Genomic DNA, 144179 nt, shown 5'->3' on the forward strand with positions numbered 1-144179 from the left:
TATATACATACATACACAAATGCATTCACTTTTTATCCATCTATCTATCTATCTATCTATCTATCTATATATATATATATAGATATAGATATAGATAGATAGATAGATAGATATATAGATAGATAGATAGATAGATAGATAGATAGATAGATAGATAGATAGATAGATAGATAGATAGATAGATAGATAGATAGATAGATAGATAGATAGATGGATAGATACATACATATAAATTATAGTAGCCTAATTATTTTTTAATCGGTTCTGAATGGGTTAAACAACTGCCTCCGTGCGCTCTCTCTGCCTCTCTCCGTCTTTCTCTCCGTGCGCTTCATTTTCACTTTCTCATCGTGTCTCCTTCATTCTGGTGTGACCCACGCAATGCTGTTGCTCCACAAGGGGGGGCTGCTGGATATATGCTTTAGTGCCCAACTGCCTGCCTTCAAACACTGAATCCAGTTAGTGTGGACAGAGCGGGCGAGGAGAGGAAGATTCCCACTGCCTCGACACGCACCGAGAGACCACCCGACCCGAGCCTGGGCTACGCTCACCGCACACCTCACCTCCCTGGAGCCTTCACACACCACTTCTGGACTTTTTATCCGGAAAACAGGACGACCATTACGACTTGCGGACTGGATTAAATAATAAACATTTGGGAAACAGAGTTACATTATCAGAAGTGACAGAACAGAAACACACATTAACAGGATCCGCTGTGAATTTATGGATGCTTGTTGCTTTTTTTCGGTCCTGTGAGCACCTCTCTTCCACTGGAGCACACAGACCTTCTTTTGTGTCATTGTTCAAGCAGATATTGCCTGTTGAAAGAATGAATACACCGAACTTTTTCTGAACAAGTTGGAGGAATAGTCGAAGGCTTTTTATGTGCAAACAAACAGATGGAACATGCCAACCTTTTCGAGGTAAACCCTCATTATGATCTATCTAGAATGTGATTAGAGACCCTATGTTTGCCCCATTTCAGCCCCACTTTACATGGTAATTAAATGAAATGCTTTTGCTTACACGTAATAATATATTCAGTAATTTAATCACAGCCTCATATCAATTATACCTTGTCTACAATAATTGAGTGATATCTGATTTTACTCACGCATTGATTTAGACTAGGGTCATTCTCATCAACTCTTTTAGATCTTTTGTACTCTTTATAAGTGTTACATCAGAGAATGACACGACAAATCTGTGTAGGCTAATTCAGTATGTAGAGGTTTTCTGAACTCGTATTTGCATTTATCTGTGCCCGTCGTTCTCGTCAGACAGCGTTCGCTCTCCAAGGTACCAAACTGCGGTGTTGACCAGCCTAGTGTCCAGTGGACAAAACAGTTTTGGCATAAGAACATGATCTCAGAACAAACATATTTGATAATTTTAGCTTCGCTGGATGCAGATAAGCATGTAGTGTCTTTTTTATATTGGCTATATATTGTGCGCAATAGTTGCTGCTCTGATCTCCCTTGTGGAATGGGAATATACCTTCCCGTCTCGTGTCTCCTATACTTCCCCGGCACAACATCAAAACCTAATATTTGCAAAACTGGTTAAAACATTAACCTGGAACAAAGTTTTTACAGTTTGTATTTTTCACAACTTTTGTCTCTTGTTTATTATTCGTGTTTGTCACTTGACAGTGAGATGGGACTCTTGTATTTGGATATATTGATGCGTTTGGAGCATTTCTATAGTATATGACACATATTCCACTTTAAATATTATTACAGAACCTGTCACTTGATATTAAGAGCAAACCACTTGTGATGTAGAGCTAGTGCAGCGTTCAGCAAAAGGTTGAGAGCTCGTGTTTTGTCCGGTTCAGTGACGATGTCTCTCTTTAACAATGTGAATAAAAGGCAAACTCCCACTTCCCTCTTTTTCTCTTTCAACTGCAAAATACTTGATGTGCACGTTCTTATATGCAAAATCACCATTAAATAAATACAAAGAATGGAAGTTAAAGTAAAAAATACACAGATTTTTTTTTTAAATAAATGATAAAAAGATGCCAGTATAATACTACTAAAATAGCACTTGTCTTGCAGTAAATGCAACATAAAATCATGAACAATGACTTCATTGCTGACTCTCTTTTCGACTCTCTCTCTTTCTTTCTGTGAAACTGTCTTACCATATGCTGTTTGTAAAGTCTAAAGCTAGATAAATGCGCCATTACACACAGACAGTATGGAAACTTCTCGTTTGGTAATAATAGATGTGGTTTGCTGGTGTTTGGCTGAGAGTTACTGATGGTGAGTGAGTAGAAGTTCCGTGTTTGTACAGTAGGGGGGACTGTGCCAGCGCTCAATTCCCTCCGTGGGAATAGGGAAATGAACGGCGATCACCGAGCAGGAGATGCCTCACTGCGCACTTTCAGACTCGCCAGAGCCTCTGACTGCATCACACGCAACCCCAGCCCGTCTGAAGAGCACAGCCAAGCTCCTCAACAACAGGTTATGATGCTACTCGACCTGGGTGCTCTACTCAAAACCATATAAATACCTGAAAAATATGTATAATATATATTCTATCAGCATCACCACAGCATTAATAATAGGAATGATCAGCTGCATAATAAAAATCAAACAGGTATTATAATAAAGGGTGAAATAATATTCGCTGCCAAAATGTTATCAAATGCCTATATGGTATATCCAAGGTCCACGGTTCATTGGCCCAAGTCAAAAGAGGTCACCTCAATGTGCCTGTGATATTCTGGTGCGAAGATATGGATGGTGCACATTGCAATACGGTTGCTGGGGTGTTCTGGTTGGTTGCTAGGGTGTGGTTAGGAAGTTGATAATGTGTTATGGAATGGCCTTAGTTAAAAGACCCACCTCTGAGTCTTTATGACACTATGATCTGAAGATATCCCCTCTGATCTCCATTTTTGAATGTAAGTCTGGGATTTTTAGCCTTTTTTTCTGATTCCTGATCACTTTCTTCAATAAGCCATATGATTTGTACAAAAATTATACGATTTCAATAAAAAACATAATCAACGACAACAATAATTAAATAAGCCATATGAGTTGAGCTCTTGATAACATTAATAATTTTTATAATAAAAAAAAAAAAAAACAATAAAATAAGCCTTATGAATTAAGCACTCAATATTGAAGTTTATTAACAAAAGCAATATTTTGGTCCAATGATTTGCCTACAATTTTTTCACGTGTGCTGTGTTTGTGTTGATTTAATAATAAAAAAGATATGATTTGAGCACTCAATAATATTAATAACAGTAAATAATAATATAAGCCATAAGATTTGAGCTCTGAATAGTTGTAATAATAAAACACAACAAGCCATATGATTTGAGTTCTCGACCATTTTAATAACAGAAACAAAAAAACATGATCTCAATGATATCAATAATTGAAAAAATAAAAAATAAAATATGCCATTTGATTTGAGCTCTCAATAGTATTAATATTTTTTATTTAAAAAAGTATAAAACCAGCCATGGTTTGAGCATTCAATAATATGAATCATTAAAAAATTGTGAAAAATTACAAAATAAACCATATAATTTGAGATCTCAATAACAGTAATAATAATAAAAAGTAAAGAAAATATTATTTCTAATATTGAATATTTGTATATATATATATATATATATATATATATATATATATATATATATATATATATATATATATATATATATATATATATATATATATATATATATATATATATATAAATTATATATATATAATTAATTAAATTAAAATACATGTTAAATATATTATTATTTTTTTGTATAATCATCACAGAAAACAGGTCATGATTCTGACTGAATCCAGTGAAATATGCATGTAACAATCTTTGTGTTAAATCTAAATGGCACAGTCATATCAGTTCCGCCCGACTGCCTCTTTTAGATACACGCCTGCCGTGAGTCTCCGGGGAGTTTTGAGCTTAAGAGGCAAACGTAGAATGCCGCGCTTGCCCTGTGGTCACAGATATTTGGACGGCTGTGTTTTCTTCATCCGAGGAAAGGAGTAGGGATGATACATTGAGAATAAAAATAGATCACGCAGGAGCAGCCTGACAGCATAGTTCTTAATCATGAGCTTGGGTGAAATTGGGCAAGCTGGCACTATTGGCTTTTTGGAGGGCAGCCATCCATGCCTTTTAACCTAGATGTCCTCCTTTTGTCTTTCTCCTGTACATCCTTATTCTGTCGTTCACTTCCTCTCCTCTTATAGAGTATGCCTTTCTCAACTACCATTCCTCATCAAGCCAACATGCATCAGAAGCCACAGAGCACATTTCATTAAGCACAATCACAGCATGTTTGTGCATGCATAAGTCTGTTTGTGACAGGTTTCTGTTCCCAACATACACAGAAACATTTCACACGCTCTCTGCTTTGGTTTACACAACACCTGATGTACTGAAAATACTGTTTACGTTTTTTTTTTTTTTTTTTTTTTTTATGGAGAAACTTGGAAGGGAATTCAATACACAGTTTGACGACAGTTAGTCAACAATGAAACAATGCAATCATTACTGTCTTCTGATCTCTCACTTATTAAGCTTCAATCAATCTTTTTTGGTCACACTTTATTTTAAAATTAACAAAACATTTACTAATACTTTTGTCTTAGAAAACTTCTAATTTGCTGCTTATTAATAGTTAGTAAGGTAGTTGATAAGATAAGGTATTGGGTAGGATTAGAGATGTAGAAAATGGTTGTGCAGAATGTGTGCTTATTTGTACAAATAAACAGCCAATATGATAATAATGCGTAGTAAGGTTTTTTAAGAAGAAGAAGAAACAGCCCTAACTTGAACCAGCTCCTCCCACATGAGCACCACATATGTGCATCCTGTGCTATGAGTCCGATCAAAGCTAGATCCCTTAAAATATGTTGCTGAATATTTGGAGCTCCTGTGATGGAGTTGGTTCAGAGAGGGGGACAGGTGTTGAGGGAATGAGGTCGGTATGTTTGCAAGGTGCTAACCAATTAGTGGTGTGATTGTGCACAGGAGCCTGTGGCCCCTGGCCATCCTCGTTGAGCACAATGATCAGGGTTGGAACATCACGCATTTACCAATCGCTCTCTAATTAGGGTCTACATCAGAGCCTGTGCTCCTGCCTAATGAATCTTAGACAGAGAGCTGAGAGACAGTGGGACCAGGCTTGGAATGAGGTGAGGTGGACACAGTTCCCAGCATCCCATCGAGGTCCTTGCCATGAAAATGTATTAATGGCTAGCTTTTCAAACGCTGCACAGATGGCTTTGTGACTGTGTGTGTGTTTGTTTCAGTTTGGGTGTGTCGCATGATGCAACTTTTGTCGCTTAAGAGTAAAAGAGTAAATGTGTGTGTACTATGAAAGCACAGTAATTTAGTGTTTATTGCCATTTTGTATTATTATGACAAAATGATCTTTATGAGATTCAGATATGAGCTAGGCTTAAACTGGAAGTGTGTCAAAAAAAATAAAACATTTAAAAGAGAAATAAATCAACCTCATGGGTCAAAAAATTTGCATGCAGCATGCTAGACATTTATAATGTTACAAAAGATTTCTATTCAAATAAAGGCTGTTCATTGCACTTTCTACTCATAAAACAAACAATCAAATAAATAAAAAAGCATCACAATTTTACTTTTTTATTTAGTCAAGTGTTAAAAAATTTTACTTTTCACAGTATTCATAAATTACATTTTTACTGTATTTTAATCAAATAAACAAAGCCCAGTTTTAAATGTCACTTTAAAATACATGTTGCATACTAGAAAAGCAAGCAAGACAGAAGCATGTTATTTTGTATCTTATACTGAATATTCTAAACATTAACAGATATTTTAAAAACAAACAAACAAAAAATACACATGATATTGTATGTTGTATGTATGTGGTATGTACAGTATATTGTATAGTCCAATGTCATTCATGGCAAATTCAAGACATGCACATGCACACACACAAGGATAATAAAACAGCCATTTGATTTCAACTTGAGATCACAATGTGCACATTTCCAATTACGTCACACTCACTCTTGCTTTGTAGAGATAGATATGTGCATTAAAATCACTTTATCATTGTTCTAGTATTTTCACCCTATTTTTTATTGAAATTATATTGTTTTTAAATTAGTATTATTTGTAGTAAGTAAAAAGTTAAGAATAAATATTTGTAATTATTAAAATGTATTTAAATGTATTAAATGTTTAAGGTCATTTTTGTCTTTCTGAATAGAGCATATTGTAGATGGCAGACCTTGTATAATTAAGAAAAAAAATGCATAAATACAACAAAATCACTCATCCCATCTTCCCAGATCCAACACAATATCCTCTTCTGTGATTTTAGACAATCTGCTCTATCTAGGATGAACAACTCTTGCTACGAAAATCAACCTGCTCATTGACTTGTTCACTGGCCGTCGGCTCACATAAATGGGAAGAATATGGAACACTGGTGAGACCTTTGTGCCTTGACTGAGTGCAGAGTCAGGGAGGCTGGATGGTGTTTCTCCGTGAAGCAGCGATCTTACAGATCTGAGCTAAAAATAAATCTGTGATTGCTTTAGGGAAGGAAACACCTTGTTTGAGAACACTTTTCTCACACACATACACACATCTCTCCGTGCGTTGTGTATTTTTATTTTTTTTTCCCTAAATTATGCAGTGAAACTCCAGCAGTGGAAGGATGGCAGATGACACAATGTGTGAGGACACCGGAGCTGTATGGCACCTTTGTCAGCTAATTATAGATGGCAGAGTACGACTAGAGCTTAATGACAGAAAGCTTTTTCTTGGCTATGCACGCATTCATATTTTTAAATGTCAAGTGCACAGAGGCGTTTCATTGTTTCTGTGGCATCCATATGGATGTCACAATCAAACCACCCCTACACACTGTAAATCTTATTTGTCTCCTCTCCTTTCAGCAAAGCATCAAATAAGGCCACTGTTCTTCTAATGTGAAGAAAATGTAGCATGTGTCCTTTCAACACATGCTTAGCAAATAAGCTGTGATAGCTTTCTCACTATTTATGAAGTGAAAATTAGCCTGGCAGACATTTGCAGGACTGCACTCTCAGATTTTTGTTGTCGTTGTTGTTGATCTAATACATAATTGAATTGGATCATCTTCCGATGCCATGTTGTTAAGCATGAGATTGTGAAGTTCCATTCAAATCTTCAGTGGGTTTAAAAGTAAATAGTTCTATAAAAAATATCAAACCAAGTGGTTTTCTCAGGACTTGCTTCTCTTTTCCAAGGTATTTATGCAATTACTTTTAACCAACAGGTTCTAAGGTGATATGTGGATATATGAAGTCAGTTTTTGAGTTCACATAGTATTCATAATCAGATTTATGTATACAGAATGTATACATAACACTGCAGATATTTTACTCTATAATTTTTTATACTTTATTTTATTTTATTGGACAAAATCAAGTCCCATCCTATTTTTCTTGTTTAGGAAGCTGTTTCACTTGCATATACATAATTATATCACAATAGACAAGAGAAGACAATTGCAATTTCCATTTCGTGCCAACTTTAAAAAGATAAAATGAGTCAGTTAAACAAAGGTTACAAGAGAGAAAAATACACTACAGAGACAGGGAGAAACCTATGAAACATATCACAGATGGCGAGCGCTCTGCTCCTTTGTGATTTCATTTCAAATATTCGTTTGACCCTTCATATACAGCAACCAAGAACATCTAAAAAAAATACAATAGAAGGCAAAGCGACTTGCTTTTATCTCTGGCTCACTTTTTATCATTCTTTTTTCCTTTACTCTTCAGTCATTTGTTTTCTGAAAAGACAGAGTGTAATTCATGCTAAAACTGTTTACACAAAGGGAGTCCCTGTCTACAGCAATGTGTGCAAAACTAAATAGCTCAAAATCGTTACATCCTGGAGTGCCTACGCAATTTCGAACAAGAAATCTCTTTTAAAGACTTTTCAGGGCTTTGTGCCACATCAGTTTAAGGCCATTTTGTGTACAAACTTCAATCAAAGGGGTCTGTAATAGCGAATGAATGAACGTAGTCGCTCTTTTTTCCGCCTGTCTATGTTCACTTGTGAGAACAAAGCTCTCTTTGATGTGAAGTGCATGCATAATCCTCAGTATCTGACATTGCATCTCTGTCGCGGTGTAAAGCCCCCTCAAATCTCAGAAGGCCTGCGTCTCCGGAGCAGTGTCGTTAACTCCCCCACTGCGCCGGTGTGTCACTCTCTTCACCGCCGTAGCGCTTGAATAGCTGCCAGCGCTGTGTATTTGCTTATTGTGATATACCCGACTCCATCACTGTAACTGTTTGTTACCTGAAGACATGTTTGTGACTTTGAGTCACTGTGCGTCAGTGTTCTTGAGGGCGCTGTATTTGCATTTTTTTATATATTTTTTTTTCTGTTTCGTCGTCGTTCATTTTTCTATTCCGAGTTCATAGTGGCCTTTCAACATATTGCGGCAGACGTCCTTTCTTTCGTTGCTTTTTATGTCTGTGTAGACATAAAAAGCAACAACAACAGATGAACCACAGTGTTCCTCATCTGTGATTCTTTTTACTGGCTACATGCTGTAACTGAATCAGTCTTTTGAACAAAATACATCTGCAAGTAATTAGGCTTGCTTTTTTCTTTGTGTTTATCGTAGAAGTATTTTGTATTTTTCCCCTTCGATAAACAAGTGGAGGGATAAGAAAAGCAGAAGAAAGTGAAAACATCTGCTCTCGGAAGCGCAGACTGTCCAATCTGGCCATGTCAGCCTTTCTGTAGACTCTGGTGAAGTAGAGCGTTTATCTGTGGCAGTGAAAACTCTTTCATTCCATCCCATTAATTTCCAAATTCTGCACAAATGTGGTTTTCCTCAGGCGAACAGCAGCTGCATTACTGTTTACTTCGCATTTGATACAGTGTTTGTGAATGTACACGCTCAAATTTAAGGGGCCACGTGTCTTTTCAGAAGTCAACCTTAAATTCATTTAACAAATTTGACATGTTCAAATTCAACGGTGACAACTGTGGGCCTTCTGAGAAATTGTAGAAAAGTTGTGAATGTGAGTTTGATCAATCTGATGCAACTAAAAGATTGTGTACTGCAAAATAATGGACATATAATCGTTTTCCTTGTGGGCTGCACACAAAAACCAACATAAAACACAACCAGTGTAGTCTGATTTATGACCAAATGACTCATAAGAGTCAATTCTTTTAAGCCAAAATGAACATGATAACCGAAATGTACCCAAATTAATCAGATTAATTTGAGATCAGCATACAATTTAATCGATAGATTGAGAATCTCAATAAATCAATGACAACTACAGGTTGTGGAATGTGCCATTTTATAATGTAATATGATTAAACACTGCCTCCACACAAGAAGATCAACACCTGCTTCTACATCACTGCCTGTTTAGCCCTGCCCACTGATTCACAAATGTAGTGTAAATAACGAGAGAGACAAACGCAGGTCTACGCAGAGACCAAACGATAAAGGTGACTCTGAAAAAAACAAGACACTGTTCAGTGCCAAGTTGTGGAAAAATTCAAGTCTTGCATTGCCTTCCTTCTGATCCCAACATTAGGAAAGAGTTGAAGAACTATATTTTTAATAAAGTTTAAGACAGCATCAGTAAGAACTTGGTCTTTTGCTCACTTCATTTTACCAAGGATTCGTTTACAGACAAGATACAATTCGATGCAGGGAGTTCATAAAGATTTCAACTAAAAGATGATGCTATAAATTAGATCAGATGTGGCACCACACAAGTGTGATTAATTATTTATATTACGTGATCACTATTGCTTTTTTTATTCATTTTTAACCTAAATCACATCATCTGTGCATCTGTGAAGGATGTAGACAACTAGTTAGCCAATCATAGAAGCGGGTGTTTAATTCCAAGACTACTACCCAAAATTATGAAGGTTTTTATTTTTTTTTATTTTATTTTTTTTTGATGTAAAAGTCTTGATAACATTAGAAGTGGACCTCAAAAAACAGCACAGAATAATAGAAAGAGGCAGTTCATGACCCCTTCAACACAAAAACTTGTTCTAGCCAAAGTAAATTATACTTTCCTTTGCAATCATACACCACCCATGATAAAATGTATTTCTGTCACATAATGTAATATATACATAATGGTATTGGTTTGTGATTGCACCATACTTGAAGAACTCAGATTAACCAGGTTGGCTAAAACGCACCTTTTTTACAGACACATTTTTTTGTGTGGCTTGCTTCTAAAGGGCTTATTCCCCACTTCAACTCTGTCTTGCAAATGTCAGTCTGTCCACATTGTCCATACAGATTGTTATAATAGGACTATATATCTTTTCTAATGAGAGAGAACGAGGGAGATTAAACAGGCTGTAATCTCTCTTCGTCTTTCTCTCGCTCTCAGGTCGGGACAGTTTGATGGATGGAGCAGGTCATCTCTCAGGCGCTGACAGTGATAGCCTGTGTCAGCCCTCAAATAGTGACATGGCTCGATTGCTCTCATTCCCTCCCCTTGTCATTCTCCTGCTCTTTTAGTATTATCATTACTGTACTGAGGACAGATGGAGTGGAGTTACCTTAGAAAGAGGTTTGGATTGCTCTGTATGTCTTTGCTGGCATGAAATAGTGTCCCACCGGTACTGTCAATGCGTGTAATCATCCATATCCCCCGGTGGAGTCTGCGTGACTTGGCTTCTCACTCACAACCCTGCTGGGAAAACCAGGTCATACAGCATAAGGTGGTCAAGCTGGTTTTTGGAACATGGTAAATAGTTTTCTTGCTGGTTCAAGATGGTCTACCAGCCTAGCCAGGTCTTCACCAGCTGGTAGTGCAGCTGGTCAACCACCTAAACCAGCTTGAACCATCAACTGACCAGCTAGTAACTAACTGCTCTCTTCCAAACCACTGAAACTACACAAAGCTGGTTGTTCGTTACAAAAAGCAGTAACAGTACAATGATGCTTAAAATTAATAAAACAAAAAGCTAGGTTTTGTTGAACTTGTTTTCACCTAAATGCTGCATTTTCGTGTGAAATGATGTAAAAGACACAAGACACAAGCAGTCAAACTCATCTTGCCACTGGTTTACATAGAAAAACATTGAAAAAGCAGTGCAGCGGAATACAAAATGTCTTCAGTGTGAACGGCACTGCAAACTTTTTTTCTTATGTTATTTCGAATGACTTTCTAACATATCTTTGTTTATTTGATCAAATTTCAAATGGCTTTTATGTGTAGATTTTATTGTTTTACCCATATCAAGATTTTGAATCTTTAATCAACAAAATAAAATAAACATTTTAAACTATAATTGTCTTAAAAAAAATTAATTTAAAAAGAATAATAATAATAAAAATCATTTCCACAGTCATTTTTATTGCAGTTTTGGTCCTATTAAAGTTTTTAGGGTACTTGGTTAATATGAAATCTCAGTGAAGATAATCGAAAAAAAATACAAAATAAATTATTATTGTTATTATTATATTTTTTATTATTTTGCAAAAATTTACAATTTTATTAAATTGTATGTATTTGGCATAAAACATAAAATGTTAACTTTAACAAGTCAAAGGTCTTGGCCATTTTATTTCTAAATAAAAAATTCCAATTAGGGATGCACGATATGGGATTTTGGCCGATATTCGATATGCCGATATTTTCAAAATAATTTTGGCCGATGCCGATACCGATATATATGAACAATTTCACCTGATATATTTAAACTTTAATTTTACTGAAGAGAAATCCAAGTATCTCTTCTGTACTGATTCTACCATAAATGTATTATTTTACAAATGTAGACAGACATTCACACCTGAAAAACAGGTCAATTATTTCACTTGGAGAATATCGGTTTGGCTCATCGGCAGAAATATTCATATCGGCCGATACCGATGATGGTCATTTTAAGCTTTTATCGGCCGATACCGATGTTGTGCCGATATTATCATGCATCCCTAATTACAATACATAATTTCATATAAATAGAATTGTCATTTGATGCATGTACAATACATACAATGTTGAACAATGTTCACTGACAGATTAAAGGAGAAAAGATTTAGTTTGGAAATAAACTCTCTTAAAAATCCATCTATGCACAAAGTTGAAGAATCACCAATATATCATGGCACTCAATGATCATATTAATAAAAAATAAAAAAACATGGCATTGGCTCAGTATTTTTTTTAAGTGAGGTTGAGAATACAAGATCCTTTGTGCTCCATATGGACGAGTGCATGCCTTCAGAGACCTCTCTGTGAAGTGTCTGCACGGAGAGCTAATTGTTAACATTGGGTAATTGTGCCCTGAAGGTCTGTCGTGTTTTATTTAGTTTCGTGATGAGGAACCATGGCAGGCCCCTCAGGCTGCACAGGGCAGAATGGAGACAAATAGCAAAAGAGAGACGGAGAAAGACAACCCAGGGATAATTCCTTAAACTTTTATTGCTTCGATGGCATCGCGATCAACTCAGCAAGCATTTAATGTAATTATCCAGTGAGCTTAATGTTAACACGCTCAACATCTTTTTGTTTGTTTGTAAGACATCTGCGTGCCAGCACCATTGACCCCATGACAGAGCTCACTCCCTGCCTAAGTATCCGCCATTCGCTTCTCGACATCCCTGTTTATGTATTCATTTATTCATGCCTGAGTAGTAAGATGTTAGCTGCCATTGGCCTGTAGGTAAAGCTTGTAAATTTCCTGCCATTGATTTGTAGTAGATATGGATTTCCTCTCTCTCTCTCAAGTGGTGAGGTGAAATAAGCTTTGTTTGGTGGGCCGGCCTTGAGTAAATCTGCCTGTGACATTTTGATAGCTGAGATGTACTGGAAAAGAAGCAAATATCATTAGAGAGGGGGCTGGATTAAAAGCTGTCACTCAAACGCTCCATTTTCAAACCAAATGAAAGCATCAGGCTCGGAACGGATGCGCGGAGAGAAGCTCAGTTATCTGCACAGATAACTTGAAGACAAAGAGAAACAGCGAGGGACGGACTCGTGGGCTAGTCAGTCCGAGAGTCTTTCAGTAAACAGCGAGTCGTAAATATTTCAGCCGTCATGGCAAAGTGTCGACAGCTGTTCCCATCTGCATGTTAATGAAGGCAGAGGCGAGGGTCCCCGGCTCAATGGGTCCCTTCAGCTCCCACACTCTGTCTCACGCACACACACACTCCTACACCCAAACTCTCTCTCTCTCTCTCTCTCTCTCTCTCTCTCTCTCTCTCTCTCTCTCTCTCTCTCTCTCTCTCTCTCTCTCTCTCTCTCTCTCTCTCTCTCTCGAGGTCTGCCACAGCTCGCTATCACTGGATGGGCATTGTACCCCCAGAGCACCCTCAGTCCCACGTATCTACAAACACACTCGTGCGCTTGTTTCCCTAGAGCAGCCGTGAGGTCAGTAGGCTATAGAGACAGAGAGAAAGAGAGAGACAAAGAATGGAATGGATCACAGGTGTGGTTGAGTATGAGGTCAAGTCAAGGTGAGTAAAAGACTCAATATTCCTTATTACACTCAAAAATCTACATTTTTTAAAATTTATTTGAAATGCATTTATAATTTGGATTACACATTCTAACATAAATGTGATGCATATTTGTCAGTCATACTTAAATTAAACAGGTACGATTTCTGTATTAAAAAAAACTGAAAGTGTTTAAAAAAAGGTTTATTTATCATCAATACATTTATATATATATATATATATATATATATATATATATATATATATATATATATATTAACTAATTAAACATAGCTTTGTCCACAGCTAGCCATTTCTGAACTTTGTTTGTAGGCTACATTAACTGTAAAAATTTAATAGTTTTAATCCATTTAACCAATTTACTGAACAGATCTATGCTACATCTAAGCATTTAAATGAATGCATCTTGAAAATATGAGCATCTAAATCAAATTAAATATATAACAAATAGGCTATAATTTCAGAAATCTTACATGTTTCCTAGATGGAATAGGAAATGGAAATTTTGACTTTATTCTAGTTACTGAAATGTGGAAAAATAAATAAATATTTTAATCTCAATACAGTGATTCACTGAACCTCCACTTTTAATGTTCCTCCTTGACCGTAGATGGCAGTAAATTCAATCTTAAAACATGCATTCCTATTTGTTCTCATTTGTTGAATTTTTTTTTGAAGGAAATCATAATATAATATAATATAATATAATATAATACAGTCATACAATAATACAGTCAATATAATACAGTAATATAAAACAGTCATCCATCTAAGACACAAAAACTGTTCACATATCTTTTTAGTGTGTGTCATAGAACCATGATGCAACACTCCTAGTTATGGTTGTCCTTAGGAAACTGACACCCCCTTTTGTCTCCCGCCGCAGATGTCCCCTATAGTCATTGGATGAGAACTGTCTCAAGCTAACAGAGTGGGATTGTTAGTTCTGTTATGGAGCTGATGAGAGCCATACTATGCCTGTGTGTGTATAAGAAAAAGCATGCAATGTTTGGCCTCAATGTCACCCGGAGGATAATATGAGGTCATTTAGTTTCTCAGCTGCTGAGGTCAAGACCTCAGTCTTGCGTATCTTATATGCTATCGGAGCTATGTACAATGATACTGACCGAGTGATGCTTTTAATTTTTAATTAGCTAGAGCACATCTTTTGGGGCTCTTTCCCAAATGACAACCTCAGCCCTTGCGGTCCTCCTCTGAGTCTAAACATTGTCGCATGAGCTATTGAGTAATAGTCTGCCGTAGAGGAAGGAAGGAAAAAATTAGGAATGGAAGGAGATATGTCAAGCAGAAGTAATTATATACAATGAAAAAAAAAGAAAATGAAAGAAAGGAAGGAAATTAATTTAAAAAAGAAAAGAAAACCAAGACAATTTAAAGAAACCAAAAAGGAAGGAAGGAAGGAAGGAAGGAAGGATGGATGGATGGATGGACCTTTAGACAGAGATCAATGTATGGATGAAGGATAAATAGATGGATGGATGGATGGATGGATGGATAGAATGACAGACAGAAACATACAGATGGATAGATAAAGAAACGTGAAAGAAGATGATGAAATCTTACCGTTGTGAAATTTGGCTCCTGCAAAAGTGAGTTCAGTCTGACAGCATAAGGCCTCCGGGTACGAATCCTTTATCCCTGCTCTTAAAGCCCAAATATGCTGTCTGGCTCATTTGCAGTGGACGTGATATGGCTTGATTGGATTTGATACTCACTACAATTCCCTTTCATATGTATCTGATTATGTTCAGGCACAAAGCACTCATTATCTGTGGGATTGATTCTGATGGAGGGAAAAGAGGACAGTCTCGACGCCATCTGCAACAGCCCCACTGTGAGATGTGTGAATTATGAGCGATTAGCCATTTCATCTCCTGAACTCTCCCAAACACTCTCTGCACACTGAAATGCACTCACTCACTCACACACACACACACACACACACACACACACACACACACAGAGGCCAGTGTTTGTCCCAGCCACGCTTGATTCATTTTGTCACACTGCTTCTGGAAATAAAGGACCCCTTTTAAGCTAACTGAGCCCCTGATCGTAAATATTTGTGACGAACTACCGCCACAATGAATGTGTTTATCATTAACAGCCCATAAATGTGTTTGTAAAGCCACTTTTGTAAATTTCTTTGTTTGGCACAACTATAATCCGAGTTACAGATGTTGTAAATTCTGCCTCCATAAAACCCAATTAGGGTAGTATTCACTGGCATATCCTTTCCAAGCCCCTGCTTGGGTGTTGTGTACGGGAGGAGATAATTGCTTTCTTTCATGTGCCACTGGGTATCTTCTGGACGGATGGACAAAATGCACCCAGATGTGGAAGCTGGATAAGAGGAGAAATTATTTCTTTAATGAACTGTTGGTTCACATATATAATCAATCGGGGAAGGTAATGAAGGGGCTGAGGCATCAAATCTGTGCATGTAAGCCAGAAATGAAGAAAGCTTAAAATAGATTCATTAGAGACACTAGGTTTCATTCAATGCAACATTTGCACACACAAATTATTCTAATGCAAAAACACACCAGATTTACAACACACAGTTCAGTTTGTTCTTATCCTCATTTTTGTTTTGATGAATCTGGATTATTCTATATAAGGAAGTCAACAGTTATAGCAATTAGCATAATATAAGCCCAGAACATCTCCATAATATAGTCAAGTCAAGTCTGTTTTTTTTTTTGTCAATTCTTCTACATGTACTGCACATACATACAGAGAATTGAAAGCGCATTACTCTAAGACCCTTGGTGCATACAGATAAAGTTAACAGTCGAGCATAAAAATAAAAATTTATGTATATCCTTTGGTCTAAATTGTACAGAGCCCCGCACATGGCATGCAGGAAAAGAGTAGGCTAAATCGCGCGCACGATTTACTATTTCATTCCCTCGATTTATAAATTGTCCACACGATTTACTAATTTGTCCCCTCGATTTGCTAAATCGTGTACATGATTTATAAACAAGAGAACGAATTAGTAAATTGTGCAGACGATTTAGAAAATAAAGGGAATAAAATAGTGATCGTGTGCATGTTTTAGTACATCGAGGGAACAAATTAGTAAATCGTGCGCACGATTTATTTTTTCTTGCATGTCAAAAGCGGCGCTCCGTAAAATCATACTTTACACAATTGAAGAAATGCAAATGACTAATACTGCACTTTAGGCAATAGACTTACTTTTGAACGTAAATAATACAAAATAAAAATAAAAAAATGATACAATTTGGTTTAACACATTCCATGTTTTTAATGGAAGTTAATCAGGAGGTCTGTTGGCATGATGTGTGGTTTGAGTTGGTTCAGAAGTTTTTATTTATACCTTAAAATCATCCCAAGATATATTGTACTGTCTGAAAAAAAAAAAAAAAAAAACTCATGTCAGCCTTTGCTTTTATACAAGAACCCATGGGGTTCATATCATACAATTTGAATGGCAACAATTATGAAGGACATTTAAAATCGCACATTGTGTACTTGGTTTAAGAGAAATACTAAATATTTGATGTCAGCTTCCCAGACTTGGACATGTCCATTTGTTTAGATTTTATCTGTCTCCTTCAGTCTGTTGCACTGTTGTCTCTGATGTGGCTCTTCAGCTTTATTCATTTCTTTAGACAGTTAGGCGCCTAATTGAAATTAGCGTCAGGTAAGAGCTAGTCTGTGGCAGAGATGACAGAGAAAACAAACAGTGCCGGAGCAGGAATGCCAGGGGAAAGAGAGCATGCAGACGCAACCTGTTAGATCATCACACAAACAGATGTTCAGTTTTCTCTCTTCCCCCTCAACATTTGTCCTTCTAACACTCTCTCCATCCCCTACCAGTTTGTCCATCTCCTCCTCTTTGTATCTTTAAACCATGATTTCAACCTCTGATCAAACTCTGAGAGATTTATGTCAATCTGAGGAAACAATAGGTTTGGTTTAGGTCAATTAGGTTCATAAACACCTGGAGAAGTGGTCTTTTAGCATTCTCGATCATCTCAGTGGTTCATCTGGCACAGGACCTCTTAGAAGTACAACATTTGAAATCACTAGAAAAATCTTGAAACCACAGAAGCTTTTGAGCCAAACGTATGAGCCATAAATGCCATGACTAATCACTCCGGAGCCACAGGAAATGATGTCATGACAACAATGACTGGCTGTTGGCAGTGATACAAACTGTGTCAAAGGCAAGAATCTGGGAAAATTAAATGCTTTGAATAATATTTTAGCCATTAAGAGCCATTATTAAATAAAATAATCAAAAGAAGGAATTCAAAAGCTATTAATAACTTTTATATACTTGTATGCATTCATAAAGTAGTATTTTGCATCCTTTAGGATATATAAGCAGATACTGTCTCAGAGAAAAATTTTGTCCAAACAATAATGTTATCTAGCCCGATCCTGACCCATTGGTTTAGATTATGAATTAGACATACCTTCCATAAAAATCTGAGATAAATGGATTTTGTGTATGAGATCAATAATTGTGATCTCATACACAACTTACATGTGAAAAGTACAATAAATTTAAATACAATACTGCCACGCAAGAGCTGTAAAATGCTATATTAATGACAATAGCATGCAAAACATTTCCCAGAAAAAAGAATAGTGTATTTTTAAGGGTGTGAAGATCTCTTTCAATATCCACTCTCCTAATTTTAGATTTAAAGACTATTTTAGCTTCATTCAGTAAATCTCCCTGGCAAGCTCTGATCCTATAGCTCACAGAAAGCCCGAGACAGCAGAGATAAGTCTGCTCCCACCTCTTTTAACAGCAGGAATACTGCTACCTCGGATCTGTTTACCTAGCTTAAGGTTAACCCAGGAAGCACTGAACGCTGAAATTAAAGCGATAGTTCACACAAAAGTCTATTCCAACGTATGATTCTGTTTTCTTGCATAGAACAAAAAAGGGACATTTTGCAGAATAAGCGGCTCTTTTCCACACAACGAAGACATGATTTACAAAGCCAAGCTTCAAGAATAGTCCATACAACTTAAAATGTGCTTCTAAAGTTGGTGAAGAACAGCATATGTTTTAATGAAAATACAAATTTGTTTGATTTTAGATGTCTGTTTTATTATTACAGAATTATGTTATAATTTATTCACCCTCAAAGCGTATTCCAAATCTGTATGACTGTGTGCGTGTGTGTGTGTGTGTGCTCTTGTTTTTGTGACATATCAGGACACAACTCTGTATAATGACATGGGTATGACACAGGTATTACAAGGATAGGGTGACTTATGAGGACATAACCCATGTCCGAATTTTTCAAAACGCTTATAAATCATACAGAATGAGTTTTTTGTGAAAGTAAAAATGCACAAAGTTTCCTGTGAGGGTTAGGGTTAGGTGTAGGGTTGGTGAAGGGCGATAAAATATACAGTTTGTACAGTATAAAAACCATTACGCCTATGGGATGTCCCCACTTTTCACAAAAAACAAACGTGTGTGTGTGTGAAACATTTTATTTTATTTTATTTTATTTTATTTTACACAGTGAAAGTCGATGGGGTCCAATATTGCTAGAACCACAACGTTCTTCAAAATATCTTCTTTAATGTTTTGCAGAAGACAGAAAGTCATACAGGTTTGGAACGACATGAGGAGGGTAAATAATAATTTTTGGGTGAACTATCACTGTAGGAGGAGTCAAAAAGCACCTCCATCCGACATTAACTGGTTTCTGATGCAAGATCCCTCCGCATCCTGTACTTTGTCTGATAGGAAAAGCAACGGTTTATAAGTTGATGAAAGAAGGCCTGGCATTTAGCACGGTAAACACATTCATCAACAGAGACAGATAATTATCTCTTTAATTCCACGACCGCGTGAGGCCTAGCGCTTGTTGTCAAAGACACTGGAGCGCAAACAGAGGAGAATGAGGTTGGTCTTGAAAGAGGCAGCAGTGCTTGCCTTCTGTTTGCTCAAATAACCTTGTTCGCTGGGGTGTCATTGTAGCTCTTTAATTTGAGAGGAAGACAAAATAAATAAGGGGCGGAGCGTGGAAAGAGACGCAGATGAACGAGAGCACGCATGAGAAATGACAGCCTGTCTTCTCTCCCTTCTCCTTCTCTCTATCTTTCTCTTCATCCGTCGCTCTCTTTCACATCCTCTTGTCCTCTAAGTCCTGTGTCTTTTTCTCCCCAACCAATGATTTTACACAAACTACCAGGAATACTTTAGGCACCATTTCCAGGGTAATACTATGATTGCATGCTGTCCCTGACAGACAGTGAAGAAGAAAAAAAAAGATAATGAAACGACAAGTAGCAAGGTAAAAGCTTAATTGAACAAAGGTGGTCTTCATCTTCCGAGAGGTTTGTGATATCATGATTACGCTCAATGGCTTCTTTTCTGTCTAATGAATGTGAAAAGCAGGCCCCATCATGGCCCCTGTAATCATGATATAATCCTGCTATGAGAAAATACTTGTCTCTCTTTTCCTTCTCTGTTTTTCTTCTCTAAGAAGCCAGTGTATGTGAGCCCTATCTGCTTGAACAATTTTTCCAGCATATTCAGAGTCCGAGGCTGCAAACAGTATGGAGAAACAGTCAGTGTTTCCATAATGCCTTGACATCACGGAACTGATCGAGACACACTTGACACGCACATGTGAGAGTGACAGATTAAGAAATGCTTTTCACTCAAAAGATCTAATATATATATATATATATATATATATATATATATATATATATATATATATATATATATATATATATATATATATATATATATATATATATATATATATATATATATATATATATATATATATATATTTAATTATTTATTCATTTATTTTAGATGATATTTAGAAGAGAAATTCTGTTGTTACTTCATTGAAAGTCAATGGCATCCAGTGTTGTTTTGGAAATCGTTGACTTTAATTATATTATATTAAACTATCCCTTTAAATCTGAAGTAGTCACATTTATCTGTTTAAATGTTACCTGTTACCTGTTACCTGTCGCTAGCCTAGAGCATTATTTTTCATCCAAAATGTATTTCATCAATTTTTTACCTATTCTTTTCTTCCAGAGTGACATAGTGCATAAAAGCAAGGGCTTAATTAACCGAATAGCAGTTTTCAGTGTCACTGATGCTGATCAATACACTAGACATGTCTGTAATGAGCTGACCACTGTGAAACACTCAAAACCCCCATCCAGTGCATGCTGGGATAGCTAAATTTCTTGGGGCAGAATAGAATGGATGAGCAATCATCCCTGCATCAGTCGAGGTGTTTCTTGAGGTTCAGCCTTGAGAATGTCCCGGTTAACTTCAAGGCTAAGTTAAGACATGGATTAGATGATTACATCCTCAAGCTTCATTCTGGATACCACTGGCATGAAAAGCACTGTTTATTCTGTTTGAAAAACACCAACCTTTTCACTTAAAGACTTATCCTCTGAGCATCCTGAACAGAGTTATCTGGGACCAAGCAGATATGTGCCATTGTGTGTGTGTGTGTGTGTGTGTGTGTGTGTGTGTGTGTATGCATGTGTGCAAGGCAAAGTTTGAGGTCATGCTGAGATCAGTTGGAGCTTTTTTTATATTATCTGAAAGTAAAAAAAAAGAATGAAAAAAAGAAGAGAAAAACTAAACCACCTGTGCAGTCAGCCGAATCCATGTATTCTGGTCTGCTTTTCTCCCCAGGCTGTGCCAATAGGACTCCAGGATTGAGTCTGTAGAGAGAGAGGTTAAGATTTGGGTCAGTTTTGTTGCTTTAGTTAATCTTATTTTTGAACTTATATAAGAAATTACTCATCAAAATATTTGTCTTCTGCATCACTTTGCCACTGCTGTATACATGCAGTCAAAATAATGTGCAATGTAAAGTAATGTGAAGGAAAAAATATCTTTGTGTTGAGTTCTCATGTAGTCTAAAATATATATATATATATATATATATATATATATATATATATATATATATATATATATATATATATATATATATGAAACACTGTTTTATAGATTGACCAGCTTGAATCAGTCTGACAGATGTTTTATTGAATAACATTACATAGGTTTTGTTGTTACCAACAGAGTTCAATGGAACTTACGACCATAGTTAGCTAACAATGTTTTTTGAAAATACACCCCAGGATGACTACTGAATCTGACTCACTTAATGAACAGGAAATTAACATCACTTAAGTGATGTAAAATGTTTATGAAACAGGTTTGAGAGATTTGAACGAATATTAATAATTACTGGGTTTTTATAAGTTTATAAGTATGTTTTAACAACATAAAAGCAATGTTCTATAGGAAACATTGATTCAAGACAGGAACAATGCATGAAGGAAGTTTTACGAGAAGAAAAATATTAAGAATTAATTCAAATAATCCAGTCATAGTTGTGCTCGTCCTGCTTGAGCTGTGAGAACTGAACACAGCTAAATGAACTGATTTGCTAACGGGTATTTTAGCTCACTCAAAATTATTTCAGTTGACTGAAATGATATGCCATTTCAGTTAATGTAAAATGGACAAAAAAATAATTAATAAAGCATAACAAAAATTTACTTTAATGACATTGTCATCTAAAGACAAAGTATGACACTGACTCACAAAATCATACCTGCACATTCACAAAACTGCATTCAGTAATGTGGTTGAAATACACACACTCACACACACACACACCTATTGGTTTCATTATTTTTCTAAAGAATGCACTCTCTCATAGACACACACATCGATCTCACCCACACACATTCATAACAGCATTATCCAGCATCTTTGTAGAAACTCCTAATCTCTAACAATACCCTGCTGTACGCCAATAGCGACTGCTGTATTTATTAACAATACCGGGAGAAAGGAGTTGCTGAACAGATTCATTACACATATTAAAGTTGTAATGATTATTATAAATATCACATCACTTCATGTGAATGAAGTGGCCAATTTTTCTTCATCCAACAGTGTTTAGAATCTATATGACTCAGTGCACTTTTTTACCCCTGTCTGGGTTTGTCTCATTTCTTAGCACGCCGAATATGAGGAAAAAAGCTAATGCCTTTAGATAAGGATGATTAACCTAGAATAAAATCTGCATGGTATGTTCTTGTATGGTTTCTGGCTCTCAGGGTGAGCCTGGTGCCGGGGTGCTCACTTTGTAAAATGACTAATGGCACATGGAAATTTTGCGATTACATCAGAATAGTCTCCAAGATGTCTGTCTACTGCTCTTGCATGTGACCTCACATATTTCTTATCTTTAAGTGCTGTAAAACTGCATGAGCGACTGAATTGTCAGGGAAAAGAATGACAATCAGGCCCGTCTGAGAGATGATCCAGCCGCTTTTAGCCTAATGATTCGCAGAGGACTGGGGCTATTGATCATTTTGGCATGAGGCAAATGCACTGGAAATAATGAATGACAGCAGGTGTTCATATTTTTGTAATTGATTGCCCCATAATTGGACAAATTATTGAGCTCACTGATGAAATACAAGATTGAGGGTGACGTTTTAGCAGAAAGTGACTGTCTGGTTCACAAGAGTTCTTTTTGAATGTGAAGCACAGGTGCGACACTTCTGGATCGATATAGCCCAGCGTGGTAATTTCTAAGTACCAAAGTCAGTCATGTCGGTGTCTAGACACTTTTGAAGTTATCATGTTCACTCTTATCTGGTCAATGGTAAATTGCTGTTGTTTTTCCATCTGGCTTATGCTTTCTTTTTTCTGTCTTCTCTAATCCTACAGATCTCTCTGAGGGCGTCTGGCATCATGGACTGCAAACTGGATCAATGAGCCAGAGTTCCCTCTCATCCTGAGCTGTCAGTTCAGAGGGTTCTGCAAACATCTGAGAATATCATCTTGTCAACAAAACGAGGCTGTTGATCCTACATTAAGAAGAAGAGGTTCCCAGTAAGAGAAACCTTCAGCCTCGCACTTTTCTGCACACCGTTCTGCCATTTACAGCCATGATATCAAAATTCGTACGGAATTGCTCATCGTTGGTCCTGCTTTTCCCTCTTCTTCAATTGCTGAGGCTGGACATGCTCAACGCTGCCCCCTCTGGTCCGGAGTCTGACACCTGCTCCACACTGGTCCAGAGCCGCTTCTTTGGATTCTTCTTCTCGTCCTCGGTATTTCCCAGTATGCCCTGCTCCTGGACCCTGCAGAACCCGGACCCAAGACGCTACACTATATTCATCAAGGTGACAAAACCAACCAGAGATTGCATTCCTCGACAGCACCGGACCTTTCAGTTTGACTCCTTCTTGGAGACGACACGAACCTTTCTCGGGATGGAGAGCTTTGACGAGGTGGTGAAGCTGTGTGATGCCTCTACCCATGTTGCTTTCCTGGAAGCAGGAAAACAATTCCTGCAGATCCGGAAAGGGCTGCCCAGAGCAGTTTACGGGTCCAGGAATGGCGATGGGGAATTTAAGGTGGAGTTTCTTGTGGTTGGGAAGCGTAACCCCAGCATGGCAGCCTGTCAAATGCTGTGCCAATGGTTGGAGGACTGCCTGACCTACAGTACCTCCAACCGGCCCTGTGGCATCATGCAGACACCATGCCAGTGTTGGGACCAGTCCCCACTCGACAAAGAAACCAGTGGATGCTACCGGGACGGAGTCTACTTGGATAACTGCATCCCCGTTGTGAAAGAAGGAACAGTTGACACGGACACTAGCGGTAAGCTAACACTTTTTGTCTAATTAACGCAGCATGGTACAATGGTTATAGAATTAAAAAATGTTGTTCACTGTTCCCACTGTGGGTTTGGTAGCTTGTCTTATTTAGTAGCAAAGCAACAGAACAATGGAGGCTGAAGAAAAAAAGAGTTCAGAGAGAACTGATGGAGGTAAAGAGAGAAAAAAAAAGCTGCAAGGTTTTAGGTTTCAGCTGATGTGTCCTAGCTGGGTGACCTTGACATCTTGGCGCCATGTGCGATCCTGTGAGAGTTCAGATAGGGATATTGGATCGGCCCATGGGAGAGTTAATGTGGGCAGACATGCTCTGGGAGTGGCACGGGATAGCGGTGGTGATGCACTTGGAGATTGATTATTAGGAAGGGAATGGGGCCGGTTACTGAGCTCAGAGCTATGATGTGAAACTCAACCCCTAGGAGAGGCTACAGCCATTGGACTGGAAGATCACTCACCCATTGCAACGTGTGACCTTTCTGTGGACTTTCTATTCCTTCTTTTCTTTTATGTATTACTTTTTTCTGCTTGTTAAAAAACACAAAGGGGTGATGGATCTCCACAACACACAGTGTCCAAAGCTATCTGTTAAAATAATATGTTAGTTTGTTTTACAGTTGAACCAAGTGATAAGGGGCAGAATATGTTCTTGCCTCCAAAAAGAGCTAAAATTGATGTTATTTTACATTTACATTTAATCATTTAGCAGATACTTTTATCCAAAGCAACTTACAAAAAAAGAACAATAGAAGCAATCAGACCAACGAGAGAACAACAACAATCTACAAGTGGTTTTTTTTCACATTTTCACATTTCAACATTTTCACTGGCCTCCCAACAGATTTCTAAAGAATCATGTGACACTGAAGCCTGAAGTAATGAATGGCTAATGAATGGCTAATGAAAATTCAGTTTTGCCATCACACAAATAAATGGCATTTTAAAATACATTTTATTAGAAAAGACTTATATTTAAACTGTAACAATATTTAACAATATTACTATTTTTTTACTGTGTTCTTCATGAAGGGAATGCAGCCTAGATGAGCATAAGAAAATTAAATAAATAAATAAATGAAAGAAAAAATACATTTTCTTACTGTAAAGAAAAAAAAATTAAATAAACCTTATGGGCCCAAAGCTTTTGAATATTAGTGCATGTATTTTCTAGAAATACTTTTTATATTTATCATTAAATTAGGTTTTAAAAATTATACAGTTATAATGTAACTCCATACTTTCATAAATCATACTTTTGAAAAGTATGGCATCCAATTGAAAGCATTACTGATTGGTTTCTAGTTTTCAACAAAACGTTGTAAATTATTCTTCCAAGATCAAAAATTATGTTTGCAAATTCAACAATACATCCTCTATGTTAACCAGCTACTGCATATGATATGTTGCTCATAAATCAGCACTGTTTACATTTTAGACAGTGTAGAATACAGAAATAAAACTAACCGTTTAAGTTTGCAAGGCATAAAAACTGAACACAGTCAATTAATATAAAATGTTCAGCAGCCAGTGACCCATCCTTAATGCCAATGCATCACAAAAGTCAAACACACACATAATAAGGTATGCATATACAGAAAAAACTTATATGTGTATGGCCCCTAAGACAAGCAAGGCAGCTAGAATAGATGTACGGAGGGCGTGATAAAGAGAAAACATCTCATGAATTGATCGTAAACTTGGGAGGCGAGCCAGGAATGTCCATGGCCCATTGGATGGAGCCAGAGCAGAAAGGCAAATGAAAGATGACTTTTGAAAGACAGGCTGTGCATCATTACAATGCTTCTCTACAAGACCTATCGCTCAGTGGATATCCCTAGCTCAGTCGTAATTGCACGCTGTCCATTTTATGTGCAGCCAATTTAGAGATGTGCCTACTCCCACATCCCCCGTAGGTGGAAATAGCCAACCCCCCTCTGATTCCTAAAAGAGAAACTTTAGAGTTAAATAGAGGGACACATGAGGGAGAGAGTGTGCATTCCATCTTAAAATGCTAAAGGCGTATCTATTGTGTGAATGTGACCCATTGCTCAGAGGCTAGGCATCATGGGAGATGATTCGATTCATCTCTCGCAGCTCAGAGCAGTGACAGATTACGGGCTGGATTTGAGAGACAGAATGGAAGGGGAGTTGAGTGAGAAAAAGCAGGGGACAGAATTTCAGGTGTGAGGTGATGACAGTGGAAAATATTGTCCTTATGACTTGCACTTTTTCGTTATTCGGAACAATGTGTCTCAGAGAGCTTTGGTTAAACTAGATGAAAGCACATACTTTTTATTTCTCAGCGAGGTGCTATGAATTGAGAGAAGAGCTGATAATAGCTTGGCTGTGATGTTGCTAAACAAAGGAATTTAAATTGACTGCCCCTATAGTCCTCAGTTCTTCATCTTTATGCGCAATAATAAGATTTAACTTATCACCGTTTTGTTGTAGTCGTGTCTCTTTTCTGTTTCTCACACACATACAGTCCCTCACGCCAGTGAGCCGATTCATTGTGGATGGCTGAAAATGATTGTGCGGGCGGCACTCTTTCACTCTGTGTGTGGGTGGGTGTGTTATGAGTATGTTTGGCCACCAGAGGCACACACGTTTTTTAGTGTACGGCTTATAAAATTGCTCCCACTGCTCTGGGAAAGATGAGCACAGCGCTTATCTCTGCTGGACGGATGGTCTGTGTCTGTATCTTTTTCTCTCTCTAGCTCTCCTTCTCCTACTGCTGCCAGTGCTAGCTCATGGCCTCTCCATGGCTCTCCAGAGCTCATAAAATATTAATGTTTTAATTAAGCAGTTTTACTGCCTCTATACTTGATAATAATAAATGCCCCGGGTTGGGTGTGCATTAGGGTTTGTATATGTGTTTTAGGAACATATGTTAGCCTTGAGACTGTACTAGTCCATTGTAAACATACACAGATGATGGTGGGGGGGGGCTACATTTTACAGACATTTGTCTTGCTTTAGGGGTTCATCGCTATTTCATGCACACTTTCAATGAGGGATTTTTGAGGGTGTTTGTAGCAAGAGGGTGTACATTGTTGTACAATAGAATATCAGTTTTTTATTGTTTACTTGTTTCAGTTTTATCATCTCGATTTGTAACTTAAACCGCCAGCGAGGTGTTTTGTGGCAGTAAAAAATGCTGTATTACAATAATGAGAATCAGCATTAAGAATAATGGAAATTTAAAAAGTAAAATGTCCAAGCACATTGTTGTAATAGAAATTTGGAGAAAATTTGTAATTATCAAAGAAAACAATAATGACATTTTTTTTAATGAAAAAAAAAATTTGGAAAATGAATGAATCACACAACTACACTGAATAGGGACGAGGTTTTCAAACATTAAAAATTATGGAGAAGTATCATGACATTTAAATGACGTTTAAATTGAAATGAAGTTTAAATGACTCGCGTGCAAAATGTAAACTATTAGACAGCCTGAAACCTTTGGCGTGCTTATGAGATAAGATTTCCAATTTGTGAATGAGTCGTTCTTTTAAGTATAATCTTTTAATTGATTTACTTGTTCCGGATTGATTAATTTTTTGAGTTCCATCCAACACAGACTTCAGAAATTATACATTTCTGTTCGAAGAAACAACGAAAGCAAAGGGTCTGGAATATTTTGAGGATGAGTAAATTACCCCTTTTTCTTTATACAAAATGTAGTATTTATTAAACCTTATATTATATATATATATATATATATATATATATATATATATATATATATATATATATATGTGTGTGTGTGTGTGTATATATATATATATATATATATATATATATATATATTAGTGCTGTCAAAATTAGCGCGTTAACGCATTCGATTAATTTGAAATATTTAACGCGTTAATAAAAAAATAACGCAATTAACGCGGTTGCAGTTTTTTTTTTTTTTCAGTTTTGGCCTATGTGTGTTCAACGTGCAAAGAAATATGGATAAGACCAAGGAAGGACTTTTAGACGGAAAGTTTCAGTATAAAACTCTGCCGGATTACTCTTCAGTCTGCCACAAGAAACATTACTCTTCATTTAGTCTGCCACAAGAAACAGCAACATTAAAATCATGAACTCAAATGTCATTGTTTAAAAAAAAACAAAAAAACAATGACTGTAACAGTGCGTAAATCAGACTTTTCTGTAACGCTAACGTTAATAAGCTTAAACGAAAATAACGAAATAATTATGTAGCGGAGTATTTTTTGTACACAGTGCCGCGAACTGTCAATCACTCCTGTGAGCGTGCATCACTGTCCTCCTCACAGCTGCAGCAACTTGCGCTCTCACTCTTCATCAAGCTTTAAAACAAAAAGGGGACAAAAAGATCATATTGTCTTTGTGCATAGGCTATAGATTAATTAGATAAATTAATATCTAAATTTGTGCCTTGCCGTCTACGGTATCTTTTCAGAACTTAGAAAAAAGATGCTGCAGCCAATGAGTAGCCAGCGGGGGCTGCAGGACGACTCAACCTCCGCAGACAGTTTTTAATGTTTGTCAGACAATAAATACTCAAGATTTTGCTTTAGTATAACTCACAACGAGTTTCACACACCTTCTCCGGCCACGTTGAGTTGTTGACACTTAACAGTGGGAAAAGCGACACATGCGCTATTCACTTGTATAACTTAAGGGTGAATGGGTAATGTAGTTTCTGCTCTGGGTGGGATGAATTAGGACGCTTGCATTGTGAAGGCCGCTCTGAAAATCGGCAGTGCAGGTAAAAGATTAAAACCTCTATTAAAACAGATGTCCAAATGAGCGTACCGGTACGCTACAAGCACGTTCTGGGCGCACGGAGAGGTGGCGGTACGCTCAAGAGCTATATTTGGAAGTGGCTGTACTAAGTACCAAACCGGTGCTTACAGGCCCACTTAAAGCACTGGCAATGACTATACTTTGGAATTTTTTTGCAGTCCACTTAGAATTCAACATGGAAATCATTTTTGTTTTTTATTGGCATTGATTGTTTTGAAATTCAAATGGTACTAACATGCCTGTGTTTTTATTTCTGTAATAAATATGGCTTTCAAGCCAACAGTTAATTTGGAGGATATTGATGGTTTATTGCAGGTATGTTGTTTACATGAGTATATCTGTGTTACAAGTTAAACAAAAATTCCTATAAACAATCATATTTTGAATTTAAATAGTTTCTTTGTCTTGAGTTTACATTAATTATTTACATTTTACATTTACATATCCAAAAAGTTTCAGTCTTTTAATTGCGATTAATCGCGATTAATCGCGATTAATCGCGATTAATCGCGATTAATTTTAAAAAATTGTGCAATTAATTAGTTAATTTTTTTTAATCGATTGACAGCACTAATATATATATATATATATATATACACACACACACACACACACACACACACACTGAACAAAATTCTAAACTAAACGTGATTTTTGCCCTAGTTTTCAAGAGCTGTACACAAAAAGCCTGTTTCTCTCAAATATTGTTCACAAATCTGTCTAAATCTGTGTTAGTGAGCATTTCTCCTCTGCCGAGATAATCCATCCACCTCACAGGTGTGGCATTTCAAGATGCTGATTAGACAGCAGGATTATTGCACAGGTGTGCCTTAGGCTGGCTACAACAAAAGGCCACTCTAAAATGGGCAGTTTTATCACACAGCACAATGCCACAGATGTCGCAGAAGTTTTGAAGGAGCGTGCAATTGGCATGCTGACTGCAGGAATGTCCACCAGAGCTGTTGCCTGTGATTTAAATGTTAATTTCTCTACCATAAGCTGTCTCTAAAGACGTTTTAGAGAATTTGTCAGTACATCAAACCGGCCTCACAACCGCAGACCACGTGTAACCACACCAGCCCAGGACCTCGACATCCAGCATCTTCACCTCCAAGATCGTCTGAGACCAGCCACCCAGACAGCTGCTGCAACAATCGGTTTGCATAACCAAATACTTTCTGTACAAACTGTCAGAAACCGTCTCATGGAATCTCATCTGCATGCTCGTCATCGTGGGCTCGAGCTGACTGCAGTTCGTCGTCGTAACCGACTTGAGTGCGAACACATTCGATGGCGTCTGGCACTTTGGAGAGGTGTTCTCTTCACTGATGAATGCCGGTTTTCACTGTACTGGGCAGATGGCAGACAGTGTGTATGGAGTTGTGTGGGTTACCAGTTTGCTGATGTCAACGTTGTGGATCGAGTGGCCCGTGGTGGCGGTGGTGCACAGAGGTACCATGAGTAGATCCTGAGGCCCATTATTGTGCCATTCATCCACAACCATCATCGCTGGTTTTCAGATGGACTGTCTTTTAGTCTTAAGCAAACAATGATTTGTGTCTGGCCCTGGATGAGCTTTAAAAAGTCCTAGGGAGCTGCTTATTAGTGAACACATTCTCCTGCCGATAGACCTGTTGTCTTTGTGCGTGGGTGTATGTGTGTGTCTGTAATGGAGAGTGAAAGACAACAGTGCTGTAAAGAGCTCCCCAACCTATCAGTATGATTACCCCCTCTCACATCTCTGGAGGCACATCTAACCCACAGTCCATACTAAATAGAATCTATAAAAGATAGAAAATCTCTTCTAACATGCTGAGATCGACCCAGTGAAAGCGAGCAGGAGATATTGAGAGAGCAGCGATGAAAGGTTTGATTAGGGGGATTAGGGGTTATTTGTACAATAAAGCCTCATACTTTTGAGAGTAACCACAGATGGGCATGTAGGAATGTCTAATGCACCTAAGGCTCTGCGACATACATGTGCCACCAAAGAGGTTTCCATAGGAACACTGAGACAGTATGAACACTGTCAATTCCCAATCCGAAGGCTGTTTTAATCAAGTTTACTAACCATATAATGCATATGCTAATGCATATTCTCTCTTTCAGTCTTACTCTCTCACTCTCTCTCGTTCTTCCTCAACCTGATATTAAAGTATAACCGCTGTTGCAGTAAAAAAAAAAGGAAAAATGGCTAGTTTAGACTAATTCAGCACCTGTTATTAAACATGTGGAGCATCCAAAAGTAATTCTGATGTTCGTTTTTATTTATATTCTTTTACTTATGTAAATTAATTGGTATAAAATGACTTTTATGGGCTGTTTATAATAATTATAATAATAAAACACTATTTGCATTTATAAATGCACAGAGAACTAAAAGATGATTTCAGTTTGTACGGCCACAGACCGGTAATGAGCTAGATTTAGTGTAATGGTCAAAAGTTCAATATATAAAAAAATTAATTCATGGCAAGCCATTTATGATGTTTATAAAATTGTTTTAATTTAGTCCTCATGTCAAAAATAGAAAAGCGGCATTCATCAACCAAAGGCACATTGCAATGGGCAATTACAAAGTAGACAGCTCTGATTTAGTTTTGTCATTCAGTGTAGTGGTATTCATAATAATTTTGTCAAAAGCCTTTTATGATTTTAGATTGCCACCTTAAATGCCATATACCATAATGGCCTATATTTTTTTTATTTGAGATTAAATAATAAACTTTGCATTTCACATACCATAACATCTGGCTATGAATAGTATCATCGTTAAAAGTCTGCCTGTGTTTTTAATAATGGACAGCTGCCAGTTTGGAGAATTAAATTAAACTAGCATGCTGCAATAATAGAGCTTGTTTACTAGATGTACCCACTGAAATTCACAGTGAATCACTCATAACATTTTTAAGTAAAACAATTTCTCACAATTGACTGCTGTAATGATTATGCTGTTATTCATTATAAGTATTTAATCACCCTCAATACATTGTAAATGTATGTCCTCTCACTAACAAAATTACAATTGCATATGCAGCTTATTTAGTACTAGACAGGGTGCTTTCTTGCTTCTTAGCGTTTAAAATTAGATGAACTTAGTTCTTTGTGAAGGTCTTAGAGTTTTGGAGAGTTTGATGCTGTTCTGGTTAGTTTGGCCACAATGTTTGAGAAGAATGATTTTTGGCATTCACTGATCGGGGAGCTGAAAGTGCATGGAAGTCAGGGCAATATGGCGTGGTCTATTGTATGTTTTTGTGTGTGTGTTCACATGTGCCCCCACGTCCTTTTGGTCTTATGAGCAGATGTTTCTCTGCTGAAGATTGATGTGCAAGAGGAAAATAAAAAAAGCCTGTTATTTTTTCACTCATCTGTGGGCCTGTGAAAAGTGGGAGGCCCATCTGATCCTTTTAGTGAAGGTGTTTTTGATTCGAGCTAGATTTTTCCCCTTTTGTTCCTGCTGAGGAGAGGCATCCATCTTCAGAATTGAAACGTCGACTTCTCTGACCCACACCTGCAACCAAAGAACATTCAACCAAACCCTAATTCATATCTCTGTCGTATTTTTGATCTGTTTATCTACTTGCTCATCGGTAAACAGTGCAGACTCTGAGCTCCCCATATGACACAGGCCGTAATCTTGTAGCGTATGAACTAATAAGAAGTAACTGGTTTTGTCATTGTGTGACCATTGAAAGACAGAACAGAAGTAGTGATCAACAGAACAAAATGTCTAATTGTGTTAGGAACTGACACAAAACAAGTCTTAATCTTCCAACAACCCTTGGTGATAGACAGTTGACAGCTGTTTTTGTGAATATTATACATTTATACTATTAGAAAATAAAAACATTCATAATTGTGTAGACATATAATGACATATGACTCTGAATTATTAGTGTCGTCAACTTCCGCCTGCCTTTTTTGTTAGTGAACAGTTTTGAGAATGAGTGTATGGGGAAACATACAGATTTTTTTGTAACAATTTCCGTCACTGAAATTTATGAAACGTAAATAGACATTGTAAAATGAATGAAAAGACCTCTCTTTGTTTATTTTAACCGTTTCTTCCTAATTTTATTGGTTTTTGTTGCTTTATTGTTTATTTATTTGCACTTATAGCTATTTTACTAGCTTTAACCACTACTATTCATTTGAAGTCAATCATTAATAAATTAATAAAAAGTCAATTATTAATTATTCCTTATCATTTTTTTATTATTGTCTCTGATACCATGAATAACACTCTCATTAGCTCACTGATTTAAAAAAAAAAAAGAAAAAAAAAATAGCAGGATACACTTATGTATCCTATCATAAAAACGTATGCGTATGTATAATGTTAAAAATATTGTTCCTTCATTTTTTATTAATTATTGAAAACCACTTATCTTGCGGCGATGCTGGAGCTTATAATATTTTAATATAAATAACATTTATTTTATTAGTAAATAAAAAGTGTTTATGTCTTGATGTCAATCTCAATTGCTGCCTTTATTTCATTTTATGGTCATACTGTATCTGCATTAAATACCATCTCTAGATACAGTTAATTAAATACACATCAAAACGCTTAATTAAGAGGCAAATACTGAACACCACCTGCTGCCTGAATGTGTCCGATAAAACTGTCAAAATATGATAGAATAACATTATTCCATAGTTTTAAGTCAACTAAAATCTCAAAGGAAAATTGTGCAATTATTAGGAGCTTTTGGTCAATATAATCCCCCACATATTGACAGAAACCATGTTAAAATTCATGGGTTGGAAATGTGTGGTCATTTAATTGAGAGTTGGTTTGCGTGGGCCATTTTGAGCACTGCGGCGCAAGACGGGAAAGATTATGAGAAGCGGCAAGGGTGCAAGCCGAGGTTGTTTCCTGCCCCTGGAGTGAGGTTAATCAATGAGATGTGTAAGCACAGCTGTTCTAATATTTATTCTAGGCGGGATACTGACAGCAGAAACGCACACACACAGAAGAGTGGATTAGACCTGTGAGCTGCAGCCAGCAGAGGGACAGATAGAGACGGACAGAGAGAAAAAGGTGCGAGATGATGGATGGCTCATTTCTTTTTGTTCAAACTCTTCCAGAAATCAATTTCATTCCTACATTAATAAAAACTTTAACTTTTTTAAAAAGAGATCAGACCTAAAAGCCCTAAAAGAGATCAAAAAAATAATAATAACAATATTGTTTTTTATTTTATTTTTTATTGTCTTTTGTTGCCGAAATGGATGCCAATGACCTGTAACATCCTCTGGGTGTCAGCACTTCCCATGTTTCACTTTCCATCACTGACCCACGGTCTGTGTTTTAATGCACGTTAAGCAACCAGAAAAACAATGCATAAAGTCGAATGTAGGGTGTAATTTAGACGAACTGACTGACCTTGGTTTCGTAGGAGATACGCAATGGGCTGTGGCAGGTGATATCATGGTGAGATCATGTATTGATGAATTCAGATCACTGTCACTTGAGCCGTTATTAGACCTTCTGCTCACCACTGAGGGAGAAGTGAAGGTCACTTTGAGGTTTTTCGTAAGCCAAGATGATATTTGCTAATGGGCAGAATGATGTATATCCACACACTCATCCTTTGGAAAGCAGGTGCGTGCTGCAGCTGCAATCTGAAAAACGGGCGAAAAGACAGAATGATAGAGGAAGGGCTGATGAATAGAAAGAAACATCCGAGCAGAGGACGAATATGAGAGTTTAAAGATGATATAGCGTCTGCTGCAAAGAGTCTGGATGTAAGGGAGCAACCACTGTACAAGAGAAGCACACTAAATTATTGAAAGCATAATAAAATGTCCTTGGGGACAGAGAAAGAAAACACTATATTATTCTGCCTCCCCTTTTCTCCTTCAGCCCGTGATTATTGAGCCAAAAAAAAGGTCATTCTCTACCATCGTTTTTCACAGAGAGAGAAAGTCTTATCTCCAAATGGAGTATTCTTTTTTTTCCTGTCAGGACTTTTTTATTATTCTCATTCACTTTTCTAAAGATTGTTTGCTTTACGAATATTCTCACCCTACTCATCTCACTGTTCATCACTTGCATTTGTTTTAAATAAGGTTGAAGTTATTCAACACAGAAGCTGAGAAGCTTATTTAAGACTGATTTTTACCACTTATGGTCCCCCGTGGAGCAGGGATTGGCTTTGCGTGCTGTTTATGCCACATGCGATTGGTTGATTGAGCCATCTGACTTGAAGCGTGATTGGTGGATGGGATTAATCAGGGCAGCGCGCTGAGAGCCGTCCCGGTTCATTTTGCATGCGATTGTCTCTTGCTGTGCAAGGAGGACATTTGATTGTATATTCAAAGCCGAGGCATTGAAGACTAGAATCCGTTATGTTTTATCAGGTGAACGTGTCTCGCGCAACATGCGGCAAAGCCAATCTCAGCACCCCAAGTAAACAATTTGCCATTAATCGCTCATCCTGCTCAAACAAATAGATATTGATTTTGCTTTTCAGCACTTGCTTGCCAACAGATTTGTATCAGTGCTGCAGAAAAGGCATAAATTGTTTTTTATATCTGGCCTTTATGTGGCGTAACTATTAACTTGTGCTTTGCATGAGGAACGCTTTGAATGTAAGGGTTCAGTTAATATTAGGGTCAATGGCATGACACTTATGTTATTTTTTTTCTGGGTTTATTGAAGTATTCAGAAATACGTTAAATATATAATTCATACATATTATTATTACACTTTCAATTTCTGAATTAAAATTGTTTGGTGTTTAAATTAAATTGTGTGTGTGTGTCATCTACTTTTGTCTAAAAGTACATGTATACTAAGTTATACACTGTAAGAGAGTTTTTCATAGTAAATAAAATAAACATTTTATGGAGTACAATTTACTTGAAAATGTCATGTTCAATTCAATGTGTTACTTGTAATTTTTTTAATATAAATATTTGTGAAATTTGCTAGCAATTACTAGACACCTTCTAAAAAACTGATACAGTTCAAGGAAATATTTTATTTTTGGTGATACATAGACCACTTAACATTTTTATAGTTAGAAATTAATAATAATAATAATAATAATAATAATAATAATAATAATAATAATAATAATAATAATAATAATAATAATAATAATAATAATAAATAAATAAATAATAAATAATGATGCAATTGATGTTGGTTTGATCCATTTTTGAAAATGCATTTAAAAAAAATATATGAACCAACACTTGATGCTTCTTTTAACTAGATTTTTCTAGCACTTTATTTTTTTAACTAGATTTTTTTTTACTGTTTTTTTTAGCTTGATTCCCCTTTTTGAAATTTGTTTTAACTATTTTAAGCATTTCATAAAAAAATAAAATCTATCTTTTTTTCTATTTTAAGTGGTTTGTTGAAATTTCTTATTTTATTATAAATAATATTAGCTACATTAATCGGATCTTTACATTGTCTGCATACACCATCTTCATGTAAAATATTTTGATGCACATTTTAAATATAGACCGTCTCTGATTCTTTCTCACTTTCATTTCAGTTCTCATTTTCCGTGTAGAGCGGCACTGAGTGTAGAATTACATACCCTCCCCTGTACAATTGATTTGTGAGTAATTAAAAATGTCTGCAGCTGGACATGGTCCAGCTTCATGTTCTATTCATGCAGATTAATACATATTTGTCGGGGCCTCCGGGATCAGACAGGCAGCAATGTCTGCTATTAAACATTCATGAGGGAGCAGAACACAGGGACTCATATCCTACTGGTATTTATGGGTCCATTTCTACATCTTAGTGCCATCATAATGGATTACGAAATCAGAACATTATTGCTTAGCAGGGATGGAAATTTAATTTGTGTCACAAAAAATTATTAATAAATGGCTTTTTCTTGGGAATTATGCTCACATGGACTGTGCTTGTGTCTGTGTATGGGTTTAATACAGGTGGCTGGAGTGGATGGGGCAACTGGGCGGAGTGCAGCAGTGAATGTGGAGGTGGAGTCCAGACGCGCACACGCACCTGTCAATCACCACCTGAGGAGGCATACCTGTGTGAGGGTGTTCTAGAAGAAGGTCGTCCCTGCAACTCTCAGCCGTGCATTGGTAAGTAGCGTTCTAGGCTCATGCACGTTGCACGTGATCGTTCACACATCCACTTCTTCTCTAGCTTTCTCTCTCTGTCAGTATCTGACGTCTCATTTTTTAATTTCTTCACATTTCACTGTAAAAAAATATGTTCTTCCTGTGTGACACAATGATAGAGGAATAATGATAATAAAATGCTAGAGCAATAACGATAATAAAATGCCAGACTGATGATAGAATGAGCGTTTTTGTGTGCTTTTCATTGGACCCATAGGCTACAGGCAGTATTCCTCTAAAGGCAAGGGTTTAAGTCCAGTGAAATACAAAGGAATGCAAGAGGCCATGCTTGGTAAGGGCGTCACTGACCGAGTCAGTTTGAATGTGACTGTAGTGAGTAGAACTTCACTCAGTTTGGATGGAGGCCATGAGTAAATAACCCACTCCATGGTCAAGGCCATCGGCTGCAGATGTTTTCACCTCGACTGTCTGTGTCTCCGTTCCGCATGGTCTGCTTATTTTTCATCCGCCATCCACTGCTCGCTCCATCGTGTCCTCTTTCTGCATACTTCCTGCCGTTTTTTTGGTGTTCAAAGCACACGTTACGAGGTCAGGCAAGCCTAGAAGTGTCCAAATTCTCACAGAGTCTCGCGTTCGCATGGAGAGTAGTATCAAACCAAACACAGGTTCACTTCTTCTCAGCTATGTAACCTTAAACTTCACACAAAATCCCAAGCATGGCTGATGCTGGTCTAGATGTTCAGGTCGCACAGCACTGGCCAATCAGAACTCGACTGTAGTTTCTAACCCCACCCCATCCTGCAGGCAGAGGCCGACTTGGCACTCGTAGCCAATCCCTGCGCTCGGTGGACAGCCGTAAACGAGAGGACTCTGATAAGACCCGCAGCGGACAGCAGTCTTCCCAAACAGGTAAGAAGACAGGTGGCATCAGCCTCCTCTGCAGCTTGGGGTCACACACATACACATACTTGCAACCGTTTCACTCACTAGTCCACATACAGGGGAGTAGACTGGATGCGTATGTGGCTATGGCCTTGTTTTTTTATGCCTGTCAGTGTGATGTATGTTTTGTTTGTCTTTGTCATGTGTGTTATGGCATGGTTCATGGAGGAACATCAAGATACCCATGAATCATGGACACCATTGCTTACAAGGAAGTTAAAAGCATTTTGAAAGGGTCGTAACCTCTTATTATGAAACAAAGACAAGGCACACCTTGCTTGGGGGTGGTGATGTATGATTTGCATGCTTCAGTATAAAATATTGGAGTAATATGATGTGATCCCTAGTATTTTGTCTTTTCTCTGTGAGCACTGCATGAATTTGTCTTTCATTTTTACAGTTACACCGATATGAGCCTGTCACTTCAAAATAAATACAAATTTCCACTATTCCATTACAATGTGTTATAAATCAAAAATCACAGTGAATCCATAAATAGACGTCGGGGCTTCATATTTAACTTCTACATGAAAATGAAAAAAAAAAAAAAAAAACAGTTTTTCTATGTTACTTCGGAAGCAGCATTAATATGTACACAATTTTATGCAAATTGCTTAACTAAATGGTACAAAAAACAATATGCGTACTAATGGTTTCAGAGATTAAATAAAACACTAATGTATATGCATATTATTAAATATGCTTATGCAAGGTTTTAGTATGAAACCTAAAACATTTATTGCCCCTAATGTTGTCAGAATGAGGTGAAATCCTTCCCTCCTTATCACTTTTCATTTTGACATTAAATATCATTTTATTGGACATTCTTGATTCTTCATTTCGTTCCACTTGATGGTAAAGATAGCCTAACTCTTTCTATTGGACAGCCATGTCAGCCCACATTATCTATTGGACTGTCAAGACAACCACGTGCTTCCTATTGGACATTTAATTTGTTCCAATTCCTTCGAGATTGCAGATTCCTTGGCTTCCCAGTTCTTCAGAGAGTACCTTTAAAGTCTGATCTACTGGGTAGCCTTGTGAAATCCTCATAGAGATGGCTGACTTACATATCCCAAAAATAAAAACATGAACTTCTATTATAGGTAAATGCTGAGGCTATGGAGTCAGCAACAAAACGGTCTTCCCCTGTTAAATAAAGTTAATCCTGCATGCTAATTAGTTTTGGCGCTTTTCCTACCCTTTACTCTGCTCCCTACCCTACCCCATCCCATCCCCACTTCCCCCCGTCCCTCTCAGTGGATCCTCCGTCGGGTGGGGAGTGGTCTGCGTGGAGCGTGTGTTCGACCACGTGTGGTGAAGGCTGGCAGAGCCGCACACGCTTATGCGTCTCGGTGCCATACAGCACGCAGTGCAGCGGGCCGCTGCGAGAACAAAGACCCTGCAATAACACTGTTGTGTGTCCAGGTAAGCACAGCCCACCTCAGGCCTCTCCTCACCCCCACTATCTTCCTTATCCACTTCCCATCACCCGTTCCACCTCCATTCAGGTCCATTAGCTTTGCCCACTCACCCTCCAGCTGTGGCCCACCTGAGGCTAACTCTTCCTGACCTTCCATGTACGGCTGCTCCCCCCTCAACCCTGGATTCTGGAGAGCCGTGGTAAGATGTTAATGGGTTTAAGTGAAGCAATGGCAGCAAACTCCCTATAGATCCCACTGCATGTAAGATGGTCTCTCTTTTTCAATCTCTTTTCATTCTACCATATCAGCATCTCAGGGGGCTAGACAAAAGTGTTACCTATATATAAACTCTTGCCAAGCACAATGTTTTATTAATTGCTAATCACGTTATGCATAAAACAGAATGATTTGCTCTTTAACATTCAGAAATTTTACTTTTTGCACACTGAAAGTTCCGTGTAAATTGTAGATTTCTGTTCACACTGACAGCTGTTTTTGGTGTATTGTTGGTAGCTAGTACCAAAGCCTGTTGGAACAAAATTCAGTTCACATGGTGGCTATATTTGTAATGTATATCCTGGCATGTAAGATCTTATCGAATGGGGAAAATCTGAAATCTCAAAAACTGGTTGACTGGTTGATCAAAACATTTCTGGTTGATCAATGCCAATGCATATGCGTAGTCCTAAGCACGACTCTCAGGTCTGGTTTCTGTGGGAAGCGGAGTGTCTAACAATAGCTGCAGTGCAAAATGACTAACAACTCTTATTTCGATTCCGTCACTCCTATTACTAGACCTGCCATATTCCGTGTTGCAGTTATTCCAATTTATAGCAATAAGAGTGAATCGCCTTGAGTATCATACAGTCTTTCCAAGAAGGCATTCCTGTCGTAACATTATTTGTAAGCTAGGTAAATGACTCTAGGTTCTGAACATCTGATCACCTATATAAGGTGTTGCAGGTAAAAATAAGATGTTCTTCTGTTTGGACAGGGTATCAGTTTTCTTGCTGCTAATAAAAGAATTGAGAGAAAAATGCTCGTAAAATTGCTGCACTACATCATATCATGAACAAGATTAACATTGATCAATGCATACTACGCAATGTGATCCAATACCTTCAGTCCTATTTGTCGCCTCTAATTAATTTTTTTTCAACTTTATATCATCCCAAAAAGTTGCTTATGCCATCAGGAAATCGCCAACTCCCGTTAAAATTAAATAAATTCAGATCGTTGTCAGTGTGAAGCCCTTTTTAGTTTTACCCTAGTGCGTGTGTGTTTGTGTTGTCGATGTGCGTTTTTCTCTCTATAAATCATACCCTAGCCGCTCTGATTACAGTGCACGGGTCATGGGATGAGTGGACTCCATGGAGCTTGTGTTCTTCAACGTGCGGCCGTGGGTACAGGGACCGCACTCGCTCCTGCAAGCAGCCGCAGTTTGGAGGAAACCCCTGCGATGGTCCAGAGAAACAGACCAAATTCTGCAACATTGCTGTATGCCCAGGTGATCTTTAGGTCTTTAAATACAAACTGTCTCATACAGATTTAATGACTTTCATCTAGCAGCACAGTTAAAGCCTAATTTGAGGCACTGTAGAGAAAGAGATTGAAAAGAACCATTGTGAAGTTCGCAGAAAATGATGGTGATTAAGTGAGGCTTTAATTCACTGTGGATTTGACTAGAGTTTGGCAACCCAAAGCTCCTCTCTTTTTTTCCTGTAATATATCTTTCAATAGTGTCGCCTTGTCTTGCTCCACTTTAAGTTCCTCTCTTTTGTTAACCTAATTTTTCTTTGTATACTCTATCCTCACATTTAAAAATTCTCAGAAACTTTGTCTTTTACCTTGAAGTGGATGGTGTGTGGAATGAGTGGTCCAGCTGGAGTTACTGTTCCTCGTCCTGTTCTAATGGAACAATGCAGCGCACTCGGGAGTGTAACGGGCCCTCGTATGGGGGTATGGAGTGTCAGGGCGAGTGGCGTCAGACAAGAGACTGCTTTCTCCAAGAGTGTCCTGTTGATGGCCAGTGGCAGCTCTGGAGTTCTTGGGCTGGTTGTACCAAGACATGTGGTGGAGGAAGCCAGCAAAGACACAGGGTGTGTTACGGTCCCTTTTTTGGAGGGGAGTCATGCCCAGGGGACAGAGAGGAAGTTAGACGTTGCAATGAGAAGAGATGTCCAGGTGAGACAATCACATATATTGTAACCAAAACTCATTATTTGCTAGGGGTGGCTGATATAACGGTTGCACTTTATTTTACAGTACGTGTACTTAGATGTACTTATAGTGTACTCACAGTGTATTTATCTAAGAACGTTCTGGTAATACAAGGTAACTACATGGGGTAAGGTTAGGTTAAGGGGTAGGTTCAGGGTTAGTCCCTAGTTATTACATAGTTATTGTAATTACTATAATATGTACATAGTATGTACTGTACATGGGGAACAGGACTGTAAAATAAAGTGTTACCGATATAACAGCAGACACAGTAAACTGGTTGAAATTTGAAAACTGGTATACAATTTTGATTACCATCTCTATCACGGCAGTGGTGCATATTTTTATCCTTTTCTTTCATTTTTACATTTTGACACTTTAAATTTTGGAGAAATTTTAAACCAGTATAGCACAGTGATATGTGAAAGAGGTCTCAGTTCTGTACTTGCACTGTTCTGACAGATGGTTTTATTTCTGAGAGACAGTTTAATTAAAACCGTCTGTCAGAACAATGCGCATGTATTTAATTGAGACTTCTTTCACAACTTATTGTGCTGCCTGTCACACAGCATGAGTACGGAGGTATTTTTGCAGTTTATTTCACTCAAACAGTCAAATATACACAAAGTTATGTCAAAATGCCTGTCTTAAGTTAAAACATTAAACCCATGTATTAGGTCTTAAAGTGACAGCAGCCTAATATACCTGCTTCATGTCTTCAGTAGGCATAAGAACCTTTTACTTGTATTAGGGTTGGGTCGATAGATGATTCCATCATCCATTGTCTATGGCTGACAAACATCACGATGTTGATTTGGTAGACATCACCCAACGCTAACTTGTATTAATTAAGCTAGTATTGGTTTTGTTATGGCATTGACATAATAAAAAATATATATACATTTTAATGGCATCTAAAATGTTGGCAGTGTAACAACCTAATTTGCAGCAAAAATAACTATATATTATGATATATACCAGTGGTTCCCAACTTATTTCAACTCGCGGCCCACACAACCAAACATATATGTTTGCGCGGCCCACTGCAAAAAAATTAACTGACCCCTCTATTGTTGGGTTAATAACTTAGTACTCAGAAGATAGATTGATAACTGTATTTATTGAATGAACTAGGGCCATGCGATATGGACAACAACAACAACAACAAAAAAAAAAAAATATATATATATATTGTGATTTCTTTGATCAGTTTTGCTATTTCGATTTTAATCACAATTTTGACACACACAGATATGCTTTACAGTCATAAATGCATTCAGGATGAATTTGAAACAAATTTACAAAAGAAAACCAATAAGAGCTTTCGCAAAAAGTTGTAACGTCTCTAGATCAGACATACGTAAAAATAATCACTAAAGTAAAGGTGTAACAAAATGTATAGACGCATGCCAAAAAATACATAAATCAATAAATCAATCCCATGTCCAGGGACTTTTTTTTTGCCATGCATTGTTCATAGAGCTCTTTAATTGTAGCGGTGCCTCGGGTGTTGAAATAGATTTGTTATACATTATACAGCTTCACATGTACTCCGATTGCAGTGTGTATACAGTATGTGTATGCGGTGCAGAAGCAGCAGCAAGAGCGCATTAATGTAGCGTGAAAGCACATCAAAATAATGCACGAGCGCAAATCTCTCTGTTCGCACATAGATTTCCTTTGCTCTGTCACAAAACCAGACGTGCTCTGATCCATTAACACGGGCTCGGAAAGAAGGCGCATCACAGACAGTGTGTGTAGGCATATGCCCTGTCTGTTCTCGCGCTAGGCGTGTTGCATTCTGATTGGATCTGAAATTTACTGCGGGAGACCAGGGCCGCGGAAAATCGTGCTATAAAACGATTTAGAAACCGCACACGCTCAAATCGTGATTTTATGACGATTTCTATTCATCGCACAGCCCTTAAAGGAACTGGCAATGAACAGAAAATAATTTGACGGGAAAACCAGATCCAGGCATAGCTCGGCAGCAGGTAGACAGTCAGCAGAACAAGCAAAACAAAGGTTGAAAACCACTGATATATACCATTATCATAGAATACATTTACTCTTTTGGTTATATCACCTACCCTATTTATAGACTTAACAAGAATAATTATTCTGGACCTTACTTGTTTCTTTGTTCACATTTTGTGGCATTGGTCAGGTTTCTGCATTTTTTTCTTTACTTCTTCGGTTTTATGCAGAGCCGCATGAGATCTGTGATGAGGAGAATTTCTCTAATGTAGTTTGGAAGAAAACTCCTGCAGGGGACACTGCAGCTGTCCGCTGCCCTCCGAATGCTGTAGGTAAGACATGACTCATGCAAACAGGAACACGCCGCAATAACTTCCTAAACAGTCATCGCCCTCTAAGCTATACTGAGACATTTTCAGGACCATGGACAGCACAACAAACTTGGTTTAAATAAGAAAACCAACAAGACAACATGCAGTATACAGTTTTTTAACCAGTCCATGTTCTAAATCTGGTAATGACAACCCATTTCTGTGACGCAGGACTTATTCTTCGTCGATGTTCGTTGGATGATGTAGGCATTGCATACTGGGAGAACCCAACATACATTAAATGTGTCTCTAATGATTACAGAAGTATCCAGACATTGGTAGGTGATGTCCAAACTAAGCTCTAGCTAGGTTAAAAGTGTCTGCAAAGCTAAGGTTGTTATTTTTTACCTACTCCAGACCAGAGATCATCTGTCCAAGGCTCAACGAGGGCTTGTGGGAGATGGGGTGTCTGAAGTCATGACCAAGCTGAGGGTGACATCCAGTGATGGAACAAGCTACAGTGGAGACCTTCTGGCTATCATAGACATACTGAAAAACATGACAGAGATATTTAGGAGGTCCTACTACAGCCCCAGTAATGCAGACATGAGGGTTAGTGAAGCATTATTTGCTTAGTTCTAAATATAAAATAAAATAAAATATTTTGACCCAAAATGCACCTGAATGTTTCTGTCGTGTGGTTTTGTTCACAGAATTTTGTGCAATCAGTGAGTAACTTACTGATGGAGGAAAACAGAGAGAGGTGGGAGGAAGCACAGCTGGTGAGCCTCTCTCTCTCTCTCTCTCTCTCTCTCTCCATGTCTGTGTGTTTATTCATTCACTCATTCATTCTTCCACTCACTCGTTCATCATTCTCTCATTCCTTCTTTTATTGTTGGCATCATCTAACTCTCTTACATTTAGTAATTATGCAAGTTTCAGCTGGTTTTAAAGGTGATTAATTGACTAATTATCTTCTCTTCGCTGCACATCTTTCTTTCAGCTGTTTGTCTCCTGCTGTTTAGTTAGATCATTAGTTAGTTTACAATTTATGTCTTAACGCAAGCTTCAGTTTACAATCTGAAGAAAGGATATCATTAAGCTTGAGCAGCGGCAGCAGTTATTTTTAGAAAAATCTAATATTTATTACAATAACATTTAAATTCCACTTACAGAATTGCATATTGAAAAAAGAACTAACCAACTTTTTAACGTGAAGCTATGTTTTTCTTTCTGGCAGCTTGGGCCCAATGTTAAGGAACTTTTTCGTCTAGTGGAGGACTTTGTGGACGTCATCAGTCTCCGCATGAAGGACTTCCAGGATACTTATGAGGTCACCGACAATCTGGGTCAGTTTTCACTGACATTTAGTTCGGTTTGCACTTCTGCAATAATGTCAGAGGGTGATGGTCATGTACTTAAGTGGTTGAATGTTTGGACAGGCAGCCTAGAGGTTGAAGATACAAATCTAAAAAAAGAACTGGAGAGCATGAAGCAAATTGTACTGAAATGTAATTAACCATCTAATTAATGATGTCCAATAATGTCTGTGAAAAGGTCTTTAAAAGGTAGTGATTCAAAATGTGGTGATGTATATGAATCTTCATGGGTGATTACCTATGACCCTTTCCTTTTCCTTTCTTTATCTTTTTCATCTTTTTTGTGTTTGTCCTTTTAATTACAACGCCACAAAATCACCTATATGTACTTACATTTACACACACACACACACACACACACACACACACACACACACACACACACACACATATATATATATATATATATATATATATATATATATATATATATATATATATATATATATGTATGTATATGTATATATATAAAAAGAAAGGAAAAAGAAAGGGTCATAGGTAATCACCCATTAAGATTCATATACATCCCCACATTTTGAATGATTAAAAATTTATTTTAAAGACATTTCACAGTTTCACAGACATTATTGGACATCATTAATTAGATGGTTAATTACATTACATAAATATATTACACAAATATATTGTGAAATATTATTTCAATTTTTAATATCAGTTTTCTGTTTCAATATACTTCAAAATACAATTTATTTTCATCAGCCATTACTCCAGTCTTCAGGGTCACATGATCCTTCAGAAATCTTGATATGCTTATATATTATCATTGTTGAACACAGTTGTCCTGCTTAATATATATTTTTTAAACCTGTGATACTTTTTCAGGATTCTTTGATGTATAAAAAGTTAAAAAGAACAGCATTTATTTAAAATAGAAATAATTTCTAACAATATAAATCTGTACTATCACTTTTTATATCAATTTGACACATCCTTGCTGAATAAAAGTATTCACAAAAGAAAGAAAAAAAATTGATTTCTATTTTGAATAAATGCTGATTTTATTTATTTATTTTTTTAAACTTGATAATAAATCAGCATTTTAGACTGATTTCTGAAGTATCATGTGACACTGAAGAGTAATGGATGATTAAAATGAATTTGCTTTCATATACATTAAATAGTATAATAAAACAGAAACTTATTTTAATAATATTTGAATATTATATTTAATATTATAATATTTGCAATACTATTTCACAAAAATTCTAATATATATATATATAATCAAATAAATACAGCCTTGATGAGTATAAGAAAGTTTGCTTAAAAACATCTTACTGATCCAAAACTTTTGAACATTTGAGGGCATATAACATTTTCCTATTCATAAGAAAGCAGTTACAGACAATATCCCTTTGGAAATAATGAGCAATCCCTGAGCTATATAAATCAGATATGCTGCTCATACTGATTTCCAAATATATATAGATCTAGGCATTTTTACAGCTTTGGATTCACACTCTAAACCACTCACATCTCGCATACACAAAGAATGGACTATGGTTTACTCAGCACCCAGGTTTGCAAAAACAGTGGAAAGATGAACCTTTATACGTTGTGGGCCACAGCTGGCAGAGTTTAAAAGGGGGTGTGAGAGGTTCTGTTTACCTCTGAATCACTAAGCTGCCCATGAGCTCAGATTCTCCCTTTGTGACAATACCTGTCCTACAGCAATGACCTATTAGTCCCACACAAAGCTTTGAGACGCAGCTGTATATGTAACACCACACTTTCATCAATAGATGGAAAATAATGCACAAGAACTTGAACTTAAGAACATGAATAGTTCTGAATGGAGCTAGTACACCATCTGAAAGCTGAATAATTAAGCTTTTTTCCTATTTACATGCACATCAGTAACCTGACAAGGCAAGTAAACTGAGTTTATATGACTTCATTAACACATCAGATTATTTCCCTGTAGTGACATCAACATATAATCATTTGCATATCTGACTCAGAGTATTCGATACATTTGTCAGTTGTGATGTTAAATTAAGCTTGCAACATGCTGAGACACTTACAACTCATATTATTCTCTCATGCAGTTAAAAAGAAGCATTGTAACTGAACCACTTATACTTCTGCTGTATTTGATCATTTTCTGAGTCATGAAAAAGTCTGCTTTTGTGATATCGTTCCTTCTTTCTATACTGCAAGAGGTTTGCTCGGTCTAGATGTACTTAAATCTGCAGTAAAGATGCGTCCGTGTCACTTATCACACGTGCACTTCAATAAGCAGACAGAAAGTGGCTTATTGCGTTTACATGCCGTGCGAAATCGGAAAGGTCTTTGCACACCGAGTCCGAAATTTTCGCATTTCGTTTTTCTGTTTTTTCATATTCACCATCCTTGCCTATCAAAATGCATATTACGGATGTGAAAACGCAGAAATTTAACCTGATACAATTTTTTTTATGATGGACGAAAGTTTCGGAGGTCATATTAAATAATTGTGAGGTCATATTTACTTTTCAACGTGCACAAATTTCAGACAAAAATTTCAGACTCAATGTGCAAAGACCTTAAGAGGCAAAAAACTACCTGTTGTGTCCAGTTTATGCTTACGCCTTTTCTGACCTTACTCCAATAAATGAAAACGGGTTAATGCATTTAGAAGGCAAGTGTGTTTTCGGTTTATTAAGCATAAACAGCTTAAGAATGTGCATGTTGTTGCTATATTAGTAGTCTATACCTGTGCTAATGAGTGATTTTGTGGTTCAGGGTCACAAATGTGATGTCAGGGCCATGGCCTAGTGCTTAAAAAATAAATTTTGTGAAATATTACAATTTAAAAGAACTGATTTCTAATTAAATGCATTTTAAAATTCCTGTGATGGCAAAGCTGAATTTCAGCACATGATCCTTCAGAAAAAAATATAAAATACCGTTTTGTTGCTCATTAAGCATTTCTGGTTATTATCAGTGTTAAAAATATATATTTTTGCGGATAATGTGTTAACATTTTCAGTATTTTTTTAATGAATAGAAAGATAAATATATATATATTTTTTTTTGTTTGTTTGTTTTTTTTAAATATATTTACTCTGTACTGTCTGTCAAAAAAGTGACACTAGTCAGTTAGTTACTGTATTTAGTTAGTAGAAACATGACGTCTAACATTATGTAGGCTAGGCCCTGTATTTTGAAAACACAAGTTCTGAAGCTGAGATGAATTAGTTGGTTACTTAGTTTGAAAGTCTTGAATCACAGGCTGTGCAAATTTCTGTATAAATCATAAGTCAAACCTTTGGTATGTAAATTGTTTCATTTACAGTGATATGAAAAGTACAAATGGCTTTATAAAAGATTTGCACAGATTTCTTTTTCGAGTTTCATGAATAAAAATGGTTCTTTTGGAAGTTTTGGGAATTCATTCAGTGATTAAAATGCTGTCGTCGTGAAGTGAGAATATGGCTGGCAGCAAAAGGCTGGGATCATAAGAGAATGAAAGCGTTTGAGCTGAGAGAGTTTGTATGGGGGAGTCATCTTACAGCATGACAGTTTCTCTAGTTGAGATGTGATCACTGTGCAGTGAGTCAGGATACTGGTGTTGCCATGGATCTTACAGTTCCCTCTGGATTCTCTCTCCAGTGTTGAGTATTCACAAGCGGCCTGTCGCAGGAAATGCAGATATCACTTTCCCCATGAAGGGGTGGAGGGGGATGGTGGACTGGGCTCGCAACTCAGAGGACAAAGTCAGAGTGGCTAAAAACATCCTGGTCACTGGAAAACCAGGTAAGAGAAAAAAAAGTCTCACACAAATGCATAAATATATGTGGTAGCCATTCTCCAGACACATTGAGCCTTGGTGATCATATGGGAAGTACAGGTTTGAATATGGCATGCATTGTGCACTCACTCATCTAGGACACAATGAAATCTGTTTAAACTTTTTCCACAATTCAAAAAATGTAACAATTTAATAGGTACATTCCATTTTTATGCATGGATTATACTCATCTTTCTCTTCTGTGCCATTTACTCTAGTAAAACAGTGGAAAACTGTATTTGTAACAAATCTCTGTTTGTTTAACAGATTTTATCTCCTTTGCTAGAGAGCAGATTGCTGTAGGCTGCTTAATTCTTGCCATGTCCGACATTACAGGTATTTTAAGACGCCTCTTCCCCCACGACTATGCTAATAGAGGAGCTGCTACTTAATCAGGAGTCTGCAGGAGCCAATCAGGCGCAATTAGGTTTAATTCCCTTTCCCACTGGGAGATCTGTTGCCATGCCACCAGTACTGGATTGACAGGTCGTCAAGCTTTGGACATGCTGAGATGAGCTTTTATATTAAAGATTATTTAGAATGAAGCAAGTGCGAGAGGAATTTAATAGACTGAGTCCAATGAAACACACTGTAACAGAACAAAACACTTCCATTCTTACAAAGGATCTGCTCTTGAAAAGAACACTTTATGATTCTTTCGCCTGCATGATTAGTTCCCAAACAAAACACAACTATTAAAGTTGGCATGAAACTAAAACCCTACTAAAACCTGATTTATTTTCTAAATGCATGGTACAGATCTTATTGTTACATTCAAGAATTCATATGTGAATATGTTTTATCAATAACTTAATCTAAATGCGTAACTGTCATGTTTAAAATAAAAATGATTACAAGCAAAAATTATAAATGATGGTAAAATTATATATACATTTAATTAAATAAATTACATTTCTTACAAGGTCTTTAAATATTAAGCAATAAAAACATGAAATTAACATACTGTAAAAAAATAAAATAAAAAAAGTAAATCATGCACCATTGTTTTCAAGATCAATGTAAAAAAGAATTCTTGAGAAAATTTACAATTTCAATGCAGCTTGATATATTCAAAATGTAGGTTCTTTAATCGCTCTCTTAACTGTTTTAGACTAGTCAGAACAGCATTTTGGGGACTTATGTTGTTCTAAAATTGATTTTTTTTTTTATGTAGATTCAAGTAATTCACATTTCTTTGTGGCTCAAAGTTCCCGTAAACTGGAAAATATTAAGTGTGGACTTCAAAGTCTCAAACTTTATTATTTTTAAGTTAAAAACTCTTGTTTTTAAGCAGTGTACATTCCTATAGTACCTTGTGTTGTCCAGAAATGTTGGGTCTCATCTGTTCGCATTATCATGGCTGTGGCATATTAATAGGAGAGGGAAAAGGGTGGGCAAGCAGAAACCCAATTACCCTGAGGGAGCTCAAAACTGTCATGCCCCCAGCCCCCTGTCCCCCTTCAACGGTCTGTGTTCTTGCCCATGGGACCTCAGCTGCAGCCCTGGAGCTGTGGCCTGTGCCCGCCGCCTGGCACCCCCCTACAGACTCTCACTCTTTCTCTCCCTTACAGCGCATGCCAGTCTGCCACAGGTTTTGGCATTATTTAGAGCAGTGTAGCTTGAAGACCAGATGGACTTTGTGTGTGTGTGTATGTGTGTGCATTGTTTCAGGTGGTTCTGCTGACACAAATGCAGTGTGAGTGTGACAGTGGCTGGACCGCTGCCCTTTCCCCTCACTCATGCTTTTTAAACTGTGTTGCTTTCTTCATTAGCACAATAAATATCACCTAGTCATTTCAAACCAATCATGTGTATCTGTTTATACTTGTGTGAGTTATATCTGCAAGTTTAGCTGCATCATATATGCATTACCGTTCAAACGTTTGGGTCAGTAAGATGTTTTTGAAAGAAGTCTTTTGTATGCTCACCAAATCTGCATTTGTTTGATCAAAAATACAGTAAAACAATAATTTTGGTAAATATTACTGCAATTTGCTGTTTTCTATTTGAATATATTTAAAAATGTAATTTATTCCTGTGATGGCAAAACTAAAATTTCAGAAGCCATTACTCTAGAGTCATATGATCCTTGAGAAATCATTCTAATAAGCTGATTTTCTTGTTTTTATTTATCAATATTGAAAAAAGTTGTACTGCTTATTATCTTTGTGGAAACCATAAAAAATGTCTTTACTGTAACTTTGAAACAATTTAATGCATTCTTGTTGAATAAAGGACTTATTTTTATATTTTTGTGTAAACCATGATGCATTTATTTTCTCTAGGATTCTTTAATGAATAGAAAGTACAAAAGAACAGCTTTTTTAATATATATATATATATATATATATATATATATATATATATATATTGTTTTGTTTGTCTTTAATGTCACTCCTGATATATTTAATGCTGTCTTGCTTTGAAATATATATATATATATATATATATATATATATATATAATTCTGTAATGTATTCCCTACATTATTAGCACTAAATGCCCCTTCAAGGATAGTAGTACATTTTGATTTTGTGGGGACATTTCTGGTCCCCATGAGGAAACAAGCTGGACCCACATTATATTAAGTGGCCTTAACATTTTAATTAATAATTTAGTACAATGTACTTATTGTGTACATACATGTTTTTACATTGTACTTATATTTTTAAAAAAAACTACCTGTAATTACATCTGTATTTAATTTCTGTAATTACATTTATAATTACACTGTTGACCCATACTTTACACCTTAACCCACCCTTAAACTTACCCATACCTCCAACCCTCTCCCTAACCTTACCCCTATCCCACCTCAATAGCAGCAAAAGTGTTTTACAACACAATATGAACACAATATTTTTTGATGTAAGTACATAGTAGTTAAGGCCACTTAATATAAAGTGGGACCAACAAGCTTATATTTGAAAATCTAAAATAGCAGAATGTTTTGTGTGAGGGGTAGGTTAAGGGGGTTTGGTAAGGGGGAAGATAATACAGTTTGTGCAATATAAACCCAATACCCCTATGAAATGTCCCCATAAAACATGGAAACCTGTTCATTAAAAAAAGGATAACTCTTGGAACACGCTGTGTATTTGTGTGTGTAATGAAGGTCTGTGCAAGCATATGTTAAGTTATTAGTCATGGTGCCCAACTCATAGGTGAGAAGATGCAGGGTAAAATAGCATCAAACAGGAAGAGAGAAAGCAACCTGCAATCTCACCTCCAGTTATACATGTACTGTATTACAGGGCTCTAAATAAAGGGTTTGATTACACACCAATCAAGTCTGTATCTCAATGACCTCTTATAGCAATTATTTTCCTCATCGCTTTGCTTTATGCTTTTTTATTTAAAAGGAACTCAGGTGATGCTGTATGTCTGTTATACAGTATGTGTTTGTGTGTTTGTGTTATAGATGAAGATGACGCCTCAGCATTTGTGACTGGTATCGTACTGTACAGAAACTTGGGCAGTATTCTCTCTCTACAGAGGTGAGACATTGCTTCCATTTTATGTTGACAATTGGTATCCCTCTCCATTGCTGTTTTCTTGGTTTTAAAGAAAAAAACAACCTTCTATGCTTTTTCGAGCTTAAGTATTATTCAAGCTAAAGAAGTGATAGATTTCATACCATTATTGTCAAATTTTATATTTTATTTATCTCGGCAAACATTTTCAGAGCTATATGTGTATGCCTAACCAAACAGTTAACACTGAATGATGAACAGAAAAAAAAGTATTTTATGCTCATAAAAGAAAGAAAGTCATAAAGTTTTGAAATGACATGACAGTTAGTAAGTTACATTTACATTTTTGGGTGAACTGGGACTTTTAAAAAGGACACTCTGCAATATCAGAAAGAATTACATAAAAACAAAGACATAAAAAATAGCATCTTTGCTTTGCAATAGTTTTATAGCCTTTCTGAAGTTTCTATAGTTGAAAAATGTCTAAATGCATTGAAATGGCTTTATGGTTCAACAGAAAGGTTGGTAATTTTTGTTCTGTCTGTTTTCTGACTTTCTCATTTTTCAATTTTTCTTGGAATATGGCGATTTTGAAACATATCTGGTGACACAAAAAATTCAAAAAAGAATGTAATCTATGAGTAAATGACATGGGCATTTATCACAGCACAAAGTGAAGTGTCTCATACTACATTTGTCACATGGGAGCGTGGCAGCTTCTTTGAAGGTCGTGACCTCCTTTCTTCTAACACCCTTCTGTTTTTTTGCAGACCTCCTCATGTTTTCTTTCATCTCTCTCTGTATTTTCACAGAAACAGCACAGTGTTGAACTCCAAGGTGATCTCTGTGACAATCAAACCCACTCCCAGCTCCCTCTCAACTCCACTAGAGATTGAGTTCTCACACCTTTACAATGTAAGTCAGCCTGCCCTTTAAACCCATACAGTATGTTGCATCAAACGCAATATGTGTACAGACTTGTTCCAATATTATTCAAACTATGGCTATGTCACTCTATATATTTTTATATATATTCTATATATTTAATTGTATTCTATTAGAATAATTCTGCAAGCCTTATACTTTTTCTCTGACATACTGTAGGATGACTTTTAATTGTAATTTAATTTTAATTAGTTACTTTTAATTGTATTTTAATAATTACTTTCTAGTTTTATGAGGGTTTAGCTATTTTCCATAATTTCACTATTTTGGGGATTTTTATTATTATTATTATTATTTTCATTTTTGTTTGCTATTCTTTTTAATTTATTTTTAAATTAATGAATTATTATTATTATTCCATTAATTCTTTTCAATTAAGGTTGCGTTTATATGTACATCTATTTTTGTGTGTGTGTGTGTGTGTGTGTGTGTGTCCTCAATAGTGTTGTTTAGTTAGTGTACTCAATATTGCTGTTATTCCTGTCCTGCTTTTTAACTTAATTGACTATTAGCAAATCCAAGACTTCAACTTTTTTTGGCAAAAAAGAAAAAAAGAAGGAAAGAAAAAAGAACAAAGTAAAAAATGTAAGATTAACATCAGTTATCATTACTACCACACACAGCATCAAAACCACTTGAAAAAAGTCTGCTTAAAGCCGATGGCTATGATCGTAACTTTATTCCAGAACAAGAAAATAACAGCTTTAAATAAAATAATGTTGTGAATAAGTCTAATAGTTTAAGATTTCAGGTAGTCAAAAGTGCCCCTAATTGAAGAATCAACAAAACACATTTGCAAGGCACAATCACAAGGTGACATCCTTTTCTCCCTCTCGCCCTCTTACTCTCTCCACAGGGTACCACAAACCAAACCTGCATTTCCTGGGATGAGAATGACAGGTGAGAAGCCGTTTATTAAATTAAACCTGTTTTTGCTGTCTGCTGAGTTTTGCAGGAAATCTTCGGTCACACAGTAGGGTGTACTTTCCAAGGCTTAAGGAGAGCTGTGTTGATAAAGGGTTAGAGACAACATGCTTTAGTATGTTAAATGTATGTTACATTGATGCAAAGTCGGTGACAGGAAATGTTGAATCCTGCTGATAGCTGCCTTGATCTTCACTTGACCCAGCACTGACTCCACTTTGACATGGATGATTTGTACATGCCACATTCCTTCTGTACTGTACACACATCAGAGATTATGGAAAAACCACACTTCCAATTAAAGCAGAGATGATACACACAAAGTAGGCTACAAGAGAAAACATTTAGAAAGAGCAGAGAGAGGGAAAGAGACAAGAAGTTTGGTGCAAGGATACTGTTGTATAAGTGTTTTAGCATGTTAAGGCAAGGTACTTTGGTGGCTGTAGGCATTTTATTTTTTATATATATTTATGCTTGTTTATATATTCAATATACAATTATCGGTTAAAGCCAAATGTGCATTATGAATATTTATGCTGATTGCTGTGATACCAGCCTTGCAAACTGAGATGCAAATAGACCAACTGCTTTCGAGGGGCACCAGTACCGTTGGCACATTTTTAACTAGTTTGGCTGCAGTTTGTCCAAAAATATTGTTAGAAAAGATGATGGTAAATAAATAATACTGTAATATGAAAAATTTCTTTATTATTTTTGTATTGTCGTCTCGGAAGAACTTTCCAAAAAAGCTAGATTTGATAATCGAATGTATCATGAACCTATTGTGAAACACTTTTTTTTATTTTTTTGCAGTATTAGTAGTGATGATTTATAAATATTGTATTGTTAGCCATCACTGGAACCTTTAAACCTGGAACCTTTTTATTATGTGTGTATATATATATATTTTTTTGTACTGTAATAATATATTTGTTTTTGCAATTATTGTTTTTATACTGTATTTCTGAACAAACAAATTGATCAACCAATCAATCAATAAAGGAAATTAACAAATGAGAACTTAAAAATCTTAACTGAACCCAAATATTGAACACTGGTGAACGGCAATTTCTAGAACTTTTAAATTTAAAAGTGTATTAGAATATGTAGATATAAACATGAATTTAAATTTAACCTTATTGCAAATTTTTTTTTTAGTATTTTATTATTATTATTTTAGTATTCTAAATACATCATTATTTTTAGTATTCATTTAGTATGTGTTTTTGAGCATGTTAGAGAAATACCAGTTACACAGATGTAGAATTAAGCAGATATTTCGTTATATGTTTCCATTCCTCATAAAAAAAAATAAAAAATAAAAAAAAAACACAGGCCTCCTATGAGCTGCATTCAGATCTTGGGACGTTTTATTCACTATAAAGTATGAAGGTTCAAATCTATGAGTAAAGTATTAGCACCTGACATTCAAATGGAAATCCATCCTGTCATCTCAATAATCATCTCAATCATCTAAATGAATGAATGCTTGGCACAGGCATGATTGATACACTAGTGCATGAAACATAACAGGTAAATCCTGACAGCGTCACTCTAAGTGCTTCAGCTGCGGAATTTAGATCTGTATTATTATGGTCACATTCAAAATATACACCGAAGAGCTGAAATAGGAGGATCATTATGTATTAACATGAGAATAAGCTCAGTCTCATTAGCAAACATGAACAGAAACTTATTTCTTCTTTTTCCTCTGCAAAGAGAGCAAGCAAATTGAGACTGCGTCTCTGAAGCCAGATTATATTGAAAGAGGCAGACAGATGATCAGACAGACTAGCACCAGCATTATGTTGTACTTTAACAAAGAACCGTGGGCCTCCTGGTCATGCTTGTACTTTCACTCCCTACACATCCATCTGTTTGTGCTCTCTTTTGTCTTTTAAAATGGCAAAAGAGTAGTTTGAGCCCATAGCGCTTAATGCAGTGTGGGTGGAACATTTGCATTTAGATGGATACATATAGATACAGTATGTTAAAGATTTAAAGTTTTCTGCCGTTGCCTCAAGGGAGAACCGACTGAGAACAATAGAATGTAAAAATCTTGTTAAAAAATATGAAAAACTCAAGTGCAAAACTCAATGGCGTTGTTACTGGTTATCAGGGCATTGCTTTGCCAGTGCTATAGTGATTCACGTGGTTTTTAGTGCATTGCTGTAGCGTCGTGTGGTTTCTTACTGGTGAAAAGTCACTTTTCTTACAATAAATAAATACTTTTATTTAGCAAGGATGTATTCAACTTGTCAAAAGTGACAATAAAGGCTTCAAATGTTTTTATCAATCTTTTTTGAATAAATAATGTTATTATTTTGGCATGTATATTTGTCAAAGAATCCTGGGGGTTGGGGGGGGGGTGATAACAAAAATATGAGTAAAATATCAAATAAAAAGCAACCATTTTTAACATAATTTGAGAAGACAAGAATAATAAGGTTTATTGAACACCAAATCAGCATATTACAATGATTTCTGAAGGACCATGTGACAATGAAGCCTATAGAGTAAATCAGCTTTGCATCACAGGAATAATTTTATTGTTTAACTGTATTTTTGATCAAACACTAAAAATGTGTATATTATTTTAGTCCTTATAAGTATCATATAAAGTAGCTAAATAAGACTATCAGCGTCAAAAACATTTTAAATGTGTATATTATTTTAGTCCCTATAAGTAGTATATACAGTAAATAAAAAATTATACATACGATTTCTTAGAAAAGTAATAGAACACCAAGCACCACTTATAACGCAGAGAAATGAGAAGAAAGGAAAAGACAAGGAGAATGGTGACAGAGAGGAAGGAGTGAGATAAAGGGAGCGAAAGAGAGAGGCTGAGAGATGGGAAGAGGACAGTGAAATGTAATCTGCCCGCATTGAGCGAAGGGGAGCCGGGACTGCTGTGTGTTCGGTGCGAAATTAAAATCCATCTTGGACAGCTGCTATGATTAATGAGTTCATATTTGGGAGAGAAATTGGAACGTGAGGAGGTGTCCTTGTCACTGACTGTCTTTTAGTTAACAGCTTTAAAGAGTGTGGGCTTTCTGTTGACTCGCACTTCAATCACACCGTAGTGATTCAAGGCTTTTTTTTTTTTTCTTTTTTTTTTTTGGCGGTTTTTACATGATCTTTCTCATTAAATGATTTAAAGGTTTATTATTGGCAATTAAAACTAAATCTGTCAATATATATATTTATTTATATATATATATATATATATATATATATATATATATATTTTTTTTTTTTTTTTTTTTTTTTTTTTTTTTTTTTGAAGGGTGCATAAAACACAAAGTTTCACCCAATGTCATCTTTCAGGTAGATTTTTGAAGTGTTAATCCATGCACACTCTAATGGTTAATATTACCCACAATCCATTGCGCTTTGACAAATGATTTGGCTGAGAACTACAAACATGAATAAAAAGCATAAAAAAACTAAAAAAAAACGGTGAATGCGCATAACCATGGTTAAGTAGAGATGTTTAGATAAAGGTATTTGAGTTACTAATAACCATCATTTAACCTGCTAAATATTTATTTATTTATTTATTTATTTATTTATGTCATCTGTGTTATATTTTCTGCAACACCAACGAATAAAAATTACAAAAGCACATAACAAAATTTCAACAAATCTAACAAAAAAATTAATTAATCCTGAAAGTATGGTATAAAAATAAAAGCTAATAAAAAATGTGGACAGAAGTAGAATAGCATATAAATAATACTAAAATATGATAAAATATTAATTTTTGTAGCCTTTTACCCTTAAAACTACTATACTATATATATATATATACACTTTTTTAATTTATTTTTTACAATCTTGCTTTTACTCATGCATCTGCACTTGGCATGTTCTCTGCAAACATGCACACTACAGCCGGACTGGAATCCCATGATCAAATTACACAGCCGTGCTGCGCTGTCTTTATATTTGTGTGGTCGACACAAAGTCTTAATCGTATCACGCGCAGTGTCTGTGCAGTGGGTGATAATATATTGGGTTACAGGTTTATGTGCTAATGTTAACACAGAGCCCTCCCCTGGGGCTGCAACACACTGTGCTTCCAGTTATACTGTTTGGCCATCAACGCTCTGCAAGCCCCAGTGCATTATGGGTATCCCAGACTGCAGAGCTCTACCGCACAGTGGGTTTGGAATGGTGCCGGTAACCTCTGGTTTGTGTGTGTATGTGTGTGTGTGTGTGTGTGAGTATATTGACTTCACATTGCAGCTGCATCAAGAGGATGCTACATGATTGATGGCTCGCTATAAGGATCAGTTGTGCATGGAGTGGGTATGTTTTGATATGACTTTCATATCACTTTCATCGATGTCATTATGAGGTCTTTGTTACAATTATTTGTGTGTTAGATCAGACACAGCCAAATCATGCTGTCAAGAGGGTTTCTCATCAAGATTATGAGTTTCAAATTTGTGTAGGTGGCGGAATGGACTAATTATTGAGTGGCTTTGGGCACCTGCATTAACCGCAACCTCAAGGTTTACTTGTATGTATGATATTCATGCTTTTATTGTCATCTGCTTTGGTGCATGCAAGTTTCATGGGAAACATAAAACAGAATACATTTCTTGCAAAGAATATAAAGATGTGGATTAATGTTCCTTTGGGTCTCGTGAAAAGTCAGCTTTTGACATTATTTTTAGAGTGTGGCTTAGTGTGTGTAATCTATCCATATATTATAATATTCTGTGATATTTTAATATAATTCACAGTTTTCTTTCACAGTCAAATCAATACTGATTCAGAAACTCAGAACATTTTCTATTCATTGAGTAAATGTTAAGACTTTACAATAGGGTCCAATGAGTTAATTATTAAAACTAGCATTAACTAACTGTGAGCAATACAGTATTTATTAGCCTTTGTTATAACTGTTCATTGTTAGTTTGTGTTGCTGTAGCTCATGTGCATTAAATAATATTAACACCGCATTTGATTTTAGTAATGTGTATTAGTAAATGTTGAGATTAACTAAGATTGATAAGTTATAAATGAAGATTAGTTAACTAACTATAACAAATGAAACATTTTTGTAATGTATTATATATGTATCTGAATATGTGAGACATCAAATTCATATCTGATATTCACAAGATGGTAAATAGAAAACCTAAGACACTTTGCTCTCTTCTGAATGTTTTTTCTTTTTCTTTTTCTTTTTCTTCTCCATGTTGTGCTCCAGGTCTCAATGTCCCAGTGTAATATCCATCCTCTGCTCCATTGCACTTTTCCTCCACATTTTTAAACTTACAAAGTTTTGACAGGTAAAAGAGACTGTTCTTTACTCCACTTGGAAGGCTTGCTGCAGGCTAAACACAGTGTGAAAAGGCTACCCCAAATCGTCCTTTGGGAGCTTTCATTTCAAAGTGATTCAGTGTAGTTTGGTGCTATTGTGTGTTTTGGAATGCAAGAAACTAGTAATACTGCTGCAACAACTGCAATAATAATAATAATACATTATTCAACGTTATTAAATTATCCAACATTATTATAATAAAATAAAGCACCGAATGTCATGTCAACAATGGACCCTTTTCACAAGTCTGTGATGGCGCGTTTCAACTGTCATCAGCATTTTAAATCCTCAAGGTTTTTGTTGTTGTTGTTGTTGTTGTTGTTTCATATTTCGAATTTTTTTTTTTTTTTTTTTTTTTTTTTTGCATTTATAACACTATACTTTGTATCATATCAACTTTGCATTAAATAATAATAATTAAAAAAACTACTTAATGCTGCAGCGTATATGCAGAGACATAGTTCTCTCTTCTGACAGCTGTTATCAGTCTTTCTCAATGTTTTTCTTTTGATTGAAAGTTGTCAAAAAACTATCATGGGGGTTTTTCTTTTGATATTTGAGCAAATGGAAATGCAACTACGAGTTCTGCTGAGAAACCCGGATATGTGAAAAAAGTCGAGATGCTAAGTTTGTGTTGTTGACCAATTAAAAACTTGAGTCATCGCTTCCCTCATTTATTATTCATGCTTTTTGGCAGGGGTTTTTTTTTTCAGCGTTAAACGTTGAAAATGGTGTTGAGCTGTAATGATAATGTATAGGCCTAATCTGCAGTTAATAATGTCATTTTGTTTGTTCTTTTTCTAAGCTTCAGTAGACTTAAAACACCCACCGAATATATTTGCCAACATCTTTAATTTGCGAGTGCTAGTCGCATCCTGTCAATGAATGTTTTTAGTTTCATAACTATGCTGGGTTTAAATTAAGGATCTACAAATGTAGCCTACAATGTGAAAATCGAAACCTGGCTAACTTACCCAGGATTGATTACTAACAGGATAACATGTGACCAGTGTGAAACAGGAACGATAACCCAGGGTTATATTTACCCAGGGTTAGAATTTGCAGACATGCATTCTTCTGTGTATGTGTGGCTGGCTGCATATCAATTTATTTAATAACAACAATTGAATAAATAAATTATTAAAAAAAATACATGCATTATAAACAAGTTTGAACTTAAATAGTTATACCTTATTTTATTTCATGACATGATTAGTTTTTACATTTTTGTAAGTGTTTTTACATCAGCTAACCTGGCCATGCAGAAAGCAGAGGTGTGCGCTGCATCACATCGTCCATTCATCTGTCTTTTCTCGCTCTCCGGCTCTCATACGGCGGGCTCAGTGAGCGCTGGATTAGAGAAAAAGCTGTTTTATCGCGCAAGGATTTGATCTCATTCCGCGCTCTTGTCTGTCTCCGCTCCGCAGCTCGTCGTTGCTGGGCTCCTGGTCTGCGCGAGGCTGTAGAGCCGTGCCCGTCGACTCCAGCACAACCAAATGCTTGTGTGACAGACTCTCCACCTTCGCCATTTTAGCACGCCTCAATCCCGATGTGGTAAGTCGAGCCATTTCTATTGTTTCATTTAACGCCGAAGAAAGTCAAAAGACGCGTTTGTGTGACATTGTGATTTAATGTTTCGTTTTGTTTTGTTTTTTTGACATAGGCGTCCTTGTCATTTTGTATCAACAGATCCCTCTCTATCTCTCACTCCCCCCTCTCCTCCTCTCCACTGCATGCCATAGCCATACCGCAGATTTAATGCAAACAATTTAAGACATGTTTTATTCTTTGATGTGTTCTGAGTATGTAGATACGAATATTTGTAACAAAAAGGAACATTTTGGTATCTTTGTTTAATGCTTCAAGGCAGTGCATGAAACATGCTGGCTTTCATTTTGGATTTGCATACATTAAATGTTTGTACAGAGAAAATGCATGTGATTAATAATATAACAGTTCAAAACTGCTGTCTTAACTGCTTACATTACAATATCTATTATTTGTAAAGAAATGCATTTTGTTAAAAAAAAAACACCAACATACAAATACCCACAAATATATGCATACATATATACACACACTTTTTTATTATTAGAATTTTTTTATCTCCATAGTGCATTTGTTGGCCTTTCCATGAGTGTAAAGCATATATCTTGATGACACACCATCCATGCATTTGGGCCTTAGAGGGGGTTATCTTTGTGTAAATCTATATGTCTTCCTTTAAAATAGCATCTTTATTTAAAATGGTGGGATTTGGTTTGGTGTAATGCAAGAAAGGGCCATGTATTTCTATGGAATTTTCAGTCAGTGTGATTAGTTATTATTAGACTGTAAACTGCCTCTAAAGCAGTTTATTCACCAGTTGCCGTGGAAACAGCATGGGCAGTGGAAGTTCTTAAAGCTATAGAACACCCTATAACACTCTCTTTGTGCATCTTGGCCCAGATATGAGCCAGAGATCCCCCCCCCCCCCAAAAAAAAAAAAAAAGAGGAAGAGGAAGCGTGACACCCTACTGGCCAAAACAATGGCCATGTCTTATTTAATTTGCTCTGCCGAGATGTTTCAGATTGGCTGCTTCAGGAACAGAAGTCACTACTGTGACTCTGTTTTGATTTGGGAAACCAAGTGAAAAAATGACATCATATCAAAGCAGAGTTAGGATCACAGCATTACGTACAGGCTTACATACATACACACAAAGCTGCAAATATGGGGTACAAAAAGTGTACAACAAACATGAATTGCTTTTTGCAGCACATTTTACTGGCTTACTGTGTCTTGTTGCAATGCAATGGAAAAAAAAAAGATTTCTTACTTTTAGTTTACAGAAATAAACTAAACCCATAGTTTTCCATTGTATATGTTATTGTTAATATGAAATTCCTGGTTTAACAGGATATTCAAGGAAAAAATGTAGGGTGCTGATACTTCAGTCTTTGAATTAACTGGATTTGAAATGTGGGCTTTACGAGCCATAATTTGTTTAAATTACACCAAAATATCTACTTGGCTATTGTTTAACATTATTTAATTGTACTCTTGGCCTAAGTTATCTCAGTAGAAACTGAAAGTAATTTCAGAGGAGCTACATTTTGATTAAAGATTAAAAAGACATCCCTTTTTTATTTGGAATGATGTGCACTGATTGGTTGTTCACAGTAAAACCAGGAAAATGCATTAAAGTGAATAGAGTTATATTTATTTCATGCTGATAAAGACTGATTTTACAGTACATTCAAGCAATGTTTTTAGGATAGCCCGTTTAAATTTTACAAATTTTAATCTGTTTCCTCCTTTGTGCATATGTGCGTATGATCTGCATGTCTCCTCATGGTGATCCAGAGAGCTATAGCTGTATGCTAATCGCTCACCTTCTGATGGCTCTGACCTACCTGGTCAGATAGAAGCAGAATAAAGGAGTGTCGCAGTTAGCTCGTTCCATGCCTCATGGGAAGCATATTGTGTGGATTTTATTTGTGTAGCCGTTTGCCAGCAAAAGGGAGGACTGCTCCTCCCCTTGGCTTCACTCCCTGTCTGTCTCTTTCTCGCTCCAGACCCCCACTGCTATGCTGCTAATTATTCCTGCAGCTCCACTTGCCACCTCAAAATGGCCTATCCAATGGCCCCTACGCTTGCAACTAGCGTCCTACAGCTTCAGAATGATAAAGAGCCAGAGAAACACTCGCCTTCCTCTATTTCCCTCCCACATTCTGAGTTTGAATGTACAGTCAGCTGCACTGCACATGGCAAGAGAAAAAAAGAAATAAAGGGAGATAGTACACTGCAGCTATTTTAATCGCATTCCAGTATTTCTATAGATGTTTCCAGCTTTGAACCAGAGTCTGGTCTACATGGGTCAGATTGTCTTACGCTTTATAAACAGTTTGATATGAGAAAATTGCTGTGGTTTTGTCCCGACTGAATATTTATGAGCTAAAGCTTGTATAAATGCACAGTTACGCTGCAGTTGTACTTGGATGAAGCTCTGAATACATCATTCCCAAATATGGGTCAGTGAATATGGCGAGAGAAAGAAACCGCACACTGTGTTGAGATGTTCCATGTTAGTACATTCTTCAGAGGTAGGCCATCGTCTTGTTGCTTGTCAACTGTAAAAGATTCAGGATTGCCTTTACAAGTCTACCATTTATATGAATTTGCATACAGTTTGGCAAGTTTTAAAATATTAATAGACCAATGTCCTAGTACTGTACTTATTGAATGTATTGTTTAGCCTTTTTAAATAACGATTCATTTTACATTGTACAAGTACATTGTGGTTTAGTTATATTTATTTACTCCTTTCTGTTAGGACCACTATCATCAAAGATGATTGAATATTAGCATATAGTTTAAAATTGTGGTATGGTTAAACAGAACAGAACCCACATAAATGCATTGCAGATATCATTACTATTCAGTAACATTTTAGAAAATTAATCTGATTTAAAGGAAAATCAGATGGCTGAATCATGACTGAATGAGAGGTGTTTTCCATAAGTTTTCCATAAAATTACATTACAGTATATTCATCCCAAATGGTTATTAATGTCCATAATAACCTAGGCTGTAACATTGTATTGTACATTTTTTTTTTTTCAGAAAAACTTGTCTTTCTGTGGCCTATGTACTGTATATTGCAAATTATTTTTCTGTTTTTTTAAACAGCCTATGCTGCATTGTTCATTCTTGAAGTTAACTTTTGCCCATCTGGTGATTAAATTAACTGTTTTATATATATATATATATATATTTTTTTTTTTTTTTTTTTTTTTTTTTTTTTTTTCATGTTGGCAAATTTCCCTTTTACCTCTTATTGTCCTGATACCAATGGCAGTATATATGCCTAAATTGTTACAAAGCTGAACAAATTTCATGCAAATTAAGTGCACCAACTTTCCAAAACTGACTTCATTGAGACATTCTAAGCCTCCTTTTGCAAACTGTCTTGCAATCAACGTCCAAAATTGACGGGACTTGATACTTGATAGTTTCCATTTCCAACTTGCCATGGCTCACTGTCTGTGCTGATGGACTAAATAATTCCCTTGGCTCGATAGCGGTTGTTCTGAGTACTAGCTTGTCTTCCACAGCTTAGGCTTAGTCAAGTGTTTGATTGGCCACGAGAAGACAAACTTAGTCTCAGAGGATGCATTTCTTTCTTGATTGTCAGTGGGGACCTCACTGCAGTGCAGATTAATCAGAGGTATTTAATTAACTTGGCCCTGTGCGCACATTAAACCTGGAGACAAGACAGGCTATAAACTCAACCAATTATCTTTGTGTGTAAGTGTAAGTCTATCTGTTTTTGACTTAAGGTGAGACGTACACACCTATGTGAATATGAAACACCCATGGACATCCTTAACAATGCTGTACCATATTTACAGTGTTAAACAGATAATATTTCTAGACATGTGTTATAGTGGCGTAAGTCTTAGGCAAGAAATGCAGTTATTGACAAACACACAGGCATGCACTACTTACTCCTATGATACAGTTAATGCTGCGTACACCACTGCAGTGGCCGCTGTTTCTCCACCACATCACCATGGCAACCAAGATAATGGTTGCACAAGCCTGCAGATGTGTTTTATTTGAGGCTTTTGGTTCACAATCACTGTATGAGTAATTCACAGCATCAGGCATTTAGCTTTTCTGGTGGTCTATATGTCATTAGAAGCAGTAATAGGTTGTTATACTATAGCTCTCTTCTGTGCCCTCTGGATATCTCAGTCCTCAGTATCAGCTCTTTACCGAGTGACCTTCATCTCACCTTGCTCCTTAGCCGGAGCCACACGGACAGCAGCCCACTCTCCCCAGCTCTCTTCTGCACAGAATCACATGAAGGACAGCAGGTGGCTTGCCTGATGCACCGTTAGCATCTGTGAGTGCTAACTGAGTCTATTTCTTGTGTTGACAGAACATGGATAAAACCCAGCTTCCATCTGTGACTCTGATCGTGGGCTGCGGGGTCTCGTCCCTCACCCTGCTCCTACTCATCATCATCTATGTGTCTGTTTGGAGGTAAGCAAGATCTTCTGCTCATGAAACATAATCTGGCTGTTCACCAGTAAAAGAGACTTACTTGATAGGAAGCAATTGGGGTTTCAGCACCATGGACAGCGACATGTATTTGTGTGAAAAGCTTTGGGATGCTTTGGAGTTTGAGATTCAATTAAATTGTTTGACATGATGTAATTCTAAACAAGTCAGGTCAAGGTTTTCTCTATTGGCTCATTCACAATATTGGTCATTCTGTCTAGTGTCAGTTTCAGTAACTGCCAACAGCCTTGTCCATGGTCGGTGCACATGTTTTCAATATTTTGTCATAAAAATATTTTATTTATTTATAACTTCCATTTAGCTGGAATGTACTGATTGATCAAAAAATTACAGTAAAAACTTTTACTTTGCTAAAGGGGTCATATTATGCAATTTAAAATTTTCCTTTCACTTTGGAGTGTTACAAGCTGATAGATAAGATCTGTTCATAGATAAGATCCCTGATGCTGCAAAGACTAAAGTCTCAAAACCAAAAATATATTATTAATCAAAGTTAAGACTCTACCACGCCCCCCTAAAACGGCTCATTCAAACATGCCCCCACATGTCTACATCACTATTTGAAAATATTTGCGTAATGCCGCCCAAATGTTCACGCATAGAAAGAAGGCGTGGTTTCAGTAACTGCAGGTAGTGTTGACGCAACCATGTCAGGGAGTTGTTGTGTTTATAGGTGAAAGAAAAAGCACTTCATTCCGAAAGCCTTCCGAAAGTAGATGCATTTATCTTTAAGATTACTTACAACAGAACAGCAATTTTATGGATGACCGTTTCGTGAACTTAGGAGGTAATTCTGACTTTGCTACGATAATTTGGCACTTCTGAATCAGCTACTTGAAGTATGTTTTGTTATTAGTTTAAGTATTTGCTATTGACAGTTTAATTGCAGATTTTCTCGCATTGTGTGTGTGTACACATGTTTGTGTATGAGAGAAAGAGCGAGAGAGACAGGGTCACAGTGGAGTCAGCTGTCTTAAACCGTCTGTAGCTTGTGTAATGCAAACATATAAGAGCTCCATCACTGGGTCTGTCACGTGACTTTGTTCCACTTTCGGGCTTGAACTGATGGTAAAACTAAGGACATTATTAGCTGTCTTTACATTTATTGATTATGGAAAGGGGTGTTACATTTCTGACAAGTGCTTGCAGTGTTCGGCCAATCACAATGCACTACAATCAAAGCAGACTGCTCTTGTCGGAAGGAGGGACTTTGTAGAAAACAACGCATTTGAGGCAGGACATAGCGGATCTACAATAATGTAAAGTATTTGAAAAATGATTTGTTTTTATTCAACATATTCTGTAAATACACAAAACAATGATCTTTAAAAAAGCATCATATGACCCCTTTAAAAAAATTCAGTTTCAAATAAAGGCTGTTGTTTTGTACTTTATTAAACAGCACAACTGTTTTAAACATTTTAACTTAATGATATGAATATATTTTTGAGCACCAAATAAGCATATCATAATGATTTCTGAAGGATTATGTGACACTGAAGCCTGCAATAATGGCTGCTGAAAATTATTAGCTGTCTTTACATTTATTGATTATGGAAAGGGGTGTTACATTTCTGACAAGTGCTTGCAGTGTTCGGCCAATCACAATGCACTACTATCAAAGCAGACTGCTCTTGTCGGAAGGAGGGACTTTGTAGAAAACAACGCATTTGAGGCAGGACATAGCGGATCTACAATAATGTAAAGTATTTGAAAAATGATTTGTTTTTATTCAACATATTCTGTAAATACACAAAACAATGATCTTTAAAAAAGCATCATATGACCCCTTTAAAAAAATTCAGTTTCAAATAAAGGCTGTTCTTTTGTACTTTATTAAACAGCACAACTGTTTTAAACATTTTAACTTAATGATATGAATATATTTTTGAGCACCAAATAAGCATATCATAATGATTTCTGAAGGATTATGTGACACTGAAGCCTGCAATAATGGCTGCTGAAAATTAAGCTTTCCAACATAGTAATAAATGACATTATATATATAATGTCATGTGTTATATGTGTTATATATATATAACACATATAACACATGACATATATATATAATATATATAACACACACATTAAATTGTAATAATGTCACCCAGTATTCCTGTTTTTACTATTTTTGATCAATTAATGCAACCTTGAGTCCGTATATACAGTACATGAGAATTTTTTCTTGTACTTATTATTGCATTGATAAACCTTTTTTTCACACAAAGTATATGTGAAATAATTGAATGTTTGCAAAAATTTATTTTTTCTTTTTCTTTTCTTTTTTTTTATTTCACCATGCTATTTCCTCCTTTGCATCTTGTGCTTCAATGATCTTTACAGATGCTTTCACTTAGTCAGTGTCACATCTTGGTCGCCACTTGAAATTATACATCAGTTCAGGTTCCATTTATGTGTCCATCTATTGAAGGCATGGTGGCTGAATTATAGCAAGCAATAAACTTCATTCAGATGTATTGGCTCAGTGTTTCCGTGTGTTTTTCTTCAGGTACATCCGCTCAGAACGCTCTGTCATCCTCATCAACTTTTGTCTGTCCATCATCTCCTCCAATGCACTCATACTTATTGGACAAACTCAGACACGGAACAAGGTATGACCAAAAAAACACAAATAAATTGATAAAACCCGTGATCAACAAAAAAATATTCTTAATCTTCCTCTTTTACCTTTTTGCATTCCATTCTTACCTTGGATGGATGCATTCTCTTTCTTTCTCTCTTACTATTTTCTTGCTCTTAGGTTGTTTGTACTCTTCTGGCTGCATTTCTGCACTTTTTCTTCCTGTCCTCTTTCTGTTGGGTTCTCACGGAGGCATGGCAGTCTTACATGGCTGTGACTGGCCGTCTTAGAAACCGCATCATACGCAAACGTTTCCTCTGTCTTGGTTGGGGTGAGGCTTGTCTTGTATCTTCTAGGCTTGTATCTTCAATTATAATCTGTTTCTTCTGAAAAAAAAAAAATGACCCAACTGGGTAGTTGATGTAAAATTTCACTTGGTTTTAGCACCATTGTGTGGTACCAAGTGTTATAGTCTAAAATCTTTGATGATGTTTAACTGAATTTAATCAAAGTACTCAACTACTTTCCAATTATTTCTGTTCCCTTTTTATAGGTTTACCTGCTCTCGTTGTAGCAATTTCTGTTGGATTTACCAAGGCAAAGGGATATGGCACTGTTAACTAGTAAGTGTGATCTAGGGATGCAACAATAAAAAAAAAAATTCGGAACTGATCCGTTCCGATAACAAACATTTTGAGTAGCAGCCAATTCCGATCTGATACACTTATATTACACGCAAATGTTATGGTGATTTATAATGTTTTTGTGCCTTTAGTGGGGCTTAACAACAACACAATAGTATACGCGCTATATCGGATTTGGATCGGTCTGCCAGTATCAGAGCCGATACCGATACTGAGTAGTATCGGATCGATGCATCCCTAGTAGGATCATGATGAAATAGATCAGTCATCTATTTTTGCCTATGTAAAGTAATTCCTATTGCTTTTAATGGCCAGTCGGTTTCTGCATTACATTCTTCAAGTGGAAACTTTTAAGTAAATGTTTAAGCAAATTAATAACAGCCACATTATCTGACAACCCCATTGCTGATTTTTCTTTCCCTCTGGTCTCTCTATCCTTTTTTCCTTCTGTTTTTCTCACTCTCACTCCCTCTTTCTTTGTGTTTTTTGTTAGCTGCTGGCTGTCTCTGGAAGGCGGATTGTTGTACGCATTTGTGGGACCAGCTGCTGCTGTCGTCTTGGTACAATTTCTCTCCGTGTTTGATTTATTCACAGAAATCTTCTGTCCCTCATTTCTAAACTCAATGTTTAATGTTGCTAGCATCACTGCACCCAAACATAGAATTTTATAATAAATAAACCACCACAATTTCTTATGAATGAGAATGCAGACAGTTCCAGATTACAACCACATAACTCATAATATCCACGTGTTTCAGTAGATCTGTTTAAGCACAGCATATGCCAAGTGTGGACATAATAGTCATTACACCACTGAAGATTAATTAAACAAGATCTGGATTTAGACTATATTAACATGGATTACAGCGATATCTATTTTATTCAATAACAGATTTCATTTTGTCAGACAATATAATGGTGAATTTACTATACAGTCTCATAAGAAATTTAATTGTAATGCAGTTTTTGTCTGTTTAACCAAAATGATTCTGTACATTTTTTTAAATTGTATATTAATATTACAATTACAAATTACAAGTGTACATTGTCTATTAGTATTTGCTGTAGTGTCAAAAAATTGTATTCAAAATCATAGCTTTTTGGAAATTGACTCCTGAAGTTATTATGACAATTCTAGTGCAGAAGTAGCTTGAATAACAACATTTAGATATTGTTATACACAGTACTGTTACATCATTTTAAAACGGAACAAAACCAAAGTTAAATGAGACAAAATACTGTATACATCACATTGGAGACCATAGGACCATTTCTCTATTGTGAGACTGGGCTGGATCTTAATATGTACATGTGTTCACCTTTCTCCTCTCTCTTCACCAGGTTAACATGGTTATCGGGATTCTGGTTTTTAACAAACTGGTGTCTAAAGATGGCATAACTGATATGAAACTCAAGGAGAGGGCCGGGTATGCCTCACAGCATTCATTCATCTCATTGGCAACCAGCTCTAAGAAAGAGATTCATTGGCCAGACCTTTCATAACATCTCTCCCCTCTCCAGAAGAACACGTTTTGTCATGAATGAATTAGAAACACTACAAAAAAATTAATTTCTTAAAATATTCATACTAATATTACCTTAATAATAATTTGGGTTAGTTTACCCAAAAATTTAAATTCTTAGATATTCTACTCACCCTTGAAGCCCCCTAGGTGTATGTGACTTTCTTCTTTCAGAATAATCCAATCAGAGTTGCTCAGAGTTTGTTGTCAACAGTTCAGAAGAAGTGAAATAAAGTGTGCGCATCTGTAATAAAACGTCCCTCACATGGCTCCGGGGGGTGAATAAAGGCCCCCTTTAGTGAATCCAGGCATTTTTGTAAGATAAATATCCAGATTTCAAACATAATAAACACTTTTTGTTTTGTTTTGTTCTCTCTCCATGCAACTACATCCACTTGCATGTCTTCCGGTTCCCAGTGGTCAGCAGAAGTGAGAAAAAAGTGTTTACTACTTTTGAAATCTGTATATATTTATATATATATATATATTACAAAAATGCTTGGGTTCGCTACAGTGGGCCTTTATTCACACCCCAGAGCTGTGTGAGGGATGTTTTATTACAGATGCGCAAACTTTATTTTACATATTCTGAACTGTTGACAAAAAACACCTGCTTAAACCCATTTAAAAAGGCTTGGAAGAGCAAGGACAAATTTTAATAAAACTCTGACTGGATTATTCTGAAAGAAGAAAGCCACATACACCTAGGATGCTCCGAGGGTGAGTAGAAGATGGACAAATTTTCATTCTCGGGTGAACTAACCCTTTAACATCCTTAAAAGGTGAAACTAATATGATTGTTTCCAGAGACTATAAGTTCTTCTATACCTTGAGTTTTACAGAAAAATTGGCAATCCAAATTAGCAAGGTTTATGCTTAAAAGTAGAAACAACTACATTTTTCACCAGAAGAGAGGGGAAGAGATCACAAAGGACTGGTTATTGGTCCCGTCGACAACAAGATGACATTTCTGCTCACTCATTGCATTTTTTTTTCATTTGCGTTGGTGATTTGCCATATGTGGCTTAATCATTTCTCCAGCTTCTCTTGATTTTTAGGTGTTGCTGTGCATCTTGATACAAAGCTGTTTAAATCCATGTGTGCCATGTTTCTGTATGTGAAATGTTTATTTGAGGGGCAGTCACAAAGGAGCCGGCAAAGGAAATCTGACATAGCACATCAGCTTCATGCGTCCGATCGATAGCACTCAGGCTGAGCGAATTTCTTATTTTATTTCCATTGATTTTGACAAGTTTTCAGTCGTGCGAGTTAAATGTCATTGAAGTTGAAGTATGAACTAAGAATTGTTATTATAGACCTCATTATAAGGGTTTCACAATCGTACGCCGTCCATCTCCGTGCCATGTACCATCAATTACACACTGGAATTGTTAATCTTCCAAGATTCACATGCCTTCTTACCAATCAGACTTCAGAGCGGAAACATGGCCTGAGATTTATTACCGAGAAGACGAATATTACTCATGTTATGACTCATGATTGACTGTCTGTGTTTCTTTTTCTGGGCTGTGCTCCACTGCCTACAGGCTGACGCGTGCCCTTACTGGCATCATTTTTGCATCAGATTGTTTTCTTTCCCTTGCCCTTATCTTTCCTTTGTGTTTTTAGATTATTATTATGAATATTTCATTTCAACTATGTTGTGTTTGCCTCTGCTATGATCTCTCTGATCGACTGTGTTTGTTTTTGTGCTCTTTGAAACATTGTATCAGAGTTACCACAGCATCCCCTCGCTCACACTCAGGGCTCTCCTCTCTGCCCCGCCCACCCGACACTGATTGGCTGAGATGCAGGTCCGTCCACCCTCTAATTTAGCCTCTCCCACAATACAGTTTTATATTAGTGCTCAAATTTGCCTGATGCCATCATAATGGGATTTTAGGACTGTCAATTTTCAGAATAATTCTGATGGAAGCATGCTGGTTAGGTTAAATGTGCTTTAGATTACACATTTAGATTTAGAATAGCTTCAGATTAAGTTTTCTGATTCTTGTGTGAATCCATAAATTAGTGTGTGTGTGTGTGTGTGTGTGTGTGTGTGTGTGTGTGTGTGTGTTTGGTAGTGTGTGAAAGAATGCTTGCATGTGGATTTCATTGTCTGGACATTTTGGATAGGGTTGGATTTAATTTTTTTAAGTCAGAGTTTCCGTTTGTGTGTAAGTAATAATGGGAAATATTTTTGCAATTCCAAAACTCTTATCTATATGTTTGCTTGAATATTTTCCAGCCGCATTGCGTTCTCTGCGGAAACCGATTAACTCAAGGCTGGCTGCTGTTGTTTGGTGCTGATAGATGGGAAGGGTGAATTAGATTTAGAGGGAGGATTTTTTTATGTATTCTTTTTTCCTTTTTCCTCTCTCCCTCGCCCTTGTTCTTAAACACAGCCTAATCATCATTTACCTAATTAATAAGCCCTGCTGTTAATTCTGCTTAGTGAAGGAGTAGCACTTTGGATAGTCTCTGTTCACCTGTAAATGCTGACATTTTCTTCATTTTTAAGAGTTTTAAAGGGCATTTTGACAAATTGTCGTGGCTGTCATCGAGAATTTGTGCATTGCTTTATTACCTGCGGCAGGACAATTCAAAAGATGAACTGTTTTTCAAAACTGGAGGGTAAAATAAATGAGAAAGTCAATATTTGGTAAAGGATCATAAGCTCTGTCTTTTAAGTCCCTCCAACTCCACGAGGACTAGCATGTAATTCAAAAAATGCTGATTGCTTTTTAATATCACTGGCTCTAGTTGGGGGATATATTGGTCACATTGGCCTTTTGCTTGGAATTGAATTTCTTATGTGGGGTTTAATCTACATGTCTGCCAGAAGCAGATTCAACTTCCTATCCATTTGGGAAGCCATGCCAAATTGATGGCTTTAATTGTTTTTTGCAAGTGGCTATTTTGTGTACAACAGAATTACATACACTATGATAATTCAGCTTTGCCATAACATACATTTTATTTTTAAATATATTAGAAAACAGAAGACAGTAACTTTAGATTGTAATAATATTTTAACCATGTTACCCATTTTACTGTATTTTAACAAAAAAATTGGACTGTTAAACAATGCAGGTTCTCTTATTATTTTTTATTATTCTTTTCTGAAAAGGGAATGCATGTTTTGCACATTTTTCACATTTCAAGCAAATGTTAAAATGCATTCAAGATCCTCTGTAGAAGTATATTTTTAAAATCTCAAATATGGTTGTATGCTGTACTGAACACATGATTGTGTGCTGCAGTTTAATAAAACAAAACAAGCCACACACATATATCTATGCAGAGTTTGATATTGACAGTTATGGCTGTAGATGACTTTAATGTCTCCTAAAATGACCGTGATTTAGTTTGAGTCTATGAATGCACGATCTCTGGCTGTCAACACGCATGAATGTTTGTGGGTATGTTTTTCAGCCAGCTTTCTTCGAGTTCCCATGTCTCTCTCCAGGGCCCAAAGACAGATGCAGAGTGGGACGGATAAACTGCTCGCAGCCTAAATCAAGCAAATTCCATATGGCATACTAATGCAAAAGAAGATTTTGAAGTCATTGATATGACAGAATCAAAATCTTATCATGTAGCATTGTACATGGACTGTCAGTGGAAATAAATGATGGTAATCTATACATACATGCACTGCATATAGAGTTTCTTTTTTTTTCTCTCGCTAGCTGTTCGTCCCGCATGATCAATCAGGCCTATTTAGATATGAAACTATCGTGACGGCATCTTTTCTGTTATTCCCGCACTCTTCCCAAAGCCTCGACAGAGATCTGCCCTGAGTGAGAGCTGGAAGGGGATTCTGTGGCCGCTAGTTGTGTGTATCTGTGTGGATATAGATGTATGTGTCTGTGTGTGCGAGACTGTGTGTTTGGTTAAATGTCAGCATACATGTGTATTTCAGTGTGTTGATTTGACTTTGCAGTCAGATGACAGTGCCACTGTACAATATGACGCTCAAATGTGCCAAGTGCGGAGTTATCTCGTCGGCTGACGTTTCCACCACAGCTACCAGTAACGCCATGTTAGTCCCGCTAATTATTTACCAACTCTTTGATGCTCTGCCTTCGGTTCTGTTTTCCTTTCCTTCTGCATATTTCTTACCTCACCATTCTTTGTCTTTTTCTGGTTCTCTCCCCCATTCATTTCCCTCACCCTGCTATTGCTCCTTAGCTGTTGTGTCAAAAGTGATCAGCAGAGACAGAACTTTTATTTTGTTGCAATGCTAAATCATGCAGATGCGATATGGGAGCTCATCTTGAAGCCCTGCTGTGTATGTTTGTGTGAGTGTGCAAGCGTGTTTGACCAGACAGTTCCTTGCTAGAGATTACCATGGTAACCATAATTTCTAATTTTAGTTACAAGAAATTACTTTTAGTTTTCATCCAAAACAACTTGCAGTGCATTCAGTTTGTGCATTCCCTGGGATTCAAATCCGTGGTTTTTGTGTTGCTAGCGTCATGCTCTACAAGTTACTGAGTTAGTGAAAGATCAATATGTAATCTATGCATAATCTATTACCTATAAATAAGCCATTTTGAGAAATCTGCCATGCAGTTGACAGATGCATTGGCACTTTCAGATATTTTTTTGTACATTTTGAGTAATATTCAGTGTTGCTATTGATAACTAAAACTATTGTGTTTCTGTAATTGAAATAAGGCTTTAAAATATTAATATAAAAATTTGTTGAAGAATGAACATTTAAATTGTTGCTTTGGCAACTACCTGAAATAAGTACTAAAATTACCAAATCTAAAACGAAAGTAAAATAAAATAAAGCAAAATAGAAATATAAATAAAAATAAAAATAATAATAACAAATAAGCATTTATAGTACATAACAAAATTATTTTAAAAAATTATATTAAAAAAATTAAAGTCTCATTCAAATTATATATAGTGTAATATACTATAGTACTATACAAGTAATAAGAAAAAAGTGCTTATAATATTCAGATAAAACATGCTAATTTCAGCACATTTATACACATCTCAGTTGGTATAATTCAAATGAATTAGATTATATTGCATACTGTATACTGTATGTAGTGTATATCAGAGATATTAAAACTCATTCACTATCACTAGTGAATTCGCTGGTCACTATACTAAAAAAAACATATAGAAACAGTTTTCACTCAGATATGGCTATTTAATAACAAATAAATTATAAAAACTCAAACAGTATTTTCTTGGTGTAAAATGTCCCCCAATTACTTTCAATTACTTTCAACTTTGAAATATTATAGTTGTTTTTATGGTGTAGCCATAAAATGTTAGTTTTTTTTTTTGTTTTTTTTGCATCTCTGCATTTTTATTTTTTTTCTGTTTCTCTTGTGATGACAGTAGTGAACAAGTATTCTGTAGTGACAGTAACTGTACGGTATGTAGCTTGTACTCTGTGGTATTTTAGTGGAAACTATGGTTGCCATGAGACATTTTTGTAAGAGCTATTAATAGCTGCTATGTCAAGAATGGCTTATCTGACTGTGAGACTGCAATGAGCTATATTTATCAGGTCTCTATCATTAGCCTGTTGCTGGTACTGGCTGGGTTTTTAACTCCACAACGTGAGATAAAAAAGACCAGCCATTTATTAATGTTCGTGAGTATGTGTAGAATGGGGTTGTACGTGGCAGAAGTCGAGAAGCAGTAAGAGAGGTTCAAATCATGCAACCTAAATTACTAATTCATATACATGTATTTATTTTGCTGGTGAATTGCAGCAATTGGTAAACATCTCATTAGATGAGTAGAGTTAAAGGTCAATGAGGTTTTATTACACTATGTGTTTGAGATATGAGGTTGACTACATTAGCAGTTAGCTGTTTCTTGCGTACAGAATGTCAGATGAAAGCTTTATAGGACTGAGCACTTCATAAAGACTATTAGGTTCACGTCTTTATAGGGTCTGTATATCTGTTTATGAAAGACATCTATTGTAATGTATTTAAAAATTAAATGAATTGTGATTATTTTCCCACAACTTTATAACCACTGCACTCTTTTTTGTTTATATGAGCATCCCTGATGTGTGTGTATGTGTGATTGGCAGATTGTGTGTTTGTTGGTGCATTAAAAATATACAAATTCAGTAGACAGGAGCAGATAAATAATTAAATCTTAAAAAAAAAATAAAAGGCAGAAATAAAATAGTAAGAATAGTGAGACGTAGGACTTGCCAAGCATGCTAACACAATCCATGATCAGGGGAGAGTTCTTCTCTAAAGACTACTGAAATATCTACATTCCTTCATCTTTCATCCTCTCATTTGTCTTCCTCTTTTTCATTGCCCATTGCTCCTTTTTTATTGCTTCTTTTGGCTTATTTTTCCTGTTGCACCTATTCAAATATGTTTTGAACTGTGATTGAACATACATGTTTTGAGCACTGATATATTGATATTATTCAGGGTATAATCAACAAAAAGGGCAACTGTAGCTCATATTGAACACCATATTGATCTGTGTATTCATATATTAATGCTCTTTAGTGCAATACCGCATTCAAATTTGTAAAACACTCCTCAGACTTCCAGGAAATCAATGATATATGTGATAAATATTAATTAGTTTTATAAGAAATTTCTAAATATCAACCAGAGTCACTCCAAAGGAGAGGCATTTCCTTTAATTTTGCCCTCTTTGTCATTTTGAATGGCAATTGTGATATGTACAGTCACTCAGTGTAATTCTACTCCTGTCCTGTAGGGCGTCGCTCTGGAGCTCGTGCGTTGTACTGCCACTGCTGGCTCTCACTTGGATGTCCGCAGTCCTGGCCATCACCGACCGCCGTTCAGCCTTGTTTCAGATCCTTTTTGCCGTCTTTGACTCCCTCGAGGGCTTCGTTATTGTTATGGTGCATTGCATCCTACGCAGAGAGGTGAGAGAACCTGTCTGATATCTGGTTTCAAATTGGCTGACTTTTTAATAATAGATGCAGATTACATACTTAGAGTTTTTTTTCTACAATGAATTAGGTACAAGAGGCAGTAAAGTGTCGTGTTGTTGACCGTCAAGAGGATGGAAATGGTGACTCTAATGGATCTTTCCAGAACGGCCATGCTCAGCTGATGGTGAATTGCTGCTAAATATCTGTATTTCTGTTACACATTAAGCACAAAATTGTGGTTTAAAGCTTTTGTTCTCATTGTTTTCTCCAGACCGACTTTGAAAAGGATGTGGACATAGCTTGTCGATCAGGTGAGTCTCTCAAAACACACGCTCCGGTCACTTAAAGTTGTTGTGACATCCCTCTGAGAGGTTAAGACAAGACTAGTGCCATTTTACAGGCCACACAATGCATTTTCTTCAAGGAGATTCAGAACACGATCTGATAGCTGGCGGAAGCAAAATGCAGATAAATAGACTTGTCTGTTCCCCTGCCATGCCTCAGATCTGCCGGCCTGTCCTAATTAAGTCCCTCACGACATTTCATTATCAGATAGCAGCTTTCTTCTCTGATAACTATCGGAAATGGGATTCTGATTATTTGTCAAGACGAAATATCAAGCTAGCATCTGGAAATAGAGACTTGTGATGTGATATTTTTTGCTTTTTTGAAGTGTGAAGGACTAAAAATTAAGCCTTCAATCAGCCTTCCTTCAGTTAGTTGGTCTAAAGACTTTTCACATGTCTCGCTGAAGCTAAAGTTTAATTCTTGGCTGGATTATTGTGCAAAGCATAATGTGACTTTGCTTGCTCCTGTTTAATAATAACCTTTTGTACATTAGCCAGTTATTACCTGATAAATCACATAATGTATAATTAGCTTGCTGGATACTCATAGGACAATCTAAGTAAGAGAGAGATATTTTTATTTTTATTATTTCATTTGTAAAAGATTGATTAAATTTAATTGATTAGACGTGTTGTTCAATGACTAAAATGTAATGTAATGGTTCAAATGCAAACACAAACACAGATTACTACAGAATTTGGAAAAAGTAAAAATTGGATTTGGTCTCTGTTTTTGTTCTGTACCATGTTAGACCATAAACAGTATTATTCTTATGATTCAGCAAAGTTTCATTTAAATCGATTTCTTCATAATTTGAGCTGATACAAGAGCAGCAAAATGTAGCACCGCTTCATCAAATCAGCATGTGTTTTCTCTGCTGTGATCTCTTTTCACTTACTAAGGCTTATTCCCTTCTGATTTCCAGGCACCCTAAAGCGTTCCTCCCAACAAGGTGAGGAGAAGGTAGCTTCAAAGCAGATCACGGTACAGAAAGGCTCCAACTTCAACACCCTTCCTGCCAGCATGGCAAAGGTCCACCTGCAAAACGTTGCTGACTACGCCAGCCACACTCTCACCATGCGCCGCGATAAAGGTGGCATTGCCGGGGTCAGTACAGAGCTACCCGGAGCCAAATCTATTTATATCTGTGATGGTGAGCTCTTCAAGCAACTGGATGGAGCCCCAGGAGACAGCGGCGGTCCCGAAGGAGGAGGAGGTGGGTCAGGCCAGGGTTACGTGCACTTGCCCAACAACAACAACACCCTTAGGCCCGCAAAGGGCGGCAAGGATGACCCAGCCACCAAGTACAACATCAACATCGAGCAGTTACCCCAGACCAGGCTCATCCACCTGGCCAACCCCGCTGGCACCGATCCCGTGCCAGGCTTCGGGTTGAAGAGCCTGCCCACCGACCGAGTCAGCGTTTCCTGCTCAGAGAGGGACCCCCCAGTACAGACAGTGCAGAACATCTCCAGCGAATCCCAGATGACAAACACATGTGAGCAAGGGGACTCTGGGAACTCCGGAATGATGTCTAAGAGTGAGACCGTCTCAACACTGTCTATGAGCTCTTTGGAGGTAAGAAACAATGATATTCATGAGATCAAACAATGCAACCCTCTACACGGCAAGTAATTCACTCGCATATGGGACAAAATTTTGTGCTAGACAACTAAATTATGCATATATCATTAGCCATCGGCTAACAATAATTGAAGTAACTTCTTTTTTTATTTTTATTTCATAGGCCATTTATTTGAGTTAGAGAACTAAGAACAGTAACTATATCAGTGTCCTCACCAATGCATAATAACGTTCTGTTCATAATTTATTTTATCATTTACTGCTGTAAAAGCTCAAGCTCATTGAAGCAGGATCGATTCTCATTGGCTGTCAATGTTTTTATCACTGTTAAATCACTGTGAAAGTGATTCCAATGATATTGTTCCTTTGTATCATAATCATTATAGAATTTAATAGTGTAAATTATTCTTTTACATTTAAAATTATTTAAAAAACGAAATATTTTTGCGTTATAGTCTTTGGTGTTAGATTTTTACTCAAAAACAAAAATATTCTGAGAATTTGAGAGGTTTTCCTCTTGCCATCTTTATAGTGTACTTTTCTTACTGATATCAAATGGATGCACAGCATATTCTGACGGACTGTAAACTCCAGTGAATAGGTGTCCGACCCTCCATTGTTTTGGTGAGAATTTTCTTTTTCTCACATGCACTCACAGAGAGAAAGCGAGGGAATCCTATATATATCATTAAATAATCAGTGAGCTCCATGTAAATCATCCTCTTGTTTTTTCTTATTTAAGCAGAAGCCACTCCCATTTCCTTCAGTAGTGGGTGGAGCTAATGTACAACTGGCAATGTCATTGGCTAGCGCTCACATATCGCCATCTCCGTTTTGATTTTAGCAAATCAGTTTGAGCGAATGCAGACAATGTTATTAATATTCATAAGCCCAGCAGCTCATCATCAGACCTTAGTTCATTTTATATGATTGATAGTACACTTTAACAAATTATTTTTCAAAGTTGTAGATAAAACTGAATAATGGAGAATGTTGTACAAATGCCATTTTAGTTTTTCTAATTTAGAAAAAAGTTTCTTTGTAAATATTTCTCAAATTTGCTATCAATTTGAGTGAAATTTGTTTTTAAAGTAATTTTTCAGTAGTATTACATTGTTAATATTCTTAGCTGTATTTAAAGAAACATTACATGGCACAGTCTGGCGAGTGAACTAAAAAAATTGTGATTCTTTTGCTAAGCTGTTTGTAGAGGGTTGCAAAGTGCTATACATCCTTTTCCATTTCCTCATTGTCGAGAAGCTTGTTTGACTTCATTTTGTCTAAATAATGAAAATGCTCATCACAGTTTGCACTGAAAGATTCACAGCCTAAATGAATCAGAACCCCAGTGACACAGCAGCTTTCTAAATGACTATTCATTAACGTTTAATGGCTATCAGCGCAAATGTGATTGCATCTTACAACTCTGTAGATGCTGGTCTTGCTCTTTTTTTAAATCACCTTGTCTTTTCATCCTCATCACCTTTTTTTTTCTCTCTCTCAGCTTTGATTATTTCTAGTAACTGATGGACACTTTGGTTTCTGGTCCAAAGAAACTTGCTGTAGACCCATCTGCCTACAAGGCTGTGAATTCACATCAATGTTTGTCATATCTGCCACAAGGGAGCGAGTGTCCTAATTTATGTGCGGAGTGAAAAAAGCGTGTTTGTGGCGAGTGTCTGCGTAGAGGACTGTCATTACGTGGCTCAGAGTTACATTTCAACTGACATCAGCCAATGCACATGCACTCGCTTTCAATAAAAACTGCGTCGAAACACTTCATGGAATAAAAAATATGCAGATTCAAAAAGGAAGGAAGGAAAGAAGGCTACATAAATTATGCCTCTTTGCATTTGCAGTTATCCCTCTTAGAAAGGAAAGTCTATGCAAAGGTCAGATTTTGCTCATGCTTTAAAAGGGAGCAGATGACAAGCGTGGATTCCTCCTCACCTCAGGCCAGACATGCACCCAGAATGCATTGTAGGCTCACAGATGTTTAGCAACGCACAGCGCAGGCAGAATGTCAGACTGCCCTCAGACGCTCTCCAACAGGCTAAAGAAAGGCCATTCGGTCACAAGCTGTTTACAGCATGCTCGTGCCAGGAGCTCGACGGAAACTAGCAGCACAATGCTTTTACAAAATCTGTCCAAAGTGCCCGAAATTTTACAATTGATTTTTCTCTATTTATTGCATCTGGGCCATTCTCAAACAGTATTGACTTACAAAATATTACAAAATGTAATAAAATAAAATTAGTTTTTCCTATATTCATTATAAAAGGATTTATTAGGATTTATTAAATTGTATTCCTTTATTATCTTAACATTACTACTAATCACAAGACAAAACTTATTTTGTTACTTTCTGTGTTTTCAAAATCAAAATAGCTTAAATTTATACTGATGACAATTATATGAAATTATTTATAATCTTAATTGCTTTTAAATAAGTTGCTTTTAATGTTAATTTAACATATTTATTTAATATTGAATTATATTTTTTATTAAATTAATATTCAATTATATTGTGCACTAATGTTCAAACATTTTTTTTATTATATTATGTTGATTTTCTTGTTCTCTAAAGTTAATTGTTTTATTTTATTTATTTATTTTGCACTTGAATTAGAAAAACTAAATTAGTATAAATAGTAAATATATAAATAATTTATAACAGAAAAAAGAGGATTGCTCAAGATTAAACTATTATGTACAGAATTGAATTAGGTCTTTTATATGGAATTTCTTGAAATCTATAAAGTCTTTCTTATGAGTGAAAAGTCTAAAGACATGATTGTCAATATATTTTGGGAATGACCCATTTGCTGTTTTCCCCCTAAGACAACTCTGAAAGGACGCACAATAACATCCCTTTCTCATTTGCCCTTTTAGAGACGAAAATCGCGCTATGCAGAGCTGGACTTTGAGGTCAGTGTAATGTAAATCTTTCCACTAATGACAGCAGTCTTGTGTGGTGCAGTTTCATTCATCTCTGCAAAGGTTTAAATGCGGGTTTTGTCTTACAGAAGATCATGCATACACGCAAGCGTCACCAGGACATGTTCCAGGACTTAAACAGGAAGCTGCAGCATGCAGAGAAGGACAGAGATTCTCCCCCAGTGGACGGGAAGACTGGGAAGAGATGGAGCGTGTCGTCAGGAGGAAGCGATAAAACCAATCTTAGTGTATGAACTTATACTCATCACTCTCCCTCCTTTTCTATTCGTCATTAAGAGGATCTCATAAAAAATAGATATTTTGTAAAATCAAAAGAAATTATACACTACCAGTCAAAATTTAAAAAATAACTACGATGCTCACCAAGGCTGCATTTATTTGATCAAAAATACAGTAAAGACAACAATATTGTGAAATATATATAATGCTATTTATTCAGGTGATTACAAACGTTATTTTCAGCAGCCATTACTCCAGTCTTTAGTATCACATGAACCTTCAGAAATCATTCGGTCCCACTTTATATTAGGTGGCCTTAACTACTATGTACTTACATAAAAAAATAAGTACAATGTACTTATTGTGTTCATATTGTATTGTAAAACTCATTTGCTGTTATTGAGGTGGGATAGGGGTAAGGTTAGGGAGAGGGTTGGAGGTATGGGTAAGTTTAAGGGTGGGTTAAGGTGTAAAGAATGGGTCAACAGTGTAAATATAAATGTAATTACATGTCTTTTTTTTTTTAAATATAAGTACAATGTAAAAATATGTATGTACACAATAAGTACATTGTACTACATTATTAATTAAAATGTAAGTACATAGTAGTTTAGGCCACTTAATATAAAGTGGGTCCAATCATTCTAATAAAACATTAAAAGATTGAAAATTATTTTGTAAGTGACATGACATACAGCCAAGTATGTTTACCCATACTCGGAATTTATGCTCTGCATTTAACCCATCCAAAGTGCAAACACACACACACACACACACACACCCGGAACAGTGGGCAGCCATTTATGCTGCAGCACCCAGGGTGCTGTTGGGGGTTCGGTGCCTTGCTCAAGGGCACCTCAGTCATGGTATTGAGGGTGGAGAGAGTATACTTTACTGCCCACCCACATTCCCTGCCATCCCAAGACTTGAACTCACAACCATGGGATTATGGGTTCAAATCTCTAACCTTTAGGCCACAACTTTTCACCAGTAGTGTAAATTATACTATGCATTGAGATATTGGAGTGTGCAAGTTTTTTTTAATTTTCCTGATGAGTTTATAATATAATATAATATCATATAATATAATGAAAATGTCTTTAATTATTATTTATAGTGATCTTGTTAATGCAGGGCAGCATTTAATTAAATTCAGTTCAGTTTTTCTATAGTAATCTTTTTATTAATCTATTTGATAATGTATTAAATTCACAATAACAAAACGTGTTTTTTATCTTGACATTACTAATTACAGGGCATTATGTAGCTTAATTTTATTAATAAATTTTGTATTAGTTTTATTGTATTTTTTTTCCTACTTTTTCTGTTACCAATATCAAAATATAAGTACATTTATATTGACCAAAATACATGAAATTAATTACTTATATTTTTCAATAATGATAATAATTATTATAATATGTCCTAAAAATAATATTCATTTTCGTCTGGCTGGATAGCCTCTTTGGCAGCACTTCGACTGATTTTGCACCGAACAAGAAATTTTACAAAAAAATCTCCCTAAAATATTGTGATTCTTGTTAATGCAGGACAAGCAGCAGACCCCCAGTAAGCGGGCGTGGGAGGGCATAAGGAAGACCCACTCACCACCGTCATGGGTGCGTAAGGAGCTGGAGCCCCTACAGGCCTCTCCTCTAGAAATGCAAGCGGTGGAATGGGAGAAGGCCAGCGCCACCATCCCTCTGATGGGCCAAGAGATCATGGACCTGCAGACGGAGGTCTGAGAGACCCCCAGAGCATTCAGAGAAACAGAACAAACTACTCGCAGGGAAAAGGGACAGAGAGAGGGAGTGAGATTTGAGAGTGTGGACAAACAAAAGTATGCAAGGAGAGAGAAAGCAACATGGCTGTGCAATTTTTATTTGTGTTGTTTTTGTTTTTGTTTTAATCCTGGAATGGCCTTTTCCTTAATGTCAAAGCGAATCATAACACTTTCGAAAAACCAGGTCTGAGCCTGTTGCTGTGTTAATGAGCTGGCGCTACCAAGAACGGCTGAACTGGGCAAGTTGAATGCTGGGAGTGACTGACTGAAGAGAAGGACTGAAATTCAGAGTAAGAGCAGATGAGCCTTAGTGAGTGGCCTTCAATTTCTTACACTTCTGGATACACACACACATACAACACACAAATTAGTGATCATGTCACATTTATGGAAGAGAGAGAAGAAGCTTTCAAACTTCCCGGTAGGAATCAAGTGAGCTACACATCATTCAAAATCAAATTCTTGAATATTATTAGTCGTATTATCATCGTTGTTGATCAGTGTGACACACAACACATGCGTACGTTTGGGGCGCAAGAGGCAACGTGATTGCCCAAAGCCATTTGACTGTTAATCTGTCTCAAACGCTCTTCTGAGCCAGTACAGCCCACTGCTTCGCCACTGTGCTGTCCTGTGCACCGCACCGACCTTGGGATCCTTTGAAAGTCGGTCGAGGCTGAAGCGACTTCAGCATAAGATTCAGCTCGGAAGCAGGTTGGCGGTCCAGCTGGTGGGTTCATGAGAACCAACATGTCTTCATTCGCTTGATGTTTTCATCAGAATCACTGGAGCTGAGAGACCTGAAACAAACTGCTGAGTCTCAGATTGCGTGCAGAATCATGTTTGAAAGAGAAAACGGAGATGAATATGGATATATAAATATATATTATAAATAGTCATATATGAAACTGCAGAGGGGTGTTATTCTCTGGTTAGGTTGTGGTCGCACACAGAGAAAGCACAAGACTCACTCCTCAGAGTCCTGTTGTACAGCATTGTAATTATTTCCAGAAGAGTTCTACTAAATTAATTTTAGCCTATACATATCTTTCTTACTGTGCTTGGGGAATATTGTTAACATTATTATAGTTATCATTGATTCTGATTCCAAGACCCCCAAATCTCATTGGGTTAATGGACTTTATCAGTGTTCTGTAACATCATGTAACAGTGTGTATTTCGGTATCACTGACTGTCACTCCAGATGATACGTACTTGCCTGAATTCTCCACCATCAACCCCTCCTTCTCCTCCTCTCCCTCCTCTCCCTTTCTTTCCACACTCCCTTTTTTAAGTTCACTGGGGTTTCTTTGTTATTGTACAGTTTTCAGAGCACAAAATGAATGTGTCATATTTCTAATAAAAAAAGTATATCTATATAATAAAGGGTTAGATGTCGTATTTATGGCACTGTGAAACTTTTTGACGTCTCATTGGATGCAGAGTCCAGATAGATAGATAGATAGATAGATGAATGGATGGATGGATAAACAGTTGGATGACAGATGGATGGATGGACTGATGGATGGATAGTTGTATGTTGGGTGAATGGATGGATGGATGGATAGTTGTATGCTGGGTGAATGGATGGATGGATAGTTGTATGTTGGATGAATGGATGGATAGTTGTATGTTGGGTGAATGGATGGATGGATGGATAGTTGTATGCTGGGTGAATGGATGGATGGATGGATAGTTGTATGTTGGGTGAATGGATGGATGGATAGTTGTATGCTGGGTGAATGGATGGATGGTTGGATGGATAGTTGTATGCTGGGTGAATGGATGGATGGATGGATAGTTTTATGTTGGGTGAATGGATGGATGGATGGATAGTTTTATGTTGGGTGAATGGATGGATGGATGGATAGTTGTATGTTGGGTGAATGGATGGATGGATGGATGGATAGTTGTATGCTGGGTGAATGGATGGATGGATGGATAGTTGTATGTTGGGTGAATGGATGGATAGTTGTATGTTGGGTGAATGGATGGATGAATGGATGGATAGTTGTATGTTGGGTGAATAGATGGATAGTTGTATGTTGGGTGAATGGATGGATGGATGGATAGTTGTATGCTGGGTGAATGGATGGATGGATGAATAGTTGTGTGTTGGGTGAATGGATGTATGGATAGTTGTATGTTGGGTGAATGGATGGATGAATGGATGGATAGTTGTATGTTGGGTGAATGGATGGATGGATGGATAGTTGTATGTTGGGTGAATGGATGGATGGATGGATAGTTGTATGTTGGGTGAATGGATGGATGAATGGATGGATAGTTGTATGTTGGGTGAATAGATGGATAGTTGTATGTTGGGTGAATGGATGGATGGATGGATAGTTGTATGCTGGGTGAATGGATGGATGGATGAATAGTTGTGTGTTGGGTGAATGGATGTATGGATAGTTGTATGTTGGGTGAATGGATGGATGAATGGATGGATAGTTGTATGTTGGGTGAATGGATGGATGGATGGATAGTTGTATGTTGGGTGAATGGATGGATGGATAGTTGTATGCTGGGTGAATGGATGGATGGATGGATAGTTGTATGTTGGGTGAATGGATGGATGGATAGTTGTATGCTGGGTGAATGGATGGATGGATGGATAGTTGTATGTTGGGTGAATGGATGGATGGATAGTTGTATGTGTTGGGTGAATGGATGGATGGATGGATAGTTGTATGTTGGGTGAATTGATGGATGGATAGATAGATGGATTGATGGATAAACAGTTGGATGATCTGTTCAAACATATCAATAAAAGTTAATTCAAAACCGTAATACATAGTATATAAATAATACTAAAATAACACCATGCTCTTTGCTCTGCATTTTCATCTGATGAGTCTATAAATCCTCTGATAAAGATTTAACCAATCATAAATGCTTGTGATAATGAATGTGTGTTATTATTCCATTAAAATAATACATTAGGATTGGAGTCACGGGAATGTAGTGGGAGGGAGAATGTGGCCATGCTGCAAATAGAGGACATTAATTCCATGTCACCGCAGAGCGACCCAGTGTCCTGAACCTAATTATGTCAGCATTAGTTACTCAACACTTTTTTAATACATCGCTGCTTGCAATAAACTAGAAAGAATAATATTATAGAAAATAGATCCATGAAATGTGCAATAATAAATCCACTGCTGCTACAATAACAAATAATATTGATGAACCACATTGTAATACACATTGAAATACATTGTAAATGAATAATTAAGCATAAGAAAGAGACAAGAAGAAGAGAAAATATAAGAACTGGAGTATTAGTTGCAGTAATAACGAATATAAAAATATATCACATTGATGTTATGAACATTGGACAGTTTTATTAACATTATTTGAAGTTAAAGGTACGGCCTAAAATTTTATTTGCGAACACTCTCAATTATTTTTTAATGGTTCATGTGTTCTGTATATATGATTTGTGTAAACAAAATGGTAAGACAAACTGGAGACAAACATAAACACAGCTAAGAGGGAAAATAACAGCAGAGGAATATCAAAGTAATAATTAAATGAACATAACCCCACTGGCTGTGTCTCATTGCTGTGTGTTAAATTTTTATAATGGGTTCACTAATGCATGAGGACATCTGTTTTTCAAAGTTTCCCCATATACTGAAGCGCAGAAATCAGAACTGTTTTGACCAATAAACAAGCCCATGGAGCCTGTGTAATGCAGCAGTTACAGTACTGTTAAACACCTTTCATATATTTATGAGGTGTTTGCTATAGGACCTCCGTAACCTGTGTCTGCTAGAAAGATGCGCTGTAGAACACGATATTCTAATTAAACACCTTGAGCTAACGAAGCATGTTAAGATACGAGTGAACGAACAGATGGATGTTTATTTCATAGGGACATAAGAAAGCATGTCCTGCCAAGATAATTATTCATTGACCTTTGATTTGGACAGAACCTTATGGAATGTTTTGATTCCACCGTCTAATTAAACAAGCAGTAGTAAGCTGCACTATATGTAATGAAGCTTCAGGTTGTTTAGTTGGAATTGACTGGTGGATACTTTGATTCGTATTTGGCTGTTGCAAATGCCAGTCATGCTAGTTAATTTGGCAACTTGCATGACTGACATTTTATAACAAACATCCAATAGGCCAACACCATTAAAAACTATGATAACCCATGTATACAAACTAAATGCAAGTCTGGATTCATTTTTAAATAGCATGGAGTGCAGCACTATGTGGAGTCAGATAATACACTACAGCTTATCACCCATCCGTCTGTCAGTCGCTTTCGTGTACTGTACAGTATATTTCTCAAATGCTTTCCACATGTTGCTAAGAGAGAGATTTGCCATTATTTGAAAATACTCTGGTGCTCTGTATAGTATTTTCTGCAACATTGCATTATATGAATAATTGACTTTTTGGACTGGCTTACTGTAAACAGTTCTTTAGTAAGACGAATTATTTAAAATGTGCATCAGTTATATGAGGTCATAAAAGACACTGGCATAAAATATGCATATAAATGTTATATAATAGTTTTAGATGGCAAATAGGACTTGTTAGTGGAATACCTAATGTGTGCAGTCCAACAGATTACATTACTAACTACATTTTTTTTTTTTTTAGCATTTATATTTTAATCAGTAATGGACTATAATTTGTACATTTTTAATTCTATCGTTTGCTGTAGTATGTCAGTAGGAAATATCAGTTTGCATCTCCATTTAAGTCATATTATAACATATAAATAGCAAATTACCTTCTTTGAAGCCTTACATGGCATATGTGTGTGTTCCAGGGATGTGCTTTCAGTCGTGCCAGATGAGGCCTAATTAAATATAATCTGGATTCAATTACATGTAAATCACCATTCTCAGTATTCCAGCCATGCAGTTTTGCTCCATATGTGTTTGTTCATAAGGTAAAATTGACAAAATTACTTGGAAAGCACTCACTGCTGTCATTCTCATTAGTTTTCATCTGATGCAGCTCCGTCAATAAATCCATGCAACTTTATATTGTACCTTTCATGCAGTGCAATAACAGCACCAGAAGGGATTTCAAATAAATCAATAAATAACGACAAAAAATAGTAATAATCAACATTTATCATTTTAAATAATTAAATGTATACTACCGTATGTTTGGAGTCAGCAAGATTTTTTAATATAATTAAATAATTGAAAAGTGACAATAAAAAAAATTATGCTGCAAAAAAAATAAAAAGTTGTGGACTGTGGAGGCAAAATTAATCATGCAACATTTCTAAAATAATTAAAGTAATTAGCTATATGACGTAAGATCTAATACACTTCCCTCAATGCATATGGTTTAACAGCATTAAAAACTACTAAATTAGCTTCCTGCATGGTAAATGATACAATAACAGTCTCAAATGCACTATTTTCAAATTTTCTGTTTATATCCAGCCTTACTGTTGATACTTTTCTAGGGAACACTGCCAATTTATCACATTCAAAGCCTGGGATTATGTCGGGATGACTTCTAAGAGAGGCGTTTAGAAGCCTGTCAGTGGTCCAGAATAGCACCCTTGGGGTGTTCTGGTTCTCAGAGACCAATTTAGTGAAATGAGCGTACCAGCTCGATCTAATTGCATTATTAAAAATAGATAGGTGCAGTCTGAAGGTATCAAAATTGACTTGCAGCTTCATCTTCCTCTATTTATATGCAGCTCTTCAGCAGTTTCTCCTGAAGCTGATATTATAACTCATTCATTTCCGGAGTTTGTAAGCAGGAGAAGCAGTGAGATTGTTTCGGTCAAACACAATGCAAAAAGAGTCTGCTTCAAAGTAATAATAATTAACAAGCCAATGTATACAACTCATCAAAAGTCTCTTATGATCACTAAGGCTGCATTTATTTGATCAAAAATACAGTTTACAGTTTCAAAAAATTCAAATTATGAAATATTGCCATTTTAAAGAACTCCCTGATCTTTTCAGACAGTCTATGTAATCTTTCAGAAATCCTTGTATGCTGATTTGGTCAATTATTATTGGTAATCCATTATTAATAATGGTCTTTGCCATTATCAGTGTTAAATACAGTTCTTGCTGCTTAATATTTTTGTGAAAACCATGATATATAGTTTTCAGGATTCTTCAATAACTGTAAAGTTCAGCATTTATTTAACATAGAAATCTTTTGTAACAAATGTCTTGTATAAACGTCTTTACTGTCATTTTAAGGAATTTTAAGGAATGCATTGAATAAAAAATTTTTTTTAAATCTGAATTACCCAAAACCTTTGAATTGTGATACATCGAAAATGTTATTTTAGATTGTAATAATATTTCTCAATAGTACTGTTTTCACTCCGTTCTGTCATGCCGTATGAGACCTAATTGAGACATGACGCGACTTCTTTCAAAACATGAACATTTATTAATTATTCAATGTCTATGTCAGTGACTGGTGGTGTAGAATTGACTTTGAAACAACTTTCAGTCAGAAATTGCTAGTAATTTTGACAAATAATTACAAATAACGGCAAGCAACATTGAATTTGACTTGAAATGTGAAAGTCTAAAATAATAAATTAACGTAAAACATACTCCAGTAATTTTGAAAAAATAAGTTTTACAATGTACTATGATCATGTTTTAAAAGGAAATGCATGATGTTCAACCTGTGGAATGCCAGCAATGAATCACACATCCATTTAGAGGTTAGAGAGGATTTTGCATGCTCGTTGATTCTTGTTTGTTTAAGAATCTGCTCCCAACCTTTCTAAACCTTTCCAATGAGAGGAAAAAGAGAGCTTTCTAAAGCAATTTTTTTTTAAATTTCACCCTTGGGATCTCTCCCTCTGTCCCACTCAGCGTTTTTGTCTGTGCTTACTGACCTCCCTCCAGCCTCCTGGTTCGCTCCGGTGGTAAATCTGTCTCGAATCCATCTGCTGTGACAACCACAGACAGGCCCTGATTTAAAGCCTGTCAGTCTCACTCTCAGACACTGAGGTCTGCCAGAGACGCCCGGCCACGGCCCATCCAAACTGATCTGTGTCTGCTTCAGTCAGTGATTAATGTTACCCTATTTTTAACACCTTCCTCAGAAAACACACACTCGCATCCATTCATGCACACTCAATGACAGATGGGGATACACAGACTCGCACGCAACTCCACAGACTCATTCATACTTGACACATGACACAAAAGTCCTTAGTGAAAGATTGTGTATTACAAAATGAAAACCACCACAGTAGCAAATAATTTTATACAGTACTAAAGGTTTTATCTACAGGGAGTGTGCATAAACAAAATGAATTACAAGTTACTATACCATCCAAATTGAATTATTTAAAGGAATAATTCACCAGAAATAAAAGTTTGATGAACTGCATGCCATCCAAGATGTAGATGAGTTTGTTTCTTCTTCAGAACAGATTTGGAGAAATTATTATTACATCACTTGTTCATGAATGCTTTTAAGTGAATGGGTCATGTCTTCATCAGGAGAGACGTGCAGATCAAGCACAGTTTACAAGACAAACAGTTCTTTACAAATTTATTGAAGAGTTTTCATGCGAGAGGACAATTGTAGAAGGACTTTTTCTCTGGGATGCATTATTATGGAACATGGCATAATATTTTGGTGTGTCATGCAGCTTTTCACTTCACAAGACATACATTGATGGACGGAAGATGTGTGTATTACTTGTGGATTATAGTGATGTTTTTATTAGCTGTTTGGACTCTTATTTTTACGGCACCCATTCACTGCAGAGGATCCTTTGGTGAGCAAGTGAAATAAAGCTAAGTTTTTCCAAATCTGTTCCAATGGAGAAACAAACTCATCTACATTTTGGAAGGTCTGGGGGTGAGTGAGTCTTCAACATGAACTGTTCCTTTAAGATTAGTGGCCAAGTATTTATTTGGAAAGGGAGAACAGATGTCTGGAAGAAATAAAAAAAAAGTGTTAAGACAATGTCTTTCTGTACTGGAATTGTCCACATACTGTAGATTGGCTAGTCTTGGCTGTACACCAGCAAAGGAGAAAAAGAAATGGTCGGTGAAATCATCTTCGGCGTAAACTTCAGCAATAAACATAAATTTCAACATGAAGTCCAATTCAACCAGCAATAACTTCAAATGGATATTGTTGCTTGCATAATTGGAAAAGCTATTAAAATAAATGAACAAGAATACTTAGTTTGCATAGTGTTATTAGTCAAACATCAGTCACCTTTTCAAGATACTGTAGCTGAGACATGAGCATCCAAAATAGAAAATGAAACTTTGTGATTCTAATTTTACATAAGAAAAGAAAGTGTCTTTTTAGTCGTTTAAGGAATGAAAGAGGTGGAAATTATTTTTATTCAGTAATGATAACCTGCCATTGATGTATGTTGTGTACATGTTTTTTTTTTTTTTTTTTTTTTTATAAAAAACTAACTAATAACTAACTATCCAACATGATTATCTCTCTATATATATTTATATTGTTGTTTATCCTGCATATATTTCAGGTATTTGTCTTGCCTTACCAGAAGTGTTTGAATTTGAGAGTCTCATGAAAATGCGTATAAAGTAAAATTTTGTGTGTGTATGTGTGTGTGTGCGTGTGTGTGTGTGTGTGTGTGTGTGTTTTACATACTATTTATATGGAGAAACTGAATTTGTCATGCATATGATATGCATTAATACACAGTTTTTGCGTGCATGTTATATGCACTTTGTTGGCATGCATAAGATACACATTTTGACGTACATATAATATGCACCTACCCCAAAACTAACTGGCGCATTGTATGCACGCCAAAGTCCATTTCTGCATACAAATAGTACGCCAAATAGAAACAGAAAATCATGCTTCTGAAATGCACATCCATGAGAACGGATTAGTTTGAGAAATTGTTTTGTTTCCGAGTTGTTAGTGTTTACATCTTACAAGCCTTGCCACATGATTCATTCTTTAGCGGCTCACAATATAGACCTATGACCATAACTCTATGAAAATGCAGTGTGCATTTAAACATTTGCAATATATGAAGCACAAGTGGCACTCTCCTTCCAAGCCAACATTCTTGATCAGCTTACACTAACTCCACAAAATCAAAATAAAATGCAGTGCATGAGCAGTCAATTACTAATAATGACGTCTCTACCTTCCCGAGGTGTGCGAATAATGCCGTCACTAAAGCAACAAATGGATGCCTTTGCTAAGGGAGCTCTTCAGAGAGTGCGATCTGCCAGAAAAGCTTTCATGCTAATAAAGGAGAGTGGAGCAGTGGCGTTCGTTCACTCACTGAAGAAATGAGTCACAGGGCTGCGGTCGGACTAGCACAGCTAGGCTCTGGCAGTAATGAGGAGCAGCAGAGCCAGCCTATTCCCCATACATTTTGTTACCGTCAAAGCACAATTTCTACCTGGAAAAGGGGAGCCGATTTAAAAGGGACTTCATAAAGACACAACGATATTCCATTACTGCATCCCCGTTAGTCAACAGAGCGGAGATGTGGCCAATAATCAGCTGCACATGCCTGTGAAAGCCTGTTTACATGGGGAACAAGCGTCATCCTTATTGCTTTTAAAAAACGGACGAGGACATTGTTTCAAAAATATGACGGTTGAAACGTAATCTTTGAGGGTACATTTTTCATCTTTTGTGTTCTGAGTTTTTCATTTCCTGTAAAACACAATATCCTGTCCAAAGGGCAATTATTCAACTGCATGAATGTCTGCATACTAGCATTCAACACACATACATGTAGAGAAAATTACTATGTGATGTGCCTTAGAAAGGATGTTTAAATCTGGAAATACACACAGATGTAATTAGGTATTCATTTTATATTTATAGTTTCAAACACATCTCAGGGGCTATTTTGAAGAGGACATTTTTACCTGAAGAGTAAGAAGCAGTTTTAGGTGAGTGTCTAATTGAGCTCATTTCATCATAATTACTACTTTTTGGGAACAAGGACACAAAACACCAGTTTTAAAGCTGAAGTGACGGGAAGTAAATTGCATTTGCACGCACTTTATGTATTTAATGCTTAATGGTTTCAGACTGCAATAAATCCTAATGACTGGAATTGAAGTGCAGAGATTACAGATGATAGCTAGTAGCACGATCATTAATTTTAATAAATGCATTATGGAACTTTTCATCTTAACAACTAAGCATTGTAAATTCAGGATGAGGAAGCTGTTGATAATGTTATGACATCTAAAGAAAGGGTCATCATTTCAAAGGTGGAGGGAGCATCTCCAAACGGTACTGCTTAAAAATGACTGTTTTCAAACAGTTTTCTATTGGTCAGAAAAACAGGTTGTTGCACCAGTTGTTTGTTTTTTTTGGGAAATCAACTCTTGAAATGACTTGTCTCTGGGTATTAAACATAAGGGAATGTATTTTAATATCTTAAAATGGCACACCATTTAATATACAAAAATGACACTTCATCAGATGTATTGTAGAAAGCTTTAACAAATTAGTTTGCATGTATTCCTCTTTTGGGCGTACATGAAATTACTGTCGTCACTGTACGCATTAAAAAGATTTATCCTTGCCGAGTCAGATGAAGACATTTGTCAGCTCACAACAGACATTTTAATTGCATTTTAAATGGCTGAAAGACATGTCAGCAGTACACAGAGCAATCCTGCAGAGAAATAACGTAAAGTAATGTTACATTTTATGGCAAAAAAAAAAAATGCATTTGTTGGCTTGTTGCATCCTTTTACCTCCATACTGCAATTTTTTATAGTGTTCTGTCAGATTCCTTGTATATGCCATCTCACATAGTAAAACAGACTTAAAAGGGCCTTTCAACGAAAATATCAGGCTAAAAGATGCACTGCCCCTGTATTTAGGATATATTGAGACGGTGTGGAAATGTTTTGTTGTCATGGCTCAATTGTTTTTGTCTGAAAGTCAGTTTATTCTTAATTCTCTTTTTTGTCTTTCCTTTCACCTTGTTTTCCAGAGAACCGTATAAGAGAAGAATCTTGTCAAATTAAAGCTATTTTATTTAGAATTAATAAAAGAAGTTAAAATCATATATAATTTATATTGCATAATAGTATTTTTATGCACTTAAATATAATTATATCATTAATTATTCAACTGTGAAAGTCATATTTTATTTAAATAATTAATTTTATCTTTTAAACAATTAAATATAATTATATCATTAATTATTCACTAAATAGGTCTAACTGATGTATAATTGATATTATATAACTCATTGTTATTTTGTGTAATTAATTATAATATTAAGTTTTAACTTGTTGTAATACAGTTTATTTAGATAAATAATTTTTATGCTAAATCTGACTTTTGGATTACTTTGGCAAGTTATCGTTGTGGAAAATACTATATATATTTCTTCTTCTTCTTCTTCTTTAAAAAACCTGACCTGAAACCTTCATGCAGAGATCATCTGTCATAAATCAGCACTACCTCTGTGCTTTTAAACCTTCCTGCTGGGATCAGACTCCTGAATGATTTTATCTAGATCAAAATAGGCAAAATTTCACATTAACCACTCATTGTATAACCATTATCTTTATAACCTCTCAGACTCAACTCAAAGAATGAAAAACACTTCCCACTAGTTCTTCCCACATTTTACTTGGTGGGCTTAGAATGGTGTTTTGACAGTGGTGCTGAAAGTTAAGTATGTGTTGACACACTGTTCATCGGAGGAAGGTCTCAGGCTGACGCTGAGGGCGAATGACAGTCTGGGGGTGGGATGGATGTTCTTGCGTAAAGCTGGTGTTAGTTAGTGGCGTTGTAGCTAGGTGTTTTCTACAGCTCAGTCATTAAAGCTGTTTAATTGCTGCGGCACCTCCCACTCAACAGATGGCTACAGTTCAGGAAATCACATTATTTAGTAGACTGACGCTGCTCTTGCATTACGTTATCTCCATTAACTTTTGTGGAGAAAGTTACTAATTACCCAAGAAAGACAAAAAAAAAATATATATATATATATATATATATATATATATATATATATATATATATATATATATATATATATATATATATATATATATATACACCAAAGTTTTATAGCTGAGGCAAAAATTATTAATTTACATAATTTGATGTTGTATTCAAAAAGCCAAAAAGCAGACCTGCTTGGCAACAGAGGCGAACTGCTGGGATCTTAGTAATTCTCAGCTTTACAAAGGTTTGAACCTGCAACCTTTTGCTTGGCAGACAGAATCCTTGAAGGAATAGTTCACATAAAAATGAATTAATTGCAAAGTTTTCAGTGAGTAACAACTTACATTTGATCTATTCAACACCTGAAGTGATCATGATGCTTCAGTTAAGTTTGGACTAGTTTATGGTATGATTTGGAGACCGGATCTTCCTTCACTTTCATTATATAGAAAAAAGAGGTCAGGATGTTCTTCAGAAATCTAAAGAATTTAGCTATTTTTAGATAGAAAAGTAGCATCACATTGCATCACCATATTGAGCCTGATGGATTTAACTGATAATGTATCATAGTTTCTAAATTTGCACACGTCTGAATGTTTCACGCATCTTTGTAAGCTGGGGATAAACAGATTTATTTTTCCATTATGTCAAAGTGAGTTTGTCTTTAAAATGAATTGCATTGTAATTCAGGTCCTTACTACAGGAGAGTCTCTTTCAGAGCAGGTGATGAGGGATCTCAGACTAGAATGGACTGAATAAATAGAATAATTACATCGACAAAGTGTTGAAGAAACCGTGCAGAGGGAAAATGGCAGGGGAAAAAAGTGTTTCTACCGCTCAATACACAGAGTCTCTCTCACAAACAAAGAGGACACATTACTGCCAGCTAAATTCTGTGTATTGGACACATAGTCAATCTTTGAAATCCCCTTACTTAGAGTAAATCTCATGAATGACCCAACTCCCTTGGGAGTATCCTGCAAAAGAGTATCTTAGGAGTGTGGAGTATCCTGCAAAAGAGTATCTTAGGAGTGTGGAGTATCCTGCAAAAGAGTATCTTAGGAGTTGGGAGTATCCTGCAAAAGAGTATCTTAGGAGTTGGGAGTATCCTGCAAAAATAATGTGTTTTTGGAGCAATGAATCTCACAAAATCTGACAGATTTATTTATAAGCATTTCTTCTTTTTTTTCACACACTACAAAGCCTATTATTTTTCAGGCAATGCACATATTTGGTGACAAAATAATTAAAGTAATAATTAATAATTATTTATTTTATTTATTTTATTTTATTTATTTCTTATTTTATTCAATCATTAAAATCCCATTATTTAGAGTAAGTCTCATTAATGACCCAGTTTTTATTTTATTTTATTTTATTTTATAGGTGTATCCTGCACAAATTATGAAATCAAGAAAGTTTATTTTTTTTTTTATCTTTTTTTCATGTCTGTTGTGTTGACGTGAGTTGGTGAATCTCACAAAACAATATTTCACACCAAAAAAAACAACAACGATAAAAATAAGGTTTACTTATATTTATTTTCCTTATACAATAGGAAGCCTATTTTTCGACCATGACCAATTTGTTTAGGGCTATGTCCATCTGTTTCAGGAAATGCAAATTTTTGCAGTTCAAAATAATAATTGTCATAAATATATAATTTTTATTAGTCACATTTTTTTTCTTTCCTGCTTGGATTATTTTTAGAGTTCTATGTAATACATTCTGGGATTGCATTGACTCATTTGTGAACATTAATTATTTTTCATTATTACTGATATTTTAATGATGATTATAGCTTGAATGAGATCTTTTACTTTCTTGGAATTCTTTTTACTCTTTTATCTCTTTGTAATGCATTCTGGGATTATTTTTAATGATATGAGTGATATTGCCTTACAATATTGATAAAAAAAAAAGAAAAAAAAAAGAGTTAGGCCTATTTTAGGAAGTGGCATAGTTCACTGCCCTCCTTTTGAACAGCATGTTAAGCACACCTATGACGCTCTACAATACTGAAAAGTCTCTCTTCGAGGTGGGCTGAATAAGAAATGATTAATCCTGCTAAGATGTTGCAGACAATAGACTTGATCAATACGCCTCTTCATTGGTCTGGCTGGAGCTCTTCACAGAGAATCGAACTCTTCTGTGCATTTTTCCTTCTTCTTCAGTTATGGCATATCCCTCTCACCTGTCATCCACTGGCTCTGATCAATTGCGCTGCATGTCTGTCTGCTGTGTTCACTTGCATTCACGTCTTCAGACATATACAATAAACCTCACAGTCTGACATAAAGACCTCATATCTTTCTGTTTAAGCCACACACAGTGCATGCTGGGACATAATCTTCTTACTTGTTGCTTCAACCAGAACTGAATCCAGAAAGCTGTGATTGATGAAGATGCCTCCTGCATATAATTGTCTGGACACTGTGTTCCCATTGGATGCTTTTCTTCTAGCACCATTCTGCAGGTCCCAGCGAAATATTCAGTGTCGTACAAGTAGAGGTTATTCTCTGAGTAGTGCTGATAGGTCAATGGCACTCACAGACCCATTTGCATTTAACACTGAACGCCGTGACCTTACGTGATGTCTGAGAGGCAAAAGACCATGGCCAGAATGACATTATCACTGCATCTAAATAAGAGAATAAAAAAGATTTCCCTCTAGACTATTATACTGAGCTAAATAAAAGAAAACAAAATAAAGTAAAATTAAATAAAATTGTATTCATATTTATGTTTTTAACAAATATATACATATATATATATATATATATATATATATATATATATATATATATATATATATATATATATATATATATATATATATATATATAAACATTAATATATATACACAAGAAATAATAATATCCTCTTTATGTCCTTTTGAACAGTAATAATAATAATAACAATAATAATAATAATAATAATAATAATAAAAACAATGACTATTTAAGATATGAATAAATTAAAAATAAAAATTATATTATTCATTCATTCATTTAAACCATCATCATCTTCATTATCATTAAAAAATAATAATAATAATGAAAAATAATGATTATATAAAATATACAATTTATATAAAAATAATAATAAATAACAATTCCAGAATGCATTACAAAGAACTTGAAGAAAAAATAAATAAAGGATAGCAGGAAAGCACAAGAAATCTTGACAAGTAATATTTTGTTCAATATTTTAAAAATTAATTGATTAAAATAATCTATAGAAATTAATTTTATCTCAAAATAAATTAATTATAATAATACAATTATTATTATTTAGTTTTTTAAAAAACAAAAATGAATAATGACAATTCTTCTTCTTCTTCTTCTTAATAATAATAATAATAATAATACAACTATTTTAAAATAACATATACATACATACAACTGAAGACATCATTTTTTAAAAAAAATGATACTACATATCATATACATCTTATTTATTTATTTCCTATAATTATTATTGTTTGTCTGAAACAAATTAGACCTAAACTTAGCCTTGTATTGTATTTGTGTGGCATTGATTCGTACACAGCCTTCCCTCACGAGTGAGGTTGTCTTGAAAGGCAGCCGCCCATGTAGGGAGTAGGCAGAGAAACAGCTCACTTGATTTTGAAACAAGTTTTTTTCAGGACTGAAACCAGCATTTCACCATGGCAACCATGATAGTTGAGTCAGAGTCAAATAACTGCCCTCGACTCGTGAGTCTCTCCGGATCATTCTTTATTCTCAGTCATAAGAGCTATTTTGCATTGGTTTAGTTTTCAGTAACCTGTGAGTCACTGGCTATAAGAGAGGCGGCATTCTTTAGCACCCTCAGCATTTTCCTCTTCAGAACATTTCCATATGTGAGAGGTGTTCGCATATGTACCCCCATCATCATGATGCTCAACATCTGAAATAATGTGGCTGTGAATGCCTCTCATGCAGGCTCTCCACCCAACCCACACAGAGGTCACTCCAGAATTCCTTCCTTATCTTCTGCTTCCCCGCTTTACACCAGGCTCAAACTTACCAGACAGTCCTTCCCTTTGTGTTAACAGGACATATTACAGTAGACTGTCCTCAAGGGCTGTTTATTCAACAGGCATATCTGTTAAATGTGTTAAATGGATCTGTAGGTAGTTTAGAAGGAATGTATGTTCTTTCTGAAATTCTTGAATAGTAATATACTGATATATGAAAATTATTCTTTCTGCATGTCACATAGAAATGCCCATAGGTGGCAACAAATGACTGACTTTAAGTCATTTACTCATTCGATTCATTCAAAAACGAATCAAGTTCCTCGTCTCAAGTTCAGTCATAAATGAATCATTGAAACATTCACTCAAATGATTTGTTCATACAGGAATGAAACAGATCTTGCTTGGAGAGTCTGAGATTGAGTGTTAATTTAAGAAAAAATGAAAATAATTAATTAAGTTTTGAGGTTATTTTTGTTCATTAAAGACAACTAAGTTCCATAAGGAAGGAGAGTGTTACTGCTGGAGAGGTTTAACAATGGATAAATGTATGCAAAATGTTTACCCCTAGTCATCGTGCCAGTGTTATATTCTGTTTTTGAGTTCCCCTCAAGATGGGAGGCGTGTTTCATGTGCCAATTAAATGAGAATTTAGTTTAAATATAGTGTTTTATAATAAAGGTATTATTTTGGAATTTAGATGCATGCATTGGGAGATAGTTATGTCATTCTGGGCCTGAAAGGACATTATTTTGCAGAAATGTGCAATTTAACTACTGCTGTAGACTTGGGACAACATGAGGATATATAGATAGTGACATAATTGTCATTTCTGAGCAAAGTATTCCCTCAACCGGATATTTACGTATGTCTTCAAAAAATAAAACTTTGATTATGTAATACTCAATAGGCATTCCTTTAAACTAATTGTAATTGTTTGCTTTTTTTCTAAATTTTAAGTCTTCTTGAGAAGTTTTTCCTCTGCTGTTTCACTTTTTGATGCAGGCTGTTGTCGGTTGGCATTTCTGCAGTGCTGCATACGAGGAGGATAGGACATTGTAACCGCCTCAGGCTCTGTCAAATAAATCATGTAGCAATTAAACTGCTCTTCTCTTCCCCAGATACCTGGAGAGAGCAGGCTGGAGTGACTCAGTGCACTTTTAACTTAGGAAACACCCTATTTAAAAAAATAAATAAATAGCAAAATGAAAGTGGGTGCATTAAAGCTCTCAGCACTTAAAACTGAGCAAAGAGAAAACATGAATAATTCAGTGACTCAGAACTGTGTATATTCCACTTTAGTGTGTATTTCTAATTTGACAAAAGAATCGAAGAGAGCACAACATAAACCTATACTTCCTAATCTGAACTATTATTATGTCTTAAAATTTCTCCCACCTATATACTGGAAAACAATATTTGCATCTGTTTTATCACCTGTTCTTACCAGTGGCATCTCTGGCTCTTTATTTTTGGTGAAACAGTCAGTTGCCAAGCCCAACATGGTTTGAGACAATGTTAATCTAGCTTCTAGTCATTACAAGGACAACAATAACAAAGGTTGTCCGAAACGCAAATGATCTTGTACAACATTAATAAAAGTATATAAAAAAAATTCTATCAGACAAAATAGTTGAGTAGTGGCCAATATTGTGGCAAACTACAGTCTTCTCAAATGTGTTATCCTACAATTTAATAAATTAAGTGGTGCACTTTAACTACATTAAACAGGGCTTTTTAAAAGCTTAAGATACACATATTATAATATGGAGATTCATATCTGTCAAGGAGACATATTTTTTCTTTAAGGAAACATTAAAAGAAATGAGTATTACTATGCAGAAGGATGAACGCAGTTTCCCATTTAAAAGGCTTTTGTCTAGCACTTCCCAATGCATCCTTCATCCTCATTTACTTTTGTTTAGGATCTGAATGAAGATGAATGTGATGATTGTAGTACTAAAATGCTGCATATTAAGTGGCAAAAGCAGCAGAAGAGAAGAACACACATCGTGACATAATACATTTCATAAGCATTGTATTCAGCATTTAAAATCATGATATAGTAAAATAGCAAAACGCTCAGTGCATCTTCACTTTGAGAGTGGTAGAATCTGTCATACTGCACATCTTTCTATCATATTTGTTGAATTTTGACAAACGAACCAGTGAGAGTGAACAGGAACAGACAGATTGGCTAGATTTATCAGTCCATTTCTGAGCATATCCACCGGAATGAAAAGCAGTGGCAGAGAGAAAGGTTTGGGTTGAGATAAATCCGTCAATCTCCTCCGTTCTCTCATTTTGGGTTGCAGGAGTTTTTAGGGATTATTTGCCCGTCTCTGCAGTTAAAGTCTCCGATACTATCTGACTCCTTCCCCAAAGTCAATTTGTCGTGAAGCACTCCCAAAGAACGGGATAAAAGATTTATAAAGGCTGTCACAGTATCTAATGGCACTGGTTAACGTGAAACCTTTAGTCTCCTCCCCAGCACAAACCAGAGAAATTCCCTGGAGGGAAGATGCCTTGTGGTCCGTCTGCTGTGTTGTTAACACTATGAACTGAACACAGCGGAAGAGAAAAGTCTCAATCAAAAGGGTCCGATCAAAACTGGCCTGATTGCTTAGATCTACCAAAGCGCTGTAACCTTTTTATTGCCCTTTCTTTCATCCCCCCTCACTGGATTCATTTACAAAGGCTTCAAAGACCCCAAAGGAACAATACAAAGACAAGTATCCCATGCTTTTATTTTCCTTTTTGCAAATGGATCAATGTAAAAAAAATATATATGAAGAGTTCAGATGCAAAAGCCTCTAAGTGCCATCTGACATTTTCATCTAAAATTTGGATTTTTACCAAGCTCCTATGCTTAGGTTGAGTCATTTCATTTTAATGGCAATGTGCAGGTCCTTTTCAAGGCTATTAAAGTAAAATAACTGAACATAAATATAGGAGCCTGAAAAAAAATCCTAATTTTAGATAAAAATTTCTGATGGCATTTAGAGGCTTTTGCATCTGAACTCTTCATATATATATATATATATACTGTATATATAAAAAACAAAGCATCTCTCAAGTTAAGAGCAAGTTAGGTGTTATTAGATTCTCTGTCATTACATAAAAATGTGTTCTGGGACCTGACATAACTGCAAGAGCGGGCATTTGATTTGCACGAACTCATCACAGGAATCATCCGTTACAATTATTGAGCAAGACAAAAGCGACTCGGAATTCATTCTCTTCTTATGAAAACGCACACAAGCAGACCATGCGTATCATAGAGGCTGCCACTGAAAATACACAAGACAATAATGAAAGGCGCAGAGCTGACAGAAACAGAATAAAGTCAACATACACAGAAAATTGGATTTTGCTTTGCTTTATTATAAATGCATTTGGAGATTGAGTGCTGTCATTCATTTTTAATTTTGTATTAACTCTTGTTGCTCACGGAGGCTTCATTAACTGTTTAAGTAAACATTGGGATGTTTTCTGCATGAAGCGGTCTATAGTACTGTGATGATTGCTGTTCTGTCGTCTAGTCTGACGACACCTATTGAATATTAAAGAAATAGTTCACTCAGAATTTTCATTCTTGTCATCATTTACTCATTCTCTTGTCATTTAAAACCTGTATGACTTTCTTTCTTTCTTTCATAGCATAGAAAGAGTGCTTTTTGTGGTTCTTTTGTATCCTTTTTTAAGCTTGAAAGCTTCACTCTCCATTCTTTGTAATTGCATGGAAAGGAGCGACAAATTACATTCTCCAAAATGTCACCTTTTGTGTTCCACTGAAGTAAGGAAGTCATGTAAGTTTGAAGGCTGGCCTTTTACTATGCACTTCTGATTGTTGTCTCTTCTAGTTAGTTCAAGTGTTGTCCTTTCATTTATTGAATACGTGATAAATGTTTCTCAAAAACCTCCCACTTACTAGAGATGGAACTTTAATAACAGAATGAAGGTTCTCAGTAGATATTGAATAAAACTGCTTGATTGAAAGTTATAGTTTTGATACCAGTAAACCTGTTTGCCATGTTTTAGACGCTGACAATGATAAAGGCTCTGTGGAAATTGGCTGCCACATTTTTAGCTCAATAGCACCACCAGTGGTAAGACTGTGTGTTTGGTTTTAGAAAGAGACTCCTCTGCAAGAGATCCCACTGTTTTACACTTGGCTAGTAATGACTAATGGATATCCTTATCTATATTCTACACATAAGACTTACTGTATATAAAAATCTAGTAGTTCATTATTTTGTAATTTGTATATGAAAATGTGTTAATAATAAAATTAGGAGATATATCCTAGTTAATTATGCAGTATTCATTTAATATATGATATCATACATTTTCAGATTTAACTAATATAAAACATGAATTTCAGAAATGTTCTTTCATATTTTCTGTGGGGGATTAATAATGTGACAGATAACAGATTCTATGCCAATATACAGTTGAGCTGTACTCTTACATTAATTTAAATTAATTTATAATGTGACAGGGATGCTATCTCAATTATAGAAAGTTTGTGAGGTGACTCTACTGACTTTTATGCACATAAAAACACTAAGTCACTTGTATTCCCTTTATTGGTTTCAGCCTGTCTGCATATGAGCACATATCAGGCCTTAATTGCCCACACTAAAATCTGCATAGCATTGTCTGGTGTAAAATACAGCCTAAAATGGTGTAGTAATTTGGCCAGGGGGAGCAATATAGCTCCTTGTTTCCATGGTACTGATGTGATTTTAATCACCAGACCTCAGTCTATTGTGGCCAAGTGTTCTAGAGGCGTCTCTGCCCTGGAGGAGCCCTTTCCATCATCAGTGACTGAAACCAAACTGCCTCGCCCTGCCAACAAGTTACGAGCAGAGCAGGTGCGGGTGTAAAGCCTGACTTGTTACTTTCACGGTTATACGGCACCTGTGCAGAGGTTGTTGCCAAGGTCAGTCCATTTTACCATGTAGTTCTGACTCATGTTAACAGATGTTGATTTGAAATGAACCTTGAGAGTGTCTGAATGTATTTTGATTATCTAGGCAAGCGGCATTTGGCGGTCTTTACACAGTATTGGCGTAATTACAGTACTCAGTCATGTGCATGTTTCTAAATGATGCACATTGTATTTTGGAAAATATGCTTATGAGAATCCATTCAGCTCAGCCTATAAAATGGTGTTTATTCTGCATAAGGCAGGTCAGACCCTCGTGATGACTAGCCGTGCTTTGAGATTAAAGTTAATAAACATTAAATTACAACAAACTGGCATTTCTCAGAGAATGTCAGCTTATATTGCATACTGGTTAGTAGGGTATTCAGAACCAGAATGGATTTATTATTATTTCCTGACAGAAAATTGCTAGAATCTTTTGCTTTTGCTAAAACACAACACAATGCAATGTGTAATCTATGATGAGTGTAAAATACATTTGAAAAGTCAATAGAAAATTCTTTCATATTAACACAGTATAATGGGTCCTGTTTTTACAGACTTCCTTAATGTACATTGTGACTAACCCAGTTACATAATGAATGACTCTCATGAGCTCAACCAGTGTAGTCTGATTCCTGAATGAATGACTCTAATGAGTCAATTCATTTTAACGAATCAAACATGGATTAGTCCAAGCGTATTTTTAATTAATGAAATGCAGCTTTCAGCTATGAAAAGTAGATTTCTATTTACTGATGATTGGTTGTTCATAATGTATATTTAAGAATATGTATTACGTGTATTCATTTTGTTTGTTTGTTTTAGTATTTTCTGTCATTGCCATTTATTGGATTGCATGTGTCTTTAACCCCTTTGGAGTCTAAGGGTCTTTTTGGGGCCTGGAGAAGTTTTGTCATGCCCTGACATTTGTGCTTTTTTCAGTTTCTTATAAATATCTAAATGGCTAAAGTCTAATCTCACTGTAATCAGCACAAACTGGGCTATAATAATATGTGAAATGCATGTACATGATTGTATTTTTGAGAAAAAAAAAATATTATGCGTGATTAGTGAAAAACTAAAAATGTTGTAATGAAAGTGTAATTTAAGTTATTTTCGGGGTTATCAGGAGAAAATCGACTCCAGAGGGTTAAACACACCGTGAAATGACATTTGAAGTGTAAAATATTTTAAACCAATATATTTTTAAAAATTGGCATTTGGCATTTGAATTAAATCATTAAATATAGAAGCCGATATATTAGACAAGAAAAATATTATTTTTATTTATTTATTCATTTATTTATTTTATTTTTGTGTGTGTGTGTGTGTGTGTGTGTGTGTGTGTGTGTGTGTGTGTGTGTGTGTGTGTGTGCATCTTCAAGTAAATTTTTACATGATTCTTTCAAAAAAACGACTTTGAATATCAAAGTACAAATTCAGCTTAATTAAGCAAAATTGCCAGAGACAGCAGTCAGAGGTTAAGGTTGTCAATTTCCTTGGTGTGGCTGCAGTTACAACAAATGCCGTGCATTTTACAAGGTCAGACGTCACTGTGTGTGGAATTGCAAAAATACTCACTACGAGGGGCTCTTATGCAAAGCTAGCATGTAATGTCAGTCTAACCTTTCAGCCTTGTCAGTGGATAAATTCCTGGCGAACATCAGTGCTGTGTTTTAGGCTAGGGTGACTCAGAATGCCCTTTGAAATTCTTGCTGGTGATCAGAGAGAGCAAACTGCTGCCCTTTTCTCTCTCCTTTGGAAGGAGGCTGACCAAGAGATTGGCCACTAGTTTCTCTTGAGCTTTTGTGCTCAGTCTGAGCGGCTCTCATTACCACGGCCTCGGGTTCACTTGTAGTCTTTTAGATTCAATTAGCTCCAGAGCCCAGGAAACTGTTGAAGGGCATTTTGATCAAGCGAGGCTTTGAGGGAGCTGGAAAGGTCAGCAAAGAAATCTCTTCCAACATGCACTGAAAAAAAAAATCTCACAGTTAGAGCTGCAAATGGATTTAGTTGTGCAAAACAAAAGTCAAAGTTTATATATGCAATAAATAATAGTCCCATGCATTTGTGTGTTGCCTAAATTTAATCATTTCTAGTTAATGAACTATTTTCAAACTATAATACAGAAGGCACTATTTTTTTCATGCTTATGCTTTGTGAAAGCTTATTACTTAGGTTAATTGTGAGTTGCTGTTGTTTCTCCCCATGTGTCTGCTTCCTGTGAGGATGACCTTGGTGGGCAGCAGGTGTCAGCGAGAAGGAAATAATATGCCTGAAATCACCTGCAGGGGACATAAAATTCCCAATTAAACCTTACAATGCCTGGATGCATGCAGGAAAGTCTGCACGTGCTGAGAATCGAAAGAACTGCCTGAAAAGACAGAACTTTTAACCCTGTTAGTATTAATGTAATAAGGCAGGCTGAATGAAAAAAATCACTTCGAAAAATGGTTCAAACATTTATTATAACACAAGCAGGGGAACCTATTTGTCACTGCAAAATTCTCCTGATATGATAAGTTTGATATGTGCAATGATTAAAAAATATATATTTTTAGGTTATTTGAATAAACATTCATGCTTATTTTATAAACATTATTTTACTAATTGCTGAAATGAACATACATTATGAATAAAAAAAAATTATTATGAGTTTTTTCCAACGTGCAACACAATAATATAGTTATAAGTGCGCACTAGAGTTATATCGCTTGCTTCTTTAAATGCTAGAGGTTATCTGAAACTATGATTTTTATCATTATTTAGCTGGAAAAAAATGTAAAAGTGATAATGTTCCTTAATATTGTGTCATGTTATCATTATAGATGCTGTGTGGACTCTGCTCAAAGTTATTCAGACGGCCTTTACTTTGTTGCTCCCTACAAATTATCAAGAGATTTAAAGGTTGAGAAGAGCGTTTGTATGTGTCAAGAGAAATTAAATAATGTTAAGTCCTCTTTCCTAGGACATTGGATCTGGTAAAACAGTATCCCTTTATATAGCAGTAGCGTCATCCAGACAATGCAAGGACTGTCTGTCCTCAGAAGTCAGGAGTACATGACTTTAGTTTCCTGAAAAGAGTGTATTTTGGAACAATCAAGGAGGATTTAATAAACTGCCTGCCTCTCAAGACGCCTGTGTTGTAAGGCTGGATGACATGACGATATAACGAATGGATGAAATGAAAACTTTACTGTTTATTTCATGGTGCAGCAAAATATATTTTTCATGGCAACTTTTTCATCATTTGAATGACAGCAGTCTTACAGTACATGCATTGCACAGGGATGCATGCAGAAACATGAACAATAGCATGGGCATGGGACACATTGCTGTGTGTGTGATCACTAAAGCTTCATGTTTGCAAGTGTTTCATGCACTGCAAGTTTAAAACAACAGATTTTAGGCCGCTGAAGCACAAACAACAGAGCTGTTTCTGTGGGAGAGGAGTGCATGAGCCACACATCAGCTGCTAATAAAGCTTGTGAGCAACGATTGCATAAACACTTATATGCAAAAGCGTCCAAATGCCCGGCTTTGCATGTATCCTCATAAACACAGTCATTTAGGTCTTAAGGGAACGTAAACAGTTGCGAGAGGAAGTCCATATATAACAGTATATTGGGCCCTATAATATATTGGATCAATACTGGTCCTGTCTGCCATTCATGTTAATCAAACAACAGTATATATATTCTTTCTCCTTTCTCTCGCAACTGTTTACGTTCCCTTAAGACCGAAATGGTGGTGACAAGGATTATAAAAATTATATGGTATCAAAGACTTTTATATCATAAAAACCTTATAAAATAAAAAAATAACTATACTGTTAAAACAGTATATATCGTTATCATTATATAAAATTACACATTTCGTGATACAAGATTTTGATCATATTGCCCACCCCTACTGTGTTTCATGAGATTTATTGAAGAGGTAAATGGATATTGCATCAGGTCAGGAACATCAATGCACAGACACTTTTTCCACAGAAGTACACAGAGTGGGGTGTCGTTCTTTATGCCGGAAATTGTATGAATAATGAATGTTATTTTATTATGTGCTTGACTTGCTGTAGTTCCCAGTCTTGACCAATTCTTACGCTACATGGAAACAGAGGAAAGTGGCACTGAATGCATGACTGGACTCAGTTAAATGACTCAATTTTCCTCTTTAATCCACCTCTAGAAATTACTCTCTTCTAACTCACGTGGAATATTCCCATTCTTTTGGGCTGTGCTGTTACCTAGTGACTATCTTTATTTGTGATCTCTGAAGCCACACCAGGAACATAAATGAGCTACAAATGATATTTCAACTGTGAGGAAGAATCAGTCTAAAGTGTTAAAATCATGAATCAAATTAATGGCACTGCCTTTCATCTGCAAACAAAACGATACAAATGGCTGAATGCATTGCAACATTCATAGATTAATCTTATTCTTGTAACTCTCTGCCTCTTTAAGTTTAGCACAATAACACTGAAGTTGTATTTCAGAGATCCGAATTATAGGATAAGCATCGTTCTGATGCGAAGTGATGGGAGATTCATCAGTCAGTAAGACAAAAATCGATGATAATCAGATGTGCCTCTACCGTCTAATTTTTCTAAGGCTCAATACTTGACAATTAACTGAATAAATCTAATTGGTGGCATTTAGTGATGAAAATGCTGCAGCATTCATATGTAAATTCGTAAGTGTCTGACATATGTAAATTCATTGGTCCAGACTGAATGCATATGAAATGAGTATGGGAACATTAAACTTAACAGATTCTGGAGATTATGCTCATCTTTAAAAGAGTGCTCTTATTTTAGGAAAACAAAAGGAACTCACATTTGAAGAAAACGTGTGAATATTACCATATAGTATGGTATGCCATTTATTTCAAAGGTCATTTTAAATGTACAGAAAACTGGTATTTGTGTGTGGTGTAAATGGCAGAATTTATCTTAAAGGTTAGCATACAATATATTACACTTCTGAAGATGTAGAGATATTTTGAAAAAGGTTAAGTCTAGACCAGAAATAAAATGAAACAAAAACCTTTACTTTTGTTATGAAGATCCGGACTGACCAAAAAATATATTTGCGATATCCAGTGTTTATGCACGTGTATTATAGCGATTGATTGTTGGTAAACCGGTGAAGAATAAGTGACCAAAACTTTCCTCAGTTTATACACATCAAACCACAATTATATGATTAGCATAAAGACACAGTCAAATTGTGTAATTGAGTGATTTAGCCTTTAATTAATGCAGCTATTTACTACAAACTATCCACAAGTTCCCTACGCCCCGTGAAGCCTCAGGATTTTTCGAACAACCTAGTACGAGAGCCAGTTCTAGTACACCCCCAAAACAAAACCAAGACTTTGTGAAAGAGCATAATAGCACCCCTTTAAAATCTTTAGTCTAAGATTGTTGGATGTAAAATTTAACACACAAAGTACTAAGAGAAATGAATGCATAGAAATGAAAATTCTGGGCTGAAACCAAAAATTGGATGTAATTGGCCAAAAACCGGAACTGAAAATGCTTTATTGTTTTATTAAATGATGCTTTAATTGAAAGTGACACACAAAAAAATGGACAGAAAATACATTCATATTAAATAAATATCAATATATTTTTATTCAGCATTATCAGAGCATGTGAGCAGAGCACAGCAGAGAGCAGGTCAGTGAAAGAGAGGGTAACATCATTTTGCAAGTGTTTCCCAGTACAGCTGTACTACACCATGTAACATGTTACATACAGTAGTGCTATTGCAAACAGGAACAAGTTTACTACTTTTCACTTTTCCAGTTAGCAAAAGCGGTACATGAGCAGAACACACATTCATAGAGAGGAATATTGAGCAGAGGGTCACAGTGACAGCAGCTAGAGGGAGAATGAAACCTGCTCGCTGAACACTACTGGGCGGTAAAGTGCGTCATATATTTTCTGACATTTTTTTCTTAAATTAAATGCAGGGCGAACAAAATTTTGATGCATCCCTATAAAATACCATTGGCATATACTACTTCCTCCAACTCACAGGAAAATGTACCCACATTATTTTTTACAGTAGCGCCTCCCAGAAACAGGTGGATACATAGTTCTGTATCACTCAGCAACTCTAAAGTCCAAACCTGAGAGGTCCATTTGTATTCCAACAGTGTACACGCTATCCTCTTAAACAGTTGGCTTCATCAAAACAAACCTGTAAATAGAAACGCATTAAATAGCTGCACTCATAACCTAGCGCTGGCCTGGTTCTGCTGTGAAAAGACACTCAGGGGTGTATCTGAGACAGTGGAAACATGCTTCGCTAAAGGTCTCCAGCATTTGTCTTGTCAGAGCGAGCGGTTCTTTGATACTAGAAAAAATGTCCAAGCATCTTTCATGAGGACAGCAGGGTATCTCTCACAAAAATCTATCCTTCGTCAGTTGGCTGAAGACCTATTGGTATTTTAGATGAGGTATTCATCTGAACACAGAGGGCTGATCACCCACTGATCAGAATTTTTATATCTGACCGGGGTCTTTAAAAAGAGAAAACACGGCTAGACACCCTCAGGCCGCATAGGCAGTTAGGCTCTGAATGGAGAGACAAAGAAAAAACAAAAATCAATCAGTTGAAGTCTACAAACACTTGACCATGTATTTTCTCTGACATTTAGCGTGTGATGAGCATTTGTCAAGTTTTAATACATTCTTACAGCGGGTGTAGGTGGTCATGAAGCAGAGTGGAATCCGATACGTTCATGCTTGTTTCACGTATAGCCACACTGGATTGATGAATACCATGTTCAATCAATTCCAATAATTTCTTGACTTGCACTTCTCTTTCACTCTGCATGTTGGTTTGATTTGGTCTGTCGTTACTCCATTAGAATCTCCATGTGTTTTTGACACAGCAGGCTATAGTGGATATTGAATAAAGACAGCTGAAGTCAGAGAGGTTATCATCCATCACCAGCAGTGAAGATTATGTATTAAGAGCACAAGGAACAAATTAATAAATATCCCCTAGTGTACCTTTGAACATTATCGCTTGGACTGATGTTTGAACTGTATATTTGATTTAAAGTTCATGGTAAGACTCACTGACTGTCAATCAATTTAGAAAACGGAATTAGTTGCATAATATGCAAATAAACAAATAACATTATTTGCACACACTACCATTTGGGGTCAGAAGTTTGGGGTCAGTAGGATTTCTACAATATTTTTAGGAAGGATGGATGAAACTGATCAAAAGTGACATTAAAGGTGCCATCTGTCATGTCTGGCAAAAAAAATCAAGTCATACTCCACATTCCATACCAGATGGGGGCAGTATGCCTCAAAAAAGTGAATTGGTCTACTCTAGAGTAACAAACGAGAAACGGCATAGTCTCTATGCTCCGCCCCTACCTTCACAACAACCCTACAGCCATAGCCGAAGCCTAAGAGGACCTTTTGCCTCCAGAGGAACGTTGGGTGATGTCAAAGTGATTTTGAAACATTCTTCAAGCTACTCCCCTTCACCTTTACCAGTGAATATGTTCATATTCGTTTTGTTCATATTACATATTACATTATTTGAATTAAATTAATTTGACAGACAGCATTCTGTCAACATCATTGGTCAACAGGTTTGCAGGTTGGCTGGTGGTTATGTTGCCCGCATACCGCCTCCCATGGCCGAAACTGGTATTACGACACCTGTCGGGCCGGGGCTAGTAATGCTACTGCTAATTAAGGTTGATATCTCTGCAGCACTATAACTTGACATTTTTTAATGACATCATCGCCCTTATTTCTTCTCATTCGTTTGATGCGTGTAGGTTATTTTTTGGATATTTTTACCTCAATTTTTACACATGGCACCTTTAAAGACTGTTACTTTTTTTAAACTACTTGATAAATAAATGTATATTCCTCAAAAATTAGAAAATAATAATAAAATAAAGTATCACAGTTTAATATAAAGCAGCACAACTTTTTTTCTACATAAAAACTGTCACTGCTAATTATGGCTGCACGATACATCGAAATTATCGAAATATTGCAAAATGGAAATATAGCATATCGGACCAGCATGCAATATATGAATCATTTTAACAATAGGCTACTTAAATCAAAATGATGCAAAAGGTCAAAGTGTTAGTTCGATGAATATAGGAGAGAATTGCTTGACGTAAAAAAAAAAAAAGTTAAAACAACTCTGCCGTTTCGTCTTGCCTGACACACACCTGAAGCACGTGCACAAGCTGCATCTTGCACAGCGTAAATTCTGCCGCACACGTGCACTGCAAAGCGTGCAAACACAGAGTGAGAGACACGTTTAAAAAAGTGACATGACATTCAGCCAAGTATGGTGACCCATACTCAGAATTCATTCTCTGCATTTGACCCATTCAAAGTGCACACACAGAGCACTGACCACACACACACAGTGAACACACACCCAGAGCAGTGGGCAGCCATTCATGCTGTGGCTGCCCAGGGAGCAGTTGGGGGTTCAATGCCTTGATCAGGGACACCTAAGTCATGGTATTGCCAGCCCGAGATTCAAACCCACAGCCCTAAGGTTAGAAGTCAAACTCTCTAACCACTAAGCCATGACTTCCCCAGATAGTGTGCGAACAACTAGTTGATTTGTCTTTCGCATCTCCTTCTTATGTTTGAACCGACATATATACAGAGAATAATGTCAATATTATCCGTCTCGACGATTATTCTCGTAAACGTAGTCAGTTATGTTTTAAATGAATCGAAGAAAGAAATCGGATGCGTATCATTATACTGGATCCGTGAAGTCGGATTTAAAGGCACAGCAGCCTATAAAATACGTGCTGCTGAATTGACATTCATTTTAATTGAACAACATAACAGCAATAACAAAGATTCATCGAAATTTTATTAATACAGTGAACACAATGCAATGTTATTTTACACATTTCTTCATCTAAATACTACTGTTTATTTTATCTCTGCGAGTAAATTGTGTAAGTATCGCATATCGCATTTTTTTTTTCAATATCGCACAGCCATACTGCTAATAGAATACATCTAAACAAAGGTCAGACATGCCAAGCTCGCTGATTTGACAGCCATATTCCAAGTCTTGTGAGGAATATGAAAAGCGGTGAGTGAGTCGAATCTGAAAGGCTAATGTAAGACATTTGGTTTGGAAGAATGGATGAATGTACAATAGGTCATGTCAGTTTTGTTTGCGTTGCTAGAACATCATGTAAAACACAAGACAAATTCTGACCTTTGTCTCATTCCAAATACTTATTTGATTGATCATTTGTTCTCTTTCGCATAACTGTTAATTGTTTCCTATATTTTTCTCTTAATAATTACATCATTTGAATTTAGATTGTTTCTTGTATTTAATTATTGTAAAGGCTCTGTGGGATGTGCACTATAAAAAATGATTTTCTGAAGTTGTAAATAACACAAAAATAATTGGAGTATGTATGACAAGCAAGTATGGTTTCAGTCTACTCAAAAGAAATGTTTACTGTAATTTGCTGATTCTTTGTAGTTTAATTGTGACTTTTTCTACTAATTTCTGATTCAAATTGTTTCTACAAAAAAAAAAAAAACTTTTCTTTTTTTTTTTCAGTGCTTCACACTAGAAGAGCTTATAATGTATTTTGCCAGCTCTACCTTACCGCTCAAACTGTTGATTAGCGCTTCAAACAGCCAGGTATTTCTATTATCAGTGCACGGCCCTCACTCTTTCTTAAAACGTTTGCTTCTCCATTCACTGTCTCAGCAACAATATTGATGCTGCAGTTTTTTATGATTGAGTCACTCTTTTGTATCTGATTTGACCTTTTGTTGCTAGGCTTTGTGGTTGCCTGGATACACTCTTTCCCCCGGCAACATATAAATCAGAAGAGATGAGCCATTAACAGATGCAGTAATTTAACTGTCACCCTCTAAAGAGACATGTCCATAAAGTGAGCTTTAGCGGTACATGAAAACAGATTAGATGGGAGATACAGACAGACTCTCCCTGCAGACGCTGTGGATGTGGTTAAAGGTTCTGCAGTGCTCTTGTGTCAAGATGGTGAACTATGCAAAGTGGGAAAGAAGTGGGCTGTTTATGTAATGGCTTTTCACAGTGGAGGAGGTGGAGAACAAAGAGATGGACTAGTCCACGTGTCATGCACCCACATTTAAGACACGCACATCTCTCTAACTCATCCCACTACTCACAAGAGTCTTTATTGATACTTACAGAGCTTGTTGTTTTTTTTAGGTTTGGCGCCACAATTGTGGTTTGCTGTTTGGGTATTTTCGAAGCTAAAATGATGGCAAAGATTTTAAGAGAAACAAAGTGTTGTTGAGGATGCTGTGCTGGAGGAGAATTGCTGGAGTTCTCATTGAGCACTTTACGTTCTTTCTGATGTTTCTCCTAAGAACAATATCTATTGAGGGTCAGAAAGCATCAGATTTCATTAAAGGGATGATTATATGATGTTGCTAATAAGAACATTGTTTTGTGTATTTGGTGTAATGAAATGTGTTTATCTGGTTTAAGTTTTTCTGAATTTTTTTTTACAAAGCTCATCGTTCTGAAAATGTGATAATACTGTGAACTCAGTGCAAACCCAACTGTATTCAATGCCAAAGATTGTATCAGTCAATCAGTATGCACATTTAATAATGTTAAAAAGGCTTAATATTTCTGAATTAGATCATAAACTTATCCATTTTGTTGCAAGTGCAGAGAGAGCCCGCCCACACAAGCTGTTAATTGGCTGTGATATTTTATTGATTCTGTCACATCACGTTTGGTATGGACAGCCAAATTACTTGTCGCTGGAATCTTGTCACGTCACATGTAATTGCATTGTGTTACGGGTTTGGAACGACATGAGGATGAGCAATTAATAGCAGAACTTTTATTTTTGGATGAACTAACCCTTTTAATTGCAAAACGAAATCTAAATGAAGGTCACTGGAAAGATCCGATTGGGCAACATGTGCGTCAGAAGTTAGCTCCGGCCAGAGGCTTTGACCAAGTGTCAATCAATGAGATTAGTGACCCCCTCATCATCCCCGGGGCTCAGGAAAGCAGAGACCTGAGAAACAGCCAGTCTCTTATTGCATTACACTTTCAATTCAACCTAATGAAATCCACTATGCTGTACAATGGGCAGAAATTGCATTTGAGCAAAGGATGACCAGCCTTTAGATCGAGCCCCTCTGCCGCACCCCCGCCTCTTAACTCGCTCACCGTCTCCGCATAGGCACAGCGAGAACATCTGTAAAGATGGAATTTGCTTTAAAGATAATTTTCCTAATTAACCAACACAAGATTTAATTAAAAGCCGGTCTGCTTTAATTACAGTGATTCTTGCTTGCGCACTCTCCATCTCTCCGACTGAACAATGAGCGGCACATAGAGCGTGGAGAGCCAAGGCGTGGAGGGACCACATTTTCTGTGAGGCCGAAGCAATATAACCTGATTGATGGGCTGTGAGTGTCCCTTCAGCATCACCCTGTTTGATGTAGCCGAAGTTTTTGCTCCAGCGTTGCCCCCTTGCCCTGTCCTTTTTTCCCTCTCTCTCTATCTCCGTCTCTGGGGAAGCGCTGACAGTATGTGCATTTTGCCTTTCCCGGAGGTGAATCTGTGTACTGGCTTAAGTTCTGTAGGAGAAATGAGCGTTAATCACATTAAGATACAAAATCTGGATTGATCTTCTTAAAGAAGTGCGGGAAGAGGTGGTGGCATCCCGTCCACAGAATGACTGCAGTGCTGATGTGGTTTTTCTCCATACTTGCTGCATTGGCAGGTCTTCTCACATATAGCCCCAGATCATTGTGTGTGTCAGGGAGCAAGAGCATGGCAGTGACAATAAGAAAAGGCAGATATGAAGTTAATTAAGCTCTTATTCCTCTGAAGACACAAGTGGTCTCAGAGAAGCTTCCTTTATAAATCTGATACACATGTCAGATGGTGAAAGCTTCTCACAGACCCTGATCCTTTGGGATTTGATTAGCTTTTTTGTAGCAGAGTTTGGTTGGTTAACTTTTCTACCTTCGTTGAATTGTTTAAGGGGTTTACCCAAAAAAATTCGCACATTTAAGTCATTTCAAACCTGTATTCTTTTCCATATGGTTATAAAATGAGTGGGAGCAAAATATGAAGAAGAACACGCTCGAGTATTATCTCACATTTGTCCTTTAAGTTTCAGAAGAGAACACTGCTCAGATTTGCGAAGACACCAAAACCTTGTAATTAAAAGTCTTTTCAACTTTTAATATTAAATTACAAAAAATCTTTCAGACTCAGTGATCCGATTACAGCGGTTACAACAGCTTACTGGAGAGGAAAATTATCAAAGACCAAAATTATCAGTAAATAACAACAAATTTGTCATCAAACAAAAAGACTGTATTGCTTCAGAATACTTGGAATGTAGTGCATGAGAATTTTTATGGAGGTTTTACACCCTTTTTTGATGCTTCAAAGCTTCAGTCACAATACATTTATATAATAATAATAATTACTACGTGAAACAAAGTTAAAGAATTGACATGTTTTGCAATAGAATAAAGTAATTCAAGTATGGAATAAAGTGAGAGTGAGGAACTGATGACAAACATCATTTTTGGGTGAAGTGTTACTTTGAACACTCACCGATCGTTGTTTTACATCGTAGTATCACTGTTGTGTCATGGTCCTTGTTTTTCTTTGCCTCTCTCTATGGACAGAGAAAATCCTTTGTTTACTGGGAAACAGACATTTTCTCTGCTTCCACATCTCCCTTGAGGACTGGCAGAAGGGACAACCAAAAATCAATGGCAATAAAAGAGCTGTGAAAAGAGGCATACAAATTACGGCACTCCATCAACACATAGCAGCTCAAACAGTAACTCACTCACCTCTCTCAGAGGTCTAACTGACTCCTTCAACCAAAAACAATACACACAATCAAGACACCATACAGCACTGAAGAAAAAGAAAAAAAACCCAGCTGGAAACCTCTGGGATGCTGGTTGTGGGGCAAAAAAAAAAATGGCCCTCACCTATTGTCACAAGATACAAAGACAGAGAATAAACACAAAGTTTGAAAAAAGTATATTTGAAAAAGTATAATTTGCCAAAAATGTTCTCTGCCTCCTGATAATTGAAGCATATAACAGTTTGTGTTCCTCATGAAGGAGTTTTTCAATGACTTGCTGATAATTGAAGCCATTCTCAGCTCATGAATAGCTCTGTGAAGTTTTTATTTTTTGTCATCCTCAAAATAACTCACGGCTGACATTTAAAACATGCATTTAACCGTACAATATCACTGATTTTAAGAAAACTTTTCCCCTGCCCATCTTGATACAAAACTTCCGTTCTGACTAAAAGATACAAAAGCCACATTATCACGCAAAAGTCTCTCAAAATAATTGATTCATTATTCAGAGCCCTTATCCGAGATTTAATGACTGTACACAACAGCACAGGTCATTCTCGATCAAAACTAATCCCTCGGTAAATATTTTGTTAATTTCTGGCAAGTTTCCCCTGCACGCCTTATGTATTTTGATTTATTTACCAGTTTAAAGCCTTTGAGGAGATGAAATATCGATTCTCATCTCTGTATAAAAGCGTTTCAGCAGAGAGTTTAATAAAGAGTTCTTTACACTTAGTGTAGTGTTCAATGACTCCCTTAAGGCCCCACACCCAGCCATTTGCCTCCTAAATCTGACCTCACTTAACCGGGATGTAGCTACTGTAGTAAAGCTTTTCTCTCGGTGCAATAAAAATGTTCCATATATGTACACACACACACAAATATATATATATATATATATATATATATATATATATATATATATATATATATATATATATATATATATGTATGTATATATATATATATATATATATATATATATATATATATATATATATATATATATATATATATATATATATATGTATGTATATATATATATATATATATATATATATATATATATATATATATATATATATATATATATATATATATAATAAGAAATACCAGCTAAATTGTTGTTTCCACACTAGTATAAACCATTTGACCTGGTGTCTTTTTAAAAGTATTATTTCTGAAGTCTGCATACCAATAAACTCCAATATTTACCTGTTCCTCCAAACAAGTCAGACTGATGAAAACAACAGAAATGATGGTCTCCGCTTGGTAGGATTATGCTAATTGTCTCCTCCAAACATAACCGCCCCCCTCCCTCGACTCCACACCCTACACTCCCCAGAAATGTGCAGCGCTCCGGGGAAGAGTTGAATGCAGCTGCCACTCCCACTCTCTCCATATGCACACACTCCTGTCAGCTTGCTGGAGAAAGAGAGAGGGAGATTTAATAAGATTTGAGGCTGCAGGCAGACCGCAGTGTTTTTACAAAGGTGAACCGTTTGTTTGAAGATGATACACACGCAGCCCCTAGGGAGTTTGGAAGGCTACATCGTTTGGAAGGCTAAACCTGATTTGATTCAGTTGTGGCACGTGAGGAAAAGGTTACATTAAGTATTTTAGCATTCCACCACTCTAAATATTCAGAAACATGTTTTGGAAACAAAATTATGAAGACACCCAATTATTGCTATTCAAATCAACTTTAAATATTCTCACAGAGAATATTCTCTAAGGAAGAACTGCATCTGCAGATGGCACTATTTATTTGCACAGTCTGTGTTTTTTAGAGCCTGATCCAATAAAACCAATTGTTCAAATCCACTGCGAACATGCCCACAAATCTTCACTGAAATGCTAGTTTTGGACAAATCAGCAGACTAACCCAATCTGGGGTGCTTTTTTAAAAAGGCACTTTTGCACTAAAATACCATGCACAAAAGAATAGACGACTAACATACTGATATAGATTTCAATAAATATGTTCTTGAGTAATATGAGTCTGAAATATGCTGGTCCTTCGGAACTTGTCAAAATTGTTGCTGTAATTACATTAAATTTTTTTAGGGTTGGCTTTATCTGCCGATACATATAGCGATCTGATACCAGCGCAGTTTTCTAAAATCAGTGTAGAATTTCTATACACTCAATGTGTAGGTCAATCATCATGTTACACACAAAAATAAAAAAATATATAACAAACAAATAAATATAATATATAAAATAAATATAACAAACAAACACAAATAATCATAATCTATGACAAAACAAGTGATATATTTATATATGAATAAATATATTCTATAGTAGTCAATATTTGAAGTGGATCAAAACCTTTCATCAAAGTTGTCCTAAAACCAATTTAATACCTGTTCCTATCTTAGGACCACTAAGATTAAAGGGGTCATATGATGCTTTTTTAAAGATTATTATTTTGTGTATTTGGTGATCTTGTTGACGTGCTTTAATGTTAAAAAAACATTATTTTTCAAATACTGAACATTATTGTAGGTCCTCTAAGCCCCGCCTCTCTCAAATGTGTTGTTTTCTATGAAGTCCCTTCTTTCCGACAAGAACAGTCTGCTCTGATTGGCCAACTGACCCAGTGCATTGTGATTGGCCGATCACCGCAAGCACTCGTCGAAAATGTAATGCCCCTTTCCATATTCACAAGCTTCATCTTTCAAAATAAATGTAAAGACAGTTAATAATGTCCTTATTACTAATGTCAGTTCAAGCCCTAAAAGGGAACAAAGTCACGTGATAGACACAGTGATGAAGCTCTTATGTGTTTGCAGTACAAAAGCTACAGATGGTTAAGAGAGCTGACTCCACTGTTTGATCGTCTCTATCTCTCTCTCTCTCTCTCTCTCTCTCTCTCTCTCTCTCTCACACACACACACACACACACACACACACACAATGCTCAAAACTACATTTGAACATTCAATAGCAAAAAACTTAAACTAATAACAAAACATACTTACAGTAGCTGATTCAGAAGCACCAGATTGTCTGTAGCAAAGTCAGAATTACCTCCTCTCCTAGGTTCACGAAGCATTCATCCATAAAATGTGTTGCTGTTCTAATAAGTAATCTTAAAGATTCCTAAATGCATCTACTTTCGAAAGGCCAAATAAAGTGATTTTGCTTTCATCTAGATATACACATCATCAACCTGACATGGCTGCTTCAACACTAACTGCGGTTACTGAAACCACGCCTTCTTTCTTTTCGAACATTTGGACAGCATTACGTAAATATTTCCACATAGTGACGTAGACATGTGGGGGCGGGTTTGAATGAGTCATTTTAGGGGGTGTGGCAGAATCTTAACTTTGATAACTTTGAGACTTTAGTCTTTGCAACTTCACAGATCTTCTACATGCAACAGGAGCTTGTAACACTCCAAAGAGAAAGGAAGATTTGAAATCACATTAAATGACCCCTTTAACTTTTCTGATCCACTTTAAATGTTGACTGCTGTATAAATACTGTATACTGAATACTGTATAAAAGACATTTATTTTAAATGTATAGCAGAGCAATGAGGCAGCAACATATGATAGATAAGAGGAACAAGAAAGGCTATTAATAATCTTCACTGTGCTAAAGTATTACAAAAGCCTCCAAATACAGAGCAGCACAAAGTGCTTATGCACATCTCGTGTGCAGAATGACACACTTGAAGTCACAGGCATCACAGCGTGCAGCACTCCGCATAGAGATATTGATGCGTAGTGCATTAAATATGTGTGTTTATTCAAGCTATTTCTTTTAACTAAAAAATGTTTAATCTTTTAACTAAATTAAATCAAGTACTCGTGACAAACATTTCATAGTGCTCTCTATTCCGGTCTTGTGATCTATTCTGTGTTATTGTTGAGCCCCATGAAAGGCACAAAAACATTATAAAGCAACAAAAAGTTTCCATGCACTATATTTCAAGTGTTATGAAGCTGTTCCATAGTTCAGTGTGAGGTACAGATGAATATTTAAGTCATAAAATTTAAAAACTGTGAAACATTAAACTGTGAAGTGTCTTCAGAACACTTAAAATATTGTGCACAAAAAAATTATGTGTATGTGGCTTTACATGTTTATTTAGGGCTTATAACACATAATAGTATACTGTATGCACTATATCGGATTTGGATTGTTTTCATCTGACCGATACCCCGATCTGGCAGAAAAAGCCAGCATTGGAGCGATTCCAGTACTGAATATTGGATCAGTGCACCCCTACTGTTTTTGTATAATATAGTAGGTAACCATAGCAGGTGCCATGGCATTCTGAAATTTGTGCCTGCTATTTTAACTGTCTGTGTAAATAGATTATTAACGGCAGCAAGAAATAAAACAAACATTCTTAAAGGGATACTCCACCCCAAACTGAAAATTTTGGCATTAATCGTTTACTCCCATGTCGTTCTAAACCTGCAAAAGCTTTGTTCGTCTTCGGAACACAATTTAAGATATTTTGGTGAAAACCGGTACGCTTGTTACTGTCCCATTCACTGGTAAGTAAAATATCAAAATCAATGAAGTGATGAGAATACTTTTTGTACATGAAGAAAACAAAAATAATGAGTTAATTCAACAATTTGTCTCCTCTGTGTCTCTCTACATCACCGTAGCACCATTTTGGAGAATATGAGCTAGACGCAAGCAGTGTAGACTCATCTGTGTCAGCCGCTTTGACAAACTTTTTTTTTTTTTTTTTTTACGAAAACAGCACATCCTTATGGATGACACTAAAGAGTGTACGTTGCCTGTGTTCTGCTCATATTCTCCAAAATGCCATTACGGTGATAAGCCAATGCAATACTACATTTGATGCCATATATTTATATCATTTATGCTGTAACTGTGCATACTATCTGATGCATAAAAGAATGAATAATATGCCAGTAATCTTGTCAATACAATCTGTGAGACATTTATAGGCTATTTCACCTTTCCGTCATACACTCACACACATGCACTCTCTCCCTGTGTAAAAATGCATAATCAGAAGCATTTCATTCATGCTTTCAATTTTTTTTTTCAAAATTCAGCCGTTTCCTGATTGACATTTCACAGTTGTCAGCGTTGGACCCCTGATCATTTGTGTTTATGCGCCAATCTCCCACCGAGCTGTTTTCAATGCATCAGCAGATTTCAAGGTCAATTTGATTTATTTGATTTATTTTAAGATCTTATTTCTCAGCAAGATGCAGAGTTAGGAGCAGCTGTCCTGGCGCATAAGGAGTTAACAGAAGACAAATAACCTCCTGCGGATCTTGCCTCCACAGTGAGCCCACTGTCCCGCATTATAACCCCAGTCCCTGAAATCTCTCCAGGCTGTAGCTGTGGCTCTAATACAACCTCTATTTGAGAAGGAACATCTTGCATGTTTCCTCATATTGAATTGGACTGGTTTATCAGTGTACATTTGTGGCTGTGAGCTCGTGCACCTGCATACTAATAATTTTGTGTGGTCTTTGTGTATGTGTTTCTGTGCGAGTATGTTCATAAGCACAGTGTTTGTTGTCTGTCTGCACACAGGTTGGCTTACCCAAGGCTTTTGGCTGATAATGCAGTGCCACCAGTCGTCAGCTGACAAGAACTGCATGTGCTCTTGTGCAGTGAATCCTCTCAATCTCTGTGGTCCGTTGGATGGAGACAAATAGATATTGGCATTGGCTGATTCACTGTAACTCTGCATTGGGCTGTTTGCTCAGGGAGACAAAATCGGCACACACGCAAACAAAAAGAGAACACATCTTGTTCTTTGTGTGACTTCATCTTGCTTTTGTGAAATATCTATTTCTCTATACATTGCCACTGGGAAGCTGTGGTAGAAGTTATACAGTTAAACAACACTTTGCTATATTTTTGCTAGTTAGTTTGATGAGAGGTAGGGGCAACAATCAAGCTACAATGTAGTTTTGATCTATTTAAATATCATTTTAGACTAAATACCAGCAATAAAACTAAAAAAATAATTAATTTCCATGAATAATTTGTAAACAAAAATATTAAATAAAATATAGTAGTCAGTATTTGAAGTGGATCAAAAATGTTCATCAAAGTTTAACTTTGAAAGCAAAGAACACATTTAGGTTTTTGGGTTTAGAACAACTTTGATGAAAGGTTTTGGTCCACTTCAAATGTTTACTAGTGTATATTATATAGATGTATTATAATAAATGTAATATTATGTTCTATACAAAAAGGATAATGTAAAATGCTTTTTTTATCCTGAATGAATATTTGATGCAGTTGTATCTTTTGAAAACAGACAACAGAAGATTTTTTTAAGTTTATACTCAATGTGCATTCAAATGAATCTTTCAAACGTATGAGAGAATGGACAGTGTGGTAGATTTGCAAAATAAATAAAAAGGTGTAAAATGCTAATGAACAGAACTGGTGAATTGTTTTATGTAGCAAATTAATTAAATGAAAAATCTAAATGAATAAATTCCTGAGAATGAATCCAATGATAAATATAAGAGAGGTAACCACTTAGTAGACATGTTTATTCCTTCAGGTAAAAAAAAAAAAAAAAGATGATATAAAATGCTGAAATTAACTGATGAATTGTTTTATGAAGCAAATCATTTAAATCAAATGTCCAAATGAACCAATTTATAAGAATGTATCCAGTGCTACAATTGAGACAGAAGACAATTTGGTAGATGTGTTTTTCAGTGTCAAAATGATGTGAGCACAAGAATAAAACTGGTTTTCCGTACGAGAGAGAGAACTGTTTATGTGACTCGTTTGTAAAGCTGTTTGAGATCACATGCCTACATTTTAGTGCATAAAGAGACATGCCCAAAGAGCAATAGTCTGGAATCAGTCATGATGATTTAGAGGACGGATATGTTGATAAATATCAATGCTTATTTAAAGCAAGATCCAGTCAGATTTCTTTCCAGAAAATTTCAGATTTTGGATTTTAGCGTTCCGGTAATTGTTTTTAAGGATCCGGCATTATATCGTGACAGTGCATGCGTGCATACGACAGCGAGCACAGGTTTATATAGATGTATTTGGAGGTTATGTAGCCTTTTGGTCCACAACATATTTTTGACCATGACCATCAGCTTTCTTAAATTCAAACACACTCTCATTGATTGGTGTTTACGGTTTATTGTTTTGTCAGTAGAGGAACGTTTGGAGAGAGTGTAATAATACCAGAAATAATACTAAATAAAGTGAAATGTTATAAAGTATAAACATTTCAATTTAACTGTATTCAGAACAGAACAAGAATGAAATAAAAATATATAAAGCTAAAGCAACCAAAACAAAGCTAAACTTAAAGAACCAGGCATTGGGCTCACATACCTATCTCATTCGGCACAAATCCTAATTTTTCATATTCACAATGTATTTGAATGTTAAACTGTTATTGAATGTAGAAGCTTGTACTTCACACACGTTCAACATAAGCAAAAATGAGCTTGGCATAATAAATTGGACCAGTTATAGCACAGACTATTTAAATTGGCCAGTGTAACCTTTATATTTTTGGTTGACTGTATTTTATTTTGATAATAAACAGAACTGCAATCTCAAGTTTGAGTTGTGAATATGTGGTGTGTTTGTGTGTGAGCGCGCGCGAGGCACCAGCGTCACTGAACAGCTGAAACATATAATACATACATTTTGGTCATAAAGATGAGAGTAAGACATAATTCAAATCAAAAGTGCAAAGGGTTAACTTATTTTTGCACACTCAAAATAACAACAGAACATTTGTGCTTCTGTAAAATAAAGCAAGGATGTGCGTTTGTGGAGCACCGCACCTAGCATCTTTTTAAAACTGTTAATTTTTTAAGTCAGATATTTTTCAAATATCTAGCTATGCGTTTTATTTATATACTATGAGTAAATTGTATTTTTATGATTTTTTTTGTGTGTGTGATTTTTTTATAGCTAATATCTTAGATATACATTTTCCTTAAATCATGCTGGCGACCCATTTTTGACCCAGGGTTTGAAATCCTGTGCCCTAGTTAGGTCCATGCAGAAATTGTGAATGTTGCTATACTTATGGCATCACTGTTTAGTGATGTTATTGAATGTTCTGGGAAAACTGAAGTTGAATTGTCAGTGTCAGTCACATCGCCTTTTAATTGCTTTTTTAGATGCGGTAATTATTCATTTAAAAATTAAGCACTGACAAATATGGTTTAAATCTGAAATCTAAAGACTGCCCAACCTCTCTTTTGACACCCCTCAGAGCCAGATCAAGAGTGAGAGAGAACCAACGAGAGACGGTCCGATAAGAATCGGTGTCAGCTCAGGTGATATCACAGCTCCACTGAGTCCTGCATTTCCTCAGAGGAAAACATTCACCCAGCACCAACTATAAATACACCCCACCCACCCAAAACCATTTCCTGCCTGATAAAGATCTATATTCCTGACGGAACTGCGAGAATGGACATAGAATAATGAAATTCTCCATTGGAGAGAAACGAGAGGAGGAACAGTGTGTTCTTAGTCTCAGTTGTGCGAATTTCTCTTCATTTTGTCTCCAGCAAACATGGACTGTGTGACAAGACCCATCACCCTGTGAAGAAGAATGAGACACAGTAATGAGACAGAGAGAGTAAGAAAGTGAGGGGGGAGGGGCAGCGAGGTGGGGGCGTTGAGTTAGAGAATAGTGGCGATAACCTTGTTTTTGTCCTTAGGGAAACCAAGAAATGGAAGCCCTAACTTCCTAAAGGTCAGTCACCATAAGGAATACCTTCTGTAGACAGAATGGAAAGCACATCAAGGTATTCCGTTCATAATGTCAAGTGGCATAAGCGTTTACTGTAGAGATAATTCATGAGGTTTCTTCTTCTTTTTTTATTGCATAATGGAGGTATTGCATAGTCACAGTGACCCTGCTGTTGTCAACCCAAAGTGGTCTAAAATGTCTGGAGATTTTATAATATCTGGAGAAGCCATCTATTCGCATTCCCATTTATCTCAGTGACCAACTGGTAAACGATTCCCCTAGAACAGTGGATCTCAACCTTTTTTGGGCCAGCAACCATTAACCAGGTCCCTCAGTGCCCCCCACCCAAAAAAAGGTATAAATGTCTTTCCTGAATATACATTTTTTTAATTATGTTTTTATAATAATAATAATAATAGTTTTTATTTATTTATTTATTTATTTATTTTTTATGCCTTTCTTACTATATCATATCATATGATTAAAAAATGCAATGGTTAGAAATTCAGCATTCCAACATAATGTACATTATGTGCATTGTCACAAACAGCAGCCAATCAGCAAACAAGAAGCATTCTTATTAATTATTCCAGACAGATCTGGTTTAAATGTCTTGTTTTAATGATATGAGGTTTAATATCATGTCTGGCTGTTAGACACTGAGTTCACAGGAAGTTCGCCAGATCGCTATAGCAGTAAACACAAGTAAAGGGTGGAATACACTTAACAAATTTTAAAATCGGAACACATTTGAAAACACTAGGGGCCAGTTTTACCAACAGTTTGTGCCAGTGCAAACCATCTTTTGGCATTAAAATTCTACTGTCTGGTTTAACTAAAGACACACACTGAAGAATTATTTCAGTGTTATTTTGGAACCTGACCTTACTGAATATGCATTTTTAGGTGTTTCCTTTCAGATGCAAAATGCGCTTGGTATATAGTATTGTGTTGGTTGTGTACTTAAGATGTTGCGTCTATGTTCTTTAATTTGTGCATTATTGGTAAATCACTCACAGAAATTTCCATTTTGGAATTGCGCTCTCGTGCTTATTTGCCCTGTTTAGTAAAACTGGCCCTAGGGATCATACAATTTCCAACTTTGTAGATAGCTACATTGGAAAAACTGGACATAAAACACCACGAGATTATCAGTATATGTAACTAAATTTGAATGCCTGTCAATGGAGGAATGTTTTTGTAACCAAATGGCACTAACAAACCTTTACTCCTTGAGCTAGTCTTGGGCCGTTCATACCTGGGACCCAAGATTTGTTTCCACATCCACATTGTGTCCATACTCGCCCAGACAACAGCATAGTGTTAGCCCAGATTTGGCCCACATCTGGCAAAAAACAACTGTTTAAACCCAAATGTAATTATTTTGCCTTGCATAAATTTTTCCTCACTTTATGGCATATTAAGCAGCTGAAAAATAGATTCAGAATTCATGAGTATTCTATTCTCACCCAGATTTATCAGACCTCTTAGACAACTTTATCTCTGTCCTGCCACTTTAAAAGCTACAGATCATTTTTAAATGTGAAAAAAGTGGCATCATTTACCACAGTGTCCAGGTGTGTGGAATCATTTGAACCCAATTTAAAATGAATTATTAATGTCACCCAACAGTGTACTCACTTACCAGATGACATGAAGTCAACAGTTCTACTATTTGAAGAGAGCCATCTAGAACATGATGAGCCTGGTGGTCTGCAGAACAAAAGCACCAGGTGTGTTGAACAGGTGTTTTAACATATCCAGTGCTAACTAACCTAGGAAGCCTATAATAAATGGAGACAATCCGTTAAAATCCCCTTTGGTTTCAATGGCAGCTGCTCTACTGGCGCAGAACCTACTAGAAGAAGATGATTACAAATTTGCAATCTTTGCTTCTGACAGAACATGGCATACAGAGACAAACAAGGCATAATTGCTGGTGCTGATTGCATGATGGTACTGCAAGAGAAGGAAAGTAAAGGAAGTTAAACTCGAATCGGTCATGGTGGGCCACCTGTGGTGCCACATTTGTCACATTAATAAAACATATTCCTGATCCCACTGCCACTTCTCCTATGTGTACACAGTAAATATTCTATTATTTCACACCTCACAAAATGACCTGCACAGCAATCGGGCACTTGGCCATCATCACGTTTAGATGGCAGAAGATCAATAATTTTGTTCCTACATCATGAATGATGGAAAACGATGCTTATTTGAGCAGAAGTGCAAGGCACTAAAAGATTCACTCGCCTCCCTCTGGGGTCAGCGGTCTCGTACGCCTACTTTGTGTCTTTCTCCTGATGGTGGATCGGCACACATTGGCTGTGGGAGGGCTGACTCACCGCCTCATTGCACTGAATGGCCTCTTATGGGTTTAATTGAACATGAACAGGAGCTGTTGGAAACGCGGTGTGTGTGTGTGTGTGTGAGTGTTTGAATAGGTATGCATAACATGGCACTATTTAGCTGTCATCCATAAAAAATTGCATGTAATGGCTCATCCCTTTAGAAGGAAGATGAGAGGGTGCTATCACTGTCATCAGCAACTGCAAGCTGACAATTGGGCCAACAGACAAGGTTATAATACCTCACCTTCCGATTGAAATCTGTTACCATTACAGGACTGTCACAAGAAGGAAAGCGTGTGTTTCTGTCAGATGCTTATGTCAGTGATTGTCAGTTCATCGTCCTCTGGCCCCCTCACGCAAAGCCTGCTAAAACACCTGGTGATACAAAAGTGTGTCATCGATCAATCACAAAGAAAAGAGTGTGGGCAGCAGCAACATCAGTGCAAAAATGTCCTATTCTCATACTGTGAGTTCTTACTCTGGTTAATTGAATCTTTATTTTTCCCTTTCTCATTTCATGTCGTTCTAAGCACGGAGGGTCGTAATTTAGGGGCAGCGAACTGAAGCTTCAGCAAGTTGTAACAGTAGGTACATTTCACTCTGCAGAGACCCTCGCTGGGAGGAAGTGGGCAGGAAGGGAGATGGGATAGGAAAATCAATAAAGTCATCAAACATGAATTGCACTCTGAAATGACTTCTTAAGTCCCATCAGGCAGAGGTTGAGGAGCAGAGGGGACTCAGGCGATGACTTTTAAACGTCCTTCAGTAGCGCAGACGCTCAGTCAACATCTGTGCTACCTTCACTGAATGGATGCCTACACTGTAAATGCATTTGCCTATCCTCAGTCCCGCTTTTCTTCGATTCCAAATGCACATAGACACAAAGATTTGTTACTATTGTTCAGACTTCAAGTCCTTTATTGAGGATGTTTAAATATGGACAAAAATTCTTAATTTTGACTCCTTTTAATTTTGAAACAGAATCACAAAAAGAGGAGATATGGCACTGCTATCAAAATAATTTCCATATTTACATATTTTGGTAGTCCATCACAAGATTTGAAATATTTATATATAAATTAAAAAACACTAATTTTGACTAATTATGCCTATTAATATGGAAGCCTGTTTCCACCAGTGAATAAAGTCATTGCGACTTTTTATCTCACAATCCTGATTTTTTTGCATGAAACTGCATGTTGCGGGAAGTCGTGGCCTAATGGTTAGAGAGTGAGACTGGCAATCGGAAGGTTGTGAGTTCAAGTCTCAGGCCGGCAGGAATTGTGGGTGGGGGGAGTGCATGTACTCCACCTTTTAATACCCTTGAGCAAGGCACCGAACCCCCAACTGCCCCCCGGGCGCTGCAGCATAAATGGCTGCCCACTGCTCCAGGTGTGTGTTCACTGATCTGTGTGTGTGTGTACTTTGGATGGGTTAAATGCAGAGCACAAATTCTGAGTATGGGTCACCATACTTGGCTGAATATCACGTCACTTTTTTTTCACTTTTTTTTTTTGTAAAGTCAGAATTGTGAGATATAAACTTGCTATTCTGAGAAATTAAGTCAAAATGTCAGTACAAAGTTGCTAATGTTAAAAAGTCAGTAAAAGGAGTCAGTATTGTGAGATAATAACTCGCAATTACCTTTTTTATTTTTATTTAGGAACAGAAATGGGCTCGTGAAATGTATACACACTTTTTCAAATAATTAAATTTTAAATTAATTAAATTTAAAATTAATTTCAGTATTTGCAGATTTTGACCCAATATACATATTTATGCTTAAAGGGTTAGTTCGCCCAAAAATGTAAATTATGTCATTAATGACTCTTATGTCGTTCCAAACCCGTAAGACCTCCATTCATCTTCGGAACACAGTTTAAGATATTTTAGATTTAGTCCGAGAGCTCTCAGTCCCTCCATTGAAAATATATTTACGGTGTACTGTCCATGTCCAGAAAGGTAATAAAAACATCATCAAAGTAGTCCATGTGACATCAGAGGGTCAGTTAGAATTTGTTGAAGAATCGAAAATATATTTTGGTCCAAAAAAAAAAAAAAAATTACGACTTTATACAGCATTGTCTTCTCTTTCGGGTCTTTTGTGAGTGTGTTCACAACACTGCAGTGATGCTGCTGACGTAAAACACTGCTGACATGTTATCTTTGTTTCCAGGCACACCAGAAAACACCTTAAGGTGCGGTCACACTAGCCTTTGAGCGTGTGAAATTATTTCGGACGCCGCTGCAAAAATGGGCGGGAGCAAGATATAATGGTTTCCCCTCAGTTATCACAACATGGGTTAATCTGTGCTTTTACTGTGTCTTTGGCGACAGCGTCGAAAGCGTATTATATTGTACTCTGTCTTTCTCTCTCTCTATGAATATATACACAATAAACAATAAAAAAATATACAACGTGTCTTCATTCAATTGTGCCATCTGTTCCTGTTTCCATTGACACTGCGAACCATGCAGCTTCTTTTTTATTATCTTTTAAATATGTATTTTATAAAATAGGATGCTGTGCTACGGCTAAAATTAGCACTTCATTTTTTAATTTCTGTACAGAGAGGTCATGCAGTGACGTATCGATCATCTACTGGTCACACGACTTCACTTGATGCGAATTTGCAGGTCAGAGTTCAACAAACTTGAATGCAGCGAACGCAGCGAAATGCGGAATTTTTCGCATGAGCCTGCGTTTCCGGTCTGACGCATTCGCATGCGTATGAATGGAAGTCAATGGAACGAAAGTGCAGTGTGACCGCCCCTTTAGCAGCGTTGTACATCTGCTGCTTCGTGAATGCACTCCCAATTTTTGTTATTTTTCGACCAAAATGTATTTTCAATGCTTCAACAAATTCTAACTGACCCTCTGATGTCACATGGACTACTTTGATGATGTTTTTCTTACCTTTCTGGACATGGACAGTATACCACACACAATGGAGGGACTGAGAGCTCTCTGACTATATCTAAAATACTGTATTTTAAACTGTGTTCCAAAGATGAACAGAGGTCTTACTGTTTTGGAACAATATGGTGAGTCATTAATGACATAATTTTAATATTTGGGTGAACTTACCCTTTAATATACATTCAATATGACACACTCACACACACACACACACACACACACACGTATACATAAAATCAATAATTATATAAATAAATTATAAATTAAATCAATAAATTATAATGATGAAAAATATAATAATAATTTTGAATGTGCACAATGTGACACTTTGGTAATCTAAGTATCCATATCTGTTAAAATTACTAGATTACCTAAATGTCCCTGTTCTGCTTGAAATGTAATATTATTATAAATATTTACTAAAACTTGTGATTCAAACTGTTGACTCAGTGGGTATTCTTTTTCCAAAGTTTCACTGGAGGCATTGATTATTCCATAAATATATGTTATGCATTGCCAAAGAGGATAGCTGAGAATCTGTTTAAAACATATTGTACTCCCACTCAGACCTGATAATAAATCCCTTTATAAAGATCTTAACTTTTCCATCCAGCTTGATAATGAGTTGAGAATTTCACAATCAAGATTTAAAACACCCATACACCTCACATATATAAAGACTGGACCTTCAAATTACCATCATTATCTAAAAACACTTCTTTCAAGCCTTTGTGACACTTTTAATTTACAAGAAAATATCCTTTCATTTTAACAAACAGAGACGTGACATTGTTACAAGCCCAGCGTATAATGTGTAAGAAAGACTCCGTCCCTCTCTGGAGGATTTAAATGGCCTTGTATGCCCTTGTCTGTTCCCACGCAAGAGGTAAATAAAGGTGAATTAGCGAGATTACTCACTTATCCTAATTAAGCTGCTATGAATGACCCCTTGACAGTGGCAGAACTGCCCTTATGAGCTTCTAACCGAGGTGGTGTAGGAGGAGCCCTTCCTGAATGTGGCTTTTTATCTCTTTGAGTCACAATAGAGTCCCATCACACTTAAGTCTTGAGAGAGAAACATTACTGAAATAATTAATTCCCAAACACTTATGTACCCAGACGTTTCTTTCTATTTTTACTCTCTTTTTTCCTAAAGACACATAGACATATGATCCGACACAAATATGGGAATATGGTGGTGCAGTGTATCTTCAAAGATTGCCCACACACATCATTGTAAATAAATATATATAAAGCTATAAATTCGCTGCACCTGGTGGCTCCTTCTCAGAGTAAATGACAGACAATTATTACAGTCCGGATCCACAGTAGAAGGGCATCAGCTAATCTGAAAAATGGACCTGAATGTGAAGGGAGGAAATTAAAGTCAGGCCAGTCAAAAGAAAGTTTAGTTGTCCTTTGATCCATTAAAGGAACAGTTCACTCAAAAATTTGAATTTTTTAAAGGAAATTTCACCCTCAGTCCATCCAAGATGTAAATGAGTTTGTTCATTTTGTCTTTTTTGGAATGGATTTGGAGAAATTTAGCATTACATCACTTGTTCACCAATGGAACCTCTTTATGTGAATAGGTCCCATCAAAATGATTGTTCAGACAGATAAAAACATCACAATTATCTATAAGTCTACACATCTGTAACTCAGAAGTGAAATAGATTATTTCTGGATTACTGTGATGTTGTTTTTTCAAAGATATATTTATGGGCTTTTTTATGCCTTTATTTGGACAGGACAGTGTAGAGTTGACAGGAAAGCATTGGGTGGCGAGAAGGGGGGTGGGATCGTCAAGACAGGATTCGATTGGGTTGCCGCAAGCGCAGTTGAACTATAGAAAGAAGGACCCACACAAATGCAGAGGAGATCAGAGATTGAAATGTAAAAGTTTGTGAACCTTTACTCACAAATATTGCAGTAAAATGTATATCTCACACACACACACACACACAAGGGATTTCCATTAACACTTCCATTTTGTTTTTTCTTTATCCATCATTTTGTGCAGTTCTGCACATTCTGGAGCAGTAACCGTGTTTTTGACGCTGTGACCAGCAGCTGGCACAGCTTTTTCCAGCTGCCTTTAGCAGTGGATTCATGCTGAGAAATGACCAGCTCAGCAAATGACACACAGCAGACAGAGAGGAAATAAGAAGAAAGAATCAGGCTGCTTTTGCCAAACAAAAACCCTTAAAAATGTTCAAATGGAATCTCTATTTGGAAAATAGAGAAAAAAAAGTATGTTTCTTTATTCATTATGATGATTTTCTCTGTGAATATGGAAGTAGGGCAAGCAGTCCATTTGAGGCTGAATTCTACACCAAGAGCAATACAGTTCATCAGGCATGAAGACAGCAAAAACGGAGGCAATAAAATTCTGCCTCAAAACTCTTATGCTTCCCCATTTAGCCTAAACCAGGCTGCTTATTAGATTATTATTATTTATTTATTTTATTAAGTGATATCTAAAACTAAATCAAAGATGAAAAAAGTAACCCAGTATTCAGACACTCACTGAAAGGACAAATCAAACTCGAACAAGAAAAAAAAAACTGAAGGATAGACAAAAGGGGTGAAATTATATGACCACCTTTACCGCAGGGTGGAAAAAAGAAACAAATAGGTAAGGAATCAAGAGACAATATGAGAGCGAGAAGCAGCATGGCATCAGCTGCTTCAACAGCATTTTATCTGCTGTTCCACCCAAAATCCTGAGCTTTTTACTGTGCCTCCACTGCAGCACAACTGTTTGCATTGATTGATCTGATTGTTTCAGAGGGAGAGAGGGTCTACAGTTAATGGGAGGATGATCACGACTGTGTTTCCCAAAAGCATTGTAAGCTTAAATAGATTGTAGAAAACATTGGCACCAATGATCTGTACAATCCAGTTAGGCTTATACAATGCTTTTGTGAAATGCAGCCCACAGGTCTCCAGCCTCTCAAAGGGTTTTTGACATAAACTGTGCTTCCTCTTGTCGATCCATGAGTTGTACTATATGTAGTCATTATAGAAAAAGTGAACTATTTTAAATAAAATCTAAATTAGTATCCAAAAGCCTTTGGATTAATAAAATCAAGCATATCTAAATAGAATTCAGCAAGGTCTAAAGCAGAGAAGAATGTTTAATGTGCTGATACCTCATATAGTTTTCTTTTTCTTTTTATACCTTATAGTTTTTCTCAATTTGAATAATTTAAAGGGGTCATATTTTTATTGCTAAAAAGAACATTATTTTGTGTATTTGGTGCAATGCAATGTGTTTATGCATTTTAAGGTTCAAAAAACACATAACATATTTTCCACATAATGTACATTATTGTTTCTCCCTGCCTTTCTAAAACACTCATCGTTCTGAAACGCATGGTGTACACTGATTGGCCAGTAATCCAGTGCATTGTGATTGGCCATATGCTTTAAGCATGTGATGGAAATGTTACGCCCCTTACCATAGTGTGATGCCATGACCTGGTGCGTCGAAACAAAACCAAATAAAACCCATTACAAACGAGGCATTTGTTACATCCAGTGGGGACATAATTATGATTATAATAACTTATACTGTTGTTTTACGCGTTGCATACCACGCCACGTAAACATAAAACCATGTTGTGAATGGAGAAATGACAAACAACAAGCGCTACTCTACACTGCTCAAAACTCGCATTTGAATCATCAGTGGCAAATTATTTTAATATGAAAACGTACTTATAGACTGTGAGTCAGAAGTGCCAGACTGTCCTTACAAAGTTGGAACTGCCCCACTTTATAGAAACCTTTGTTTGTGGATGGCATTGTAGGCCACGGTCCTCCGTAAAATGCGCTGCACAAATCTGAATATTTGGGTTGAACAGTGTTGTTAATACAACTTAACAACTGCTTAGTTTTGTCCTCTTTTAGAATTCCAAACAAAGTGGTTTCGCTTTCACACTGAAAAACACAGCATCTCCACAACAAGGTGGCAGCAACAACAATACTACACAGAGAATAAAAGTTACGCCTTCTTTCTTTGCGTGAACATTTGGGCGGTGTTATGCAAATCTTCCCACAAAGTCACATAGAACTGTGGGGGCGTGATTAAACGAGGCGTTTTAGAAAGTAGTGGTTGAGTCTTAACTTTTACAAAGAATATCTCTTTGGTTTTTAAACCTTAGTCTTTGCAACTTTAGGGCTCTTATAGGCACAAACAGCTTATAACACTCCAAAGAGAAAGGAAAACTTGAAATTGCATCATATATGACCCCTTTAATTGTTATTTCCATCATTGTATTGTATTGCATTGCATTATATTCTAATGGTAATAAAGAAAAGAAAAGAAAGGAAAAAAATACTTTAAAAAAAAAAGCTATATAGAAGTATATAATAGAAAGAAAAAAAGCAGCCAAAAGACTACATTTTAATAAAATTAATTTTACTAAAATTACAGCTGAAAATATAAAAGCATAAACCTTAGAATATAAAAATAAAAGCTAATTCAAAATTTTAATAAATAATATAATAGCTTATAAATAATACTAATACATAGCTACAAAACTACTGCACATTTCACACATTTCACCTCATATTTATGCATCTCTTAATCCCCAACAGCATCTTCTGAGAGCAGCTTTATCTAATAATTTCATTGATTAGTCTCCACTCATAACATACTCCATCTCCCTCTGCTGCACATCTGGTACATCCACCGCTGAGACTCAAGAGCACTTGTTGTTCCACTTCTCAAACACACACACACGCACACACAGAGTCAACAGTGCATTAACCTGCCAATACAACTATCCAAAAGAACATTTTAGAAGCTCAGATCTAGCAAACCCCAAACTGTTACATGCTCTGTGGCAAGAACCACCACAGGGATAAAGCCTAAGCTGAATTCCCTATCATCTTCCATCATCGAGAGACAAAAGAAGCACCACTCATTTATACTGAGTGTTCTGACGGCAGGAGATTAATCAGCACAGCCAGGTCAGGGGGAACTGCACGGCTGAATAGCCACACGAGAACACCGCTGGGTCTCAGTGGAGAGCTAACTTCCTGCTGAGACAGGAAGTGTTCTCATCTTTGGGGCCAATCAAGATGTAATCTGCACTGCTGTGTTATGGAATAGTGGCCTTATTCTGAGGAATGGGGTTGGCAAGAATGGCTTCTAGAGGAAAAATAGTAACACCAATACTTCTTAATTCTGTCATATGCCTAATGAACAATATTACTAATACATTCAATGGTTATAATGCTCTAAATGCTTTGTCCTTGTGTTCAAAAACATTTCTGCAATGCAGACTACCAACACTATACATATTATTTTCCAGTTTTATGATTGCAAGGAAAATGCTTCACTACCTCAAAGTAATTTTTCTTTTCCTGTTTTTTCCTGCTGTGTTGATAAAACTGTTATGAAGCCCGTTGGTCACAGCAGTTACGGTCCAGTGAGCGTCACTGAGTATTAGGCAACAACAGCAAACCCTGATCAATAATTCCAATTTAATGAAACTGTATATGCGTCAACACCATATGGATTTTTGCTTTATGGCCTGGACCTAGAGGTCATTGTTAGACAATAAGGTTCGAGCCGTCATACCGAGGAAAGCAGATTGAAGTTCAGACTCTCCTCCCAGGAGCTGATTTTGATGAGCTGTCAATGGATGCGGCACAATGAAGCACCACAGAAATCTATGCTCAGTGACACATTAATGTTATTATCTCCCTGTCACACTAAACAAGCCGTTCACAGGAGCAGAGGAAAAAATTACAAGCACGCTGAAGTAGCTCATTGCCTGCCCTCGCCCGTTACCTTAATAATAAGGTATTGATTGGATTTGCACAGACGGAGTTAAAGGTTCAAGAGCAGGAAAAAAACTGGAACGTGTCATTTAGAGAGTAAAATGGCTATTAAGAAAAGCACACTTACTCTTGGGGTTTACAATGGTGCACATAAATGTCACACCAGGTTATGGCTGCAAACACACTTTGTTTTCTATACCTGTGCCATGGTATATGGGAATCTGGGGCAGGGAAAAAAGGTGAGAGAGGCAATAAAATAGTCCATTATAGGAATGGACCTTGTCACGGCAAAATGGATATTTGATTTGCTTTTGTAGGTTGGTGTAGGTCAAGGTTTGGCTGGTAAGTATGGCCTAGTTAGTGGCTGCTGGTCGATGTCCTATACACCAGCTGGCTTTAAAAAAAAAATTATATAGAGTATATATATATTAAAAGAATGTTTCTCAACTGATATAATATGCTAATTTTTCATTATTAAGTGGATGCTTTACCAATGCCCAGTTTATGGACATATTTCCTATAATTTGTTTTTTTATAATAATAAAAATATGAAAAAATGTGCAAAAAATTTAAAACAATATATATAAATATATATATACACTGCTATTCAAACATTTGGGATCAGTAATATTTGTACGTTTTTTTTAAGTCTCTTATTCTCAAAAATACTGCATTTATTTTATCAAATATAAAGAAAAACACTATAATATTATATATAAAGTAAAGGATTACTGTTTTAATACATTAAAATATAATTTATTCCTTTGATGTAAAGCTGAATTTTCAGCATCATTACACCAGTCTTCAGTATCACATCATCCTTCAGAAACCATTATGATCCGCTGATTTATTATCAATGTTGGAAACAGTTGTACTGCTAAATATTTTCTTGGAACCTATGATTCTTTTTTCAGGATTATTTGATGAATTAAAAAAAAACTTTTAAGTGGTATTTAAAAAACCCTAAACTTTTAAGTGGTATTGTTATCTATAAATAATTTATTTATTTTTGGTTTTGCACTCCATGCAATATAACCTTACCACCAGACCTTCAATTCAAATTTAATAATCGATTCAGGTCAAATGTAGAGTAGAACAATTAAATCTAAATTAGAAAACTTACTTCTACTTCCACCCTAGCCACTGTAAAAATCCTACATTGCACTTTTCCAGAAATGGGACAGGAGAGGCCAGGAAAAAAGCACAATCGCAGTCATCACATGGCTTTGTTTGACATTTTTAGAGGATGGGAAAAAAAGAGTAGATAATTTAAGCTAAAGGAAGTACAGTGGGTGGGAGAAAGTAAGAGAGCGAGAGGAAGATTTCAAGCCTGAATAATAATCGCAAATAAACTTGAAGCAGTAACACCACAATGACCCAGCAATAGCCCTCCCCCATACCTCATATTTATTCATCAGATATGGCTTTATGATCTTTTTATGGAAAACTCAAACATCTTTCAAATGCTTTCCTTGCTCCATGAACCAATCCGGCACATTTGAGTGTGTGTTTGCAAGCGAGTTTCTCCTGAGAACCCATTTCAAACTACACACCTCTGTTCCTAATCGATGATCTTATTATTTTTGATGCACTCCCCTTACTGCCTGGACCGATTTAGCCGATAAATGCAAGTCTCTGTATCAGTCACTCTCGCGATCTGATCAATCTTTGTTCTGCTATTTGAGAGAAAAGCTTTAACGTGGATCTAATTTTGTTACACCAAAGAGACTCATAGATTGAGGGAAATCTTTGTTCTAGCAGATCTCGGGCCAAAGTGAGTTTGCTAGAGGATTTTTTAAATGAAGCGTTGATAGATATTGGTTTCCACGGTCATTTGTGCTGCCCATTGTTAGTAGGCAGGACAAATAAAGCTTGTAGTATTTTAATAAGTCTTTTTTTTTCTGTCAATTTTTCCAGACTTGCCAAATATTGGACTGTCAGTGCAGTATATCAGCTTTATTAATGAGCCTTTTCTCTTGGGTAAAAACAAACAGTTTTACATGCCAACTCTGATTATGTCATCATTGAAGGATAAACTGGATACAGACAGTTAGAAATTCAAGCTAACTATACTAAACAAATGATGTACTGTAGTCTATTAAGGTTGATTGTATTCTGTGGTGGGGTTTTTTCATTTCCAAATTTGACTCTGATAACAATCACCAACCTGTAGGTGACCTTCACACATTTAATGTGTGCAAGACCTTATTCCGGGAAGATTGAGTTTTAAAGTGGGTCTAACAGCACACGTGAAATCTCACACTGACGCATCTCATCTGGAATTCGAAGGCGTTGTTGTCCTCAGGCGGCGGGCTGGACTGCCAGCCATCTTGGCGAGGCCTAATCTCATTTTAGATGAATGTAAATATTTATCGAGCCTCTGATTTAATCACAGAGAAGCATACTGAAAATGCAGCACTCGCCCATTAACTTGTAAATCTTGCCGCACAGTTCTCCTTTTTCTCTATTACTGCACACCGTAATGAGTTGAGGACTGCCTAAAGGAATAATCACCCAACATGCTGAGTGGCCACGTGCCTCCTCGAGCACTTTTTTTATAGCACTTGTCCCTGGCTGTCACATCTTATCCTGGATATCACATATCTTAGGAACAGAATTATTGGCTCAACAACTTTAAATGTTAAGTGTCTTATTTAAAAAGAGGAATGATTTAAAGCTGGTTTATGCTGAAATATATACATACAAATATGAAGAAACTGTTTATGTGCATGTGTGCGTACGTGTGTATGTGTGTGTTAATTTAAATAATTAATAATAGTAATACTATTATTCCAATTTTAGTTAAAACAGTAAATAAAGCAATAATTATTATATTTTAAAGGGGTCATATGATGCAATTTGTCAATCATTCCTTTCTCTTTGAAGTGTTACAAGCACGACAAACTGGCACTTTCGAATCACCTATTGTAAGTATGTTTTAGTTATTAGTTTAAGTCTTTTCTATTGAATGTCACGTTGCGCGCAAGTGTGTGCGTGTGCGCACACGCACGCGTGTGTGTGTGTGTGTGTGAAAGAGAGAGAGAGAGGGTCACACAGTGTTAGCTCTCTTAACCGTCTGTGGCTTGTGTACTGCAAACACATACAAGCTTCATCACTGTGTCTGTCATGCGATTCTGTTCCCCTTTTGGGCTTGGACTGATGGTAAAACTATAATAAACTGGGACCTGGGAGTGGGACATTATTAAAGGGGCATTTCCGACAAGGGCTTGCGGTGTTCAGCACAATGCACTGGGTCAGTTGGCCAATCAGAGAAGACTGCTCTTGTCTGAAGGAGGGGCTTTGTAGAAAACGACGTGCTAGAGAGAGGCAGGGCAAAGAGGACCTACAATAATGTACAGTATTTCAAAAAATATTGTGTTTTTTGAACATTAAAGCATGTCAAAATATTCTGTTACTCAAAATACACAAAATAATGATCTTTAAAACAGCATCATATGACCCCTTTAAAATAAAAAAGTATTAAATAAAAATACAGTATTTTTTTTTTATTATTACATTTTCATCATTTTCAATCCTAAAATCAGAAATTTATTTTTATTTATTTTGCCAGGTGAAGTGCATCAGTGAATGAAATATGAATTTTATTGTATTTTGCTCTGAAACTAACAGAGCATAGCATAGTCATGCTTTTAGTTTGAATAAAAATCGTATATACAGTTTTAAAGTTCAAAAACAGCTGTCAACCCTGTCAATATGCAAATGAGTGGTCTGTACCTCCTAACCCAGCACATTTTTTATCTTGGCCACACATGTGCACCTGCCCACCATCCCAATTATATGTAATTCCACAATAGTGTGTAATGTATGCTGTAACTCTTTCCTATGTGAACTTTCACCTCACAATAGTGCTTTTTGCAGTCGTCACAATGGTATTTCGTTGGTCTTTCTGCAGAAGGCCATAATCTGTGGAAATCACTCAGAGTGAAGTCCAACCTCGGGATCTAGAAATAGATTTTTTTTAAAAGAGAGAGAGATCCAGGTAAAGTCACTCACAATGTAAGATGTTGTTTCTTAAAGGTTCAGTGTCATTTCTCCTCTTCTCAAATCTTTACTTTGGTTCACAATAGAGTTCTGCTTTTTCACACTCACTATGCTTCAGAGGATTTAAAGCACACTCACTATGCTTCAGAGGATTTAAAGCACCGTTAAGCTTTCGACTTTACTATTATGGTTTTATTTCAAATATTTTAACTTCAATCAGTGTGGCACTTGAATACATAGCATATTTTTGTTATATGTTCTGTTTTAAAGTATGGTTTTTACCAGTTTGGGCCCATGACTTCTGATATTCAATGTCAAATCAAGATCTTCAAATAAAAAATAAATAAATGGTATGATTTTCTTTCAAAATGCGTCAGATAGAAAGTCATACGGAAAACATTTCTGTAATGGTAAACTATTCCTGTAATTGTGCATGTCTGTTAAGAGTCTGAGGTTTTTGACCTCTCTTAAAGTGCCTTGAATGGGTAAATGTTTTGAGTCTAAGGTTGACGTGTGTAATGCAGAAGCTGACATATAGCATGTCAGACACATCCCAACCCTAGACAACTTTCCCTGTCGAGCTTCAATCAAACTCCAGCCGACAGGTGAGATGACCTTTTAATGTCAATGCTTGTCTTTTGTTGAACCTCACTGACAAATTAGAAATGAGAAAGGTCGATCAGGCCAGGGTGGAAATTAGGAGGAACACGGAAGGCTGTTTTGAACGTTTGTTAGTCAAAACTCTTGTAAACTTCTGTTTATCGCACACAAAATAGGATGCATTCAAAATACCACTCAGTTGCACAAATGGGTCACTGATTTTTGGGTAAGGTCACACTGCCTGGAGGTAAGTAAAGTAAGGTTATTTAAATTATTAGTGAATTTTACTTTGAAGTTTGTTGAGGTGCTTCAAGATCCGTAACTACACGTTTTAAAAAAATTATAACAAACTACCCTTGACTTTTTTCAGTGTAGCTTGACCAAAAATTACTACACACATTGCTTTTGATTGTGCAGCAAGCATACTGAGCACATACTGAGCTTAAACAGCAAAATGTTTTTTGCTTTTCATTGCCACAACTAAACAATAGACATTAACAATTCAAATAGCCAAACAGAGCTGCAGTAAATTAGCTTATAGCTTTGGCACCTTCCAAACATATTGACTCCGTGAGGTCTGAATAAGGGCTCCCCTAATTGTGCACGGCACCAAATTTACATTTATGACCTCAATCCGATATAAATCCTCATAACTCTAGATTAGATTGATATTATGTCAGGCAAGAGTGCAATAAAGAGTTGATCAGAGGTCCGGACAAGCTGCATCAAATCTATTTCTGATTTATTCTGAAGACCGACGTGGCTTTTGCTGATGCTAATTTGGGAGTGATGAATTGGCACAACTCATTCTTGTAGCCAACTCCCTGCAGAACATTAACCATCCACCTGGCCACCGCACAGCCAATGATGTGCAGCACTGATATATATAAGGCATCGATGCGCTCTGAGAAGACGCAGACCCCAAGGATGCATGTGCCCTAGAACAGATTCCACAAGGCTGATAAACATTATGTTGTAGATTTAATACAGTTATAAATTAGGTAAGCCAGGTAATTTTCTTGGAAGAATTTTTCACAATAACAGCATATTGGTTCATTACGGTGGAAAGTATCAGGGGAGTGATACTACACCGATGAGCTGAGAATATAATGTGCAAAAATCTATGCCAAAATCCCCTTGGTAAAATTGTTGTGAAAATCACCCTACTGTATCCATAATGCTTAGAATAGACACAATCTATGAGCATTTGACCTGTTCTGTGACCCAAAAACAAAACTGTGTATCCTGATTCTGACGGAAGGATAGATAGATGTATGGATGGATGCATGGATGGATGCATAAATGGATAGACGGATAGATCAACTTTCTGTGGGGTGTGGCCAATTGAGGAATTGTGAAATATGGTTGGGTGGCAGCATTGTACCGAGTTACTGTGGATTTTTAATCTTTCGTAATGCCACTGTAGGCCAAACTCTGTCAGGAGTGATTCGTCGGGCCGGATAAAAATGGAAGAAGGAAGGGAGAGGAGAATTTGGGTTGATTTATGGCAATGTCAGGCAGATGGTTATGCCTGCATGCTTGAGGTTGTGCCCTGTAATGGAGCGTCATTAGCAAGTCGCATGTTTGCTGAGGACGGGGCCGAGGCCTGGGCATGGGGCTCAAGACC

The 144179-nt window shown here is 36.3% G+C and overlaps 1 protein-coding gene across 12 annotated transcripts; it reads left to right on the top strand.

The window, feature by feature from the left end:
• The first annotated feature begins 358 nt into the window (after window positions 1-358).
• adgrb1a (adhesion G protein-coupled receptor B1a) lies at window positions 359-85814 on the top strand. Of its 12 annotated transcripts, none has more exons than XM_026283717.1 (32): window positions 359-926; window positions 23259-24197; window positions 36908-37066; window positions 37323-37397; window positions 37871-37975; window positions 39269-39436; window positions 40760-40939; window positions 41287-41616; window positions 43860-43961; window positions 44172-44278; window positions 44358-44552; window positions 44654-44722; window positions 45181-45289; window positions 48935-49078; window positions 52534-52609; window positions 53398-53500; window positions 54387-54430; window positions 61220-61346; window positions 65720-65823; window positions 68372-68474; window positions 68624-68774; window positions 68997-69066; window positions 69581-69647; window positions 70429-70514; window positions 72344-72424; window positions 77346-77517; window positions 77615-77710; window positions 77798-77837; window positions 78800-79452; window positions 82351-82386; window positions 82485-82643; window positions 84186-84380. In XM_026283717.1, exons 2-32 carry the CDS (start codon window positions 23480-23482, stop codon window positions 84378-84380), a joined length of 4824 nt encoding a protein of 1607 aa, XP_026139502.1. In that variant the 5' UTR covers window positions 359-926; window positions 23259-23479. The 12 variants fall into 12 exon arrangements, with proteins under 12 accessions (XP_026139502.1, XP_026139498.1, XP_026139501.1 ...); XM_026283713.1 differs by lacking the exon at window positions 72344-72424 and adding an exon at window positions 74557-74655; XM_026283716.1 differs by lacking the exon at window positions 72344-72424 and adding an exon at window positions 74557-74655 and having other exon boundaries at window positions 40775-40939.
• The last annotated feature ends 58365 nt before the right edge of the window (window positions 85815-144179 follow it).

Source organism: Carassius auratus, chromosome 16, assembly GCF_003368295.1.
Source record: "Carassius auratus strain Wakin chromosome 16, ASM336829v1, whole genome shotgun sequence".
NCBI lineage: Eukaryota > Metazoa > Chordata > Actinopteri > Cypriniformes > Cyprinidae > Carassius > Carassius auratus.

Bases quoted from the DNA above. Each gene is read 5' to 3' on its own strand.
- adgrb1a (XM_026283713.1), top strand. From the start codon at position 23,480: ATGATATCAAAATTCGTACGGAATTGCTCATCGTTGGTCCTGCTTTTC. The intron at 52,610-53,397 runs GTGAGACATTGC...GTATTTTCACAG, and splicing joins AGTATTCTCTCTCTACAGAG to AAACAGCACAGTGTTGAACT. The intron at 70,515-74,556 runs GTATGCCTCACA...TTGACTTTGCAG, and splicing joins AAACTCAAGGAGAGGGCCGG to TCAGATGACAGTGCCACTGT.